Genomic DNA, 129,406 nt, shown 5'->3' with positions numbered 1-129,406 from the left:
TGTAACATATCTTGTATATCATGGAGGTTTAGGCATAAAAATCCCATGAATAAGATGATGTGAAGTATTTAGGCTCTTTGATAACGTGGTCCTTACAGCGCGGTTTGATTCCAGCCTGACCCTTTTAATGCCTGTCATCCCCTTCTTTCTTCCCTCTTTCCTGTCTGCTATCAAATAAAGCAGAGATGCAAGAAAATAAACAAACATTTAATTTTATTGGAATTCATATAAGCCATCATAAAATTCACCAAACGTTGATAAAGCAAGCTGCAAAATTCCTGTAAGTCGCCACGATATAGGCCTTCTGGAATTGCATATCTATCATGCATTATCTAGCTGGAACAATTTTCTTGACATTTATCAGCTGAAAGCCCGAACCCCGCACAAAATCCTCTCCACAGTCAGCAGATAAAAAGTGAAAAGATGTGAGAAAATGGATGCAGACAGAAAAGCATACAGTCAGTGTGCCCCTTCGATCCCAGAGCTCAGCTTTTGTGTTTGCTGAGTGGAAATAACATAGGTGTGTATGTCTGGGAGTTGGGGAGGTGATATGGGCACTGGCATGAGTCCAGGCTTGGTCCCTCAACAGCGGGAGGGTCATGACACACACACACACACACACACACACACACTTATACTCATGCCCATTAACCGTGTTTTAGTCACTTGCTAGCTCTCCTCCCCGACTTAATCCAGTTAGAGCTGCTCACTGGAGCAGCAGGGCTAATAGCATAATGCCCTCCTACCTGCAGCCAAATTTCCTGCCGTCCTACCTGGATGGAACATGGCTACAACTTCATGAATGCGTTAAAAAAAAAAAAAAGACTTTATTCTAGTGGTGGTAAAAATAATTATTATTCTTTTGGAGACCACCAAAATGACTTGAAGGACTTCATTTGGTTAAAACTGCTCTCTTAAGGCTACGTGTTGGGAACTAATGCAGTTTTATCAAGATTAGTGACCAGGTGTAATCCAAAGCTTCATTCTAGTGTGCTGATGATCTGTCAAAAGTCAAAAAACAGCCCGGTCAACAGGAAATCTTTTTTGGCATTTTACATTTCTACAAGCGAAGGACGCGTTGAAACACTTTCAACTTTTGTGATGTAGTATAAAGTGAATGAAGAACGCTGTGTCAGGAGGTAGGTGGGGTGGTTGGACGACACAATCAACAGGACAACCGTGTTCATTTGTAGCTAACATTGACCAGATCATGTTAACAAATGTTAGGTAGCATTTAATTATGTGTTTGGTTAATGTCTCATAACATAAACCATGACCTTTTTTCTAACCTTAACCAAGCAGTTGTGTTGGCCCCCATCTAAACATACAGGAGACTGCCCAGCCCATAGAAAAGGAATGGGTAGAACAACCCATTTAATTTATAAAGTAGTCTCATTCCTTCCTTTTCATGAGTTAAAATGAGTCACAAGAACTTCCTGTTAGCAGGTAGGTGGCGTGGTCGATGGAACATCCAACAGGACTTTGCCTCTGCAGAGCGGGATGTGCCACTTTTAGTAATATTAGCAAATGAAAGTGGTTAAAGTACCTAATGAGGTATACTGACATTTCAACATATTTGACATATTTGTTGGCTTGCAGAAGATGTAAAATGTTGCCTTTTTTTATGATTTTTTTTAAACATTTTACAAAGAGTCATTAGATCACCAAAACCTTGTTTCATGTTGCTTTTAAGTTTTGTCTCAGGTGCTGTGTGAGATGAGGTTGGTCAGACATTTAATGAACTAGAGAAATGCAAGAAGCACTAGGAGCACAGGAATTGCAAACATGGCACGCAGCAGAGACAACAAACAGACAAGGAACTGAGCTGAAGACAGGACTTAAATACACAAGGAACCAATCAGATAACAAGACCTGGGGAAGGGACTGGAGCAGCAGACAGGAGAACACAGAGGAGAGGCTGAGGGAAACACTGGGAGGGATCAGGACAACCAGGGATCATCACACAGACTCAGGACAGGTGAGGAAGTGGGCGGGGCAAACAAGACTAACCAGACACAGGTGAGACCACTGATGGGAGAGACAAAGGAAACGACACCAAAACACACAGGAAACAAGTTCAAACGGAAGGCCAAAAACACAAGAAATACAGAAACATGACATCAGGTTACATCCACATGGAGATTTTTTTAAATTCAACCTCCTGTCCTTATTTTTTATTTTTTTCATTCCCCTTCCTTTCCCCTACCGTTTTGGATGTTGTTAAGACATGCATTTGTAGATCATTCTGGGATGTCAACAAACCACAGCAGTCACTCCTCAGCCTCCTTGCACATGTTCATATCGTGAAGACATGCAGTTTTGAGTTCTCATGTGTACAGAGATATTCTTTAAAAACAGGAAAAAAAAAAAAGTTGCATTTTCAGAAATGTCTGTATCTGCTTGGACATGGCCTCCGTTTCCACCGTTTCCACGTTTCCATGTACATCAGTACCAGCAGGTACTGATGTACGGCATTATTGTAAACATGGCAGCATACCAGCTCGATTTAGAATTTTGCCGAGGAACGCTTCCAGTTCAGTGGCCAGGGATATCGGTTTGATCCAAGACATGCAGACGCTGAACTCGAGCAAATGAAGGAGAGGCAGAGAGCTGGCAGGAGGAGGGACGAGGAGTGGTGCGGCGACGTCAGGCTGTGTGTAACAACACAGGACGACAGACAGTGAGAAAAAATAAGAGTCCTTCCCTTCCCCCGCTTGATTGCATGTCCTCCTTTTTAACCAACCCTCCTTTTTTTTTTTTTTTACCCACTTTTTTTTTTATAGTTTAGTGCAGGCATGATGGTCAGAATTTCATCTTGTTGATGCATCTTGTTTCTCTCAAAACTCCACTGTTATGACATTTGTGTTCGATCACATTATAAACAGGCGGTGTGGCTGGCTGGCAATGCCGAGCCACTAATTGCTGTAATTGTTTGCAGTTGTCTGGGCTGGGAGTATAGGCCGCACTGGGCTTAAGTGTATGTGTGTGTGTGTGTGTGTGTGTGTGTGTGTGTAAATGTCTGTGCGCATGTGTGTGTATATAAACTCATTAGTATATATATTGTCTGTGTGTGAATATTATGTCGGTTGTGAGTGTACACATATGTCCAAGTATGTATCTGTGACAGTGTGTGTGTATCTGAGTAGCATATGCATGTGTTTGTATGTTTGTGTGTGTGTGTGTGTGTGTGTGTGTGTGCGCAGGCTGTGATTACCACTCTAAAGACTTCCTCTGTGTGTTTACATCCCTGCTAAGCTTCAAACACTCATGATTAGATAAAGGACAGACTAGGGGGAAGGGAGGAAGGTGGGAGGAAGGAGGTAAGAGGAAAAGAGGAGGAGAGAAAGGAATGAAGGGGGAAAATGGGAGTAAGGAGGAGGGGTGGAGGAAGCAGGAAGGAAAGGGGAGAGGAAGTTTAGGGAAAGGATGGAGGATTCAGAGTAAAGAGGGAAGGGGGGGTGAAAAAACAACAGGAAAGAGGAAGGTGGGGAGGGAGGGGAGGAGACGGTTTAAGAATTAAGTGGTAGAGGAGAGCAGGAAAGGAAGAAGGAGAAAGGGTAAAACAGAAGGAAGGTAAGGTAGGAGGGGAGAGAGGATAGAAGTAAGAGGAAAGAGGGAGGAGAGAAAGGAATGAAGGAGGAAAGAAAACAACAAAGAACAGGTGGAGGAAGCAGAAAGGAAGGAAAGGAAATAGAGAAAGGAAACGGGAAACTCGGGAAGAAAAAAAAGCGGAAGGAGGAGGAACAGAAGTGAGGAAGGGGAAAAGACAGGAAGCAAGGAGCTGGAAGAATGGAAAGAGAAAAGTGACAAAGTAGGGAGGAAAGGAGGAGGAAGGGCATAAGGATCACATGAGGGAGGAGGAGAAAATGTGGAGGAGCTAGGAAAGAAGGAGGGAAGGAGAAAAAGGAGGAGAGGAAACCAAGAAGAAGGAGACGAGAGGGAAGGAGATTCACACAGAGGGAGGGTGAGATAAAAAAAATAAAAATAAATAAATGCTGAAATCCGACTCAAACGGCGTCTGGAAGCCGGTAGATGTGATTGTGTGTTTTTCAGGTGAGAGCAGTCAGCGGGCAGCAAAGCGTGGTGGGCTGCAGGCCCAGTGGGCGTCGTGGAGGAACAGCCGGTGTTAATCCAGCCCAGTAACGGTTCAGCAGGCTGCACTGGGAACCAGTGGAGGAGGGAAGGAGCGTGAAATCCCTGACACCTGGTGGCTCTTTCTGCACAAGAGTCTGCAGCTGGTGTCGAGAGCCTACAGCAACCCAGCCAGCTGTGCTTCCTTGCTGGTTTACAGGCACCGATATACAGTGTCGATACTGGCTGTTATCTAATATCACATCTAGTCAACTCAGTGTCAAAGGTCAAACTCCACCTTAATTCAATGCAAAACAATGAGTTCTCCAATAAAAGCTACATTAAAAAGAGAGAATAAAATAATACCATTAAGAGATCAAGTAAAACAGAGGGTCGGATGTAAGAGGAGTGGAAAAGTAAACTAAATGATTAAAAACTCAAAGTATGGTTAAAATTCTGTGGTCAAAAATGTCACAATTTGTTGGGGTTGGTTGAAGAAGGAGGAGGAGGAGGAGGAGGAGGAGAGGAAAAAAGACATGACATTCACTTCATTTTAAGAACAGCAAAAACAGAGTTCATTAATCCCATTTGTTTCACCACAAATGAGGAAAAAAAAAATAAATAAATAAAATAAAAAAAATACACCCATGCAATCCAAAGTGACAGCGACGCTTGAGTTGTTATAGGAAAGTAAACTTAAGGGTCATAAAATACAAACAAAAGCCAATGAAACATGGTGAATTTAAGTGCCAAAATCAAAATTTTAGGTATTTAAACACACACACACACACACACACACACACACACACACAAAACCTCAGTTTCCATTATATGGATTTGAGTTTCAAAAATTAGTCTATTTACTCAAAATTAAATCTGTGAAATGAAAAAAAATGACTATAATAACATTTGATTTGTTATTTTATTGAATAAACACAAAAAGATTTTTTTTTAATTTTCTCTTTTTGTCTATTTCCATTTTTATCTTATGTATGCATGTATATATGCTCTGTTAGTAGAATCAAAATATACATTTAACAGTTACATTTACTGCCACTTTTACATTGCATTTGATTTTTTATTTCACTTTGAACTTTCAATATGCAATTTAAGTGCTATGCTTTTCCATTTCTGTCATCCTCTCCAGTTTTCCTGTTTGTTTTTCCATTCTCATTTTAATATTTATTTATTTATTTATTTTATTTTATTTTTTTTTTAAATCATTCCTAGTGCTACCGCAAACGGTGCTGGCCCCTCACCACATGGCGCATGTCAGGGGAACGGAAGTAGCGGGAGAGGCAAGTTAGTACATTCTGGCCCAAAGGTGGCGCTAGAGGAAAGATTACGAGGTCACCAAAAGTGACAGGGTTCATCCTATGGGGAGCATGCATATGCTTTCCAAATTTTCTGGCACTTCGCCCAATAGATTTTAAGATATTAAATTTGAATTTTTTTCCCTAAAAGTGGACGCCAGAGAATCAAGAGGAATCTTCCTTTGGGGAGCATGAATGCACTCACCAAATATCATATCGTTCTGCACATTAGATGTATTGTGTGATATGTGATGAGGGTGGTGCCACAGGAAATATTGTGAAGTCAGCAAAATAAATAGGGTTCATTTTTGGGGGAGCATGAATTTGCTGGTCAAATATTATTGCAATGTACCCAGTGTTTTTCATGACATGTTACATTGGAGTTAAGTTTTTATACGACTCACTGTAAGTGCACCTCATAGTAAGTAGTATCATGTTATGACCTAAAATTCTTGCTGCTGATTAAAAAAGACAGATTTTATAAATTAGCAAGACCAGAGAAAATTAAGATTCCATCACAACCTCTTGATTGAGAAGAGGCAGCCGAGCTCGAAGTGGTGAATGCGGTGTGAAATCCAAAGTGGTGAAATGATCCCACACAACTCGCTGTGCAATGACACAATTATTTACAGAGCGTGAAGCCACCACTGTCTTACATAACTACCTAATGCTTTAATAGCTCATTGACTCTCTCACTTTAACCTATCAGTGTCGCCAACAGGGCCAGCACCGTGGTCAAAGTGCAGGGATGCATTAACGAGCAGAAGGATGCTTTACATAGGTTAGACTGATATATATCTTCTGTTTTAATACAAATGACATAATTTAAAATTTTAATTTAAAATGAGGATTAGCTGAGTTTTGTTGGTGTTGTGATAAAATGTTGCTGGCCAAACCAACTTACACATGAGGAAGTTCTCTTAGCTATCAAGAGCCTTCTTATATCCAGAGACTGCCCTGAATGCAGAGCGGACATTATATCATAACATGATATCCTCTAAACATTTTTTTTCTCAAATTGGAAAAGAAAAATCTATAGCCTGGTGACACAAATCTTCGGCTTTGATTTTAGCCTCTGTTCACTGTGGTCGGGTTGTGGCTCAAATTTTTAGACCCATTGAGAACTCTATGTTAGTGAGTACCTGAAGTAGCCACAACTTCAGGTTTGACATTACTGTTATGCAAATGGTGTGTACTATAATGCCACTGAGGAAATGATTTTGGTATTTTAAGTTCCCATGAAATGACCTCACATGACTTCTACTTCCTGTAAAACAGAGCATCTTAAACAGTGACATCATCTTGCACCAGTGGCTGTAAATTAAAATTTCAACCAATAAAAACTTAACAAATCTTCTCTCACCCACTTGTTCTGTCCAATCAAATTGTGTTTCTCTCCCAAACTGAGATCCTGTCTGTTGTCCCACCCAGACATCAACCCAGACATTAACAGGAAATAGATAAAAACAAGAAAATAAGAGTCCATTTCATGGGATCTTTAAATGAAGAAACAATGTTGTTGTTAAAATGAGTAAAAAACAAAACAAAACATTGTGTTAGGCGGTAGGTGGAGAGGTCAATGGAACCTTCAGCAAAACCGTGACCTCTTCCTAACATTAACCAAGTAGTTTTGATGGCTAAGAACGCAGGCTGCACCACATCGGCTGTATGTCTAAACGTTGATATGGAACATATTTTTAGTGCAGAAGCATTGACATTTCAGCATATTTTTTGGTTTGCAGAAATATAAAATGGCAACATTTTATTCTGGTGAGCGGGTTGAAAAAACAAGTTATAATCGCTCTGCTCAACTCTTTGTGCCTTGGTCCTTACACCTTATATCCCACAGGCCCATCTAAATTAATACTTCTGGATATGCTACTGTCGTGTGGACAGAGTTAAAAAAAACAAACAAAACAAAAACAAAAACAAAAAAACAAACCAAGAAAAAAAAAAAAACAGACATAACAAAATGAATCAAAGAAAAAAGATACACATAAAGTTCCAGTTAAAAAAAAAAATGTCTCCATGTGGACACAGATAGAGAAAAGCACCATAAATAAACGTTTTTTCAGCGCTTGAAAAAGAACACAGAATTACCCATGCACATTCAACAGGTAAATTCAGGCACTCTCCAATGCCCGCTAGTGCCAGTAAAATAATAGTAGCAGTAGTATTACCAGTATTGTAATACTATTACCCTCAGTTTCAGCTAGTGAGTGTACCATGTTAGTGTAAATGCTCTTTCACAGGTTTTCCCACTTCAAGGTTAAGAGACGATTAGGAGAAATAGGATGACTGCTTTTACTTCTTAGATGTCTTTGGCACAAAATTTGAAAATTTCAAGATAGTGAATATTGATACAAAGTATAAATATCAGGAGCATGATTCTAAAAATATTGGTGATTGCCTTCAACAGCACTGTAAAACCAAAATGTTGTAACTGTATGCTTACACCCTTGTACTCATTATATTCTTTGTGGTCATCTTTTTGAAATCCCTTGTCTGGCAGACCCAGGTTGCAAATAACTCAGTTTGTAGCTTTGTGAAGTTCATCTGGTACTGTGGGAGAACTCTGCACTCAGTTCACCCCATGCCAAATAAGCCTTGCCACCATAACCAGACAAAGACAATAGATTTTCCCATTCTACAGTCAAGTGTGGGCTGACAATGACTGTTCACATCTGAGGAGGGTAAGTGTCCCTGCCTGAGGCTAAAACATTAATCTGTCAGCCATCATTTATCTACAGAGTGAGGCAATCTAATACGGAGACATGGAGTAAAACTGAGCGAGGAGCTGAGACTAGAGAAAGAGGAGAATTTGTGTCAGGATATTGAGCTTCACAAAAGGTTCATCAGTGGCAGAAAAACAATCATGTGGTCTTAACCAGGCGCATCAATTAGCCACTCTAAAAGAAGCGGCCCATTCTTAAAGTTGTTCCACACCAGGGACCGAGCCGTCCACATCTATTTCCTGGCATGTTTTTGTGTTGACAACAAATATAGCTTTTTATGACATGAACTAGATGGAACATAAAATTATCAGTTTCCAGACTTTCAGAAGTTAAAGCCCTATTAGTCTTTAATTGTTTTTCATTTTCCTCTTAAAGGAATTTGCCCTCAATGTCTTTTTGTGTGTGTGTAAAACCGTTACTGGCTCAATGTACCGCTATTTAGAGGCGCACATCAAACCCGGCCGGTCCGACGTTAATGCAACGGAGTCGCCATAATTAAATGTTTGTTTTGAACGCGATGTGATGTGGTCGTTTTCTGACTCGTTTCATCTTTGGGTGTATGAGGGGTGTTTTCACCATCTGTGTGTGTGTGTGTGTGTGTGTGTGTGCTGGACTGAGAGTTTTGCGATGTGTACTTTTACCATCAGCGCTAATATGCCGTAGTGTTTTAACATTTGAGACACTTTGTACTAAGGACCACAATTCAGCAGAGTTATGCATCATTAATATTTTGATGGACATGTTTATTTTTTTATAGGAAGACAAAGCATAAAGCTACAATATAAAAAAAGAAAAACTTCCAGAGAAATATCACAATTCATAAAAAATGTAGAAATATCAGGTTGGCCTAGAGCGAAGAAGGCTGACTAATAACTAAGTGGTGATGTTTCAATCCCCATGATAAGTAAGAGAATGTATAGAGAGCTTTCAGATGACATAACCCAACCTCTGGCAGCCATATTGGAGGTCTTCATCTCTGAGAACAGCTGACTGTGTGTATTATCTGCTCAGCTCACCTGGTGCCATTAGAAATTGGTATATTACATTTTTGTATAACGGATTTTCCAAATAAAGCCATTGATTCCGAGGCACTGTCATCAAAAACTAAAGTTTACGGTTGATTTTTCGGATCACTGAAACATTTTCTGCTATTTAACATTATTGTTTGCTGTGCTGGAGCCATCTGGATGCGATGCCCCGTCATCCATGTTTGGCCAGTTACCCAGGAGAATATTAAAAGTACACCACCAAACCAAAAGGGCACAGAAATGCAAGGTAAACTGCATCAACAAGAGCTTATTTTTAGGTTTACAAGGTAGATTTATCCCAAATTCCATCAATATTAACTATTCTAATGTACAGTTATTTTTGTTTCATGACTTTTATCCATTTCATTAATATTCAAAATGTCATAAAATGGTTTGCACAAAACAAACAAAATAATCAGTCAATTAGTAATTTATCAAACTGCTTATATTATATGAATTATGGTAAAATTTGCAGGTATTTGACCATTTATCATGTAAAGCAGAGATTAAAAAAAAAGTCCTATTTAAAGCATGAAGTGTAATAATAATACTAGCATCAACAAGGATTTATGTAGTGTTTTGGTTTTAAAACAGAACTAAAGATTTAGATTATCTGTCATATTTACTGTTTTACCGTTGGTTGTGTGTTCTACTAATAATTCTTATATTTCCGACAGCACTTAGTTACTTAGTAGCTACTTAGCTAACTAGTAAATGTTATGTTTTTGTTTAAATTGTAACAAACCGCCCAAGGTGGCTCATGATAAGCAGTCTGAGTGATGCTGACCAGTTAGATAGCCATTCTTATTGATTACTAATTTTTGCATTGCTCACTTATGATGGAGCGCAATTCTTAATTGCCATTTGCTGCATGTTCTGTCACCTAAGCTGTTCCTATAAAGTATGATGACCATTAGAACATCATGGGGCAAGCAAGTCGGTGTTATGTTAGCTATTATTACTTATGGCAATTTCATTAGAATTAAATTACATAATGTGAATAAAACACTGAATCGTCTGTGAACATGATTTCACCTCTGTTTGTTTCTCTTGTTGCTGTGCCTGAGTCACGTGTGATAGATTTTCACTGGCAGTGGTGCTTGTGTAACAATGAAAACAACAACTCCCATGATCCCATGCTACTAGATGGCGTCATCAAACTATTGTTTTAGGAGCCCCCTAGTGGCTGAAAGCACATACTCTGCATTTAAAGTAGCTAAACAACAGCCAAGCTATCCCTTGGAGAAAGCAGCTAGTTATACAAGCTACTCAGAAAATGTAGCTAGCGACTTTGAAGCTACGCCATCAAATTATGGCCAATACATAAATAAATACATACAAAAATAAATAAATAATAACACTGCTACGTTTTTTTTTTTTTTTTTTTTTTTTTTAAATTTATACAACAATTTCAGACCACCTTAAGTTAACCAGGGTGTAATTGTAAAATGTTAAGCGACAAAATTGTTAAACAAGCAAGGTGCAGACAGCAATTTCCACTGATCATGTGATCATAAAATGTGTTGTCATGGATTACATTTATCTTTTAATTTAATTACATGATGCTATTACCCATGTAATCCATTACTCCCAAACTCTTGCTGATATATATATATATAAAAAAAAAACAGAAATAAACTACTTGTAGTTTTTTTGTTGATTGGTTTGTACATTCTCAACTTACAGAATCAAAATGACACCTCCAAATTGACCAGTCCAGCCAAAATCAGCATGTTATTAATAATGACACAATTTAATGTTTCATAATTAACAATACAGTTTGTATGGCAGAGCACGTCAACTCTCATCATTGAAGTTTTTATTTGGGTTTGACAGCAGATGGTCAAGTCATTTGACACAATAACTGGTTAAGTATGAAAAGGAGCCACACACACGCACGCACGCACACACACACACATGCACACACACACACACACACACACACACACACACACACACACACACACACACACAGAGGCAGACACCTCCTTATCTTTTGGAGTTTAGTTTGCTGAGGTTTGCCCTGTTTGTTACACATGCACACACACAACCTTTTCTAATGAGGTTGCAATGCCGAGCCATGCCCTGGCCCCTGAACACATGATATTGCAATAAACACACACACACATACACACACACACACGTACACACAGTGCCACGTGTTGGCTTCGCTGATTACCGTGTGTTGTGTTCAATGGTGTGTAAACTGCTGCTGCTGCGAGTATTAGCCTGTTTATCAGAGTGTGTATTAACGTGCTGGAGTGCAGGGGGGTAGGAGGGTGTGCATATGTGTGTGTACGTGTACGTGTGTGTGTGTGTGTGTGAGCGTGCTAGCAGGGGATCACAGGTGTGTTTGTGAGCTCCGCAGAGAGTCTCCTTCCCCCATAACCCCTACGCCCCCACCCTGAGCATCATGGGTAATATCAGCCCATGGAGCACCTGCGTCCCTGTCCCACATCACACACACACACACACACACACACACCACACAAGTCTAATGGCCCCCTATCAGCCTGCCATACGGCTCTAATAGCCAGCTGTGAGAGCTGAAATCCACTGGACCATTCCTACACACACTGATGCGGTTGTCAAATTAGAGGTGGGTAAACTCTGCTCTCCAGTTAGTTTTCATCACAATACAAAACATCCTCTGATAATACACAAAACACCAAAAGGAAGGACATTTTAAGAATCAGCCTGATATATAAGTCATTTCCCTGAATAAAACATATTTTTGTGTGACACATCAGCTGTATATGTCACGGTTCCCAGTGTGGCCGTGATGCAAAATCCCATTACTTTTCTATGACTTTCCATAGTGTGACCTACAAAATTTTCTTGCTTCTGGATAGCTGATGTTTTTCAGTCCGCTTTTCACTCCTGTTGGACTGAAAGCACCTATTGTGATGAATGAGTGAAGCAATTTTGACTGGCATTCCCTCGTCTAACCTCACGTAACTTCCACATAACTAATCCCTGCCAGGAATATAAAATTCTATGTTATTCCAGGGATTGGAAGTTTGGAAAATGATACCGTATTTCTCAAGTGAAGAAGTGCATGGGGTGGGTATGATGCCTAGGTTAGAGTACAAGAAACAGAAATAGGGTAGAAAAGGTGGCAAGCAATATAGTACACAAAAAAGGTTATTTTCAATAGCATGTCAACATCATTGTGACAGACAACTGTGTGATGGTAATAAAAATACATAAAAGAAATACAAAAATCCCGCAGATGAAGGTACAGCTAAAGTTGGGATGTCTTGGTAGCAGGCAGTGATAAACACTATTTGTTCACTTGAAATATAGTGTAGCTTTTTGTATCCCACAGTCAAAGATCAGGGAAAGGAGTATGGACTGGGCTCCATCCTGGAAAAAAAAATGGGGAAATTATGGATTTTGACACCGGGGTTTGGGATTTTGAATGCATGCTTCTTTGTCCCAACTCAGCATCACCACCAAGCCAGCAGGGCCCCGGGCATCACGCTCAATATCTCAGACACTGCCGGGTGAAAGTTGATGAAGCTTTGGGGAGTGATGTGGTTTTGCATCGATATAGACTGTTAACAAAATGACCAGTCGACCACAGGGCCACCAGTGGGCCAAAAGGCTCCCAGGCTTCAAGCAGTGATGTGTCAGACAGGTTGAAAACGTATCAGTGAACATTTAAATTAGTGAAATTTACAGGTCAATTGGTATAGAAAAAAATATGAATATAAGAATAAGAAATAAGAATATATGGCCTTAATATTGAATAAATTAGGCTACATTTAGGTATGCACACTCTACATCTTAATGATGGTAAGCAAATGCACCTCCAAAGACCGTCTACTTTTGATCCAGGATACACAGCGGGGGGCGGACTATCGAGAACAAAGTTCCACTCAAAGTTACAGGCCGTTTTTTGCATAAAACAAATCTGGAAACTGATCTAAATTTCAGCCTCTATGTTTATTTAAGTGAGTTATGATGGCGTCTGCAGAGATACTTGCACCGGGAGGTGGACTAACAAGCACAAAGTCTAACCCTAACCCAGACAACTGATAAGAAAACTGAAACCTGTGCATGTAAATAGCTCAGTTTCAGCTGTATTTTAGATGCATGTCGGGTTAAGCTTGCTTCCTGACTGGCGCATGCTTTTTTTCCCCCATTTTTGCCAAAATAAGCTTCCTCAACCACGGTCATAACAAACTCACAAATTCACAAACTTCCTTGTGCATTCATTCATTGTCGTCTTTACATAACATTCAAAAAGCATATTACTTTGTAGCACAAGCAAAATATTTGGTCAATTCAGTTGTTTTGGCAGTTCAGCTGCCCAAAATGCCCACTGCACGGCAGAAGAGAACAAGCACCTTTCTCTGAAAAATACCCAAGCTATCCTTTCATTTTATTTCCTAACGTGCATTGATAAAATCGATGATGAAAATGATAATGTTCCATTTGCTGCCACCAACAACGTCCACTTACAGCAAAGATGTCTGACAAGAAAGCCTAAATCAAATTCTCGAATGTAAAATGGCATGAATGACCTAATCAGGAAATCAGATAACTAAGAACTGAATCTTGTAGACAAATGTGAAACAGATTAAAAAAAAAAAAAAAAAATCTTCCAGTGCAACTGCAGTCAAAACTTTTACATATCAGCACATGGAGATGCTGCACCTTCTGCAAAACATGATTGTGCCTCCATCTCTCTTAATGGTGGAATCAGAGTGTTTGCAGGCAGCCAACAGCAGAGAATGAGCTGAAAGATGGAGACAGCGACAAGAAGAGGCATTTTTATGTTTGCATGTCACACACAGCAGATGCTAAATCGTTTCAAATTGTTATCAGGTGCCCTGGCAAGTAGGCATAACATGACACTGCAGAAAGTCAGCAGCAGCCATAAATCTGTCTGTTTTTAACATCTGTACTGTGCCAGCTCCACCCTGAGTGAGTGTGTCTGGATCGGGTGGTGGTGTTGGCGGCGTGGGGGTGGGGTTCTGCAAGGCAGGGTTCATGCTGTAGCAGAAAACATACAACACTGGTGTTGCAATGAACTGTCGTTCTACACAGAACCAGTGTTCACTGCAGTGCTGTGAGGAACCCATTAAGAAGAAAAAGCTCCAAACAAGTGGTATTAAGAGAACTTTTTAGGAATGTCTGGGCTCTTTATTCTGATTAACACTTTGGAATAGTGGACGGACATCAGATTTCTTGTGTTTAAAATCAGAGCAAATTGGCTTAATAAAAAAAATGGGGGAAAAGGTAATGAGCAGCTTAGCAAGAAATGTCCTGAAAATTTGCAAGAAAATGACCCAAAAATTTGCTAAAAAAGGAAGAAAATGACCTGAAAATTGAGAGAGAGAGACTTAAAAATATCAAAAAACTAGGGGGGAAATGTACAGAAAACTATATTTATTATTATAACCATATATCTAAAATATTGTTACAGGAAAAACAAAGGGAACACAGCACCCTGGGAACTTAGGACCTTCAGAACATAGAACCCTGGGAACTTTGGGAACTTATGACCTTAGGAACTTGAACTTAGGAATTTGGGAACATAGGAAGCAGGCAGGTTCGATACGCTCCTGAGCACTTGAGCAAGGGACTAATTAACAAAGTCATTTGACAACAGAAGACTTTAAACTCCTATTTAATGCCATTAAAAATGCAGCAATGAGCAATGTAACACATTTGTCATCCTTCATGAAATCGACTGTATTGTCTTAATATCACCGTGACAGAGAAATATGTTACTTAAACCACAAAAAAAAAAAAAAAAAAAAAAAAAAGCCTTTAGTCAAACCCTGTGCTCCATCCAAGACAGATATGATTGTCAAAATAAAACTGGATACAAATTGATTGTAAATGCAGACAACAGTTGTCACCCCTCCTTTTTGTTCCTGGTGACGTAACTTTGTCACAATCACATGTTGCACCAAACAGTGTCATGTTTGCAGCACACATAATAATAGATTGATTTGTGCATGTCGATTGTCAACATTTACATCATGACATACATAAAGTTCTTCGGTGTAAAACCATAAAAAAAACAACAAAAAAAACTTGATATTGAATAGACTGTAAAAGACTGTACTTTACATTTTAAGATATGTAACAACTTCTTCTTACTTTGATGCCCCCGCCCTCTCTCCTCCTTCCCTTACTTTACATACACAGTTTTCTGTTATATTAAAGAAATGAATAATTACAACAATAATACTGAGATTGGATCAAAGACAGCAATAAATACGCCTGAGGGGAGTGTGAGACAGAGTGGCAAGATGAACAGAGAAAGTGTCCAGTTTCCACACACAGATCAATACATGATCTCCCAAAGCCTTATGGGGAGGACGCTGGGACAACAGATGAAACATGTTCTGTAAAATGGGCTTCTGTTTGGGTAAGGTCGGGGTTCTGGTGATAGAACAGCAGCATGTTTATTTCCCTGTAATGCCGCTCTTTTCCAAAAAGTGACTGCCCTTCCTGTGAGGTACTCTGTTTTCAGCACTGGACATGCCTTTGTACTTGGTCCCTATTCCAGCTGCACTTCATCACCCATAACAACTACGCTCCAGCGAATACTAGCCCTGTATATTGCTTTGACGGTACATGCAACCGGTATTGGCCTTTTATTTAAATAATTTCATTCATTCTTAATTTAAAACCAATCATGTAGTTTGAGTTTTCTGTATCTTTAAATAGGTGTAGAGCTGCTGCCATTGAAAAAAATTCATTCCAGTTTGGATTTTAGTGCTAATAACAATACAGTGCTGGGGAAACACTAAATACTTTGAATTTTTGGCCTGTTGGCTACTAGCAGCTTCAATTAAAAAAGAATTATCAGCATTGGCCTTCAAAACAATAAATAAGACAATGATTATGCTATATATGTGTGTGTGTGCATGTGTGTGTGTTTCTTCACAACAGGGTGACATAGATGTTGTGGGTGAATGTGCTTCTCAATGCCATATGGTCCTTTACTTCCATCCAGTTATTTCCTCTGTTTTATTTCCTCTTATTTCTCTTCTGTTATCTCTGCTGCTCTGCAGAGGGGGGGCTGTCCAGGCTGCTGTAGGGGGACAGGGAGGAGGTCCCTGGGGCTGAGGCTTTCCCATCCTCCCCCTCCTCCTTCTCCACCTCCATCTCCTCCTCTCCATCTCCACCTCTTGCTCCACTTCCTTCTCCTCCTTCACCTTCTCGTCCATCTCCTCCCTCTGTTCTGAATATCTCCACCGATCTTCTCCCGTCCTCGCTGGACTCCTCGGACCCTGAGAGCCCCTCGTCGCCTCGGCTCTCGATGGAGCCCCCCTCGCTGAGACCCAGGCTCTCCCTGCCCTCTTCCCCGAGGACGGGCTCCCTAACCTGGCTATGGTGTTTGACATGGTAGCGCTGGTTCTGGAAAAACTTGACAATGGTGTGCTTGGGCAGATCCAGCTGGGCAGACAGGGTGTGGATGGCCTCCTGGTCCGGGTAAAGGCCCACGTCACCAATGAAGCTCTGCAGTATGCCCAGTGCCTCCAGGGAGATTCGTGTCCGTGACCGGGCCTTCTTCGCTCCTCCGCTTCCAGCCCCAGCTCCAGCCCCAGCCCCAGCTCCAGGGCCGGGGCTCAGCCCACGCTGAAGTCCATCATCTGAGCATCGTAAGCCAGGTAAAGGGGTGGGCTGTGGGTCCTCATGTGTTGGGGATGGATCCTTCAGTGGTGGCAGGGGCTGTCTGTGGAGTGTCTGTTGAGAAAACCAATAAATCACTTCCATTGCATTCCAGCATAGCAGGTTTAAATGCTTAAGGCATAAAAATCTCAAGTATATCATTGACTTGGTTGACATGGATTGCAATATTCTGATATCACCCAAATTAAGACAATGCTTGGAATGAGAAATTTCTATGAATGGAATGATAAATGTCTGTTTTGCTGAACTATGGAAGTGAACAGAGAGATATAGAAATACAATATTGTGGATTAGCAGGCCAGTAGAGCACGGACCAACTAATGAGGATACTCATATCGCCCTGGTAATTATACAACCCAACACTAGACCGAAGTTCAGTTTGGCTTTGACCTCTTTTTGGTCATAGAGTGAGCAATGCTTGGATTAAGATGCAAAGTATTCCAACTTAAGAGGGGCTCTTGAATGGTTTCTAATGGTGTTTCCAATTTCTTGATGATGCACGCTATTGTTGAATCTACTCAGAATATGAATGGAAAAGATCAAAAAGCAACCCACCCTAACCCTAAGCCCTCAATTGAAATATTATCTTTGGCCAATGGTCAGATTAATTAGTCTGTGTGACAATGTAGAGTAATCTACTGCCCTTGCAAGAGATTCAGTTCCCTCTGAGGCCACCCATGCTAAAAATGTATGCAGTCATGTAAGCCACAATCTACATGAATGGACCATATGCCATGTTATTATCATTCATATAGACCTCAAGCAACCACGGTGATGAGTGACACAGATCCACTCTCCATTAGTGCTCCCCTCTGCAGAGGCATTTAAGAAAATGTAGTACAAGCGGAAGTCTGATTGACCAGATCCCATTACCCACCGTCACACACACCAGAGTCCACAGCTCATCACACAAACAGCCACGCTACTAGGGCTTATTAACAGGGCGGGGTGGCTAGCACGCCCAAACACAGGAATCCAATGCTATAAATCTGTGGTCCATCAAAATTAAAGGCCCTAAATAAAGATAATGGTAATTCCTTTTTTTCTGCTTCAATAATTACAGGGTATGTTTCGAATAATATTGAGGTTAGGCCAGACTGCTGAGTATTTCAGTTTGGGGGAAGGGTGGGATGAAGGGGTGTTTAGCAGGAAATGTGTGGGCAAGTCATTTACCACTTCTATTTTCAATGACTTATGGGACACAAACATGACAGGGAGGAGGGCTGGGTTGAGAGGCAGGTGGTGGGATAAGACAGAACGAGAGACACTCTTGAATTATGTATTCACAGCAATGGCAGACCTGTTTCATCACATGGATCTATTTCTGCTAAGAGTAAACAAAGTTTTTTTTTTTTTTTTTTTTTTTTTTTTTTTTTCCCCATATACACACTACTTTGAAGAGTATATTTTGCCTCTATAGGTTATCCTCTTTCCTCTCATGGGAATGGCTGTGTTCCAAGTTAAATACCTCAGTAAAAATTGGTATGATGATGACTAAATCATGATGCTGTATAACCCAAACCACAGGACATAGAGACCCCTAGCTAAATTTGTCATATAATGGGATATAACACTTTGTCAATTGTGGTAATGTATTTGGATTGTCAATTGCTAACATTCAATTTTGTATCAAATTAGTATCAGGTTATTATCAACCTAACCCTGGTATCACTTAGTTTGGACTTTCTAATATTCATTTTTTTTTTTTTAATCAACGTAGTATAAATATAACCCTAACATTAACTAGTACATTGTTGATACTAAATATTAATGTCGAAACAACTGAACACTGTCAGACTGATTTTTACACAGAGCAAATTCAAAACACTAAATAAGGTTTCATATTATATCAACAGCATTCATCTGTAATGTACAGTAAGAAATTCAAGTTAAAGCCTACTGGAATGTGGAAACTATGACACAACCCCATTTCTACTGTAAAAGTGTGAAACCTAACCAGCAGTGCTGATGTAATGGGGACCAACCCACTGAATCACAGTTAACCCAACTATTTACTTGCAAAATAGTCAGACACTTTTTTGACACAAATTAATCAATGATATGAATCTTTATGGCATCAATTCACAGCATGAGCATTATCCAATTGACAGAATTTATGAGGATAGGGTCTTTAAAGGGAAAAAAAGAGTAAATCCATGCACTTGTGAGAATGAACTGCTTGTCGTTTCTATTGGTGATTGATCGCCTCAAGACGATCACTGACTGGAGGTCGATGACTGTGCGTTTCAAATGTTTTCCTGTTCCAGGATCCCATATGGGAAGACTTTAGCTGTTGTTGCTTTTTTAATATTGAATGATAGAACTGTCTGCACTGCATGGTGAGGTTATGGTGGTGACAGTGAAATTTGGGATTACATTCACATTACATTATGGTGGCTGAGCGTTCATACTTTGTAGATGATCTGATTAAATTTTGGAATACCTTGCTTCATAAATTTGTATATTAATAAGGAAAAAGATAGTCTTGACACTACCCTAATGTCTTAATGCTTTAAGATACATTTTCATATTAACATGTGTTATCTAAAGACAAATATGTTGACATAAATACAACCTAATTAATGGGTTAACTGGCTTAACTAATGACCTTAATAACACGACTGGTTATAATTAATATACCATTATGTCAGGACATTAGGCAACTCAGCTGCCTCTTGTTATTATTATTATCAACCTTCCAATGTGCCTGTGGGGTGACATGCACATGAAGGCGCTCACACACACGTAAGTGCAGAGACACACATGAGCACCCATTGATGAGGCACAAATACAGGTCCAGATGTGGGTCAAAGTGTGTATTTTTGATTTTGCACATGCCTGCTTACGTGTGTGTGTGTGTGTGTGTGTGTGTGTGTTGGGGGTGCATACTTTGTTTGTGTCTGAGTAACCCTCCCCCAGAGTGATGACATGCTCCACAAACACTGAATGCTTCATAAGACTGTGATCACACAGGACTTTTTTTTCTGTGGAAACATGGGGTGTACTCAGCACAAAGAGGTTGACATCATCCTTGTTGCTATGTACTCACAATGTACAGTACATTGAATGCACAGTATATAAGTAATAGGTAGAGTGTTTTTCAAAATAAAAATGGACAACCACTCTGCTTGTGCCTGAGGAAGAGGATTAAAGCAAAACGTCATTATTAATTGAACAACTGACAGTTAGAATGTAGAATGTAGAAGGTAGAATAAGGTAAAGGTACTGTGTTGGCATTTAATAATTAAAGATGTTATACAGGTATTATGAATACTAATTAAAGGTATTATATCCTCCGGGCCAATCTTAGCCTAACCTAAATGTTAGGATGACAAATTTCCTTCATGCTCTTGTCAAGGTTTGACTGATTTCAACATTTGATAAATACCAGCAGTTTTTGCTTCATGCTACACTATTAGTGAGCGTAGATAAATATGTAAATGTAAATGAACATACACATAAAAGGAAATTAAATAAGGTAAATTTGAGTTATTAAGTTTGAGTCCACATGGTGGTGAAATATCCTCATTAGCTGCTCCCCTGGGCTGCTAATCCACGAGACAGTATTTCTATCTCTCCATTCACTTCCATAGTGTTGCAAAACAGCTTCCAAAACAACATTTTTAGTGCATAAATAAACACGAACAAAGAAGATTATACCAATATAAAAAACAACAAGTCACAGTTCCCATTTTTTGAGGAAATTACACACCTCTTTTCTTATTTTTTTCCTATTTGAATTGGAAAGTAGTAGGTAGTGTTTGCAGGGAAAAAAAACTGATGGTATTCTCACAAATAATTGTAATTACTTGAAAAAATGGGTACCAGGATTGTCCTAAGATATCCCGGATTGTTCTAAAATACGACTGCTCGCTTCAGGAAAATATTAGAAAGAATTACACTAAATATCCCAAATCACTGCTATAGCCCTTTTATGATGCTATCTATAATCTCAAAATATTGGCAGCTTTGTGCCTGGCTGCGTGTTTCCACCTGGATCTGCTGGTCTGGAAGGTGGAGGACGGTGTGGAGCCTCTCGCTGTGCTGCTGTCTCGACTCCTCTTCGTAGACCAGGTCTCGGTCGGACTGCGGTAACGCCAGGAACCTCCTGATGGTGCACAGGTTCTCCCACAGGGTCCGGTTCTCAGGGCTGGGACTTTCCTTCCACCTCAGCAGCTCGCATAGCCAGCCCTGGGAGGGAGACGGCGGAGTATGAGAGAGTCAATTCTCCTGTGGACATTACAATGAAACTTCCGTAGAAAGTCAGAAAAAGAGACTTGTAACTTCCAAAACATTAAGCTAAGATAAGACGAGCTTGGGAAACATCTAATGTCTTTAACGAATAAAACTATTAAATCTACAGATTGACGAGACATTATTTGGTCAAACTTTTTAATTATTAGCAGGGGCGAAAATCCCATTTCATTATTGGGGAGGACAATAAACAGCAAAATTTCTGAGAGTAATTGTTGGGGGGGGGGGCATGAAAAAATGTCTGTCTGGCACGACTGTACCTCCCTCTTTCTCTCTTACGCTCCTGAAATTTGAAATTTGCCATACAGTGTTAACCCCTCAGCATGTTCATATGTTTTAAATAATGCTATTAAAAGCAATAATCCTCTAACCGAATGTCTTTGCTCACTGTTCTGTTTCCACTACAGTCAATCAAAGTAGCTTTACAAGAACTAGAAACACAAAATACGCTCTAAAACTAGAGGAATAACTTTAACACTTAAAAACACACTATTTTACATTCATAATTAGCACTGCTTGCATTGTGCTTTTATTGAATATTACTATATTAACACTAATAATTATTTATTAGTGTTAACAAATTTTTTTTTTTTCTGGAGGGGGTGGGGGGCAACTTTATGGATGGAGGGGTCTTGTCCCCCCTGACCCCGCCGGGATTTCCGCCTATGATTATTAGACACAGGACACATTTGGACTGACTTCTGGGCCTTGGCACGGCAGATTGACACCCATAGTTTTCAGTCACCGGCCAGATTCGGTAACTTTTAGTTGCCACCCCCTCCAATTCCTAACCTGTTAGTTAAATATGCAAAATGAAACTGTCACACATTTGCAAACAGAATAGAAAAGAATAGAATAGAAGTTAGTTGAGCAGGATTCTTCTTGCAGTAAAGGAAAAAGGCGGAATGAGGAGAACTGGCAAAGTCTGAGGGGAAGTGTGCCTATGAATGTGTATGTATGTGTGTGTGTGTGTGTGTGTGTGTGAGTGTGTGTGTGTGTGTGTGCCTGTGTGAAGATTGGATTATCTCTGCTAGACTGACCCAAGATCTGCCACCAGCTGTTGTTTATGCACAGCCTCTGCCTAGAAATCAATGGTAATAATGTGATCATCCTGCCATCTTTTCATACCCTCGTCGCTATCTCCATCTTTTCCTTCTTGTTCCATCATTCTGTCCCTCCTTCCATCCGTTCCATCTGTCTTTTTCAGTGGGGCTGCTCACTGCTTAATCATCTCACATTACTTTGCATCTCTCTCTCCCACTATGTATACCTCTCACACATACATGCTCTCCTCTGTCCTTCTTTCACTCGTTCTCTATGTCTCTCCGCCACTACTGTTACTACTAGTGCTACTGCTACTTCTAACTACCTGCTTATATCCACTAAAGGTGAATGTCTTTCAATTCAAAGAAAATGGGAAGGTTAGGGCATAGAAGATATTCTCTCTCTCTTTCTACACTGTGCCTCACTCTGCTTTTATCTCATTCCCAAATGCCCACATTGTTTATCCATCAGTGGAGACATGATGGTATGCTATCGTGGGCAATCAGATAACAAACACACACACACACACACACACACACACAGTAACACCGTTCTTACACCCTCATCAGCTCCTGATGAGTTATCATCAACTGAGCCAGCATCTGTGTGTGAGCATGTCTGTCCATAGAAGTGTGCAACTTCAAAACTTTATTCTGCATATTAATTTGGCAGCTTTACAGCAGTGGGATCTTCAGTTCCTACAATAATGGATATGTAACACACTCTGACAAAAAAGGGTTTTGTATAGTTCCAGAAAATGGTCCTTTAGGCTTAGTAGAGGTGCTGGCATATAAAGTGCATGGTTTGATCACTACCTAGAGGTCATTATTTACCCACCTTTCAGCTATCTGTTTAAAATGTAATGTTAATGTCATTTCCTTTACTGGTGTTTTGGGTGTATTTAAAGTTGTTGTGTTGCATTGTGACCGACCTGGCTTTTGTTGGCGGCCACTTTGGCAAAGAGAGCCTGCGACACCTTGGCCCTCTTCATCTCCTGTTGGATCTCCTCATAGATCCCTGAGGTGATGTTCACCAAGGACTCCAACTTCACCGGCAGCTCTCCACCGCCCAGGCTGGACTTAGTCTGCAGGGAGGGGGATATTAGCTAAATTCACCCTGACTGGCCCTGAGGTAGCCAGGCTGGTTCAACTGGGTTCAGAATCAGCATAAAAGTCATCTAATGTGAAGTCGCTCTTTATTTTTTTGGAGTGAAGTTTGTATGTGTATGTGCATGTATGTGTACCTGCGTGTGTCTCTGCATGGTGGAGGTAGAGATGTGGTTGTTGGAGTGGTTGTGGTTGGGGTTGGTGGTCCTCTCTCTCTCCTCCTGATAAATGCGGTCTCGCTCGTCCTCCGGCAGGTTGAGGAAGTTCTGCATGGCCTTCAGGTTGACCAGCAGGGACTGGGAGGCTGAGCGAGGATCCTCCTCCTTTCGAAGGATTTCCGATAGCAGGCCCTACAAGGCAATGCAAACCACCTGTTCAGTTTTCTGTTGCAGGAATAATATGTATGGATGAAAAATCTAGTTAAGGAAAATGGTATAATCTTCCGCCTCCGTTCATTTTATATGTGACACTGTTTTCAATGTGTTTCTTGAGTTAAGAACATGGCCAAAACACTGAGAGATGGTCTTGGGCTAGCATTTTTTTAGAATAGGCTCATGGATATCCACCCTATAGAGGTCATCAGAATTGACAGGCTTCATTCTCTGGGGAGCATGAATGCATGAACCAAATTTCATGGCAATCTGAACAATATTTTTTAAGATCCAGTAAGTTGCCGGTGTCTTGGAATATAAGAAGAAAAACAAAAAACAGTAGAGGTATTCAAAAACCCCTATCAGTCATTTCTTAATAAATACTGGAGTTTTAGACGGTATTTCATATTACCTGGGTGCGATTAAAAGCCACACGGGCGAACACAGCCTGGGAGACGCTGGCCCTCTTCAGCTCATCCCTGACTTGCTGGTAGATGTCGGAGGAGACCTCAGTGGCTGAGGGCTTGAGGCCGGGCTCCATGGCACCACCTGGAACCTTGCAGGCCCGGGAGATGGGTGGGTGGTTGAGGAACTGCTGGTTGACTCCCTGCGGGTGCTGGTGGGCTAGCAGCCGGCTGACAGCGAGCTGCTGGTTGATGAGGTGGGCCATGGCTAGCTGCTGACGCACGAGCTGGGGAGAGAGCTGGGGGGAGAGCAGCCCGCTGTGGCCCAGCAAGGGTGGAAGGGAGCTGGGCGGGGCGGACGGTGGAGCCTGGGCACGCAGTGGAGGGCTGGGGTGGTGGGGCAGAGGGTGAGGCTGGGTGGGGGTCTGGGGGTCCCCGAGGCCAGTCTTGATCAGAGGTCCTGGGCCACCCAGAGTGCCCAGATGGGTAGGAGAGGGTAAAAGAGAGGTAGGACGGTGGCCGTGGATACTCATGTCTATATCCCTCTCCACTGCATAAACACACATAAACACACACACACACACACACACAGACATTTGTATTACCACACAAGCACAGGTGTTACTAGTGACATTAATTACAGTTCTATTCCAGTCTTTCCAGTGAGCCAGTGCGAAGTGTTGTTCATGCTGGCTCAGGACCCTGGCTCTGTTTTTTTTTTTTTTTTTTTTTTTTTTAAAAAAAAGGAAAAACAACAGCTCACCTTTTATATCGGATTTATCCCGTGCTGACCACATCTTTTCAAGGTATTCACCTGCATGGAGGGCAAACAAATCAGCCATATCCCTCCTTCCATCTATCCATCTCTATAATGTATACATAAGTCCACTGTGTATCAACCATAAGGTGAAACAGCCTATACTGTATTAAAAAAAAAAAAAAAAAAATCAGCCTAAATACTCCAGTCTCACTACCAGCAATAACATTTTCTATCATTCTGTCATCCCTACACCCATTAGGCCTGAGTAGGCCTCAGTTCATTTTTTCTGTTTCTCATGTGCATGAATGCATAACAAAATAATTTATCATTCACAATGAAAATGAAAATTCATACACAGAAAAATAAAACGATAAAGGACATTAAAAATAGCCTGTCAGCATTACTAGGTACTATAGCTCTTAAGAACTAGCATGTCAGATTTGTTGGCCATGTTTGTCAGTAAACTTGAATTAAAAAAAAAAAAAAAAAAAAACACACACACACACACACACACACACAGTTAATATGTCATTTTGAAACACATATTTTGATGACTGTGTTATATATTTTATGAAATGACCAATTCAACCAAACTTAAAGCTTGTTTAGGAAACTCTTTTTCTTCATCATTTTAACACCACCATGATACACAGAGGGTCCAAGCCAAGTGACATGCACCAAGAAAAAAAAAAAAAAATCCGGTCTTTGGGGCTGCTCCTGGGGCTGTAATGTCATTTGTTAAAATCCACACGCACATGCACCACTGCTGTGCACACTCACTTCCCCTCCCCAAAAATCTCCACCTGGCCCACCTTAGCTATAGTAATTTGGCTTGGCTCACTGTAGCTACGACTCGCTAGTTCCTACTTCCTCACTGCATCGGCACCACATGCACAAGGGTTCATGTTGGTGGGAGCGACTGGGACAAGGCTCTGAATGTCAGGTGGGTGTTTGTGCTGTTTGAGTTCAAGCTTTTGACAAAAGTCTGCCCACTCTGCAAAGTTACCTACCCTAGCTGCCTCACCTTAAAATAACAAACAAGGTAAATCAGAATAACTAAATGTAGTTTTTTTTTACTGCTACAAATTTTAAAAATGTCTTAAAGGGTTCCTCATAATAGCACAAGAGTCTTAGCAGAATTATTTCAGCGTGGTGCTTCAGAGAATCTTTTTTAAAATCTTTTTACAGCACCACAGAAGGTTCTTCTATGGTACACGCCTAAAGATCCATTTTTTTTATCATACTATATAAAGCCATTTTTGTTTTATGAGTTCCTCAGAGGAGTAGAGAAAAGGAAACTCTCTCAAGTTGTTCCTTCTCTTTGGTGTGACAGTCTGACCCAGAGGTCAGAGGGGTCATTTTGTTACCAAAGAGCCTCCTCCATCCCTCACACTGTCAGCTAAACAGCTTATGTAAAATGTTGACATGCTACTCCCCTCTTTTGCTGCAGTCTAACCTATTCTTTTCTGTTCAACTGTACTTTATTTCTCCTTTCTTCTCAACATAGATCTGCTTCTTATTATGGCTGTACTATTTGGGTTTGGAGTCAAGTTTTGGGTTATTAGGGGAATAAAAGTTGGGGTGAGGTTTGGCAGGGAAATGGGTTTTTACCTAGCCTGTGTGTGTGTGTGTGTGTGTGTGTGTGTGTGTGTGTTTTGGACTAAGTGTAAGAGGAGCTCCTACTGCTGGCTTTTGAGTGGGGGGGCTGTTTCCCATTAAGAACATTTAGTTTTGTCATGTGTATTAAGGGTGACATTAATGTGAACCATGCGCCACGGTTCCTTCCTACTAGGAGCTGTCGCTGACAGACATCTTACTACTGGCATGCTGAAGTCACATCAGACAAATACAGGTTGACACGGGTGGTTTTTCTGATAGGTTTTTTTTTTTTTTTTTTTTTGGTACTTCATGTACTGATTGTTTACTAATTTTGTGGTCATTTTCTTGTAACTTTTTACCAATTTCTTGCTAATTTTAGGGTCATTTCTTCTCTTCTTTCATCAGCGTTTTCCAATGTTTTTGAAAGAAATCAAGTGAATTTGCTTCGGTTTCAAAATGTTTCAAAAGGTGCACATCTTATGTAACTAAATCCGCAGGTGGCTACACGGGCGAGTCATACGACAGTAGGGTGAATTCTAATGAGCATTGTGTGTTAGTTTTAAAAGAGCTCTGTCAGTGCTTTTAAGCATGTTTTCAGCACAACATGAAGCAAATAACAGCTGCCCAAAATAACCAAATAGTCATTACTTGAATTGCAGGAGCATCAGCTTGGCTAGAAAATTTTGGCAAGAGGAGCAAATTGCAGTGCATTGAATGTGTGTTACTAATGGGCTCATTCCCTTCAAATGGCTGTTATCTAATTTCAGAAAGAGAGAAACATAGTTTACATGATGAGGTTAGGCGATTAAGAGGAATCTTGTTAACGCAGCTAGATTTCTGTCGGAGAAACCCTAATACTTTTACATCTGCAAGAAAAGAGAGCAGATAAGGAAATCAGTTCTGGTTACTCAATTATCTGGCTTCCTATATGCATATAAATGTAGTCATGGACAGTTATGACAGCAGACATTTCAAAAACAGTGTTTAAGGCAGGGGAAAGCATTTGTAACACACTTCCTGCTCCCCAACTTTCCCAGCCAATCTCACCACCGAGTTACATGGTAACATATGAGCAATGCCTCTCTCTCAGCTGTTTCAGGGATCCAGTTTCTGTTCACAAAGATCTGACGACTGCTGCCCAAACCAAATCCAACCCTTTTCTCTAAAGTCACTGCTTTGGTGGGTGGCTTATAAGATTTACCTCTGATGCGTTTGTACCTCTTGTACCAGCGCCCAAACTCCTGGCATTTAGAAGTGGAGACATTGGCATAGTAGGAGCTATTCACTATTGCTGATATCATACTCTGTGGAGACAGATAGGTAGGTAGATACATAGACAGACAGACAGACAGGAAGAGGGGGTTGAAAAAAATGTTTATAACTTGTTAACATAATAATCAGTATCAGTTTTCTTCACATGTTCGTCAATTTTACTCCTCCCCATCATGTATTGCTATAACACAACAACGATTCAAGCTGTATCCATTTCCTGAAACCTTCTACTTTTGCTGTTTTAGACATTCAGGGGCAAATTCACAAAGAACGGACTGTGGCTGCTGATAGAGCCATGTATGATTAATTTGAATAATTTTAGTCTCAGATGAATCAAAAAGTGATATTCTCCTATGCTCTGGAGCACGCCTGGCATAACGGTGCCTTCGTCTGGCTCCAATCACAGCTGCCATGATCACTGGAAAGTCTGGCTGTGATACCCCTGATAAAGACACTCATGATTTCATATTCCTTTGCAGGTGCATTTCTGAATTACACGGTTTTTGTCTTATTCATGCAGGTTTAGCCGCTCAATTCACCCCTCAGTGTGTGGTAGCTCTTTCCTGGGAAAAAAATCCTCTGGCACACAGGAAGTGATGTGTTATGTGTTTCCAGTTTATTATGAATAAAAAGAAGAGGTATTGCGTAGTCATGCTTTGTCATAGGCTTATTTGGCTTAAGAACAAAATTTGTTTTGATGCCGGTTGTAGCACTGTCCTTCAGTTCAGCATATGGAGCCACACAGAAAAGTAGAAGCGGCAACTGAACCTGAACATGGTTCTTCAGAGTGATGCCATTGGAGAACCTTTTCTGGCTTCACAAAGAACCTTTCAGACCATAGTTCTTTAATGAAACATTTCTTCAAATGGTTCAAAGGTGCCTTAGAGAGCTATAAAAGCTGTTCTTTTAGGAGCCAGCAATGGTTGTACAAAGAGGCAAGAAGAGGAGACATACATCAAACTAGTACTTAATTCTCATCTCTTGAACAAAAAACTAAAGGTGTCAGCTGGAACAAAAACAGTTCTTCATAGCATTGCTAAAGAAGAATCATCTCTGACTCCACAAAGAAACTCTCAGACTATGGTTCTTTACTGAACAATTTCTTGAAATGGTTCTTCAAGCAGCCCCCAGAGGTGCTTCAAAGGCCCATCAACAAAGGGCTGATCTTTAAGGAACCAAAAATGATTCTTCCAAGAACTTTACCCAAAATGAATTTTCTATAAAGACCCTCTATCAAAATAATTCTTGATGAAGCCAGTTGGTTCAATGAAGAACCCTTTTCAAAGGTTTCTTTTTTCAAATGAGGAACCATCTACAAAAAAGTGCTTCTTTAGTAGTTGATGGTTCTTTGATGGAACCACACAGACTTTGAAAGAACCATTTTAGAACCATTATTTGCTGCGTGTAGGAGGTGGGAGTCTGAGAGTGTCTTGAAACTCCAGTAGGTGGGGAGTTTTTGTCCAAGCCAAAAAATGAGTTTAAAAAAATCTAAGCAGTTGCGAAGTAGTCCTTGAGTCTTTGACCCACAATCCTATCAATCCCCTCAGACACTTTGATATTATTGTTATCTTACACTATAGGACAGTAGAAACCTCACTTACTGCGCCTTTAAATCTGATTTGCAAAGTTAGTTATGAGTGACTTTGCAAATAAGTGGAAGCATTATACATGGGAAAATTTGTGGATTAAAACTCACATGAGTCAGGCTGAAAACACACACCACCCACATGCTTCCCCTAATCACTAATTACATCATGACTAAATCCTGTATATAAATCAGGAGTCTAAATGACACACTCTCCACTCTAATGACTACAGGGTGTGTATGAAGATGATAATTGAGGTGTGCGTGTGTGTATCCTTTCCCATGGGATGGTGTCAATAGTTGTGAGTGTGTGCATGTGTGTGTGTGTGAGAGAGAGAGACACGGGGAGAAAAAGAGAGCGAGAGATTACACAGTGCACTAACTGTGTGGTGAAACGATGATGAAACCACATGTTTGGAGAAAACACTCAGAAGCAACTCAGCTATCAGTGTGTGCAAGTGCGTGTGTGTGTGTGTGTGTGTGTGTGTGTATGTGAATCAAATCCAGGAAAACAGAACATTCAGTTCTGGAAAAGATGCAGTTAAAAATTATACTTTAGATGGTCTTGTAGGGCATAATTAGGCCAAAGTGTCTGTCTAAAAAAGTACAATGACTGAATGAATAAATAAATAAATAAATAAATAAATAAGCCGCTAAATAAAGAAGTTAGTATATAGCTAAGTAAGTAAGTAAATAAATGTTATTTAAAAAAAAAAAAAAAAAGTGGTAATTCATGCATTTTAATTTGGTCCCTATTTTTGGGGGGGGGGGGGGGGGGGGGGGGGGGGGGGGGGGTTCTGTCGGTGAAGTGAGTTTCTGTAGGTGGCGCTCTTTGTGCTTTGCCTTTTCACCCATGGGAGCTGCCACTGCTCATGCTAACTACCTGATTCTTCCTCTGTTTATTCCTAACAAGCCAGAAACTTGTAAAATGTCACAGATTCCATCTTTAAAATCACATTTGAACACCTGTTGAGTTGCTGTAGTGCCGCTGAGCAGTTACCTGAGAGAGAGGACATTCCTTGGCCAGAGCGCTCTGGTTCATCTCCCGAAGCAGTTCTTTGAGGGCGTTCCTCACTGTGGCGTGGCTCCACTGCTCTGACGGCAAGTCCTCCAGCCTGGCAAAGCTGTGAAGTTGAAATGCTTTATTTAAATCAACAAAATGATATTCTCATTTATTTAAAAGGAGACTGCCTTGCTGGTCAACCCAGCCATTAAAGGTCCAGTGCAATGAAAACTGCATTTCTAAATTCCATGGTGTAATGTAACAAATAACCTGTTAATGTGAAGTTACTTAAATGATTATAGCTGTCAGCACTGTGGAGATGGACCAACGCTTTTCAAGAAACTCTCCCCTGCCTGTCAACAGAATCAAACCCATTCACAATTCCAATGATGTCATCTCCCACCAGTTTTTAATGAATGCACTGACTGGTCAACAGTATGAATAGTTAATGAGGTGCTCCATACCGATGTAAAATGGCACTAAATACTTTAGTACCCATGAGCCTCAGCCAGCACCGTAACACAAACACATGCAGGCCCCCTCCCGCAGTGAAACCTGAGCAGGCCCCTCTCCTGAAGCACAGCACAGGCCAGTTTTAACATCTTTCATAGTGAGGATACTTATTTCAAATGTGCCACAAATTTTAACAGACCACTTTAGAGCACTGGACACAGATTATGGAGTTAAATGTATTGAACAGCCTCAATTTTGAACTATAAAGTGATATAACTGCTGTTAAGGTGCTGATCCTGCAACAGCAGTGATTGCAGGAGCTATCCAAGGTACCTCGTATGTAACTCCTCCTCATTACTCATTATCCCAGATTGGAGGAATAACTTAAACACAATCAACTGTTATGAGGGAGTTGAAGTCATTGCACTGGACATCTCAATCATCCATGTGTCCAAATCCTTGAAAGCAAATGTATTGGTATTAGATTTCAAAAACTCATTTCATTCAAGTGCTGGACACAGCAGGCTCACCTGTGCAGCAGAATACGCAGGGTGACCATGTGGTACACGTCCAGCAGCATGTCAGCCACCGTGGCCTCTGGGGCATCAGTCAGGTAGTGGATAGGCATTGGCTTCCAGCGGCCCACTTTAATGATGCCTGGAGCACATACACAAACACACACACACACACACACACACACACACACACACACACACACACTTACATGAGAATACATGTAATGCACATGTCCATCAGCATTAAATGGTAATAGATCTGTTAAACTGGTTCATGTGTGTTTGTACATTGATTAAAGAGAGTGTGTTTAGGTGGGACCGCTGCTCAGGGATGCTACAAAGCGACATGTACTGGGTCAGACCAAAGCCTACAGAGAGAAGGATGACCCACACCCACTGACTAATGTGAGGCAGAAAAAAGGAGAGCAGTACTGTCTTTTGTCCATTGGGGGCAGTGCTGAGCACTTGCTAAACAGAGAATATACAGCGGTCAATGGGGCTAAATGCTAAAAAATGATCTCTACATTTGATTCCAATTATTGACCAGTTACTGGACTATTACATAGCCCAGTATTAAAAATGAAGACATAATAACAAGCTCTTGTGAAACTGATGGTTGTAAAAATATAGCAATTTCAGAAGATTTTCACTAGAACTAAGGCTATGCGGTGTTGTCGGGTAAAAGAGGAGGAATACCAAGGAAAAAAGGATTTGCATATCTTCTTAATCACAGTCAAAAATCAAAAATCTAAATATTACCCATCAAAAACTAATGCTGGTTAAATTCCAGTGTTTATATGTATAGTGCCTGATTCTTATTCTTTTCTCTTTTTTTATTTATAAATTTATTTATTTATTGTATGCATGTATGGAAAAACTTCTACTTTTCTATTCTTAGTTCTTTGCCTTTATTTTCATCTCTGTGCTAAAATCTCTTGTCAGCTAGGAAGGCCCAGGTCAGGCATCATTTCTTTGCTTATCTCTTAGCTCAATGTGTTTTATTGCTTTTGATGTCAAACTAATCTGCTATTGGCCTTTTTGTGATGCTCTTTGCAACTTGTGTTTTGCTATTATGAGTAAAGACTTTTTTTAGTGGATGTCTGGAAGTTCGACACCCCCGTCAGCCTCCCCACCCTCACCCCCCAGCCTTGGTGCATCATCCTGGGCAGCGATGCATTCCCCCGGCCTTCCAGCGAGCATGGTTGGAAGTGCAAATCTAAACAGGCCTAATCACATTAGGATCTGCTAAATCAAACACAGACCCTGCTTGGCCCTGGCCTGGCAGCCTAAAAGTGTGTGCGTGTGTGTTCGTGTGTTCGTGTGTGTGTGTGCCTCTATTGCATGAGAATGGTGGTGATAGGGACAAAAGAACAAAGGCAGCTTTATTGGACTCTGATAGTTGATTAATCAGAAGAGAAATGTAAAATCAGCACCACGGCATTAAAAGATTGAAACAGGCCACAAATGAGAGCATCGTTTTGATGTTAATGAACTGAATGAATACTGTTAGGTCATTGTTTCCTTGTTGGAGAGCAAGCTGTATTTCTTCTCATATCTGGTAGTTATCATGTGCCCTGCAGATGACTATGCTTTTAGGACAACTTGATTGAATTTTTAATTTTTTAATTCATGCACTTGTCACCATCCTGTTAAATCACTATATGCTGCTATTTTAACATCTTCCCCTTTCCCAAAATAAATCAAATTATATTAAATCATAGGACTAAACAACATTTGTCATTGCAGACGTATATATGAGTAGAGAGACTAATCTTTAAATCAGAAGAAGTAATTTGAACCAGCCCACCCTTAGGATGACTCAACTCTTGCAGTTTGACTTATAACATATTAATGTGTTTATCTCATTGTGCAGATTAACATTTAATCTTGCCTATTTCAGCCACCAGGCATAAACAAACACTTCTGAAAAGCTTGTTTCAAATAGTAAAACATGAAAATATAGTATAACAGTTGAGCATCATACTAAACATTCATCATATGATTTAAAAGGTCTTATCCCTAAATCCCAGCATTACTAAAAAATGTTCTAAATTCACTATCAGTTTTGACAACAATGACTGACTATAGGGACGGCTAATGCTGGTGGCTTCAGACCAACCTGGTCGCACAGAAATACGCCAAGTGAGCATAACTTTATTGCATTATGTGGTGGGGCTATGCGTTAAAATTACATGCCGACACCATGGAATCACTGCCGAATGCAAAGTCAATTAGGAAAAATTACTTGCCACTACCACACCAAAGTGTGTGTATACACATAAACATCAAGCTAATGTTAGGCTTACATGGGTGTTTGCTTAGGTTAAAGCACCAAAGCTACTTGGTTAAGGTTAGGGAGAGGTCATGGTTGAGGTCTGCAAGCTATGAACAAGAGACGAGCAGTGGCCTCATTTCGAAGTGGATTCAAATTCCTTTGTCCAACACAACTAAGGATCCTAATTCATGATGTAATGCGTCATTAAGAAAGTTCATTTCATGTATTTCCGTGAGACCACCTCTCATGCGACAGATCACTCCACAGCTCAGAAACCAAATGACTTCAGCAAGGTGACAAACCGTGTGATTCCCTTGTTAAATCTCTTATTCTTTGTTTGGTTTCCTTGACTTTGATTTTGTTACACTGCATTTTATATGTAACTCTTGCATTTACCCTGCTATTTCATGTCAAAATGGCTGCTGTGATGAAGATTTATTTGCTCAAATCAAATAGACAACAAACTTGGAAACCATATTATGTTGACAGAGGGAAATGTCAGCTATCTACTTGGATACAGTTTCTCCATCTAATTTGTAGCCAGTAGGACAAGAGATAATAATATACGGACTAATGAATTCTTATACTTTTTAATGTTTTCTACATGTGCACAAGAGCACAAATGATATGTAGTCAAGGCAGTCACAGGGTTACCTTTCCCTCGACTTTAAATAAAGCAGCAGGCTAAACCATCGAGTTGTTCCATCGAGTACATATCTTAACAGATGTTCAAATAAATCAAGCTGTCCTGAGTGCGGGATGTTTGTGCTGGGGCTCCTGCACTGGTTCGCAAACCTAATAACAAGTTCCTTTTGAGTGAGAACACTGCCAGATGATTTTGAATATCAAATGAATACAGAGCAAAACATGGAGTTAAGTGAAATTGTGTTTGATTTGTGTTGCCCAGCAATTCAGCTAATCCAAGTTAAATCCAGTGCGCAAAAGACAGACCTCTAAATAAGCAATTGCCTCTTTTTGATCAGCTATACTGTGCAACTTAATTAAAGAAAACCCCGTGGGCCAGACAGAGTTTAAAAATACTGGTCGGGCCAAAGTTATGCAAGACACAATTCAATTGGAGAAGAAAATAGAAGAGACTCTGTATAATTTTGGTCGTGACCACACTGGGGGAAAAATGCATGACTCTAGCCAGAAATTATTTATTTGAAAAGAAAAGGCTTATTTCGCAGGACAAAACCTATCCATTTGGGAGAGGCAAGGGGGGGGTCGCAGGGCGTAGGTCGGCTTGGTTAGAGTGCCCTGTGTTTACGGGACACAGCAGGAATGTGAAACTGCCTTCCTTTGTGTGACTATGATTGAGAGTGTGTGTGTGTGCGCGCTGTTTCAGGCTTGACTGGATGCTGTCTCTACACTTCTTTTGCTCTCTCTCTCACCCTGCATGTGTGTCTCAGGCTTGCTAATCATCCTTTACTACTCTTTCTTAGTGTTTGGTTTAAACTACGTGGAGTGCCAGATGGGTGGAGTTTCCCCCACATCAGGACAATTCAAATAAGTGTCAGGTGTGATTGTCTAAACTTTTTGGCACGCGCTGTAACTCATGTGGCAAACCCCATCCATTTAGCAACCAAGTATTTGTGCCAATACTATTTATGCTGCATTAAAGTGCTGATGAAAATAGGGTAATTAGGAGTTGAGCACTCATGAATGACCCAGCTAAGTGGTAAATAAGACTGGGAAACATTATGGTGACGACATATAATAACGGGAAAGTCTGGATTTTCCCTGATACCCGAGTTGCCAAGATGTGAGCATGAGAGTTGTGTCAACAAAAAGTTATGTATTTCATTATTGCATGTTTGTGTGTGAGATCCTATGTTTGGCTGACAACTTCAATAAAGTGGTAATCTGTGAGATCTGGTTTATTTATTTTGTCTCCATCTTTAGTGCTAAGTGCTCATTGCCCTGGTATTTTGTTTAGATTTTGTTTCCATCTTTAGGGCCATCTTTGCTGTGGTGTTTTTTAGCGTTGCACTTCCCAGACATCACCAGTCAGTCGGACAGTGTGGCGAGGACTGGGACTGGATTTCCTGTTGATGAGGTTTGAGCTTCTGTAGGTGGCGCTCTCTTCTTTATCTGCTCAGCTATGGAGGCTATCGCTTCTGTTTGATCAAAATCTTTAAAAAGGACCATACCGGTGATTTTGACTGTTTGACCTCTTTAGCATAATTTACCCTCAATTTTACCAGATCCATTCCACTTAAATTAACCAGACCTTGCACAACACCAAGACCCTGGCTCTGGTAGACCAAGATGGAATGGAACCTTAATTAATTTCATTAGTAACATCTGTGATTACCTGCTATGTCATGTCAAAATGGCCTATTTCAAGTCAAAACACAACAGTGCTGCTGGTTTTAGGAAAACTAAATATGGAAGACTTTATTACAGTGATGGAATACTGGTGTGAAGAAAGTTTGAAGTCTGCAAAAGTTCATTTTCTCATTGAAGTGGAATGAATGCAAACTGCTATCTGGATAAAAGATGGGAAAAATGATATTGGAGTTCTTAAGTATACACATTTTGTAGATATTATGCTAAATGTGAAATCACTGGTATGGTCCTTTAAGTAAGCCTTTGTGCAGCAGAAGAAGAATCTAAAAGCTTTCATGAGCATTATATAGGTCAAATCACTATTGTCGTATGTCAGACAGTCAAGCAAAATGGGCATTTATCTATATGAAAATTTCATGTTACTTTGAAAATATCATGTAGCCATGTTTGATGTAGATTTTCTCCTCTTCATTCTGCCGCTCCAGCACAAAGTATCTGTATACCACTAAAACTACTTTTAAGAGCTGCTAGCTTTGTTATTTCCTACCAAAAGCACTTCAAAGAAGCAACAAGTTGTACTTACTTCTGACCTCAGAAATAGGAGCTGACAAGGACACACTGAAGGCAGCATTATCCCAGGACTGACAACCGCTGATTGCTGCGGCTCAGACTGCAGCTCAGTCATCAACTGTGTAATTTTCTCAGTCACTTTGAGCATTTGGTTTAGTCTACTTGGGTTGACTTTTGGGGACATTCCATTTGGTTGAAGTATTTTAGATTAGAAAAGCGACTGAATCTGTGTGATAAGTGGGATCTTGTTCATTCTGTCTGAGAAACTTGAGGTGCGGCAACAAACTCACTTTACTATAGAATGTCATTTTTAAATATGCTCTGTCATAGTCTCAGTGATAAATTTACATTTTCATCCTACATTTCATCCGACATTCATTTATGATTTATTTATTTTACATTATATGTTACAGGGAAAACAACATAATTACCTCTGTCAACAAAGTGTTTGCAAGAAAACGTTCTGAACAGATTTGGCTGAAATGCGGTGGCTTGAGATTTAGCTGATTAGATTTCGGTTTTGGTCCAGATCTGAGATTTCCACCAGACAATTATCATTTTTTAACCATGAATATCATGGTGCGTTCAAGTGCTGGTGGTGTCGGTTGCTAAACAGCAAACATAAACTGCTATGGCTGCAAGTTTGCAAGTTGAACTTTATGCTCTGTTGAGTGCTTCCTCTTTAACTGAAGGGAACAACTGAACTGTTGAATGAATCCAGTTGGCACTATTGGTCATTTGTTCATGTCTGTAATATCAGGTCAGTTGGTCACTATTAACCAGTTAATACTAAATTTGGTTCGGCAGCACATGTGCCAAAACTGAATTGCGTTGCATTTGCATTAAATTGAATTGAACTGAAACTGAATCAAACTGAACTGAACTCTACTTGCCTCGTGCCTGTACCGCTGAGCTGTGTGAGTATCCCAGGGCGACCAGCGCCGTCTCCACCAGCTGCGTGAAGAGGACGTCCTTACGAACCAATACAAACTCAGCATGCCGGTCACCACGCCCCTCAGCGTCACCAGCCACGCCCATGTCTGCGTGTTCCACCACGCAGTAGACAGGGATCATCAGGCCTGGCAGACAGACGGGGAGAAGAGAGGCCAACTTAGATATTTAGGAAAACAGTCGAACCCCAACCGGAAATAGGAATAGAATTACAGGATAACAGGGGTAATGAAATATTAACCCTGCTGCTCTGTTATTTTGCTTTTCACGTGGGACAGTTTTCAGCCACACTGCAGAATAAGACATTGCCATTGACATTTTTCTGGATGCCAATCTTGCAATAGACAAAATATTCAAGTAGTTTAACTTTGAGAAAATCTTGGTTAGCCTCAAATGGCTGTCCTCAGAGTGGCGTATCATAGCAGCTGGCAGTATCTACTGTAGGTCTCTTGAGCTAAACCTTATGAGCTCCACGCAGAGGTGTATGGTCTAGATGTAGGTTGGTGTGTCAGATGATTAATTCTTTTAATTGTGTTAATCACAACATGGTCATGGATTACTTATGATTAATAACATATTTGATGATGGGCCTACAGTTCATGGAAATCCATTTAGCAGGTGCATTTCTTATTGTTGATGTGTTTCCCCACAGTCAACCATCACATAGACCAGTGGTTCCTAACCTGGGGTCTGGGGATCCCCAAGGGTCTTTGAGCCGGTTCCAGGAGGTTCCAAGGGGTCACCAAAAAAATTACGAATACTTTTAATTCACTATTATTTCATTGGCTACAAGTTAGCCCAGTGAGAGAATGTATAAGAATAACTGTTCTGTTCAAAAGGTTCACATTCTTCATTGATAATCTGCCAATCTACACTAAAGGCAGTTATGGTTTAACTGCCTTTAGTGTTAAATGTAGTGTTAAATGTTATCAGATGGAATCCCTAAGACTACATCTTATCAAACACATGTCGTCAGCTTGATGTGTATCAGTTTGGGGGTCCTTGACACCAAAAAGGCTGAGAACCAGTGACTCGGATGATATTACCTCACTTAGATGACAAGGGCAATTAAATGACATTTTACACTTAATTTGCAAACATCTTTGCTGACCGCATCACTGCAAAAAGTCAAAATGTTACCAAGATTATTTGTCTTATTTCAAGTAAAACTGTCTTATTTCTAGTCAAAATATCTCATTACACTTAAAATAAGACATGATCAGCTCAGAAATTACTTGTCTTTAGACATTTTTCTTGAAACAAGAAACAAATTTTGCCAATGGAACAAGCAAATTTTTACTTGTGACACAAGTGAACAAGTAAAAATTTGCCTGTTCCATTGGCAAAATTTGTTTCTTGTTTCAAGTAAATTTTCACTTGAAACAAGTGAAAATTGTCTAAAACAAGTTACTTCTGAGGTGATCATGTCTTATTTTAAGTGTAATGAGATATTTTGACTAGAAATAAGACATTTTTACTTGAAATAAGACAAATAATCTTGGTAAGATTTTGACTTTTTGCAGTGATCTGTGAATGAGCTGAAGCCCAGAATGACTAAAATGATGAGGCCTCCTATCAGTACATACTCAAGGTGCATTACACAAAATTGCTGATGGTTGATTGATGACCTTTTAGACTTAACTGAGCAGAAACATGGCAGTTGAGTCTGCAGGGTTCTCATCATCAGCCCGACTCACTGGTAAATTGGGTGCTGATTCCATGTTTTGTCAGTTGAGTTCAAAGCTTCTCACTTAAATATACCCTTAGCAATTTTGCAGTGCAAAAGTTGACATTATGTGTGTTCTTTCCACCATACAATAGCAACGGCCTGTTGCTACTGGCTGCTCTCCTCTGCCCCCAACTCCCACCCTAAAATTCAAAACCCCAGATTCTGCAGATACACATAACAACATTTCAGATCTGCTGCACAAGCAGTTCATAAGTCAGAAATGCAGAGACAGAAAAAGTTCATTCAAAGCTTACCCTGTAGCTAAAAGCTAACAGATTTGCTGTGAAATTAGTTTAAACAAGTTTCTGTCCCCACTATTCCTGTACAAATTGAGAACAACCTGGCAACAGATTAGCCACCAGCTAATCTGGCAATTTAGCAATCAGGATTTTAAGAAATGGGGCTGTTGTGGCAGTTTGTTAAGATAATTCATTTAACGTAATGCCGCTACTTAGTTTAGCCTTTAATTTAATGTTGTTATGGTTGCAATAATTATTAGATGTGAGCATTGATATACAAGGATGAATTAAACTGTTGACAGGGCCTATGTTTTAGGTGTCCCAATATATTGTTTTAACAGACACCCTCTAGCCAATGAGATTCAAGTATTGCCCATGGTTGAGGTGTTATGACAAATAAAGATTGAGCAAGATAAATGTGACACGTGCCTTGTTTTTTGACATCCGTCAGTACCATTGCGGACAGGGAAGATTATACAACTGTATTTATATTTATAACTAACATCAAAATCCACAAGAAATCGGAAGGCTTCTCTCCAGAAACCACACTTCAAAAATCATCGCCCATCATTTCTGCATTGTTTAGAGGCACATGCCATAATTCCACTCGTGGAGCTGATTTCGATGCGCTGGTCCAGGCTAGTTTATTCGTCAAGTGCTGAGAACTGAGAGCTATTCCAAGCCTGGAACCATTCAGATCCATTTAGTACACTATATTCTCCCAATGGAACTGCTAATTTACAAGCTATCAATCCTGCTCCTGACAAGGGAGTGACAGGTCTGCCTCAGCCAAACCCAAACCAGCATCACGCACGCTATCGGCCAATAACTCAACCCCTGAATGGCAGGGTGGAGGGAGGCAACCCAGCATAATGCCTGTGTGTGTGGGTGTGTGGGTGTATTGTTACAAATGTTTGTGTGATTGTGTGATGACTGTTTTGAACTGAGAACGCTGGGCATCTGTGCAGTGAGTGTGTGTGTGTGTGTGTTTCCTGCGTTATGTATTTTAGAGTACACATGCTGGTGTGCATCCTGTGGTATTGATGCAGATTTGTCTCTATGTGTGCATGTGTGTGTGTGTGCGTGTATGTGTGTGTGGTCCCCATCCACCCTCCTCTCCCTCGGCCATGCTGTGGTTTTTAAGAGCCCTCATCACCACTAGCCAATAAGCTTCAGCTAGACATGGGTCAGCCCCACTACCCGCCCCTTCTCTTTTCATTCTACACTTTTCCTCCAATTTTTAAAGGACTACACCAGATTTCTGATAGATTGTCCCAGTAGTCAAATTTGCTGTAAGAGGAGAACCAAAATTTTCCATGTACTCCTGGTTAATTTCTCACTATGGCGCTCTGTTGAGCAATAGCAGGCAACGAGCCTTATCCCAAAAGTGAGAAAACGAGAATTATGGCAGCCAAACCTAAGTGGCATGTAATTTAAAATATGTGGACAAGTCTGTCAGCGCATGCGCACAAGGCTCAGTGAGTGAAGAATGTTGTTTTTCTGTGGCACTAAAGTAATTCTGAAAAAATGTATGACTCAGTGGTGTATGCAATTTGACAGGGTCTCTAAATATGGTAAGCACAGTGACAGTGCATACGACAGAGCATTAGACACAGACAACTCCCCATTCAAAGAGATAGGCGGCTTTATCTTTATTTTATCTTATAATTTACCTGATAAACAGATCAGTCCTGCAGTCTACCAAAACCACTGTGTTTTCCTTTAACATTGACTGAGAGTGACAGGGTTCTGTAGCACTTGGCCAAGTGCAGGTGCAGTGAGTCCTGTTTGGCCAAGGCATTGGACAAGAACCCACAAATACAAAGAGCGAGATAATACTGATATTTGCTGCAGCTCTCTCACTCATAGACTATACCACTCCACTTTGGACTATAAAAGCCAGTGGCCCGACCTTTAGATCTGCTTTTCACAGCTTCTGCCATCCATCTGAAACACCCCCAACTCTAATACCACTGATATTTAGCCTAACCCATTTAGAATTAATCACTAATATTTAATTATAGGCTACACTAAAATCAGATTTGTCCTTTTATGAAATAAAAAATGTTTTTCTATATGTTTATTGTAGTGTACTGTGTTTTATTGTGTAGATTTATTGTAGAATTGATCAATAACACAGTCTGCAGTAGTGCAGAGAGTTGGTGCCGTGTCATGATCTAAGAGTTGTTTCAGAGGCTTTTACACTCTGATGGGAAGAGAATATCTGGGGGAAACGGTGGTTATCATGATCATTTTTGGCATGAAAATCATCAACCTGAAAGGCTTTGAATATCAGCACAAAGTTTTGTCTCTTAGAGGCTTCAGTCCATAAATATTGGCACCAGCGCTGGCCTTTGCAAACCAAAAACACTTGAACGGGAACATTTCTGTGTCCCTGTAATCATGCAGTGTGTGTGTTTGTCACCCTACCTCCTAGTGGTCTCAGTGGTGTGCCGTTGAGTCTGCTCCGTGGCCCTGTGACGCTGCCGTTGACCTCCAGACAGCTCATTTTGCCTGTCTGGGGGCCACACAGGGTCGGGCTCTCATCTCTCTCCCCCCTCTCCTCCGGGCTGGCGCTGTCCCGTAGGCTGGGGCTCTCTGCTCCTCCTCCTCCTCCTCGTTGCTCCATCCCCCTGCAGACTCCAGGGAGTGCACCCAGCACTGTGTGTGGAGCTGGAGGGACACATGAAAGAACTCGGGTTAGACCCCTATATGTGTGGTATTGTTCTTTTATTAAAATTCAGATCTGGTCTGGTCAGTGCAGCCCAAATATAATGAGGGATTTGATTCACTTTGATGGATAAATAAATTGAAGAACTGATCAATTCTACTAGCTGTCCATCAGCAGAAACTACCATTTCAGTTTTTGCAGGTTTTGCACCGCATCAGAAAGAAAACACTTAAAACTACAGGATTCTGGCATGAAAACCCAGCAGAAAATCAAAAATCACAATTGACGAGGATGAAATGGGAGTAAATGCTAATTTTATCTTACTGATTTTTCCTCTTCTTAATGCAAAGCTGAACTTTGGTAGTGTTGGGTTGTATAGTTCCCTGGGCGCTATGAGTCCATGAGTGTCCATTCATAAAGCAAAAACAGGTCCTATAATAATAGTTTTAGCTCATAAATGCACACCAATAAAGTAGATGATGTCAAAATAAAAGACATGAAAGTCCTAGTACCCACATTTTGCATAATTGTGTAATTTCTTCCTGGTGCAAGGTTACTATGCGGATGTTTCCTGTAGACACTGCCTGCCTGATCTATTTTCCAATTCAAATAGAAAATAACAAAAAAAAAAAAAAAAAAAAAAAAAAAAAGAGCTATTTAATTTCCTCAAAAAATAAGTACCGGGACTCGATGTTTTTTTTTTTTTTTTTTTTTTTTTTTTTTTTTTGTAAAATCCTCTTTGTTTTTGGTTGTTTATGCAATAAAAGCATAATTTTGGGAGCTGTTTTGCTACAGAGGTGAATGGAGAGATAGAAATACAGTATTGTAGATTAGCAGCTCAGGGGAGCACAGAGCAGCAACATGTGGACTTACACCAGGAACAACACAACCCAACACACCACCAAAGTTCAATTTTGCTTTAATAAGTCAAACTTTTAATATTTATTTTCATGTATACGTATTAAAATAAGCATATACATACACAAGCATAGTTTAGTGTCAAGCTGCAGATTTTGGTCTTCGTCAAATGTTAATATCAGTCACACTTTGATAAGAGCATGAAGAAAAGTTGTCACTGCTAGGCTGCAAAGGAAAAAAACAAAGTGCTCTCCATTCTTTTGAAAATTATGACTCTTGTGTTTTTCCACTATTAAGGATTCATGAACATTTAGGTTAGGGTTAAGCTTGGCCAGACAATAATTAGTATTTTACCAGCTGTCTTAAGCGTGCCTTGTACCCTGACAAAGTTCAATTCCCAGCCATGTCACCTTCAGAAATGCTGTGGTTGCCCCATGTGCATGTCAGCGAACTGAAAACTCACAAAACAAAGAACGTCCAATCTTTTTTTTTTCTCCTTTCCTAGAGTCGGCCTGCATCAAGTATAGCATCGCCCATACCGAGCTGGTGTTGACAGTAGGGAGCCTAGATTAACTGCTCCATCAACAACTCTTGTGTGACAAGCAAGGGGCTGTGGTCATTCCCTTCCCTGGCCCATGCTGAACACATTACTTTTTATTTACAGATGACGAGGCGGGGACAACCACAACAGACAAACAGAACAGGCCCGGGCATCTGGGCCGAATCACAAACTCTTTATTTGGGTAAATGAAGCTGACTAGTGCCTGTGGTTCATAGACTGAACACATCTTTTATTTAACCAGATATGGGTACAAGAGAGACCTGGTCAAGCAAACAGCATGATGACAGACATAAAAGTTATGATGAATACCATATAAGAATGTACACAGGCAAACATACGACCAAAAACCACACAGTGGGAAAAAAATTCTGTTGGTACTTTCTCCCCTGTTGCTCACCTTTTCCCCTCACTGCAGCACTTTCTCACAGTCTAAATATATTAAACATAGCCAGTTATGCTACTTTGGCCAATATTTCTGTTGGGCAATATTGGCATGAGCTGCAGACTGTGCAGTTTGAAATGTGAGGGCACACCACTGTTTTTACTGATGCTAAAGATGAGGCTGAGGAAGGCTAAACCACCTCTAATTCATGTCAAAACCAATAACCTGTTGAATTAATGTAACAATTTGAAATGCTTGACTTAAATCACATGTTTTGATGTCAAATGCACAAAAAAAAGATGGGCTTAAAGGCATTTCTGAGTTATTTTCCTTTGAGAACTGAGTGGCATTCATCCCTCTTTACCACATGATAACAAGGTAGCGTACCTTTAAAACGGCATTGTCTGTTTTTAAAAGTTTTAAAGAACTAAAGCCGTTTCAAGAATTTCACTTTTTCCTCATTAGCATGCAAATTTATGCAGTAAGGTGCTCCAGAGTCAAATACTTCACAAGAGGAACCCGTGGTGTAAGTTTGAAGTTTGCATCATATATTGTGCTCCGAGTCATTTTGTCCACAACTCAGTGAATGCAGTCAAGTATTAATAATTTGTATCAACAGCAGAATGAATTTTATTGAATAATATATGGACTGGCAGTTGTCAGAGTAGCTTATATGATTCTTCTTATGTGACTACACAGCTATTATGCTGTTATTTTCTACAGCTCTTTCTACACTGATGTTGCATTAGTAATTTATTGCTATAGATAGGATGTATTGGGAAATAGAGAGACAGCAATGCATCTTGTGGTGATGAAGTGTGATGTACCATATGAGCTTACAGTGTATATGGTGTCTATTGTCATATTGTATGAATGGAATGTAACAGTGCCGCTAATCTAATCTATTGACATAATGTCCCAGTGCTGTGGTACAAACAAAGTCAAAGGCATATGTATTTCTATAGCACATTTAAAAACAGCAGGAGTTGACCAAAGTGCTTTCCAAACTTGCCTCAGACAAAAAAAGCACAAACAAAAACAGCCAACGCAACAAAAATCATACATACACCCATAAAACAAACAGCAACAACACCATTACAAAAGCACATTTTCAAAGAGGCAGACAAAAGCCAAAGAGAAGAGATGTTAGTGGGAACTTTTAATGATACAATAATAAAAAATAATAATAAAAAAAAAATGATACCGTGTTGGCATGACACGATGCAGCATGATGCAACATGATGTGAAATGTCGTCACTGGACATATGATGATGCAACATGCCGGGATGTGACGTGGACACACAGTGGTGATACAAACTGCCTCAGATCCCAAACTATGGCATATCGCATAGTTATTTGACGTCACTTGATACTTGGGCAAATATGAAAATACACTTGAAAAATGACCTAAAACATTCATCATGAATGCAGAAAAGACAACAGTTCATGTAAAAAAAAAAACTTCGTGGCATTACTCGCATTGCTTGATTTACCTGCAATCCATAGCCTCTCCACTTTAAAGTGCCAGTCTAGTGCCGTAATGCAGAATGACAGACGCTTTTGAAACATGCTTGTCCAATTTTGGAGAGTTTGTGGCATGATTTATTGGATTTTAAAAAATGATTTAACTCTGAAATGTCATGTCTAATATTCCAGTCCGGTGTCTAACAGGATGTAACAGCTAAGCACGAGGTTTATAGGTATTTTGAAACTGTAACGGGTTTCTTTTCTCTGTGATGTCTGTAAATGTTTATGGCAAGAAAAACAGACTCATACTCTGAGTTGTGAAACACTGAAAATTGGAAACAGAATTTTTTTAATGTTAAGAGGGGGAAAAAAAACAAACAACAAAAAAACATATATCTGACTATTCCCAAAAGTCGCAGCATCGGGCATGGACAAATAAACTCTGGGTTGTATCTTTAGGAAACCTGCCTTCTCTCTCTCTCTCTGTCTCTGCTTTATGTTTTTTTCTCACAGAGTGTGGTTTCCAATGGCATGAGCATAAAGCCAGCAGCGACACATGAATCTGGGCCCCAAAGCAGCACATGATTACAATAAAGCACACATGCAAAATTAATAGCTTGCCTTTAAAAAAGCCCGTCCAACACAAACAAAACATCATACAACATGGAGCAAAACCAGGCCTTCCCCTGCTTTGCTTGTTGCACTCAAAAACACCAATGGCATTCTGTCCTTCCCTTCTGCCTGGAGGAGAGGTGTTCAGATTGCTTTCCATCTTTACGACACAAAAATTTTCCAAATTTGATGTATTTCTGTTTGACAAGGTACGCAAGCTTAGCACCTCTGAGCAGGTGTCTAAAATTTGAGATCGATTTCTTAATGCGCTCATGAAATTTGAGTAGCAAAACCTACTGCGTGGCCTACATGGATTGATTTGCCCACACAATCTAGAGAGAAAATTATTTTGTTTCTGAGAGTTATGATTCAAAAGTTATAGGCCCAAACGCAAAGTTCGTTATTATAGTGCCAACAGGTTGTCAGTTGATGTAATTTTTGTGTTTTTTCCTGAGTAGTGTTTGAGGTTTCCAGCTTGACTGCTAAGTTTAAGCGCTGGATCTGTTAGGTAATGGTTTCTGAATTTCAGATAGTTTTAGCAGAGAAGTAAGAAAGACAGGAAAATAATCCAGGCAACAATAAGAGGGAACAAGCACCTTCGGCACAGGGAGCAGTCCAGACAGTTGTAGCTAAAATGACTCAGCAGAACAGAGCTGATATATACAGCAACAGGGGCGGATCTACCATGGTGGCCTGGTGGTGCAGATGCCACCCTAAAAACAGGCCTCGCCACACCAGCTGCCACCCCATCAATCTAATAGTTTTTTTTTTTTTTTTTTTTTTTTTTAAATGTTGTCACTGGTCGGAAATGTAAAAGGCATTTTTGAGAGCAATTTCACCAGCGATAGACACTGAGAATACAACCAGAATAAGCCTCATTTTCGTTTATGAGGCTGGAAACAAGAGCCCTGATGGGTTGTGCTGAAGGCTTCATGCAGCTAAAGCCCACACTGAGGTTGTGTTGTGTACAATTATATATGATGGGAATTAACATTTTAATACAGCCTGGGTTAAAAAAAAAAATCCTCTACGTATCTGTCTGTCCCGGTCAGTGAGTTTCCACTTGCCATTAGCCTACTATTGCTCTTTGCTGATGCAGTTCATCTGAAATTGGTAAATGATATGATTTTGCAGACAGTTGTGTAGTCTTTGCAGTTTCTAGTTTTCGTGACTGATGTTCCTGTGACTCAGGTGCCTACCCACCTCGGTGGACATTGTTCTTGTACTTCACGTTGCCTTGAAAGCAAAATGTCATTATTGTCTGCTAATTACCTCAAAGTTTGTCTCAACATGCCAAAAATAACTTTTCCATCTTGTTGCCAAAGGTTGCATGTCATAAGATGAACCTATAAAATAATACATACCGCAAAACATACAGAAACTGCATTTTCTTGTCATTTGATCCCATCAAAATCACATTATTTTCACTTCCTTGAAAACAAGGCATACCTTTGGTGATGATTCCAGCCCCAATCTCACCATCTCAACATACCTGCCAGTCCTCCAGCTCTCTGTAAAACAGTCATTTCTGTGGTATTTTTTTGCACTGATCACTTGATTTTCCAAACAAACTGGAAATCACCTCCTGTGCACCAGTGTATTTTATTCAGGAAAGGGTAACCAGCAAGTTTAAACATATTAGCTTGCCACAGGTTGAAACACTTTTGGGTTAAATCAGTGTGACAGAGTAGCAAAACATATGAAAATGTAGCAGATCCTTTTTTGTCAAATCCCTGGATACTGGATTAAGGCACTACTGGACACTCACCGCCACTGCAACCGCACGGCGTGCCAAATGACTTGAACGCACAAAGATACTGAATGTAGTCCAGTGGCTCCGATCTTAAATCAGCCAAAGTGCTGGAATTTTCCAAGCTGATACATCTACCAGAGCCATAACAAAATCTTCCAACTTGTTAAGAAGCGGTTATTACGGAATGACCACAATGGCTCCATGTTGATCCTGCAGCTATCTCCGAGGCCCTCTCAGCGCTGCCGGCCAACCCACGCTGCTCTCGCTAATTCACTTATCAATCCATTAAGCCACAGACCTCCAGGCTGGTTTGAGGCTGCGCCAAACTTTTGTTTCTCCTGAAAAAAAAATGTATTTCTCTTGGAGTGCCATCCCCCTGATTTCACAAGGAAGATGATTTCAGTTTCTGTGGATTGTTTTCCCTGCAGTGCCAAATGGGATTACAGCACATTACAGTATAGCAGAGAATGAAGGCATCCAACAGACATCAGAGTTGTTTGTGATCTCATCTCAAACCACAAGCATCCATAATGAGTCTATAGGAAGTTGTTCGGCCATACATGAGTCTACTTGTCATTTTTTTAGGGCATGTTTTCCATGATAATTTCCTCATGCAGGGGCAAGATAACAGCTGAAGATGAAACAAGGACACACCACCAGGGAAACACATTCTTGCTGGACACAGATCTTTGCACAACACCGGTCCAAGTCAAGTCCAGTAACTACACACCCCAAACTGTGAACTGCTGATGTTGCCTGCCATGAAAGCGCATGCCAATTAGATTGCATGTGAACTTCAAGTCCCTAAATCTCAGCTGTCCCAGACTAGACTCACACCCTTCTCTCTCTGTCTATGTCTGTGCCTCTCTCTCTTTCGCTCTCTTTTCCTTCCCAGTGCATGTCAGGTCTGCTTTTAATAAACACATTTTCAGAGTACTTGGGAAAAGCAGGCAATGGATTATAATTAACCCTCTTGCCCCCGCCCTCCCCTCTTCTTTTCTTCACCAAAACAGAGCAATATTAAAGTCATTAATGAGCGGGGAATTATTGCCACATTTAAGAAATGAAAGAAAAATGAGAGAGCCAGCCAGGTTTCTACATGTGCACAGAAACACATGTCGTGACACTGCACATCATGTAGGCTGGAGGAACACAGTGTAACTCCAATGGGATTTTTTAATTGTTTGACAACAGAAGATGATGCTACGAGCGAATACCTGGCATCACAACTCATTCACACAACAAAACTTGAAAGGCCTCACAAATGACCAATATTATGACACTTGGCATTGTGTCATATTACCTCTTGGCTATTCCGTAGGAGGGTTAAAGGAATACTCTAATGTTTTGGGCAAAATTGCCTTTTTCAGACTGACACAACATGTTCGTACCATTTCCACATCTGGAAGTCCAGTGGTTCGCTTCCAGTGGGTAGCATTTTGTGTTAGCTTAGCATAAAGACTTGAAGCCTATGGGAATGGTATCAAATATCTTGCACTCGTCTGGGAAAGTCGGAAAAAGGATATTTTGCACTCCTCTACATTGGGATACTGGAGCTTAATTGCCAGATACAGGGCCACTGTAAGCTGTGTAAGAGACTTGGCATGGTTGTTACAGTTCCCACAGGTCACCAATAGATGGCAATATAGTTCATAGATTAATGCCCCTTTAAAATGCAACTGGTTCATACAAGTGCAGTGAAGAACAGAGGGAACAAGCTGTTGATGTCTTTCTAGGAGTGATCACATTTTCCCTGTTAAATGCTGCTTTTGCACAAGTGTGTGTACATATAAGCTCATACGTAAAAGCACACACACACACACACAGTCAGTGTATGAATTCCCAGGCTGTTGTACAGTTGAGAGATGTTTGATCTAGTAAGGTGATGATTTCATCTTGTGGACGTGTTTGTGCTGATGTTTTCACGCCTTGGCTGGACAGTGAAGCTTATTCTAGTTTATTCAGTTCTATTCCGTGCACCAGTACACATGCACATATTAGTATTCACATGCAATGAGAACGTTTTTGAAAACGCTCTTCCACTATAAAGAGCAAATCCACCCTCATCCTTAAACTGCTGGATATCATCAGTGTGTGACGTCTGTTGAATTCCAGAAGTTAAACTGTGATGAAGTGATGTATTTTATTTTTTGATTAAATTAACTTTATTTACTGCTACTTCACTTAATGAATTCCTGAGTTTCCCAGAATGCCTTTCATGAGCCCTCAGAGAGGAGGAGGTTCTCTGTATTGGTAAGATGAATATGGTTATAGTTACATTATGCAACAGGTAAATTAGCATGATTTTTTTTAATTATTATTATTAATTCATTAATTTAAAGTGTAGAAAATAAAGCACTTGGTTAGGGTTAAAACTGTATGTTGGTATTCAGATATACCACTACTTGATCTTAATATATAGCAACAACTATTTAAATAAAAATAAAATAAAATAAAATAAAATAAAATAAAATAAAATAGTCTTTTACAATGTTAATATGGTAATATCTGTGCCAGTTTTCCTTAATATCTTAAAAAAAAAAAAAAAAAGAGTAGGCCTGGTTTATCATAGGTCACACACACAGTCTCACACACAGTCTCTCACACACACACACACACACACACACACACACACACACCAAACCACTTCAAGCAACACACTGGGAGGCTGCACAGACGCAGACTGAGACCACACACTCCCAGTGCAGACCGTATTCACTTTACTACCACACATGGGAGCCAAATGTACCGTCACACTCAGTAGCCTCCGACTGATAAATCACATAGAAACACTCAGTCAACATCCCCATTATCTGGCTGCGTCGTGAGCCTTGCACTAATGCGGGGCCCTTGAGGGGGTTCAAGGGGTCACCAGCAAAAGGGGGAGTAGTTTAATTGCACTGTAATTTAATTCACAAGAAATGCTCAAAGCTGGGCTCCTGACGTGTGATCTGGGGACACTCGGGGGTCCGTGAGGGGTGTTAAAAGAGGCCTTTAGGGTGTTTAAATGGTTCCTGAGGTGCTTGAAAGGGCTGAAGGGGTCCTTGTGGGGCCTCAATGGGTCCTTTAGGGGTTCAAAGGGTCCCTGGGGTAGCTCCTGGAGGCCCCCAGGTAAATAGGGTATAGATTAATTTCACTTAATTGAATTCATAAGAAATAATCCAAATTAAAGACATACATATACAAATAACTATTTTAATCCCAGGTTTCACTCTGTCAAGAAGGCATGTCTAGAATTCAATACTTCATCAACATTTAAAATCTCAGTCTAATCGAATGGGAGTCGATAACATGAAAATGTTCAAGCCCAGGCCCCTAAAACGAAACGATGTGATCAGCAGTAAAGAGAAGTTAAATGAGACCCACTTCAGTGCGGCGCTGAAATCCCTGCTCACTGTGCATTAAAGCTGCCAAACCAACCTCACAACGTGCTACTGCACACTTGTGCCGAACCGCTTCACTGTGGCCAAATGAATAGTTGATAAACTTCAAGCTAAAGCAGCGAACAGCGTGAGCTCATGATGGCAACACTTCACTTGGAGTGCACAGTGATGTATCGCAAACATCTCATCCCATTAGAAGCAAAGACAAACCTCTCCCACATTGCAATCAACAAAGACACTGGAGGACTTTGTATCCACTTTCAGCCATCAGCTATTCAGCAACATAAGTAGTTTTTGTGTTTTCCAAAATGGATTTTCCTGCCTATACAGTCAGATGAGCGGTAGTTTGCAAAGGGCTTCAGTTAGTTCAGGTGAAATTGATTCAACCAGGAAACTGCAACCCAATCAGACTAGGGAAAACTCATCTCTTCCTCCACTAGTCAAGCCCTTTCAGTATCATTTGACCCTGTTGGCTCCAAACATGGTCAAACATTCCAGTTTATAATATGATTATGTTAATATACCTATCTGCTCTTGTCCACAAGTTGAGATGAGAAACCTACAGTTTATCCAACTTAAAGGACCACACCAGTGATTTTGCTCATTTAGTGTAATACCTACACAATGTATATACTACCTTGATATTTCTGCTGATCTTTTTCCAAAGCAAGCAGTCATATTTTAGAACTCCAATATCACGTTTCATCCCTTTACTCCAGCCACTGGTTTCTATTAATTCCACTACGATATGAAGATGAACTTTCAGAGACTTCAAACTTTCTCCACCCCAGTATTCCATCAATGTAATAAAGTCGTCCACATTCGTTTTCCTAAAAGCAGCTGCACTGTTGTGTTCTGATGACTTGAAATTGGGGAGTGAAAAGCTCCCTCCGCCAGGGAAAATAGTCCCGGGGAAACGTTTGCTTTACACAGGCAGTTATCACTTCTGTGGTTTATGAATGGAAACAAATTAATAAGCAACAGAAGCAGAACATTATAAAGGTGGCTGTTTCAACCAAAAATTCATATTTGAAAATTGGGGGATTTTGATGATACATTTTAAAATCTTTAGTACCGCCACATGATTTGCCAAAGGATTTATTGCAATGCTAAGTTCTAGTAAATGGGCCAGACATTCTTTTTTTTTTTTTTTTTCCTGGTAAAAGTTATATTTTTTCATCTGCCCACCTTGGAGATCTGTGGGCTTTATGATATGAAAAAAAAAAAAAAAAAAAAAATCAGAATCAGTCAACCAACATAAGTTAGCTTACAGCTGTAAAACAGAGGAAAGCACCGGATTCTCAAATATAGACTGAAGGCATCAAAGGATGAAAAACTGTCAAATATTATCAAATATTAGTAAAGCAAGGAAGAAACAGATGAGAAAATCTTGCACTTTCACTTTCTGTCTTTGCCTTTTTAAAATAATCAAAATCAGTAGAGGATAGGTGTAATGGTGAAATATACATTAAAGTCTATCACTGTTGATCTCTATGAGGTGACAAGAGACATAGACATATAGTGCCAGCAATCAAATTAAGAGTCCCCATTTTTCTACTTACAGTATATTTCATATTGTCCAGCACTGATATCATACATCACTGTCATATTGATTCTGAAAAGCTGTCGTCATGCTCTGTCCTCTACTTTTTCATCATGTTTCACGATGGCTTATCTGTGGATGAGGCCAGTAGTTTTGCACTTAGGGTTGTTCAGTGTGTGCAGCCTGACAGAAGCCACAATAGACTGGCTGCTGCAGCACATGCCACACAAAGCGCCACACTCTATTCAAAGATCGTGTTGTGTCTTTGCCTATCAGCCGATATTGAGAGACACACCTCGTAAAACATATCCTAAGATGGGCTGATATTCTGGTAAATTCGGCGTCAAGCGAGCATCGATCCAGTCAACGCAATCTCAGCTTTTGGAACTGACTGACACCGCTCGTCACCGCCCACGCTGTTGTTTTGGTGGAGGAACACTGTGAAAACAACCAGTTTTAAAGGCTGAGATTAGTTTAAAAGTGATTGCTCCTCTGTGGCCTGCACGCATGTCGAAATGGATTCCATCAGTTTCTGAAGCGATGTTAGTCGTACTCTGCCGGGCTGAGCGTTTGAGCGTTTTGATGTTTGGACGTACACCAGGAGAAGACAACACACTGGGGCTAGACAGGCAGGCGGTCTCACTCTCTGCTTTTGTCAGATCCACACCACGGCCCCCTTCAGTCAGGCTGCTTAGGCTGGTGAATGTGCGTTAAACCATAGGTCAAGTTTCAAATCAGAGTAACTTTTGTTTCCAAAGCAGTTCAGTTAAGAACAGAGACACCCAGCTGTTACAAAGTCATATTTTATACTTTGCTCTTGAAAAAGTGATTTTCACAAAAGAAATATTCCAGATTCCAAACCAACTCTGTCACGATCTCTCTCTTCCTTTCATCACCTTTGCATCGCCGCTAGGGAGCGCCCGTGATAACCGTTGTGTTTTATTATGAGAACAACCTGCCTCTTCTTTTGAACCTTGTTGCTTTTTCATGTTTCTCTTCTGTGATGGAGATATCAAACCATGTGCCAATATGCTTTCTTGGCCCCACAGCTCTTGCTTTAATATACAGTGTTCATTAAATAAAATAAGTAGTGCTGTTTCACAGTTTGATGCTGTGTTTTGTAACAGCTCCCTCACTTCTTGTTATCAGTTTCAAACCACCTCTCATGTTATTCAGCTGTTCTGAGTTTTTTTTACAAAGCTGCATGGCAGTCAGAAAAGCCCTTATAACATCTCTGCATTGGATCTGTATTACATTTTCATGGTTTTATTTGTTTAAGACCCTCATGTAAGGCTTTCTGACAAATGTATGTGAAAATCAGGTGAGGGTTTAAAATCAGATGACACCTGAAGCAGAGCTGAGGTGTTGAAAAATGAGTGCAGTTACAACATAAAGTGTGAAACTGTGAACATTTTGTTATTATCCGAGTCAGTGAGCACCTGTGTTTCAATTTAAGATCAGGCTGAAGATTATAGACTCGGTCTGCTTCCTTTACAAAACACAAAATGAACTTGAACCCAAATCAGAAAATATGAAATTTATCATAAATTATCGGTGGCCCCCAGGAGTAACACAAAGTTGTGAATGTGATTTCCAAACTGGTATCACTGACCCAAACAAAACTGGTTTGAAATTCTAACATAAAACAACAAACAACAACAACAAAAACTATTCCAATGACTATGATATATAAGAGCTATTAATAAAAATAATAATGAAGGAAGAGGGAGTCTCACTGCTTGTAATAAAATTGTGTTTTTATAATAACTAATTAAATAAATAAATAGGTATTCTAAAATGACTACATGATATGAAATACATAACACAGGTGGTGCCTATGGGTGACCCTGATCAAACTTCAAACTAATTTCACCAACATGGGTTCCGGGGACCCGTGAGGGGCCCCGAGTGAACTCTGTGGGGTCCCCAGCAAAATGAGGGACAGTCTCACTTTTAGTTACTAGAAATAAGAATGTATTAGAAAGCTTGATTACTGTAATCCAAGGTTTCACTCTGACTATAATTACATGTAGTTTTATTCAATTCATTATTATTCATTACTTTATCAGCAGTGTTTTATACAATGTCGACAGTTCTGAGATTCAACAGCGGTAACTAAAAATCATTCCTGATCAAATGGATGGATTTACATGAAAAAAAACAATAAAAGTAAAATTAAAGTTTTCATATGAAAAGAAGCAAGCATATGTATGTCCATGTAAATGCCCTGTGGCAACTGACAGTATAATAAATGTTGGCTAATGTAATATATTGCTCCTTTGAAATGAATCAAAAACATAATAAAATCTGGCACTTGATTATTTTTGTTTCCCGATAATGAGTGATATATCCTGAATCATGCACAGGGCTTGACATTTATAATTATCATAATCACACAACAGGATTTTTAATTGTTGTCATCTTGTTGAACTATAAGTAATAATTTAGCAGGACCTTTTATTACAGTGTGACAAGTTTTCACATCTTCCTGTCGTTCGTTATCAGCTGCTACATAAGTGCAGGTGATAAACTTTCAAGCGTTTAATAAAGAAAAAGAAAAAAAAAAAAAAAGAAAGCTACTCACTGTTCAGGATGTAACTGTGTCTGCCGGGGAAAAGCCTCTGTCCATTGATGAAAATGAGTGAATCCAGGCTGAGAAACGGGAACTTTCCAAAGTTTTCCCTCAGAGACAGCAGCGACCTGAGCAGACAGAGGACTGAACAGCACAGAGGGCTGCTGCCGGCTTAGTAGGAGCTGCCAACTGAGAGAGAGACACAGAGCTGAGAGGGAGAGAGAGAGAGAGAGAGAGAGAGAGAGAGAGAGAGAGAGAGAGAGAGAGAGAGAGAGAGAGAGAGAGAGAACGGCGAGCAGAGTTTATACAAACATGCTCTTAACAGAAATAAAAACAGATATATGTAATTTATTAACTCAGTTCAAGATTTCAAAGGGAAATGCTGAGCAACAGAGGAGAGACTGGGGGAAGTTGAGACGATGGGCCAGATGAGCCGTGTCTAGGCAGCCATACACAAAATTAATAATGTGATCACAGATGATTGAGGGTCGATTATTTATTAGTTGAAGGATGTATATGGATCTATGAAAAGAGATCAGTTTGAACCAGTTAATGCCAAAGCAAAAGACGATAAAACAGAAATGAAGAGATATACTGAGAAATTTGACAAAGGAAAATAACTGAGCAATTATAACACACACACACACACATACAAACACTGGAAGTCATACATACAGTTCACAGTTGTGTTGGGTGAAGTCATGTATTGTTGTCCTGTCTAAAATGAGAGAAATGATCACCATGTGATGTTGGGGATCAGTCATGTTGTTAGAGACAGGACAGAGAGGCAAACTGTCTGCCCCCTAGTGGCTGGACAGTTAGGTAGCATTTTCCCCCCTTTGAGCCCCAGCAGCCCCATCCTTAAACTCTACCTGCCCTGCCCTGGGGCAAGCTGCATCAAAAGACCAGCTTGTTAAGGGGTTGTAGTTTTAAAGTTCTATTCACTACCACATGAGGTGAGGAAGAAGGTGAAGGTGAGAGGTGAGAAAAAAAACCAACCAGAAACAAAAACCTCCTGTTAACTTATGCATAGATACTCTATATACACTATATTACCAAAAGTATTCGCTCACCCATTCAAATGATCAGAATCAGGTGTCCTAATCACTTGGCCTGGCCACAGGTGTATAAAATCAAGCACTCAGGCATGCAGACTGTGAAACAAGACATTTGTGAAAGAATGGGCCGCTCTCAGGAGCTCAGTGAATTCCAGCGTGGAACTGTCATAGGATGCCACCTGTGCAACAAATCCAGTCGTGAAATTTCCTCGCTCCTAAATATTCCACAGTCAACTGTCAGCTCTATTATAACAAAATGGAAGCGTTTGGGAACAACAGCAACTCAGCCACGAAGTGGTAGGCCACGTAAAGTGACGGAGAGGGGTCAGCGGATGCTGAAGCGCATAGTGCAAAGAGGTCGCCGACTTTCTGCACAGTCAATTGCTACAGAGCTACAAACTTCATGTGACCTTCAGATTAGCCCAAGTACAGTACGCAGAGAGCTTCATGGAATGGGTTTCCATGGCCGAGCAGCTGCAGCCAAGCCACACATCACCAAGTGCAATGCAAAGCGTCGGATGCAATGGTGTAAAGCACGCCGCCACTGGCCTCTAGAGCAGTGGAGACGCGTTCTCTGGAGTGCTGAATCACGCTTTTCCATCTGGCAATCTGATGGACGAGTCTGGGTTTGGAGGTTGCCAGGAGAACGGTACATTTCAGACTGCATTGTGCCGACTGTGAAATTTGGTGGAGGAGGAATTATGGTGTGGGGTTGTTTTTCAGGAGCTGGGCTTGGCCCCTTAGTTCCAGTGAAAGGAACTTTGAATGCTTCAGGATACCAAAACATTTTGGACAATTCCATGCTCCCAACCTTGTGGGAACAGTTTGGAGCGGGCCCCTTCCTCTTCCAACATGACTGTGCACCAGTGCACAAAGCAAGGTCCATAAAGACATGGATGACAGAGTCTGGTGTGGATGAACTTGACTGGCCTGCACAGAGTCCTGACCTGAACCCGATAGAACACCTTTGGGATGAATTAGAGCGGAGACTGAGAGCCAGGCCTTCTCGACCAACATCAGTGTGTGACCTCACCAATGCGCTTTTGGAAGAATGGTCAAAAATTCCTATAAACACTCTCCTCAACCTTGTGGACAGTCTTCCCAGAAGAGTTGAAGCTGTAATAGCTGCAAAAGGTGGACCGACATCATATTGAACTCTATGGGTTAGGAATGGGATGGCACTTCAGTTCATAGTATGAGTAAAGGCAGGTGAGCGAATACTTTTGGTAATATAGTGTATGTATAGACTTACTTTCATATGTGTTTGTTACATAGGAATTCAGAGTCTAATTCAGCTGGATTGTAAGTGGGGTTTTGTTTAACAAATGTAGTGTTAGTGGGTTTATACTGCATTTTTTTTTTTTTTTGCAGACAATAAAATTCAAAAAAAGACATCTGGACTGACAAGATTTTATATTTTGCTCAGTGTGATAAATTCCTGGAGGTAGGGTTAGACAAGATATTACTATTTGTCAGACGCAGGGCAGCACATGATGTTATTTAATTGATTTGATAAATTATCAGCTGCACATCAACAAACACTGGTGAGTGATGAGACGTCTTTAGATGTGGATTCCAAATTAATTAATATATTCTAATTAATCTAGACTCACTCAGACCCATACTATAACCATATGACACAGCTGATTTCAAGCTTTTGTTCAAAGTAAAAGTAAAATCTGTTCTGTCTTCCATTTCAGGTGCGTGCATAGTCTTGTACAATGCAAATGATCGTGATGAGAGAAACCATTTTTAAATCCATTTGGAAAATATGAACGGTTGTGGTGGGACATGCTGCTGAACACACATGACTGTTGATCAAAAGCAGCTAATTTTTTAGGCCAAATAATAGACAACAGTGAGTGTACAGTAAGATTTTCCATCAAAAACACAAATTCAGAAAGATTAATGCCCACAAAAAATGTGTTTCTCCTTCAATTCCCACTGACAGACAAGACAAATTATTTAAATGTCACAAAGAAACCAAACTCAGTTATGTATTTGTAGGGATTACACAGAATGTTGGTCTTTCTACAATCATAGCATAGCTTTAGTAGAGCTAATACATTTAACACTCAGAGAAATTAATTTGCTGGATTATGTCAGCGTGTAAGTGTTAATATAGTCAGTCTGCACACATTATAGTTTTAAGCAAAAATCCTGATTAAACCTGTAATCACTATGAAAGCTCAGAAAGTTAAGTGTTTTAAGTAGAGACAGGTGATAAGGCCGAAATCCAATATCATAGTATTTCTGACCTCAATAATGAAATGGTGACGATATTGTGTAAGACTGACTATTGTTGCTTTCATGAGATTGTTTTTCAATGCTTTCAAAGTTTTGATTAACAATCATTAGTAATGTGTATATGATGACCAAGCATGTAGTGCCAAATAACAGCTAAAACAGTCTAATATTAAATAACATTTAAAAAAACAAAACAAAAAAAAAACAAGAACAAACTGTTATGCAGCCTGTAAACCCAGAAAAATACTAACGCCATAATCACAATATTACAAAATCCAAAATCTCAGATGATGTCTAGTCTTTTAATCAAATTGTCAGTATGACATTGGCATACTGCCCTATTTTGAAGTGTCTTGAGCATTGAACTTTCAGTCACTCAGCACGGTGTGACAAAACCATCCGACAGTGATATCTGCACACAGAAAAACACAGGTGCTACCTTGAACCAAAAATGGTTCTTCAGAAAACCTTTCAGCAAGAGGTTCTATAAAGAACCATCTACAGAACAGTGTCTCAAAGAATCATCAAAAAAACGCTCATTTAGGAACTATAAATGGTTCTTTATAGAACTAAAGCAAAAATTAAGGGTATTTGTGGACCCAACTGGTTCCGTAAAGAACCTTTTGTTTTGTTTTGTTTTGTTTTCTATAGTAAATTTTTCAGAATCAAAGGTTCTTGGAACGTTTTAACTCAAATGATTGAGTATCAGGTTGAAAACCAATGAACATGTTGTTGGCCGGTTCTCCACGTTCCTTGTTCCTTCACTGGGTTCCAGACGAGCTATTAAAAATGTCAGCTGTGACGCTGTGGCATTTCTCCCTGTTTTCTGATGGTTTATACACCAAGACATTAATCCATTCACTGAGGAAATAATCTGCACATTAATCCACACTGAAAAGAATTGTTAGCTGCAGTCCTAATCTCATGCTGCTGCCACCAAATAACACCAGATAATAAAAATGAAGAACTTTGGAACTTTAAAGAACCACATTGTCATGCCCCCTCCTCCACTGCTCCCGCCACCTCTTCAGTCTCTGTTTGGGTGTGTGTGTGAGTCTGATTGCAGGATGAGAACCTGGTGTGCTGGAGTCGGGTCCCCACCTTCACAGCTGCCATGCATCGATCATCAACCGGCAGCCTCTACCTATAATGAAGGCAGAGTGTTACTTTGCATTCCTTCAGTGTCACAGTTATTACAGCTTCTTTAAAGTGTAGAATGGTCGTTTATATCAAAATGCTGAGCTCATCATGTAAAGGCTGTAGCATCAGCAAAGCTATAATCCTCACTGTATGATGAAGAGTGGCTGTCAGCAGTGCATCACTTGAAATCAAACCTTATATCAAACACCACCAAATGGTTAAAGCTGTTCATTTGAAATGCACATTTGCACAAACACAGGCTTTTGCATTAAGTCTTGAGGACATCCATGTTTCTTCCCCTTTCTCTCTGTTTTTTTTTTCTTTTCTGCACCATTGGAGCTCACAGAGATCGGAGGTCGGAAATTGCAGCCGGGAACTTCCGACCTCTGACTTTGAATGGAATGCAGCGTTTCTCTTTACCTCTCCCCACCCTGTTTTTTTTTTTTTTTTTTTTTTTTTGCCCCAGCTGGGAGGGATTTGAACCTGTTTGATTTTATTTGTATTGTGTGATTTTATTGTATATCAAGTCATGAACTGACAAATAAACATTACAGAGCTTCTATTTCAAGGTGAATCTGCAGCTTATAAGAAACTTTTGTTACATGATTCATGTGAGGTTTGTATTTTTTTTTTTATGGCAGATTTTAGTGGTTTGAGTCAGTTCATCACTTTGCTGCATGTTTGTTTGTGTGTCTGAAAGCAGCAGTAAGGTCTGCAATTCATGATGGAGGAATAGTCACCTATCATTACTGTTCACCATGTCTTTCCTCCTCGTGTGTGTGTGTGTGTGTGTGTGTGTGTGTGTGTGTGTGTGTGTGTGTGTGTGTGTGTGTGTGTGTGTGTGTGTACATTTCCAACACTTGTCTGTCCTGCATCACACTAAATACCTTTGACAGCTAACCACAGGTTGTTAACCCTGAGCAAGAGGTGTGTGTGTGTGTGTGTGTGTGTGTGTGTGTGTGTGTGTGTGTGTGTGCATATGCTCTTCCATTAAAGAGCGCTTTCACAGGGGTCCAATGAAAACAAGCAAGCTCTTATTAGTTGTAACAGCAAATATTGACTATGTGCATACATTTATGAGTCTGAAACTACTGAGATGGTTTAAAAACCTGCTTTCTGATGTGGATCTACTGTGTTAGATGCAGTGGAGCTGCACAGGAGGGGCCGGGGGAGACAGCGGTGTGTGACACAGGTCACCGGAGAGTGTGATGAAAGTGTGTGACAAAATGATAAAGTTCACAGTTTATATATTTTGTATTCATTTATTATTGTTGCAGTTTTTATTAAAATTTCTGTTATTTATTTTATTTTATGTTATTATTTCATTTTATTGCTTTACTGTAAACCGGCAGCCGTAATTCTTGTGGCTCAAATTCTGCGCATTTTTTTTTTTTTTTTTTAGCATGGTTGGCTCTCAAAGTGACACTAACTTTTTTAATTAACTCTTTTCACAGGCATCTAAACACAAGCACCACCACTGATCCACCATCACTGATCACTTAAATCTAATTTCAATGATCATAAAGATTATCTTTTATTTATTTATTTTTTAATTTATTACCCAGCTCATTTTATTTTATTTTATTTTATTTATTTTAAATTTTAGCTAATTTATTTATTTATCTCCTCTTTTATTGTTTGGAAGTTTTGTTTCTCTATTTCTGTCTGTCTTTCTTTCTTCTTAGCTCTTATAAATCACAGTAAATTCGCAGCCGTGTAGAGACTGCAGGCCGGCTTGTTGGGACGGTGAGGACAGGAGGGCTCACTGATTTGTATTTTTACTGTGGAAATGCTGCCACCTAGTGGAACTTGTCATAAGTACAGGTGGGTGATGAGTGATGACACTGCATCCAAAACAGAGAGCGGGCTGAAAAGTTTCAAAAGCCAAAAAAAAGTCAGCAGCTGGTTACACATATAGATATAGTATACTCATTTTCCTCTATGAGACAATCTAATGTTACTTTGCACATCCAACCCTTTGAAACCTGATCTGTTTCTTTCTAAATCTTTGGGAAAAGAGGATAAAGAAATTAGGAAGAACTGACCTGAAAATTAGTAAGAAATTAGCAAAAGTTTATGAGAAAATTACCAGAAAATTACCAAAAATAAAATAAAATAAAATGGAATAAATACGCATGCAGCACTCAGTAACAATGAGATGAAGATAGCACCACTATTGTCCTACATAACAGCTAGAGAGGAAGTGATTTCTTTTCTTCTTTTTTTCCCAAATGGGTGAACTGTGCCTTTAACAGCTGAGCAGTAGTTTCAGGTGGGAAGCTCGTATCTACAGTCTTTCCCATTGGCAACGAATGCAACATCAGTGTCCTTAATTAGAGTTTTAATTGTTAATGGATGGAAATGATTGGCTGGCGCAGCTTTCGGCTCGTGCTACTATTGATCACTTTGGTACACTGGTTGCTATAGTGAAAGCTGACTCGGCAGTTTTGTTTCCTAAATACACTAGAAGGCAGAGCACCAACTCCCAGCTTGGCACAGGTTTGTACCACAATCATAACTCGCTAAGTGTGTACGAGTGTATGTGCATGTATATGTATGTGTGCATGTGTGTGTGTTTGTGTGTGTGTGTGTGTGTTTTTATATGTGCTGTATTTATGCTGTAACATGTGCATAGCAGTAAGCGAGACAGAGATTCAGAAACTTTGCATTTGTGTCTATATGTGTGTATCTGTGTATGTGCATATATCCTTATCCAGTGCATGTGTGTGTGTGTGTGCGTGTTGTACATGTGTGTGTTCACAGTTTGTTCTAAACAGAGTGACCAGGCAGCTGTTGGCCAGGGCCTTTATGCAGTGTAATCCCACAACCCTTTTCTGGAAAACATGAATAGCGACGGAATCACTGACTCAAATTTTGGATCTCATTTTCATGACAAAGCAATTGTCTCAATGACAGAGGGCTTGATGTGTATAAAAGAGGATGAGGGATGCGGGCACACACACACACATACACACACAATATCCACACACACGCATAGCCTACATAACACACATAGCACATACATTCGAGGGATACAGCTCAGCAGATCGCGTATACACCCAGGATGGGCAAGGTGAGTAGAACTATACTGCAGAGCTTCAGTGTAACTAGTTACAATTACTTCAGATACTGCGCTTGTTTAGAGCCATGAGTATGCACAATATCTTGAGTAAACCTGAGTACAATATCATTCTGGCTCAATAACGGTTTACCTTTTGGCCTTTTGTTCAACATTAGACATCACCGGCTCAGTGTTGTCCAAATGAAAGTTTTATCCTTTTGTTATTCAACAGCTTCAAGGTTATAATGGGTATAAACCACGCAGTAAATTTGCCACTAACAGAAAAGAGCATGTACTGGCTTCTGTTATTTCAAAAGGGAGAAAATCAGAACTTTCTGCAGGCGTGAAGCTGCATAAAATTTACTGGAGATGCACCACAAAAATGGTCCTGTTTTAGGGACTACTTTCCCTGCAAGTAGTTCAAGTAGTTCTGTTGTATTCTGGAAAGAGATTAAATGTATTGAGTTTGTTTCGGAGCATGTTCATTAAGAACACAACTGCTGCCATGTATGGATGTAAGGTGTCTTTTAAATTGAAATAACACTTGAATAATGTAATGTCCTCATATTCCCTCTCCTAGATCATCTTCTATGAGGATAAGAACTACCAGGGTCGCAGGTATGAGTGTGACAGCGACTGCTCTGACTTCCACTCCTACCTGAGTCACTGTAACTCCATCCGCGTGGAAAGCGGGACATGGGTGGTCTACGAGAGACCAAACTACCTCGGCTACCAGTACATCCTGACCAGAGGCGAGTACCCCGAACACCAGCGGTGGATGGGCCTCAACGACAGAGTCAGCTCTTGCAAGATGATTCATTTTGTAAGCCCCTGAACACTGTGGATTACCTCAAGTCGAGGGTTTGTATAGACCAGTGCAGTGAAAGGCTGATGTACTGAGCTAATATTTGCTTGAAGTTAGACAGGACTGTTGTTTTCACCTCAGAGACCTCAGCACAGAGATGAACGTTGGCAGAGTGTTGGGTTCTATCGCTCCCTGGATGTGATATGAGTCCACATGTTGGTGAAATAGCCTCTTTAGTTATATCACGCTCCCTGGGCTTGCTAATCCAGAATGCTGTATTCATGTGTCTGCTGTCAAAATAACACTTTTAGCACCTACACAATTGTGAACAAAGTGGGTTGCACCAATATAATAAATAACAAGTCCCAGTACTCACTTGTTGAAGAAATTAAACATCTCTTTTCTTGTTATTCTCCTATTTGAATTAGAAAGTAGATCCGGCAGGTAGCATCTGCAGGAAGCCTCTGCACTGTAGCCTTGTGCAAGGAAGAAATGACTTGATATTACTTTCACAAATAATTGTAAGCACACACACACACACACACACGGTACTGGGTCTTGTTTTTTTTTAATGGCATAATCCATTTTGTTTGCATTTTCTTATGTGCTAAATGTGTTATTTTGGGAGCTGTTCTGCTGCAGGATGGAAGTGAATGAAAAGATAGAACTACAGTATTCTGTATTAGCAGCCCAGAGGAGCACAGAGCAATTAATGAGGATATTTTACCACTGTGGGGACTCATAAGACAGCCAGGTCACTATACAACCCAACACTACACCAAAGTTCAGTTTTGCTTTAACAGCCTTGGGGGTGTCAGTCTGTAAATCTTGCAGTAAAACCAACCTCTCCTTCCTAATTCCCCAGTAAATATTTCATAGTAGGAGGGTGCCACGCAGTTTCATTGGCTTTCCCACCCTGACAAGAGTAGAACACTGGAGGTAGACTTGTTTTAAAGTACCATGTGGCATGAAAATGATCAGATTCTAATATATTGAATATTGGCCGCTGCATGTAGTTGTTGGCAGCTTTAATCGAAAAATATCCCTGTCAGTGTCAGCCTTCAAAAAACTATACTGGTCGAACCCTATTCTTCATCCTGCACTCTCTCTAACCTCTCCATTCACCCTCACCCAAGCTTCATTGTATGTCAGTCCTCCTCTCTCCAGCCAAAATCTTCCCACCAACTCCCAACAATCTTTTTCTCTCTCCATATTTCTTCATACCACATCTTTGCTTATTATTCAACTGCCCAACCAACCTATTGTCTTCATCCCTATTTCTTCTTTTGACCACTCCTTGTCCTATCCAACCCCATCCTCCTCCGTCCCCTGATCCATCTCTTCCAGGCCAGCGAAGCCCCTTACAAGATCCAGCTCTATGTTAAAGGGGACTTTGCTGGCCAGGCGTTTGAGGCATCCGAGGACTGTCCCTCAGTGCTGGAGAAGTTCCACTTGAGGGAGGTCCACTCCTGCAAGGTCCTGGGAGGCTGGTGGGTCTTCTTTGAACACCCCAACTACAAGGGCCGCCAGTACCTGCTGGGCAAGGGCGAGTACCACAGGCCAGTGGACTGGGGAGCTGTCTGCCCCACCGTGCAGTCCTTTAGAAGGCTAACTGAGTAGCCACCTACCTTCTTTCGCAGTTTCCATTGGTCTATACATATTCCTTCCTTTTCTCCCACCTTGTCACCTCATTTGCTACTGATCATCATCAGCTTACAAAAGGAACCTGAGACCAAGACACAGCCGCAACTACAGCTATAATAAAACCTGGCTGGCAAGCAACAACAGGGTTGCGTTTTCACTGTGTGTCTAAGTGTACTCTGTGTCTGGCAGTACATACAGTATACATATATGTGAGAGATTCTTTTTTTCCCTGCAATTGGTCAATTTAGCATTTAAGCAATGAGAATGCTGACATCAAAGTGATCCTTGTGTCCCTGGTAGATCACTGGCTCTGGAGCTCCATCCTAATGCTTTACTAGACACTGTATTGAGCAGCTGCACACTGGGTCCCACTCCCTTAGACTTAGTTATAGTAATTTAGCTTAGCTTGCTGTAGCTAAGGTTCTACTTCCTCATTGCATTGTCATTGGAGCATCTATGAGGGTGGGAGTGAGTTCAAATTTTTGACTAAAGCCTGCCCACACTAAAATGTTAGCTACACATGCTTTAAAGTTTTAGTAAAATATTATCACACAAGAGCGCAATTGTAAAACAAACTCTTTTTATTGTTAGATCCATCATTCATGACAGGCGCTCATGATCATAATTTGATAAGAGAATAAATTCAGTGTATTTACATCATAACCCAAATGCCCTCCTTTGGGCAAATATTTATCATGCAGTGTATAGCATGCCTGTCCATCCTGCCAGTCCTTTGTCAGTGTCAGGGAATTCTTCTCTTTTTAAGCTGACGGTCCCTCTTCATCAATGAAGCTGAGTTGGGCGGTGTGCTCCCCCCACTCCACATCTTGAATGTTTGAGAGGGGGTCCTGGGAGCTGGATGCCATGCCTACGTCCTGGAGAAGGGCCTGGGGCTGAAGCTGGGACTGGAGGTGGAGGGGAGGCTGAGCCTGGAGATCAAGCTGGGAATGGGGTAGAGAATGGGCTTGGGACTGGGGCTGGAGCGGGGATTCAGACTGTGGGTGGAACTGCGGCTGAAATGAGGAATGGGTCTGTGTCTGAGGTTCAACGGTATGCTCTGTCAAGTCTATCAAAAGGGGAGTGTGACTTGACGGCGGGTAGGAGGAAGACGACAGGGAGAGAGAAGGGATGGAAGAGGATGAGGAGAAAGAGTATGGCTGTGGCACCATGATGTGTTCATGGGGAGAGCTGTTGAGTGATGGGGGTGCCGAGCAATGGGAGACTGGGGGCGGGACACTGATCCGATGGGGAGCTGGAAGACGATGTGACATGATGGATTGGGCGGGTAAAGGCGGTGAATTCTGCAGTGGATGACATTTGTTTGGGCAAGTGCTCAACTGTAAACCCTTGGTCATTCTAGGTTGAGAAGAAGTTGATTCAGGCACCAAGCTGAAGAGTAGATCTTTGTCTTTGGAACGGTCTGGAAGGACAGTTTGGACAGGAGGGGCTGGGGCTGAGGAGCAGCTATCTGAAGATACACTTGGGGCTGGACAAAAACCTTTGGGAATCAGCAGTGTGGGGGGGTTATGGAGGAGCGGTTTGAGAAGACGTGTCATTTCCTGCAGTTCCTGACTGACCGTGATTACCTGACGGGAAAGGATGCTCATCTGAAACGAGAGGAATTAAAGATGGATGAATAGATAAATGTTGGATATGAGGAATGAAAACAACCAGAGAAATAACCATGAATCCTTAACATATGCTTTGCACTGGCATAAAAAAAACGTAATCACTACTGGTGCCAAGTTGGAGCTTCACTAGAGGAGTGCTTTGTCTGATCAGGTACCCTGGTTTCCAGAGCCCTAAATCCCGCTGTAATTCAATGGGTTCTGGCCATGTCTCTATCCGAGATTATTTACAGAAGTCAGTGCAGTGTCCCTCTTATTGGCCAAGACCATTGGTCAGCATTAAACCAATCATAGCAGGTAACCAGACTGACAGCAGCTTTTAGACTGGCTCATTGTTCATCTTGGAATTTATCAATAATATAACATTCTCAAAAACAGAAGGAATCACCAAATTTAGCTTGCCGGTAACATCACAACTCTTCATGGCCACTGCCATGTTTCGTTTACTTCTCAGAATTTAGTGCCAATCAGACATCTCACACAGATTCCAGTTAGTGCAAGTGGCTCGTTCAGCTCTTGCACATTCTTGCACATCTGATCCAAATAAAGGCTTCATGCTGATTGGCTGACCTAGCGGAGGAGGATGTGCATGAAAGTGTGTAGCCCTTATTTGGACCAGGTGTGTAAGAGCAAAACTGGAACAGTTACCGGACATCAACATTAATATGGAGGAAATAGTCACTAGCTCTATAAGATGCGTTAAAGACAGTTTGCAGACCAGATACCAGGGGTGTCTAAGCTAAGAAGCTGACATTATCTAAACACAAAATAGATCTGATGTATCAGTGTTAGAATGATCACTTTCCAGTCTAAAACAACACGTCCATTGGTTCCATTACCTCAGAAATCAGGCTCTGAAAGAATTTTGACTTTTCATATATAATTCAGACCTCATTCACCTTAGGTTGGGTTTTCTGCAGTTCCACACTGGTCCAGACAATGACCAGGGGATATAAATTTGAAGATACAGAGATCACATAAAGCCAAAAGTCAGCCTTCTGTATGGAGAATTAGATAGCACTTGGGACATCATATTATAAGTCCAGTAGAAGCCAATGTAATCCTCACCGTGTTATAACATCATTAAACAAACAGCAGAAAATTACACTGAGTTTAGTGACATCCCATTAAATACACAGTGGAGCCAAAAATATTGAACCCCCTGTTTTTTGCACACTCATTTAGAAATGTATTATTTGCAATAAATCACCTTTCATTCCTGATGAGGGCTTAAGAACTTGAAGCTTTAAGTAAAAGCAGAGTTCTTGAGCCACAAGCAGGAGACTCATGTGATTTGGCTGCTCAGTAACCCTGACTGGCTTCTTTCTGCAAGTATATTTGAGCATTTGTCATCTTTACTCATTTATATTCAATCATAGAAAAATAAAATAAAATTAGAAAGCAAGAACTGGATCACTAAGGCTACTGTAATGACCACAGTTTTTCTCCATGTGCATATCGCACCGTATTACCTCATGTTTCAACTTGGCTATAGTCTGCATGGTCTCAGCCTCTTCATGGGTCCCTGTGGACAGTCAGACAAATGCACGCACACACACACACACACACACATGATAATGACCTTTGCTTAAAAATGGGATATACTGTTTTCCTCCTCTTCCTTTTCTTCTTAAGAATAATAACAGTGATGATATATATTTTAAATGACATTTTAGGGCCACAGTTTAAAGGAAAAAAGACTGATTTGAGAATTTATGAATTTACGAATCACAGTACTTCCTTATTTTATTCTCAACTTATGCCTTTTATTCTCGTAATACTGTAATGTTATACTTACAATATTATGACTTTTTTCTCACAGGCTAATCTTATGTTCTCAAAATCTATTATTTTACAACGGCCCTAAAACAGTCATAATTATTATCATCCTGTAGAATTTTAAGCATCCAGTGCTCTAAAAGTGTACAATTTATGTACAATTTTTGTCCACCCTGAGAAGAATAATGAAATCTGGAGAAAAGCACTGAATATATGGCTTTTTTTTCCTTTTGGCAAGACAATATGCAATACAACACAAAATATTGTATGATTTGTGTATGTTAGGTGTTTTTGAGTGTGTGTTACCTGAACTGGGGCTGGGCGTGAAACTCTGAGTTGCGCTGGGACCAAAATCAAATTTCTGAGCAGAAGCACTTCTGCTTTCTGTCTCAATCCCATCTACAACCCTGAAGACAAAGACACAGGATCAGGAAGACAGTCAGGATGTAAGTCAGCAATTAAGACAAAGAAATTCCACAAGATGCTACTAGACAATCCCAGAAATGTCTATCCTGCAAAAGGATGCACAGGCAGAAACTCCATATCTACATATGTAGATACAGGAAAACAATGACAAAGCTGTATCCTTTACCACAGAGTGAGTTTGGTGTTAACACAGGATCATTACACGTGGAGGTGGATGTAAATTGACTTTCCTTGTCTGAAAAAAGATACAAGATCCCCCATATCCCTTGTGTCTTTGCATTATTCATAACCGCAAACTAGACATGGCTTAATTGTCGAAGCAACAAAAAGATTAACCATTTATTCATTCATTCTAGCATCAAGTGCCGACAGCGTCCCTCCTATGTTGTGTTATTCTACATTTTAGAAGCCCAAAAAAACAAATGTATAAAATCATTTAGGACACATTCATCTCGGACATCAGTCCAGTGAGGGCACAGGCTGATGCATGTAGGTGGTTTTTAATGTTTGGCCTTCCAGCTAAATGCATTTTAACTTTAACCCCCATGTGTGTCTCATGTATGGGATGGTTTTATGCCATGTGGGGGTGATGGGAAACCCCTCAGGGTACCTAAACACAATCTTAAAAGTCAGTCAAACTTTCAAGAATTTCGGCCAAAGTGCAAAGTTGCCTAAGTGCAGTTTTATACAATGTGTAGTTTGTGTTTATGAATAGTGTCGAGTCACAAGAGGTGCAAGGGTGTCTATATTTTCTTTAGTCATAATATTTCCTTTCTTAATTTCCGATCCAGAAATAATTTTGGATTTGTTGCTGTCACCCTGGCTGTCACTGGGGTTGGGTAGTGATAAAATTTTGTTAGTGTCGATGCCTTATTGATTTCCTCTCATTAATTCAATTCCTTAAAGATTCTCTTTATAGGTTCCTGAAATAGAGCAAGCTGTTCAAAGGGTGATAAAAACAGAAGGAGCTTTGGTCACTATTGCATCATTTACGTTTATTCTCAATTTTTTTTTTCAATTCTAAGATATTCTAGCTGACTGAATTTACTATATCACATCTTACAGCTCCATAAAACATTAAATCTGTTATTGAAACTATACACTAAATTGCATGAAATTCCATTTGTAATGAAATAGAGAACATCAAAGACGCTACAGTCATACTTTCATGCTATGCCCCGGGAGATATTTAATGATTGGCTATTTGATGTATTTTTCCCCTTACATGTAATGGCCATTGGAGATCTCCAGCACTTGACATGCTCTTTCCCATGTTAATGAAAATACAGCCACACTTTCAACCACTTCATTCTGTTGGCCTTTATCAGGTCTGTCTACACTACACATGCAGTCTTCCCGCTCACAGTTAAACTTGATGCAAAGCACATCATGTGGAAACACAAACAGGAAAAATAGTGACAAAAACCTTGACCGGAGAATCGATTCAGGGAAGTGGAAGGGATAGTTCATTTTTAGTTGGTGACTGTTAGCCTTCTGTTATTGAGGTGAACTTCCCCCCAGCTAACAGTTAGCATTTGGAGCATCCAGCCAGTATCCAGCACTCAGTAACAATGAGAGAAAAAATAGCACCACCATTGTCCTGGACAGCTGGAAGGGATGTGAAATAGTATAAAATTTTTCAAAATGCGTGAAATACCCCTTCAAGGACAGATTTTGTGATCGTGGCTTGAACCATGGCACAACTAGCAGCTGGATCTGGACAGTTCTTGCAATGTTGAAACCAGTTGTTTTGATGTCCAACCTTAGCTGTCGCCCCTGAAAAAAGCTCCTGTCACAAAAGCTCCTGCCAAGTGATGTTCAGTGAATGGTTCCTACCGGGGACTGAGGTCCTGAGGTGGGTAGTTGAAGCCGACCACAGGGAGCTGTAGGGTTGAGGGTCGTATGTGGTCGGTGGTGGGGCGGAAAGGTCTCGGGGGCAGCAGAGGGGAGCGCAGGGGAGAACGTAGTGGCGAGGTCAGGCCTCGGCCCAGCCTACCCAAGGGAGGCATCTTGGGAAGGGAGGAATGTTCGGCCTCGGATCCTGACCCCTCTTCGTCCTCCTTGATTGAGGGAAGTTTCTTCATGATTCCCCCGTTGCTCTCCAAGTCTAGCTGAAAAGAGCACACACACGGCAAGGGGCAACAGAAACTTTAACAGTCCCTTTGGGGAAACTGGGTTGCTGCAGCAGCAAATATAAAGCCAATGAGAAAAAAAGCAAACAGAGGGAATTAAACAGAGTCAACAATCATGCTCGGGCCACTCTAGGCAACTCTCTCCAACTTGTAATTGGAGCATGCCACATTTTAAAACTGCAGTTTGCTGAATCTTGTGTCACATTTGTCAACTAGGGTTCTAGGGGATGGTAATCTGCACACCCATGCTCACAACAGTTTGTATTTAAGACTATGCAAATTAAGGAAAAGCTTTACAACACTCGGACATGTCAAGCATGACTTAAGCGTTGAGGCTGATTCCTGTGTGCTGGGTCAGTCCAGTTTAACTGTCAAGCACTGAGAGCTGAGAGCTAATCCACAACTGGACCATTTCAATCCATTTAGTACACTGACGTTTCTTCAGTGGAAAAAAAGACAGGGACAGAGAGAGAGAGGGAGAGAGAAATCGGAAAAAAAAACTGAGTGAGACAGAGAGAGAGAAGACTTGTGACTTAAATGAGGGAGTCATATTGGAAAGTATACACTAAATGAAAATCAAACATGCTGGGGTGTCATTCCTCTTTTTGGCCAGACAGGGGAGCCGCTGAGACACTGAAAACCTCACTGCCTCCCGGCTGCCATTCACAGTAGCTGCAAGGGAAATGAATCCCATTCATTTAGCCAGCAGCGGTGAGGAACCCCATTCAAAACACTGCAGCATCAACACCATTCATGACAAATAACAATCAGCTAAGACCTTCAGTTACTCCAAAACCTTTCTGTTGGATATAGGGTTACTGTAAAACATCCTGTAAAATATGGACATTCTTTTCTAGTCTCATATTCATACAGTATAGGTTATAATTGTCCATTCACATACTCATACAGCATATTGTTTCCCTTTACCGTTTAATTATTGCAATGTTTATCTTTAATTATCTTTGAATTGCAAGACACAGGCTCATTGATTTTGTTGGCTAAGTAACCCATTTTTTAAAAAATTGTTATTACATTATCATATTCATATTTTATCATATTATCATAATTATACATAATATCTACAAAATGTACAAACTTCATATTTTTGCTCTTCTTTTTCCTAAAGCAGGCAGTCATATAAAATCATAAAATAAAACTATCCACATTAGCTTCCCTCAAAGCAGCGACACTGTTGTGTTTTGATGACTTGAAATTGAGCGGAGTGAAACGGTCCCTCTGGCGCAAAATAGTTCCCGGGGAAACATTTGCTTTCCCACAGCCAATTATCAGCTCTGTGGTTTATGAATGGGGACAACTCTGTAAGCCGTGAAAGCAGAACATCATAATGTGTGTGTATCAGGCAAAATTTTCATATTTGAAAATTGAGGGATTTTGATTATATTTTGTGAAATCCCCACATGATTTGAATGGTTTGTTGCAATGTAAAATGTGGAGAAATTGGCATAAATGGGCAAAACATTCAAAATGACAAGGATGGTCCTTTAACAATTAAAAGTTACAGTTAGGTTATGATTAATGAGTGTGACATGCCCACCCTGTCCAAATCAGCTAATATCTCATGAATCAATGTGTTTATTGATTATAAAATGGTGATTACTGTCTGAAACTGGGCACACACATCAAGTTATCGCATCTGATGCTTACAGCCTTATGTGAATCCAGTTTCCTAGACCTTTAATTTATATTTTTATAAATCTGCAAAAGCTGCCAGTATAAAAATATAGCTATAAATAAACTGAAACCCGTTGTCTTCCCCTCTGTAGCACCTCTTCATTTTCCCAGCTCCCACCACCCATCTCCTCCTCTCCCCCCTTTTTTTCGTCTTCCCCATCCAGTCTTTCATTCACGTGGCTGCATATTATTTTTAGATCACAGAGGTTTAATTTTAGCAGAGGCTTGCCTAGAGGGAACTGAGCTGAGAGGGGACTGTTATGACTTCCAGTGTTTGTATGTGTGTGTGTGTGTGTGTGTGTGTGTGTGTGTGAGCAGGCATACACGTGCCACTTTTAATGTGCAGTGTGCTGTTCAAAGGGCATCAGGCAATTCTGTGTGTGTGTGCTTGTATGCATGAGAGGAGATATGTGTGCGTGTGATGCGTATATGAGAAGGTTCATCGTATGTGTTGTGTGTGTATGTGTGTGTGCTATGCAAATGAGCTGGTGCATAAAGCAGTGCCCTAAGTGTGCCTGTGCACGCTTCTTGTGTGTGTGTGTGTGTGTGTGCAGAGATGTGAGATGAGGCAGCATATGCGAACAGCTATGGTTTTACATATATACATGTGTCTCTGTGTGTATGTGTGTGATGTGTATATGTAGAGATGTTGCATGTTCATATTTTTCACAGTTTATGCCTCCAATATGGCATGTTATTTGTTGAGAGTAAGTGTGTGTGTGTGATGCACCCTGAATGGCAGAAGTTTGCAGGGCACATATGTCATGTTATATTTTGTGTGTGTGTGTGTGTGTGTGTGTGAGAGAGAGAGAGAGAGAGAGAGAGAGAGAGAGAGAGAGAGAGAGAGAGTGTGAAGGAGACTTTCAGAGCAATGCAGATGCATGAGTAAAATTCTACCGAATGTTGCGTGGATGTGGGTGCGTGTGTGTGTGTGTGTGTGTGTGTGTGTGTGTGTGTGTGTGTGTGTGTGTGTGCGTGTGTGCGTGTGTGTGTGTGCCAGCGCGTGAATGCAAATCTTACTGAGGATAGTCTTCTGGAGCCAACTCCCCCAGCCCCCTCACCCCCCAGCCTGCTTTCATCCTGCTGATGTTTTCTGCTCGTCTCATCCCCATCTGGTTGTTGCTCTATATTTATCCAGCCACGACCCCTCCTCATCTGACAGCACTGTTTTCAGTCCCATGCCACGCTTGGTGGAGAATACACTGCTGCTGCTGCTGCCACTGTATGTGTGTATGCACGAGCTGTTGATGAAATCCTGCTTTTGTGGATGGGCACCATGGTATGTGTATATTTTGCATGTAGGGCTGATATTGTATTGTTTTTAAAAGGATGGCAAACCCAGTTTAAAAGTTTTGATCCATCCCAGCAAGGCTGGGTGGGCTTCAGTTCCACTTTTAGGATAAGAATATTGTCATTATCCAGTACTGTCCAGTAAAGTTGCGGTGATCATATTTTCAAGCCCCCAAACCGGGACTCTTAAGTATACCGGACATTCATGCACACACTCAAATACATGCTTATGCATGCACCATAGGTGTTTCCATCAGGATGGTGGTATTTCAGCACTTAGCACATCTGAGGACCTTTCAGCACCATGGACAGCGCCTCAACAGAGGAAAAAATGGTCTACCAAAATCCACCCAGAGTAGCTGAAAACTGCATAATAACACTAGTAAACAGAAAACACAAACATACTGAACTGGTATAATATGACATATGTATTGATCGTCAGATTCCTTATAAAACATAACACATGGTATTTGTCAGTGTGGACAAGCACAGGCTGCTGGCAAAACAGCAGACTGTGACACATTGTCTGTCAGCTACTTTTGCATGTGTTTCCACCCTGGCATCACTGGATTCATCTGAAAATGTTGATCATTTCTTATGTTTCTGATCAGAAATGATCTGGTGATCAACAATGCTCTGACTCTGGCACCATTAAATTCAGCAGAAAACACTCATTTTTTGTGTATAATGTGTTTATGTTCGGTTTGAATTTGCGTGAAGAAATCCAACTACCACCACTAAGTCCATACTACTACTACTACTACTACTACTACTGTAACAGGCGCAGTTGAAGAGTCACTCAAACTGGGGCAGGAAATGAAACCTGAGGTTGTGTTCTGACTGGATCGCTCCACTCACATGTGAAAGTAGCTTTTAAATGGCAAAATAACCCAGCAAAATCACTAGTTTGAAATCAGCACAGAAAGACTTAAGAGTCTCACAATTTTATGACCTTTTATACATCCAGTGAACCAATGACCAATAAAATTCATCTTAATGAAAAATTTTCTTTTTCTATCTGCTTTGGAAAGCACTGTGTAGAGAATGATGCTGAATGATTCCATTTCATAATCCACAAAAATATCTTGGCATCAGCCTTGAGAAACACACAACATTCAATAAGGGATACAGGGTTCACGATTTGGTACAACCACAATATGAAAGTTTAATTGATTTCTGAGCTGCAAATTTTTCTAGCATCTGCTGGATTGTAAACTATTTAAACTGCATTGCAAAGTACAAAAATATAATAAATAATAAAAGCTTGTCAAAGTCATCTCAGGCACGACTACAGCAGAATAAAATGTAGATAATTTCATAGTTAAATTTTTCTGCCTCGTGATGTGTATTGTCACATTTTAGGTGTCTATGCATGAACACTGGGATATCACCAAGTGTATTGGTCTTCAGATGAAAATATGAAATATAACCAACAGTAGTGGACAAGAATCAGAACAATTTGCTAAGGATGAATCAATTCTTGAAAGACTTGTAAGAGTTATTTTTTCATTTTGTGAGATTTCAACAGTGAGCTTACACTTTGCTTGACAGTTGGGTGGAAACATGGCTCGTGAGGCTTGTCGCAGCACCTGTGCTAAAATAATAGTCACAAAGCTCTTTCATTATGCCTCAATGCATGAATGAATTACATCCCTAGTTACCACACGGAACAGCCATACCTTTGTTTCTCTGCTTTGTGTGTGTGTGTGTGTGTGTGTGTGTGTGCGTGCGTGCATGTGTGTGTGTGTGTGTGTGTGTGTGTACTGTAGCTTACAGACGCTCTGCAAGTGCCTATGCTTACAGAGTGTCTATAAGCTACGCCTGACAGAACTGTTGACCTGGTATTCAAAGACTCCAGATGTTGTTTTTGTTGACGAGGCGGTCAAAAAAAATTGCTCATTTGAGAGGGTTAAGCTGCTGGAATAACAGCAACTGGTCCAAGTTAGGCAATTGCAGCCAATCAGGCAAGCTTATGAGCAATTTTTTTGGAAGACATGAAGTGAATTTTCTCAGGTGTCAAAGGGTTAAATGTTTGTTCAAGGCGTCGGACACAGCCTCAACAAAAGAGAACCCCACCGACACCAACACAAATCTTTCATTTTTCACATACAAACAAAAATCCAAGTGTCGGCATTGGCATATCTGCATTTGATTCTTGTGTAGACAATCAGGTTTATGATCCGGATGTCTCGAAAATAGCAACATATCAGAGACAAATGATGACAGGACTTCCGAGACCTACAGATCAATACACGTTGTCTAGGGCAAACCTTTAAACAGGTATTACGTAAGAATCTGGTTGCGCCATAGCACAAAATAAACAAATCCCAATAAGCACGTGGCCAGATGCAGATTTCTGCCTCTCAAAACTCTCTCTGGCCATCTCTCATGTCAAAAAAAAAAAAAAAAAAAAAATCAAAAGGCAAAGCAGTTTTATTATTCCAGAGTATCATATTATGATATAGCACCATTTCTTTGCTCTATGTATTTCAGAAATTGTGCTGTTGACACGCAGTAGGTCTACGCTGCTTATTCATGTGCTCTGTATTTAGAACTGAGACCTACCAGTAAATCCCTGGCATCCCAATTTTCCATATTTAGCTTTAGTCTCTATCTACTGGCTGCAACTCAGGCAGAAGCTGTGGCCTTTTCCTCACTCAAGGCCAGATGGCTAATCCTTCTCAAGAGCAAACTGCATGAAAATTGGGAGGAAGAGGTCATGGCACATCAAAAATGAATCTAAAAACAGTTATACCCAGCGTTTTTTGAGGTTTGGTAGCTGCTTTTAAATTAAATCTATTAAATATAGCTTGCCGACAGGAGATTAAATTACCTATTCATACCCACTGTATCTGTATGCAGCAAAATACTAATAGTAATAATAATCCATCTTCCATTCCTTATTCCTAATTAAGGATGACAGGGCTGCAGCCGGTCATTCCAAGCATGGCAAAGAGAGTAAGTGGGATCAAATCTAGCGTCCCAACACAAACGCAGATATCCCTAAGACACACCACATATCATCATCCATCATCCTACCTCGGTGGTGTGTCCTTCCCGAAGATTGTACGTCAGGTCGTGCTGGATCTCAGTGATGAACTTCTGGGCGTAGTCGGGGTAGAGGCACAGCACCTCACGGAGGCCTTTGAGGCTGATGTACTGCAGGTCGCAGTAGGTCAGGGCCTTGACACAGGCATTGGTCTTAATCACTTCCTCCTGGGTCAGACAGTCAGAGCCAATCAGGTCGCCCCGACCTGGAGAAGAGGGACAGACAGAGGGCGGTAGTGACGACGAAGGTTTGACGCAGACAGCCAATGCACTTTACAATAAATATTTAATCAAGCAAACTAAATTTCTATCATCTCAGCTGAACAACACTGAATGGACTGAATCTGATTTTTAATAAAAGGCCATATCTGCTTCACAAACCATTTTGACACCAGTTGTACCAGTGTAACATTTTTCCAGTACAAATTTCTCAGTGCATATTAAAGCTACATGAAGCGATTTCTGACCACTGGAGTGTGTTGAGAGCACAAACTCCATCTATAAACACACAAACCCACCCCATGCAAAAGAAAAGGGGGGGAAATGTGTTTTTTGGATGGAAATGGATGGGTTCCTGTTCGATTACTTGGATTACCTTGTCTCTGACCTGTCCTCTCTGACCACATTGGAAAATGCGGTGAGGCTGCAGACTTGCAGCTATAATGTAAGCTGCTTTGAATGAACTTTTTCATGTCGCCATATTGCTGATTGCTGTGAGAGGCACTCGCGCCACTGATGTGAAAATTGCATCATTTACTCGCATTGTGCAGTTCCACAGATGTTTGGTGGAAATTGTATGGTGGAAAGCAGACCTACAGTGATGACTCTCACATTGCAAGAGGTCATTTTACTGCAACAAAATGCATGTAATATTGCTGAATGTGCCTTTTAACTATGAAAGGCACACTCAAACAAGTGACACCAATCAATTATTTTCTCCTCCATTTAAATAATACCCGAGTGCTTGTAAGCATATCTGTATAACTGGCAATGGTATTATATAAATGCATAGCTGTGTCTACAGATCCATGGTGGTAGATCTTGAAATACACAATACTAATCAGACTGTGTAAATAGAAATACGTTATTTGGGGTTAAGATTTAAGGCACAAACTTGTTCGCAACATCGTCATGTGTCATGAGTCGGGCCTTCAATGACTGTCACACATCCCACCCGTGACTGCCTATAGTTTAGTCCACAGTTTAGCAGAAAACAGTCGATGTAAACGCAATTTTACTGCCCAAGCAAATAAATTCATGAAAGCAGCCTAAACATTTTATTTCCCCACATCTCTCACCTTTTCATTCTAGCTTTCACTATTTCACCCAAGGACGTGGAGACCATCACATTAACTGTAGGAGCCATGAAGGCATATATGATGAAGTGTAAATAGATAATTTTGTGGTTTATATTTGGGTTATTTTGGTTGTTATATTTTGTTATTTTTGTTGTTGTTTATTTTTAATGTCACAGTAACTGGGTCACAGGGATATGGGCGGTAACCTCTAGTTAATATAATCAGCTGGGCACTGGCACGGCAGGAGAGATAACAAAGAAAGAGAGGGTGAGTTGACAGGGGAGGCTGTATTTTTTGTTGACTGCTGTTTTTGCTTTTGACCGCTGTGATTGATTTTTTTCCATACTTTGTGCACGTTACAATAAGTTGTTCTACTTCTTTAATAAAAAACGTCAAACTCGAATTTTTTGTTTGTACAGCGTGTCGGACAATCAGCAAACACCCTAAGCTCAGCCTCTCAGCGACTGCTTTGTTACTGTTAATAGACGCTACATTAACTATTGCCTCTCCAGATTCTTCAGTATAGGGAATTCTGCTATCACAGTAGCTGCCAGCTTTCTCCTCAGTGGCGCTTACTGTAAAAGGACACCTGCAGTGCCATCTGGGAAAACATGAAGGAACTTTACACATCTTTCCCAAAAGTGGAGCTTCGGAGGAACACTGCCAGGAGACTTCACAGAGAATAGGGACTTCTGAATTGCATAGGCGCACTTGGATGATAAGCGCATCGCATCCAGGCCCTTGCCAACTCTATCTCATATTTCCGCCACTATATGGACACTGTTGTTCTGCTCATTCTGGTGGATGCTGATTACAAGTTCCTGGCTGTAGACACCGGAGGCTTTGGCTGCAATTGTGACAAAGCTTCTTTCGCCAACTCCTGTTCAGGGAAAGCTCTTCGGGCAAATGCCATGGATGTGTCATTCCTACCCTCTGCATCAGATTTAGGCCAGGTAACTTATGTAATTGTGACAGATGAAATGAATGAAACCCCCCATCTTCTCTGACCCCTACTCAGGACAGAGCCTGCAAGAGGACATGTGAATATTTAACAACTGGCTCTTAGGAGCCCGCTGCACAGCAGAGGATACCTTTGGCATCCTCACCCAGTGCTGGCTAGTGTACCAGAGAAGAACGCAAGCCTGTCCGGACACAGCTGACAGCAACTTTAAAGCCAGCTGAATCCTCTCCAAATTTTTTTTTTTTTTTTCATACCATGGAGGGGGATCCAGCATTAGCAGGCTGACAAGAAGGTGAAGGTGAAAAAAAATGTAGCCCTCATTCTCCCTGGAAACATGACATTTAGTATGCAGGAGAAGCTTAAATTTCTTGTATTTAGTTCAACATTTACAACACATTTCAAAGAGTGTGTTTTAAGAACCCATTTAAATGTGTTAAATGTCTGAATATCTCCATATGATTGTTTTACATTCTAATCTACTGAACTCTGATTTCCCTTGGACTCAAATTTCCTTTAAATTTACACTAAAATGGCTACAAAGTTAGAAAACAACTTTCCACATTGTACAACAGCACAAATATTTTCTGTTTCTGTTAGTTGCAGCACTTCATTAAAGCTGCATCACGTTTTACTGAGTCAGATTTTCAAACATTAGATGCCACAGTTTTATGCCTGCAGCATTACATTGACTAACAAAATATTTAAATTTCTTGTGCATCATTTTATACACATTTCCCCGGACTTAAGCAACATGTTTGGGATCTCTGAAAACTTTGAGATCTCCGCTACAATTTCAAATACAGTTCTGTGGGTTTGAACAAAGCTCAGCCACACAACACTTTGTGATCTCATCTCTCCTGGTTAAATAACAGTTAAATAAAAAAAGAACTGTCACTACTCCTTCTCTGAATTTTGGCTGCGGGCCTGAGAACAGCTGCACACTCCCTCACTCTCAGCTGCCTCAGTCTCATGTTCTTCCCGTTCTTGACACTCCAGATTGCTGTAAGCGCAATTCAGATAAATCAGCTGATATTACTGTCAGATGGCAGAAATTGCCGCTGATTGCACCTCATGGAAATGACTGAAATCGCTCCTGAGGATGGATGTGCCCTGTGTCAGCATCTTTTCAACTACAAGAAAAAAAAGGCAAGAATATAAAAAGATCAGAATAGATAAAAGGTAATCAGTTCTCAGTTTTGCTGGTTTCTTCTTGACTGGTCCCGTTGCCCTGTTTTCTAAATCCTAATAATTAAGTACCTGGAGTGATCTAAAGCTACATCCACATGGGTGTGAATTTTCACCAATTCTCCAAAACTAACCAAAAGCAAAATGCATTTGAATTGATTATTGATTTCATCATGCATTCCTCAATAACAGTAGCTTTATTCTAAAATGCATGATGGTTTGGTGGAGGAAAGGAAAGTTTTAGGATTGTGTCTCTTGCAGTGAAAAGGGTTGGGTACCACTTATATAAAGAATGTTGTGGACAGATGGGATGATATAGGCCCCAAGCTGACTTTCAATAAGCTGCAGATCCCTCCATTTGAAGTGATTTTGCCCTCTAGAGATCTTTATATATACCCTTATAGACATATAAAGTGTCCTAGTTTGTGTTCAGTATTAAATGTTTGTCAATGCAGCGGCGTTCAGATGCCTTTTTCAAGCATTTAAACACAAGAAAGCTACATCAATTCAGCAACACTGATCTGACCTTTAAATGTAACATTTTAATAATTGTAAATCTATTTTTCTTGTAATATTTCTGATCATTTTCCAGTTTTTGTGCTAAATTTCTTGTAATTGTCTTGATTTTGTCTTGACTTTGTCCAATTTTTTACTAATGTTCCAGTAATTTCTTTCCAATTTGCTCATCGCCGTTTCCCCCATATTTTTTAATGAAATCAAATGAATGTACAGATTTCAAAGGGTTAAATTGTTCAGACATCATACTTCAGCACAGACAAATCATGATGAGATTAAACCAAAAAACATGATCCCTCATACACTCAGTGTATGAGGGATCATGAATTAAATTACAGTGATATTACACTGCTATTACTGAGGACCCCCTGGAAGCCCATCAAGGCCCCTTGGTGTCCCCCAGACCCTACCTTGAAAACCACTGATTTAGGCGATGTTATAGATAGCAGTAGCAAGTCTGTATTCTCCTTCCTTTATCTCCTCTATCTTTCTGCCTTGCTGCTTTCTCCTCAGTGCAGCTGAAAATCCAAAGTGGCAACGCCAAAACAGTTTAACTGTATGAGTGTGTATGTGTGTGTGTGTCAGAGCCTGTGTGTGAGAGAGAACAAGACACACACAAAGAAGGTGTGTGAATGTGATAAGCAAAATGTGTGTGTACAGTGTACTGTGTAAATGTGCGTGAAAGAGACAGAAAGACAAGGAGTTTGTGTTCATGTGTCTCTGGGAGAAATGTGTTGGAGTGTGTGTGTGTGTGTGTGTGTGTGTGTGTGTGTGTGTGGTGCTTTTTGTATTTTTTTTTTTTTTAATCTTTCCATGTGTATCTTTTTGATGTTTGCTTACACATACACCATAAGATGATACAGGTAAAGGGCTTCCCATACACAACCAGCATGATGTTCAGCATGGTCAAACTTAAAGATTTTGAGTATTCTTGGAAAATATCAGTTAAATTCAAAAATCTCAGTGCCATGCATCTAAATTCCAAGGCCTACTCTTCATTCCTTACCCAGGATGGCCAGCACAGTGTTATCCTTCAGTACCTCCATGGAGCCAGAGCATACGAAGTAGATAGCCTGGAGGGCGTCGCCCTGCCGAATGAGGAACTCCCCAGGAGCACAGAAGGACGTTTTGATGATAAGGGACAGGGAGCGCAAGCACCCCCTGCTGGCTGACTCAAAGAGTGATAGCTGCAGCAGCTCCTTGTTCAGATGCATGGCGATGTCAGCCCTCAGCTCGTCTGGGAAGTCTTTCAGCAGCTGTGGAACCAATGAGAATGAGTGCAAACATCTTTGTCGCCATGAAACTTACAACAGAACAAATTACTGGATGGCAACTATGGATCCATTTGTCTGTTCAGTCTTGTGTGTTCACTCATCACAATCCATATCTTAAATGTGATTCATTTGATTTTGACAAAACTTGAGTTCTGGTGTTTTCAAAATGACACTGATTGGAAAAAGGGAGAAAACCTCCGTATTCAAATCCGAGAATTCGAGTCCAAGAATTTTGAGTGAGTTGCCATTGTAAAACTGTAAAATCTGTGACTGGTACCCCACCTAGCCAGGTGGTTGGCCTGTTAAGTCCTCCCCAGAGAATTTCTAAGTCATTTCATCAATAAAATACAAGAGATCCGCCAGCAGTTCAACACTGAATTCAGAGAGCCAGATGTTGACTGCTACCCTCCTTCAACTCTAACTCATTTTGATGAAATCCCTCTTTCAACCCTGGAATGCACAGTGGCACAAGTTAAATCATCAACCTGCCTTTCAGTTTGTATCCCCACTTGGTTTTTAAAAGCTGTGTTTCAGGTGGTTGGTCCAGCTATTTTATCTATTATTAATTGCTCTCTGTCTTCTGGGATTTTCCCCTCCTATTTTAAGCACTGTTTACCCTCTTTTAAAGAAGCTTTCTTTAGATCCCTCTGTCTTAGGTAATTTTAGACCCATTTCTAAGCTTCCATTTTAATCTAAGATTTTAGAAAAAAAATTGTGTCCACTCAGCTGATTTCTTGCCTGCCCTGGTCAAGGTCTCTAATGACTTGATGCTTGCAGCTGACTCTGGTCTGTACTCCATTTTAATTCTTCTTGATCTCAGCTCAGCCTTTGATACAGTGGATCACAATGTTTTAATCAGCCGTCTGAAAAACAGTGCTGGCATTAGTGATGTAGTGCTGGACTGGTTCATCTTCTGTTTGTCTAATAGATCATTTTCTGTTATGCTTGCAGATGCCTCCTCCTCTTGTGCTCCTCATGTTTGTGGTGTGCCCCAGGGGTCTATTCTGGGTCCTCTTTTATTTACTGTTTACATATTACCCCTGGGGCAAATCCTGCAAAGTTATGGTATCAATTTTCACTGCTACGTGGATGATACCTAGTTGTATGTAAATTGGATGTCAAAAAATTTTCTTAAGCTGAATGACTCCAAATCAGAAGTTATAATTACTCCCTCCTCCCTTTCTCCAGCAGATTTAGAAAAGGTCATCCATGCATTCATCACTTCCAGACTAGTCTGTTGCAGTGCACTTTATTCCGGTATTAGCAAGTGAAACATCCAAAGACTGCAACTGAAGCGGAATGCTGCCGCCAGGCTTTTAACTCGTAGCAAGAAAACCGATCACATTACACCAGTCCTAGCTGCCCTTCACTGGTTGCCTGTGAGTTTTAGAATTGATTTTAAGATTTTACTGCTTGTTTTTAAAGCCTTGAACGGTCAGACTCCTGCCTATATTAGTGGACTGCTAATTCCTTATGTGCCTGATCGCTGCCTGAGATCTTCCAACAGGGCCCTACTAGCCGTTCCTAAGGCCTGGCTCATCACTAAAGGGGACCAAGCCTTTGCCGTCTGGGCAAACTCAATGTCTTCCTTTAAATCTCTTCTTAAGACTCATTTTTATCGTATGACTTTTTATTAACCAGTGGATTTATTATAACTTGTATTTTTTTTATTGTTGTATGGGGTCTTTTCATTGCTTGTTTTATCATTGTTTTATGTGTATTTATGTGTTATTTGTTTTTATCGGTTAGCACTTTGTAACTTTGGTTTGGAAAGGTGCTATATGTATAAAGTTATTATTATTTATTATTATTTTTCAACTTGAGTGAAAAATTTGTGATCGTATTCATGCAAATCCATGATGCGAAGATTCACTTCACGTTTGACTCAAAATTGGTGACTGATGGCATGTTCAGACCAGAGTCTCAATCTGAGTCCGGTTGGCATTATCTGTGCCTGAGCCCAAGTCACCTGTCCATGACTGAGTTGATTTGATTGATTGATTACGCTTGTAATGCAAAGAATGAAGAGGAACAAAAAAAGAAAGAAAAAAGGAAAAGAAAACAAGCTTGAGTCTTCAACTATGGTCCAATGGCAGTTAATGCATGAGTCTGAGTCATCAGTGCTTGAGCACAAGACGAGTCACGAGTCATGAGAAAATGGTCAGAGTCTGATTCGAGTCAGATTAGAACAACAAGAACTACAAGTCTGAGTGGAGATGTGGACTGCGACCTGAGGCTGGAAGAGCAAAGTGGATCTGCTCAAGATAAACTATTTAGCGAGGCGGCCTCATAGTCAGTGCTGTACACAAAGTCCATGTCTCTCCATAGTAAATAATACTGTTTCTGCAGAAAACACACTGCCCAACACAAGTTGACAACACCCCAAGCTCTCTGTTTACACTGTATATTGATTACCTTCTATGAGCCTGTTTAAAGTTATAAACCACTCATGTACAAGGGGGCAACTAAGCCACTGCTGAAGCTGAGCATTGTAGTTAAAACTGGTTACTGTAGACCTTCATATATTTTCAATTTCCAAACTAACTTTGAGACTTTGTATAACTCTAGTCTACCAGGAGGGCAAGATAGTGTCATTTTCTGTACCAAGTCAGTTGATCTCATTGTAACAGACAAGGTCAATCCAATGTGGAAATGTGAGTCAATTTCATGCAGTTGATTCAGTGAAATCTGGCTTATGCTTTACAGTGGAGGCAGCAATAAAGGAGGAGTAGATAATATTGTCATGCGCCATCAGAAATGAGCACATGACTCCCAACACATCTGCTTCATGTTTTCCTTACAGCAAAGGAAATAGGCATAGGCTACTGTCAAAATTAAAAAAAAAAATAAATAAAAAAATAAAAAAAGGAAACAGCCAGAGAATTCATGAATCTGAAATTTTAGACTTTCTGATCATGCCACGAAAGATAGAAAAAAAAAATATTGTGGACATTTTGCATACACGGTATCAGGTTTCATCCAACACACATTATGAGGAATGAACAGATACTTTAAGAGCAGGAGACAGATGGAATGGAAAATATCACACTGCTGATAAATCAGTGAGGTTAAACAAGACTTGAAACGTTTCAGAACAGATTGGATGCCGTTGGTGCACAAACAGGGAAAACATCAGTATATTTGTACTGTATGGGACCTATTTTATGTTGTATAAAACTGCAGTATGATTATTTCCTCATGCTTGAAAAAAAAAAAGTTGATCTTTATTTTATCCAGTGATGGCTGACTGAGCTTCATTCCAACAGCACTCTCTTTACGTTAATATAAGTCTACACATTCAGACTGGAAGATGAGCACTACAGCCTGAGGGGCTGATTCATCAAGTATTTGTAGGACGTTTTCATCCGTAAACGAGGAAAATCTGTCCTTATTTACCAAGGTGCTGCTGAAATGACAGCAATACAGAAGAGACATATTGCATGTGTAGCCTAACATACATGTATTTTAGATGTTGTGATGTGGGACTGCAAAAATATGAGGGGAGGGAATGGAAGTATTTAATGGACCAGACTTGGAGGGTGTATTACATTATATGGTACACTATATGGTAGAATCCAAACTACACATTAACTCTTTTGTGGCACCTTTGACTGTGGTTCACTGTCTGTAGACATACTGCAGAAGTTGTGGGGTTCAGCACCTTGCTCAAAGGCACATTACTAGTTACTGAGGGATGGGTTACCCGTCCACTCTAAACACCCACGTTTCTCAAGCCGGTGTCTGTGGCTTCAAACCAGCAACCGTCTTAAATGATATGCAGAATCCTACCTCGCTGACGTCGATGCCGTTGTTGACGGACCAGGTTGTCTGGAAACACTCCATCATGCGTTGCTCGAGGGCCTTGGGCAGCCGGTGCACCCGAATGAAGTCCTTCAGGTCCTTGGTGCGGGTGTGGTAGAGGGACCGGCGCGAGTACATCCTCTGGATGATGGCCGTCACATTACCAAACACCACAGCATGCATTAATGCTATGGAGGAGACACCAAAACAGCTTGTCTTAGTAACTGACATGATACTTTTTTGAAATTATTTTACTTTTCCTAATGTACATTTTTGCACCACATTTTAAATTAAATTACAGACACCTTTGCAGAGAACAAATGATCAATGACAGTTTGTGGAACCTTTCCCAATAAAAGCTCAGTCAGCAAAGATGGGAGGAGGAAGCTGCTTCTACTTTGTTGGTTCTGCTCTTTGTCATTTCCAAATTTCCAATGAAAGCTGCATGATGAAAAACTGCATGTGGTCAGTGGAAGCAAGGACCGTTTAGACTCAAATGGCAAAAACGTGGAAAAGGGCGGAAAATGAATGGCTTGGCCTGACAATGGAAACCATGCGCTTATTCTTCATTCAACAGCACTTCTGCTCTTCCCACCACTGACTAAAACTGTGTCCAATAATAATAATTCCTGGCAAGAAAGAAATGAATGTCTTGGTTCACGCTGCAAACTAAATGTGAAAAACGAAAACCAAAATATCTACCAGTCACAGATGGTTGCATCAAGGAATCCCAAGAAAAGATCCCCACGGTATTAACAGCAATACATAGCAGCAATCCAATAAAGTGATAATATTCCAGAGTTAGGACATGCTTTTCTAAGTTCAAGTTGATTCAGAGCCCTTAAAACCATCTCTCCTGAAATTAGTTCCAGCTTTGGCAAATCACACTGGACATGTTAGTAAATGCATAATCTATATGCATTTACTTATCCCTGCATTTTGACCCTCATGTACACACACCCCTACCTGCATGTTCATTCACCCTGATAGTAGATCAGCCTGGACATTTTTTTTTTTGTGACTAATATCAAGTTCACCTTTGGTAAAGCAAACCCAATGCACTTGTAACTGTAGCTGTTAAACCACTGCAAAATTGCAATGGTGAGAAACAGTAGCAAAAAATAGAGCGTGATTCACAAACCAGCTGCAGTGGGTAAAAAGTGCACTTCCAAGAAAACAATGCACCGTCACTGTTCATGCATATTTAATTGAAGTTATCCATATGCATTTCAGCAAAGAAACAGCAAAAAATAAATAAATAAACACATAAATACATGAATAGAACATCATGCTTTAGGCACTAAAATCTCTGAATAGAGCAAAACAGCTATCAGCAGCTTCAACACTGAAAACATCAGGGCTCCTTAGATTTTCCTTCCTTTTTGTTTTTCTTATCTTTTCTATGTTTGCTGTTCTAGGCCAAATTCTAAAAGTTACAGCTCAGCTACCGATTTATCGTCATTTAAACACACACACACACACACACACACACACACACACACACACAGAAATGGCATTGAAACAAAAGCTATCTAGCTCTGAATGTCTACAACCTGATTTGAACCTGATTTTAGCCTAGGAGGCTATGTACCATTTAGACGCCTATTAGATGAAAAATGCTCAGTGCGAAGTGCGCCTCGTTAGAATCCTGTCTCTCTTTCTCTCTCTTCCTCTCTCTTTCTTTCGACTCTAATCACATTACAAGCATCAAAGGGGGAGCCAAAGCTTCCTCTGTCTGTAGCTTCATACCACATCACCAGTTGCCATTGTTCCAAATTGGACCCATCCGCATGGTGACGTGTATATATGTGTGTATGTGTGTGTCTGAGTGTGTGTGTGTGTGAAAGGCTAGCCATTGAGTCACGTATCAGTGAGTCACCTATTAAAGTGACAACACAAGACGGGACATGACATGGTCCACATGATGAAACAGAAAAAAAAAAAAAAGCAGATTATGATTATTATTCTTGTCATTATTCTGCCTATTGCCAGTGTGGATCCCTTGAATAATGTTAATTTGGTCATTTTTGTAGGATATTGCTTGCTCACTTTCTCTTGTGTAGATGTGAAGGTGTTGCTCACCTCCAATGAGCATGGTGCAGATGGAGAAGATCTTCTCAGAGTCGGTGTTGGCTGAAACGTTACCGAAGCCCACGCTGGTCAGACTGCTGAGGGCGAAGTACAGTGACGTCACATAGGAGCTCCTGACAGACGGGCCGCCGCCCAGCATTGTCAGCGAGCCATTTAGGTGCCTCGCCCCGACCCTGCTGGCGTTCCAGGTGCCCAAACCCAGCAAACCAGGGCCCGTCAGTGGCTCTGACTCCGAGGCATTCCAGTGATTGTAATTGGCCGGTCGGCCTGCCATGGTGCCCTGCGGTGAATCGGAGACTCCCAACAGGGAGGTCAGTGGCGCGAGGAAGTACGGTGTTCCTAAGCGTTTAGCAAGTTCATGGAGCCAGCCTTGTGGGGAGAGAGAAACAGTCAGGAAGAGTTAGCATTTCTGTCAGTTTAATGAGAATGCATCAGTGCTTGTTTGATGACCTTTACTAGCAGGCTTCATTAGCAGATATAACAGGGCTGGAAGGGCAAAGTAATTATTTCAGCGTGTTGGTGTCTGTGTGTTTGGGAAGGATGAACAGGACGGACAGAGCATCCTCGCATTTGTGACAGCCTGTTTATGCTGTACGTGCCTAAATATGTATGTACATCAGTGACTACTGCCATTACATTAGCAGAGTAGGGGTTTATGGCACAACTTCACCCTCTACCAAGGTGCATGGAGAAGAAAGAAAGTCTTCAGAGCTCAAACCTCCAGCGACACGTGTAGCATAAAGAGCAACTTTATTGATTTATTGATCAAAAAAGTTGTTCTTTATGCAACAAGTGTTCCTGGGTGTTTGATCTCTATGGCCATTGTAGTCACAGACAACCTTGCAGATTCCTATTTGTCCAATGGTACACTTGTACAACAAGCCCAGCTCTTGTCCACAAGTGCTGGGCTTGTTCCACAATCTTAATTGGGATTTACTTTTACATGGGTATCAAACCAAGGACCTTCTTGCTACAAGTGCTAACCACTCAGCTACAATGCCAGCCTTTTACTGGATTTTTGCTTATGTGTGTCCCTGGTATTATAATGGGAGGGCAAGGATTCACTGGGAAGAGGTATTTAGATAGGGGTTAAAATTATGTGAGTATCTCTATTTTTGAAAGAATGAGTGATGACGCTATTTTTCTAATGCAGCATATCAAGACAAACCAGATGTGCACATTTGAAAAAACGAACACCTGCTCTTGCAAATCAGTCGCTATCTCCAAATTGAGGATATATGCCTTTGAGTGAGAAAATACACATTTCCAGAATGGATGGCTGGATCATAAGTGGTTCATTACTGAAGAACTCTCAGTTTTCTTAATTTGGATACAGAGCATTTTCTAGCCATCATTACACAAACACACCCACCAAACACGCACATACCTATATCCCAGGAGCTGGGGCTGTTGCTTTCGATTTCACTGCGGCCAATGAAGTACCAGACGCAGGCCATCCAGTGGGCCAGCAGAGCGAAGGTGGACATGAGCAGGGTGAGGACCACAGCACTGTACTGGGAGTAGCGGTCCAGCTTCTGGAGGAGGCGCAGGAGACGCAGGAGGCGCACGGTCTTCAACAGGTGAACCCCAAAGTTCTGGGGAAGACAGAAGTTGTGGAGTTGAAGCCAACCACGCATGGCAAGATGCATTTAACTGTGCACAAAAGTCCAAAAAAAACCAACAAAAACAAAAAAACAATCTTCTACTGTACGTTAAAGGTGTCCAAAGGAATGGACATTCAAATTCCCAGTCAGAATCAATCAATCCAAACAACTTATTTCCCTCAAGCTGTCCAAAGGAATGAAAATAGAGAGCAGTCTGGGTACTATTTTATTAGTCCTTATCCTGTAAGGATAATCCTGTCCCAATGGGACTGTGGTCCACCTATCACCCTAATCACCACTGACTCACACCAGAAGGTGGGATCACAGCCAACCTGTTAATTACAAGCCTTCTACCACAGGTTGATATCACGGCATACTTATCTGTTGAGCTAAATGCTAGTGATTTGTATTGGAAGCTGGTCTTAGAGCATACCAGTAACCTACACGCCAGGCAGAGAGGAGGAAGTGGGAAAAGGAGAAAAGGCATGTCTGATTAGTGAACTGATTAGTGCTGTGAGTGCTGTGTGCTGTGGTCAATTCTCTATTAAATATCGTGGTGTTATTATGTGGAATAACTATGTACATTTAACTGATTCTTCTTTGTCATTGTCCATATACAAAAAGAAACTTAAAAATGCTCTTCTGTTGAAGTTTGATTTAGAAAAATAGTATCACTCTAATTTTTTTTTTTTAAATGTATAAATCATTGTCTATTTGTATTGATGAATTATGATTTTACTTTTTTTTTTCTTTTTACATGATATTTTCAACTTGAACATTTAATATGTATTTGTGATTTTTGTATTGTGTGTATCTTAACATTAGTATTTTTTTGGGTGTGGTTTTCATATAAGCCTCTATAGGTTTCTGACCACACCTCACACATATTTTTCTTGTTTTTTGTTGTTGTTGTTTTTTTATGTGATTCCCCGCCTTTCTCTTTGTATTTGTACGTGTGAAACAAATACATGAAATGAACCAATTTTTTAAATCAGCATTATTTTGCGCATTCGTCTCAGTAAGAGCCGCCACATGAGCATACAGTCAGGGGTGCCGCCAGGAATTTTGGGCCCCATAAAAAAAAAAAAAAAAAAAAAAAAAATATATATATATATATATATATATATATATATATATATATATATATATATTAATTAATTAATTAATTAATTAATTTACTCAATGATGGTTTAATAATTTTATATTAGTTTTTGCCTATTTTTTGGGGCCCCTGTCAGGCAAGAACCCTTGGAATTGTCCTAACTTTACCCCCATATACGGTGCCCCTGTATACAGTACAACATGTGATTTGTCAAAGAAAACACTTTTAAAAGACCATTTCAACAGTCATTTTGCCTTTGCTTTCCAGTACAGTAGCAACATTATGTTTCACTAGCTTTTAGTTTAGTATTTCTTTGTAAAATAATAGACTGTGTGTATGTGTTTGAATGCGTGTGTGTGTGTGAGTGTGTGTGTGTGTGTGTGTGGTAATTTGCTGCCTCTGGGTCTTCTGGGTTGCAGGCTTTTTCCCTAGTGTTATTAAATCACTGGGCTAGCAAGAGGCAAACAGCAGCAGGGTACTATCGATAAAAGGCTGACGTCTATTAGCACTTGCAAAGCTCCAGGAACATCAATACATCACATGCGCACACACACAAACACAAACACGCACACACTCCATGCACGTGGCCACACCCATGAATATAAAACTCACAACACATGGAACACGCACTAAAAAAGACACAAAACAGCACGTGCAAAGAAACATTTCTGTGCATACCCAGACCCATACATGTGAATCCATTCACACATGCAAACTGAATCAATTAATTTCAACCCGTGCGCCCACACACACACACACACACACACACACACACACACACACACACACACACACACACACACACACACACACACACACACTGCTCAGTGCATCTTACACAGTCCCCAGAGCCACTAATAGAGCAGTACAGACGCACTGGAGTGTGAATGTGTGTATTTGCATGTGTGTGTTTGTGTGTGTATAGAGTATGCATGTGTGTTATGAGGTAAGGAATCACTAGGTAACTGGCGATACGGTACTATCACAATATGTTATCCACAATAATGATGGCATCATGACACAGGTGTTTCTGTTATGTGACATATTGTAAGATAATCAGCTATGATACATCAATAAATGTGACTGAAAAAACACGTTAGAAAAGGCAAATTGATTTTTCAATGAGCAGGAATCAACCATGTTTTTCAGTTTTTTTTAAACAGACACAGTGACTGATATGAACATGACAGAGCAGTTCCAGGAAGGGAACAAGTCTGCGTTATAGGAACTTAAATATCAATGCTTAGCACAAGTGTATCAATAATGTATCACAAGTGGAAGTATTGCAATATATCACATTATCGATTTATTGCTCCACCACTAGTGTTCGACAAACATCCTTTAACAGCAAGGGTGTGTGTGTGTCCTGGATTTCAAATAATAAGGTGTTATTATAAATGAAGGAGGCACTGCTTCTGCTGTGTATGTGTGTGTGTGTGTGTGTGACTCACCACACTGATATTGAAGGCGTAGAGCAGGTCAAAGGGCAAGGCGGCGATCAGGTCCACAAACAGCCAGGACGTAACGTAGTGAATGCAGATGGAACGGGCGTCGTACACAACCTGGCCGGACGTGCTCACATAGGTGGTCCGGAAGTTCAGCGCGATGTCTGGCATGCACAAAAACACACCGTTAAGGAACATCAGCCCGCATCATTATTCCACCCAAATATTTCCATCAACACTCTGGAGATAAAGTAGTCCATGATAAGTGGAGGCAGCATTGTGTAATATTGCAGTGAAAACTGAATGGTTGCCTGGTCCCTTTTCCAGGGTGTTAAATACCAATGCTTTGTCATGCCCGTGGGTATCTGATATTGACGCAAAATACTCCCATTAGAAGCCAAAGGCACTCTTTGGCATTAAGTTTGAGACACCGGGGGTGGGGATGCCATCTAAAGAGCAAGAAAGTCGGGCTAGGTAGGCGGTCCGGGTGGATGGCAGGCATATATAAGCCACATGACCGTGAAGCAGGGGCCACGAGTTCAATTCCTGTGAGTTCAGGAAGCAGGGTATCGCTTGTCGCGTGTGAGCAAGGCTGTGTCCAGTGTCGATGTTGGTGCCATTTTTATGCCTAAACCCTTCCCTAAAATAACCAAGTGGTTTTGCTGGTTCAACCTAACGTGACACTAAAACCAAGAAAACCCAATGTGTCTCATCTCAACAGCAAAGAATGCTTTTGGCATCTGAATTAGATGAGAAGGGCCGTGACAAAGCCTCGGTGTTTGACACTCTGGCAAAGAAAATGCATTGCACAGGAAGGGCTTTTGAAGGTGGCTATGCCTTTTTATCCCCACTAATGGAGTGAAAGAGTGCTTATGTTTTTGCCATATTCTTTCTATTAGTTTGTTTGTCTGTCAGCAGGATATCTATGGATGGATTTACACAACTTTTTGCGAGGGTTAGTCATAGGCCAAGAAAGAGCTGATTAAGTTTTCATGCTAATTGGTCAAAGGGAGGCATGACAGTGGGTTTTGCCTATCACAAAAAATGGATATAACTTCCGAACGGATTCACATACAATGGCAAAATTTTATGAAGCGGGTTAGTTATGGGGTATCAAGTAAGAATTGAGAAATGTTTAATTTGGTCAACTATGTGCTGTGTAATTGGCATATCTTGAGAATGCCGTAACATTGGCGAAGGTACACACTTAATGCCATCTTTCTAGTTTTCAGTTGTTCGGTAGTTTTGCCACAGCAGCCATGCAACTCTTCCAACCAATGCATCCCATGTGGTCACAGCCAAACCGCCACTTTATACCTGGCGTTAGCACGCTGCCATGCTGTCACTAAATAGATGCTACCATACGGCACCAAAACCACTGAAGAAATGACAAAGAGGTAAGGCAGGCACAGACAGAGACAAGAAAAACCTGCCCTCCTTTAAAGAGCAGGGAGCCGCAGGAGTGTTTGATCTCACTGACAAATCTCTTCTGTCTGCTAGCCTCCTTGAGGGGACAGAGAATCACACAATTCCCCTCTCGGCACCCCTTGCACTCCTGGCCGACCTGGAAGGAGCTTCCCTCTGTCTGCGATTCTTCCTGAGATTTTCCCTTTTTGGCCTCTGGCTTTATTTTTGGGAAGGTGTTTTTTTTTTTTTTTTTTTTTTTTTTTGCTGTCTACAAACTATGGGCCTGTAAAGCCCTTTGAGACTGTAACAGTGATCTCTGCAGAAGAACAGAGATTAAGTAGGTTCTTTGCCATTAGACTACTGCAAAGCAAAAAGTAATTTTACAAAGCAGAGTACAGGGATGTATCCAACAGCTGTCCCATTTAAGGCCACTTTCTCTCTCAAGGTAGTAAATATAATCATAAAGAAGGCTATTTAACCCAAATGCAAATCTTCAACTCTTCATCTTTAATTACGCCGAGGATATTTCTGTACAAAAGCCAAGTCCATTCCGTACAGCACAGCTTTTGCTCCAAGCCGCTTTGATATTAAGGAGCATCATTACCTCCCCTGGCAAATCCAGTTTTAATATAATGTGGATTGCAACTGCAGACATTCTTAGAAGTGTTCTGGGGAATATCAGCCCGATCAATGTTTGTTTTTGATTTGAGTAAATGCTCTACTTTACTCTCCCTGCACCTGATGAAGTTTGAAACTTGCCTCATGTTGCTGTGAGGTGCATCACTATGTTTGTGTGACATGGCATGCCATAGGTGTGACGATCAGTGAAAACACTTATTGTACTTGTGATTCATTGGTGGGTCACATTTTGATATAATCACAATTCTTTGATTAATCAGAATGCAGTTATTAACTGTAATTTGCGATGATTGTGCATTTACAGCATTAAAAAAAGTTAAAAAAAAAAATTCAACAGCACTAGCCACAGAACAAGGACCATACTTTCTTTTGTGGAATCAAAATGATCCAACATACACCATATGGACAAAAGTGTTGGGCCACATCTCTTAATTATTGAATTCAAGTGTTTCATTCAGTCCCGTTTCCAAAAATCAAGCATGCAGCACTATGGAGTCTGCCTTTACAAACATTTGTGAAAGAATGGCTCGTTCTAAAGAGCTCACTGAGTTCCGATGTGCTGCTGTAATAGTAATGTAACAGGAAGCCACCGCTGCAACAAGTCAGCAGGTGAAGTTTCGTCCCTCCCAGATATTCCACCATCAGCTGGAAGAGGGATTATTGCCAAGTGGAAGCGTTTAGGAACCACAGCGACTCAGCCACCAGGGGGCAGCACCACGTAAAGTTACAGAGCGGGGTCGCCGAGCGCTGAGGCTCATAGTGCGTAAAAATGGCCGACGCTCTGCCGCCTCAGTACCTGCAGAGCTCCAAACCTCCTCTGGCATCAACATCAGCACAGAAACTGAGCGCCGGGAGCTTCATGGCCGAGCGGCTGCACGCCAGCCTCACATCACCGAGCACAACGCCGAGTGTCGGATGGAGTGGTGTAAAGCACGCCGCCGCCGGACTCTGGACACACCACAGGACTTAGTCTGATGGACGAGTCTGGGTTTGGTGAATGCCAGGAGAACGTTCCCTGCCTGACTGCATTCTGCCAACTGTAAAGTTTGCTGGAGGAGGGATAACGCTATGGGCTGGTTTTTCTGTTCCAACATGACTGTGCTGGACCTCCATATTAATGCCTATGCATTTAGAATGGAATTTCCTAAAAGCTCCTGTAAGTGGAATGTGTGGGTGGCCCAACACTTTGTCCGTATAGTGTATCTCTCCTCCATCTTCATTTTCGGCTGCGGTCAGCCCAGACGGTCTTTTCCAGGGCACAGCCATCATATCTCCTCCTGGGAGATCCCAAGGCGTTCCCAGGCCGGCCAGAATACACAATCCCCCCAGCGTGTCCTGGGTCTGCCCTGGGGTCTCGTCCCATTTCTCCTTCACAAGTGCAATTACAACAACCTGCGGCGTTAGGTCTAATTGTGAAAATAAAGTGTTGTGACCAGTTGAGCATTTCAGCATTTTACTTCTCAACTCAGTCTAATAAATAACTCAGATCAGTGCAGATAGATCAACCTGTGTGATTGGACTATAAAAGGAAATTATGAACATAAGTGCTGTTGCACTGGCCTTTTTTTTTTCAATTTTCTTTTTTTCCTTGCAGTACTATTCATGCATTCTGCTTTGCTCAATGATTGCAGGGCTCCAACTTTTACCTCTTGATAAAGTTAAGACATGGCATTAATAAAGTTTTGGCATCAGGGAAGTGATAGTTGTGAGAGAAAGAAGTGTGATGCTCAGTTACATTTTCATGAGAAAGAAATTACTTTTTGCCACAGAGGTTTTACTTTTGTATGATTGAGACCAAGGACACAAATGACTACAGATGAACCTTGAGGAAGCTTAGGCTACATCTTCTCAACCCCATTACATAATTATATTTATTTATTTTCATGCAAACCTGCCTCACCAATTATAAACAGTATCTCCACCAGGATATCGCTGACGCTTGGAGGGTTACGGGCCGCCGAGCCGCCATCCTCTCGTATCTCCACAGCGGTGAAGCACACGTTATAGGGAACGGTGATTGCCACGTAGAATGTGGCCAGCAAGATCAGCCAGTCCCAGCCGGCCTTGAAAGCACCATAATGAAGGAGGATGAACCGGGACTTTTGGATGTCTGCCACCTTGTACTCCGGGACCGGGTTAGCATTGGCTCCAAGCACACTCTGCAGAGGGCAGGGCAGGGTGATGCACACACATGCACACGTAGAGATTAACAATCAGAGGAGAAAAGAGGAGTTATTATAAGTGTATCTATGCTAGCATTATATATTTTGTGTAAAATGATCGATATATCATTCAGTATCATTCCAATCTCAGAGATTTTGTATGCAGCATGAACATCAACTTTCCTCAGATTTCATGGCTCAAGGCAAATTCAAAATCTGAAATTTTTGTTTTTTCTGCTATTTCTCCCACAATATTGATCCAATCTTATCCATGGACCTACCTTGTATAATAGTAGAGGTCCATCTATATCTATCTATCGAGTTATATCAATTAGTTATGAACAGGACCCAGGTTAATGACACAATTTTCTCATCAATAGAGAGATCAATAGACAGATCGATAGATATAGATAGATATGATTTTCAAATTGAGTTCCACAAGGACCTTGACAGGCTCTTCCAGGGGGGTCCTGAGCAAACCGAGGACTGATTTATTGTTGCTGCAATTTAATTCACTAGAAACGGTTGGAATGCAGCAAATGTGTGAGGGATCATTTTACCATTTTCGTCTTTCGTTTAATCTCACAGTTCAAGTATGACATTGTAACGACAACTCCCTCTTCATTTTTTATGGAAACATGGGTACAAAGGTGATGAAGGCATATTAGTGAAAAAATGATCAGAGCATAGCTTAAAAAATAGCAAATACAATTAAAAAAAAAACTATTATGACAATATATGTAAATGTCAGTGGATGTTGGATCAACATCAGATTTCTTGTGTTGAAATGCTTGTGAAAAGGCATCTGGACACATTTAGGACACTGTCACATCCAGACACCTCTCACAAGCAAAATATCTTGTGATAGAAGGGTTTTGCTATCGGGCAAAATCGCTTCAAATGGGCGTCTGAGGCTAAATGAAAGCCGACTTGAGGGCCCAGAACATGAAAAAGTTTTTAAAAAAACCCAGTGTATAGCACCCATATTGATAGATTACCAAGCAGGCCTACCCAAAAAATAAGGCGGCCCCAAAGAAGTGGGCAAGGAGAGAGTCTAGCATTCATACCCAGCTAACAGGAGGCAAAATAATTATTCATTTTAAGGCAGTTAAAGGCAGATTTTGTCAAGCTCCTCTGCTCTTGAGCTCCACACTGGCCAAGATTATGTTGCAAGGCCAATATGAAGTCAAGGAATATAGGTGCAAATATGCAGAGTTTTGACCTTATTAATTAACTTGTAAATTAGATTGTGGTGCAAACCATCCCTCAAGGAGAATATTGTGCAACCAAACTGCCCCTTCCTCTCCGAATGCAAAGGCAAATTGCTTCTGCTGTGACCAGTCCACTAAGGCTGGCACCTTCCTATCATAAAGCCCCTTTATAGTGGAGGGTTCTCTGATCTGATTAAAAAAAAAAAAAAATAGAAAACTCTTGCCTGCTTCCGAACGAGTGCAGCCATTCTGAAGGGACAAAATTAAATTCTCAACACCACATTTCAAAATAACTTGAATGCACTACAATTATTTAGAGCGCTGATGTTGCTGAGTGTCTGCGAGGGGGGGCAATATTTATTTTATGGCCTTGCCTGCAAATAAATATAAAGTGCAGAAAACTACTCAACATGGCAATTTTCAAGTCATTGCACAAACATGGCTCTCTTTTTTTGGGTGATGCAGCACAAATCTTTAGTCAATCTGAGCCTCAGTGTCTTTCTTCAAGTCATAGCTGTGATTGTGATGATGCTGACGGCGATGATTATTTCAGCTTTAAGTTAACTTTTCTGTTTTATTTAATTAAGTCTTCATTTAAAAAGGAAGGACAGAAGGCACCGGACAAAGAGTGACTCACGTTGTTGATTTTCAGCTTGCTCTTAGCCTTGTCCTGTTTCTGGAGGTGTCCGGACAGCTGGTACAGGACAGCCCGGCTGCGGCGACGCTCCATCGAACAGCCTGCTGGACGGGTGATCCGGTGGACCGGCAGACCTGTTTCCTCATCTGGAACCAGGGACACATGACAGGAGGGATATCAAGTCAAAACTGTCCATACTGTCCATGAAAAAAAAAACCAAAATTGGAAGAAATCTTGAGAAGGACCACAGAGGAGACCCCTATGTGGCCAGACAGGTGTGCAATAGGTGCCAACCAAGTGAGCAAATTATAAACAATACATTCATTATGCACAGAAAGACAGACTTGAAGACAAAAAAAAGACAGAAAAGGCAACAGGATGCCTCGACTTTCTTCCTCTTTATGCCCCTTGCATGCATTTTATTCTGGCTCAGCTGAGTTTTCATATATCTAACTTTGACATATTTGACTTATTTTTATTCACTGACAAAAATATCCTCATGTTTCTTCATAATTTGTCAGCAAGGGTTCATTTTTGTTTAGTTTTCATCCTGGAAAGTGTTTTTTCTATCATGGTTTTAGTCAACAAAACCCTGGACTACAGTGACCTTATCACTTTTACTTCAAAGACCGCTGTTTTGATCTATAATGCATCACAGCAGGCTTTTCCAAGAATCTCTTCAGTTTTTTGTCACATCCTGTGACATTATGTCCAGCTGATTTGTCAGTGGACCTCCATGATGGCAGCAGCTGTGGAGGCTGGAAGATTTGCGATGCAACAGCAAAGCCTGTATTTAGATAATCTCCAAATTTGGACACTTGGGCTCTGGAAGGGCCAACTACTTTGGACTATACTAACTGGAACAACACCCATTGTTCCAATTAGTTACGTTAGGTTAGAACATTTGTGTGACTGCGGCTACTCAGCAGTACAATACTGTCCTGAAAATGTGTTATGTGTTGCCAAGTAAAAGGGATATGCCAAATAACTGTGTCGAGATGGTGCTTTAATTTAAAAAATGTTCTGTGCAAAAAATAATTTTGTCCCAACGTGCAGGGACTTTCTGAAGTAGCTTCGTTTTTTTTTTTATGAGGAAGTTTTCTCAAAAGTACATGGACAGATCATTAGTGCTTTTATTATCTTTTATAACTCATTCATCAAAAAACTGCTTTAATAGTCTTGGTTCCACTTATGTATCACATGGGCACAAGAATCAATTATTTTTAAGACACGCTGCCATAGCAACTTTCTAAATTAAAGCCGGATTCCTCTTTGGGACCCACTTGAGTCCCTCAAAGACCTCTGGCTTCCCCGGACCCCACTTTGGTAACCAATGGTTCAACGGAAAGACTGCATGGGACAGTAAAAATATTACTTACTGTATTGCACCTTACAAAGTGACTATGTCTGTGGGGGCTGATAGGGTTGTTGATCAGGACTAATGACTCACTGATCACTTTGGCAGATTCCTGGCTTTCAAACTCACTTATCAGCCCGTCCTGTCTTCTGGAACAACAATAACTCACCACCCGTTGGAGTTTCACTTGTTATCCAACTGTGACAGTGTGACATTAACAAGTAATTTTTTTTAAAAAAAACAAAGCAAAACTTTGCACCATCCAGGGTTCCATTTAGATGCTCTGTTGTGTGCAAACTGTTATTTTTATTTTCCCAAAAGTTGTTAATTAGATGTGCATGTGTGCTGTTTCACTGATACGTGGTTAAACAGCAAATCAGTTTATGGATGGGACAAATTTATCAAGTGTGAACTGTTTACTGTTCATCTGTCTCAGCTTTATGCCTCACATGTTTTGCCTCTCTCTGTCTCTCTCACCAGTCTCAGAGTCGTTGCCATGGTCCTGGTCCTTCTTATTCTCTGTGATGTCCTTATGAGAGACCAGGAACAGAACCACCTCGCTCTTCTCGTTTTTTATTGGCACGATGTCCAGCAGACACCAGAACTGGGAGCCTGTCCAAGAAACAGTGGGCACAATATTCAGTATACCTGAGAAGAGAAATGAGTAGTCACTCCCAGCTTGAATGTAAAGTGCAGCCCCTATGAACTTTTAGCTTTTTTTTGTTGTTGTTGTTGTTTTTAAACTGAAGTGGCCGGTAACTGAGATTTTAAGCCAATACTCAGTATTTTTCAGCTGACCTTTTCCCGAACAGATCTGTTCAAATTCAAGATCTGTCCATTTTTGAAGACCATTGTACAGGGTGTCCACAAAGTCTCTTTACAATTTAAAAAATCTATTACGAAAGCAATTGGTGAGATATGTTAATCAGATTTGTTCTATGCACTTAGTGGTTATCAAAGTTTTTAATCACATTGGACATCAACAACCTGAAGCAAAAGATCACTGATGCCACTGCCACCATGGATGAGGCTCTGCTACAGCGAACATGGCAAGAAATCGAGTACCGTCTTGATGTGCTTTGTGCAATTAATGGTGCCCATATAGAGGTGTATTAAATGAGGCAAAAAAAACCCTTCAATATCTACTCGGCATTTTGTAATAATTTCCACAGATTTGTCTATTCATTTGCTTTTGTAATAAATTTGTTAAATTCTAAAGAGACTTTATGGACACCCTGTATATTTATTCTGGTTGAACCGTACAACCAATGGAGAAGAAGAAGCAGAATCTATACACTGCATGATTTTCTTCATCTAGAACCCTGCAAACAACCAGGAAATGAGTCTCTCATCCTGTCATCCAGATTAACTACTTAACATCCCCGCCCTCCAGCCAACCAGTCTTACCACTCTTCTTGTACAGAATGATCTCCGTCTTGAACTCCCGCCGTTCGTCCAGGGCCTTCTGCATCTGCAAGGTGAGGCGGTCGCTGGTCTCAGCACCATACAGGAAGTGACACATGCAGCTCTTCTGCATCAGTTCACCACGAGCAAAGCCGGTCAGGTCACAGAAACCATCGGAGCAGTAGACGATGGGATAGAGCGACTTGACCTGGGCATTCCCCAGGACAAAGTTACTGTCTGGTGAGAGGAGACAGAGGGATCATTGGAGAGGGAGCCGAGGGGAATAGATGAAGGACACAGGAGAGAATAAGGAGATAAAAGAAAGAACCATAGTGGTTAGACAACCACAGCAGTTCACTATTGCCTAGACCAGCAATTATAAAAGCGGGGCCAGAGCCTCCAAAGTTACTTCATTAAGAAGGTTACAGTGGCTCTCCAGCCAATATAATACTGAAATAAAATTCATTTAAATTCACTTGATTTCTTTCAAAAAAATGTAGGAAAAGACAACACATGCAAAACAGACAAACAAAAACTGAACATTAAGGGCAAATTAGCAAAAACATTTCAAGAAAATTACCAAAATATCAGCAAAAAGAAAAGCACAAAACAAAACATGAAAATCAGCAACAATTATTTAAAAAATATATGCTGGAAAATTTCAAAGGTAGTCAGATTTGTGGTGTGTAAATGCTTGTGTGAAAGGCATCTGAACACAGCAGCTAATGAGACCCACCGAGCAGCCTCTTGCTGGTTTCTCAGGCTCTGATTTTGAACAGGAACGTGCAACTTGTTTAATGGTCCCAGTGATGGTTCCCAGCTTAATTAAATATTTCCATTCCATTTCGTCCTCAGTCTGAGTGTTTCCCCGAGGAAGCATTTTACAGTGCAGGCTGAAACAGAAAACCCCAAAGTTCCCTCTATCCAGTAAAACCAGAGGTCCAGAGAAATATGGGAGCTTTGCCAAGGTGGTTGAAGGTAAATGTTTATGTCCACCTACCACACCAACCTCCACTCTCTTACTTGCACTGTTCAGTGTCAGACTGCTACTTATTTCAAGTAATTTCTCCCTGACATGATAAAAATGTAGCCTATAATATAAAATGATTGTGGCCAATGTTAATCATTACCAGGGGCTATGAGAAAAAAAAAAAAAAAAAAATCTAAAGAAGGCTGGCATGTCTGAGCTCCCTGGATAAGGAGGTTGTCAAAAGTGAACGCAGGAGACAGACTAGAGAGAGGTGGGGGGGGGGGGGAGCGAGGGGAAAAATGAAAAGGAGAGGATGATTTGGGATAACAATTGAGAAAGAAAGGGAGAAGATATTAAGTTCACCGAAAAGCAGGTTGCATGTGAAATTGTCCCTGAAGAGAGCTCTTCAAAGTGAGCCGAATTAGACCTAAGTCTTTCCGAGGGCAGACTGGGACATGGACTGAGAATGAAGGGGTGCAATAAAAAGTGGTTTAAAAAAAAATGTTCTGCATAAATTTTTTATTATATTTTCTCTGAAGCTGTATGAGAAGAGGAGGAGTAGGTGATGACCCAGTGGCTGAGATTCAGACTAATACCTACGATACACGACTAGACTTTGAAAAGACTTTAAGACTAAAGCCTGATACCCTGTCACATCTAAAGACAATGTGTCATCAGTCACTGAGTTTTTAGTCACAATAGAAGATTTTGCAAAGACTGGAGATCTTGCAGGGTCACTATTTGCAAGACACCAAATAAATTTTCTTTTGAGACTGATGCATTTGCCAATAAGTATTTAATGTTGTAGCTCTGAGTGCTCCATATATTGTTGGCCAGCTTCAACTTTATGCATAATATTCTATGTTCTGCATACTGTATATATGCATTAGGCAAATCTAGTGCAGTAAAAACAATATTTTCCTCTGAAATGTACCGCAGTGAATGTATAAAGTCTCAAACTGAAAATACTCAAGTCAAGTGCCAGTACCTCAAAACTGATCTCAAGCACAGTACTTGAGAATTCATTCATTTCTCTGAAAAGGTAAAACATGATGGTCTAAATGCTGTTTCACAGGCTTTTCCACAAAAGTGCACCTTCCAAACTATAGACTACCCTGTGTGCACAGCAGAACTCAAGAGAGCAACTAAGTCTACTAATTCTAACTCAGCAACTAACTGTAGTGACATATGCTTTGGAAATTAGTGAGGGAGCAACTTAGCTACTAAGTAGTGTGGCAAGAGAGAGAGAAGCAGTGGGGAAGGTTTTGAATCACCACAGCGACAAGAGGTTTTTCATCACACATACTATGCACAAAATATTTTAGGCTGATAGGCCCAGTAGAACACATGATCAAACACACAATCTCCTCCAGGCTGCCACCTGGTTTGACACAATAAAATGTTCAATGTTAAAATTCAGTGACATTAAATATCAGCACAAAAAAAAAATGCTGTTCTGACTTTGTTTCAAAATTATTGCTATCCATCTCAAAAACTTAATAGATACCAAGGCACTCATCTTATAGAAAAGTTGGCAGATCATGATTAAAACCATGATTTGCCCATAAAATAAAAGGCATTTTAACTTTTCTTTAAGATGAGTGCCTTGGTATCTACTAAGATTTTGAGTTTGATTGAGCCCTAAACCAAAGAGCACCATCTTAGCAACAAAGTCATAAGTTCCAGGCAGCACTCCAACAGTTTTTTTTTTTTTTTTTTTTATTATTATTATTGCTATCCATGCTGGCCCTATTTTGAAGCTCAAACAGAATTACCACATTGTGTATTATAAAATGCCTTAGTGTCCTCAAAATCTTCAAGATAAAACAAAACTTCCAGAGGGGATGTTGGTCATTACAGCAGCAAAAGTAAAAGTAAAAAGTAGTAAAAGTAAGTTAAGCTGGGAGAAGGAATGATGAAAACAAAATAACTAACAAAATGTTATAAGAAATACCAGTTATGACATGTTAAGTAGATTCGAGCAGTGGTTCCCAACCTTTTTCTTGAGGGAATTTCTCATTGAAATGAGGTGGCTAACAGTGAACAGATTATTTTCATATCGCTTTTATACTTTTAGGAACACATGTTGCCAGGCCTTTGAGAGTTCTGAGGCTGTATTTCACTGCTTAAAATACAAATAAACAACAGCAATATGAAACAATGAATTCCTCATTCCTGAAATTAAATGGTGAACACTGAATAGATTATTTTCTCATTTTCTTTAAACCTTTAGAATTGCAGTCAGGCAGCCTAACTTTTAATGAGAGATCTGAGACTGTATTTCCTGAGCCAGTTTTGCTTCAAGCCAAACTCAAGGTAACTGTCTTGGTATCCCCTCTTTTTCTTTTTGCTCAGTGCAGTCGTTTCACTCTAACGCTTCGCCATTTCACCTGCAAGTTTACTCTGTTTACCTCCGTGAGCGTGGGAGGGTGTTCATGTGACACACCCCTTTCCTCTAGCTTTAATTCTTTAATATCAATTTATTTTATTTATTTATTCAAACTAATTAGGCTTTTAACCCTATTTATTTTAAGTGTTTTTTGTGACAAATAAATGAAATACTAACACATAACTGAAAAAACTAAAAATTATCACACCCCTCAAAATCAAGAGGGCTTGGCGACCCCCCGTGGCTCTCTTGTGCCCCCTTAGGGGGTCGCGCCCCCCCGGTTGGGAACCACTGGATTAGAGAACAGCTGATGCAGATGTCACAGTCTTGACAGACCAAAGTCTTAAACAAAGTAAGACTATGCCCAAAATTAGGATGCTCAAGGCAAATAGTAAGATAAAAAAAAATTAGATGAAGTAATCACATGAGATTCCCTGACTGTGATATAAGCAGGGGCTTTCACAATTATGCTTTGACAGAGTGAGTTATGAGAACGGTCTTGAATAATTCATTATATAACTCAGTTAGGCATGATGGGTAACTCATGCAACCAGGCCATTCATTCCACCAAGGTAATTAAAGTCCATACATAAATGAAATCTGGGGACCAGAGAGCTCACTTTGAAGGATGTGAGCAATATAGGATGAGAAAGCAGGCAAGCAAGAGAGAAGGAGAGAGACAGACGGAGAGAGAGATGCATAGGCAAACACATGGAGAGAGAGAGAGTCTGCATGAAGATGAACGTGGACAATGAAATTTAATAATGCATAACTATAATAGAGCATGTTTTCTCTTGCCAGACTCAGAGAGAAGCTGTATGCTGGTGAGTACTACATGATGTCATTTGGTCAAGATCGATTGAGTCCTGTGAGTGCTTACATATTTCCTCTGAAGCCGTCCACCACCAGATAGCGTACAACCAGCTGTGAATCAAAACGATACTGTCCCTGACAAGATGAATGTATTATTAATTCAGCCTGACACTGGGTAGTTCTGAAAAAAATGCCAGTACTTAAAGGGGTGCATATTTCATTACGGCTGGAAAGGAGTCTCATGTTTATACACATCCACATTTGCAGATTGGACTTTTAGTTCGCTCCGAGATGGAGATGATCTGATTGCAGAAGCAAGCTCATTGGCTGAGTTAAACCAATGGGTGGATCTAGAGAAACAACGTTTTTCTGAGCACAAGTTGGCTAACAGGCAGTCATCTCCACAACTCACCCACTGCCCAAAACCCCTGCACCTCACATTTTGCACCATACACCTGTACAAAAACATAGCCCTAATAGTCTAAGGCCTGTCAAAGTCTATGCAATGAGTGTTTATGCAAATGCAGAGGATGATACAAGGGCTGGTCCTCAGATTCTTGTGAAGCAAAATGTGCAGCTGAAGCATGCAATGTTTCAGGTAGGGGCGCAGAATGAAAACTGCTGGTAAAGAGCAACTACCAGTGAAGAAGAACTTTTTTTTGCAAGCTAAGTGTTTGCAAGTGTTACATGGATCTAAAAAACTTGGGTACACCAACAAGTTTGAACTATGTAGACTGTGCTATGATCACACTGACTGAAGCTTAGAGGCTACGAGGCAAATCAATATAGAAGAAAACATCATCAGCGTACGTCATCCATCTGTGCTGCTGTAGTGGTACAGAATGAAGCTAAGCAAGAATGGAGCCATGCAATAGTGATATTAATGTTTGGACAAAAATCCAAAGAAGAAGAGGAGGAGGAGAATGTGGAACCATTTGTTTTCTTTGTTGGAATCCCAAACATTTTGTTTTACTCATTTTACCTCCATCCTTGGGTTTAGCTCCAGTGTCGTGTTGATAAGTATGTCATTTTATGTTGCATTCCTATTGGTTGGTTGGCAGACATAGGTTATGGCAGTAGTCCCATTGTGAGATGGCTATCCTAAATTTCTGCCACTGTCAGAGTTTTGTCCAAGGCTATCTTTGCTCACAAGACTAACAGCCGTCTTTGAAACTCTCAGTCCGTTGTAGGACCACTGTTTGAGCCACGACCAAAGAGATCGCCATGTTTCTTCCAAGTTAGTCGTCTTTTGTCTGTGACAGCCCAAAAATCACAATATATACACCTGGCATAAGGCACACATTCCTACACATAAGCTATTCCGAGATCCCCCTCTCTAGCATCACATTGCCTTTGTTTCCCCTGTGTGTAAAAATATGTGGGCCTATAAAGCCCTTTGAGACTGTAAAAAGTGGTTCCGAGGACTGCGCTCTTCTGGACAGAGATCTCAGACATTCTTCCTGGAATCTGCTGGAGCCACTCTCCCAAGAGCTCCGATTACCACCAGCACCACTGTTGCCTTCACTCCCCACATCTTCTCCAGCTCTTCTCTCAGCTCTTGGTATTTTTCGAGCTTCTTGTTTTTCCTTGTTCAACCTCACACTGACCCTTAAGTCTAGCCAGGAATTACAACTGGAGTTCATAATTCAGTTGCAGATACCAGCAACTCACACTACACATAACAAAAGCAATGTCATTTGTCCTTGGAAGAATGATGTGGATATATAAAATGACAAATATGGATAGGAGGAATAACATTGTGAATATCTGAAATGTGCTTTTTGACTAAAAACTGAATTAGGGATGTCTGCAATACATATGTAATCTAGCTATTAAAATGTTTAATTGGCTTGCAATACGCACCTCTGAACTGCACAGTGCCACAGCATCTTAGTTCATTACATTAAAAAGCCACTGGGATTTCTGCAGCAAGAGCCTGCAATTAGGCTTGAATCACATCTTTGCAACTTGACATCTGTAGGGATACTTCTTTATCTGCCCTGTGTGAGAGTGGGTACCATGTTTATGTAGTAATCGACCCCAAGGATCAAATCATTCTCCCCTAGAAAAGCAGTTCACCCTGTGCTTCTGCATTCATTTTCCCTATGCCATTTCCCTACATTATCTTCCTTTTCCATTGCAGCACTCATATTCTGCACATTCCCCAGGGAGAAAGCTGTCACATCGAAACTACTAGTTAGGTGTAACGACATCCACATTGAGCCACAAAGCCACTTAGGCTCAGTCCCTGGACGCCTTAGAAACCCCTTGACGCCAATAGCAATGACAGCAACAGCGTGCCAGAATATATTCAGTCCATTCACAATGTTAGTGAATATGTGTGTGTGTGTGTGTGTGTGTGTGTGTGTATTTAAGCATGTCTGTGTGTGAGAGAAAGAGGCCATCCGGTGGAGACACACGCACACACAGGGAGAAAAAGACTGAAATAGGTGAAACAACTGAATCAATGTTTTAATGAATGTAGGTTATAATGTGAATAAATGATAACACTTTTGACTAACACGTACTTGTTGGTTTTATAGTACAGCCTCGACTGATATCATATTGCTTTATTGCATAGGTTTATGTTCTAATCAAACAGAACTGAATTGCAAAAAATGTCATCCATTCCATAAAAATCACATTTTAAATCGTATAACAGTATTTCTACATGGGAGCCCCTGCTCCAAGCTAATGAAGTAATAGAATTTGATTACTACCAGAGTTATGAAATATAAGTAATGGAGTTAATGTATTCAGAATACAAAATTAGAAAAAAAAAATCCTCATTCTAATTATTCTAATTTTTTTTTTTTTAAACAAAGATCTACTTATTTCCATCTGCATGCAGCAGATGGTCCACATAAGCGTCTCTGTCCACACTACATGGATTCAGTGCCACTGGGTGCCTTCAGCTTATGGAAATATTGTGAATATTTCAAAGTGGATAATATAACAAATTGTGCTTTCAAGGCACAAAACACTTGCTGCTGGCCACATTCAAGGACTCCATGCTCAGTTTTGAAATATTTATTAATTAAATTTGGGCTATTGTCATATGCTATAATAACTTAGCTTGCAAATGCTGAAGGCACTTCCTCCATACTCTTGTATTCGCATTTTACTGCCATCTCTTGTACTAGGTTAAAACAAAATTACTTAAATACTTTGACTGTATATTGGTGGAGTAGCTAATGTTATGTTACAAGAGGCAGCTCACCAGATTTTATGCCATTTAAATTTAAAGTTCAATGGATAAAATACATTTTGACATTAACTCCACATGCTTCTCCAAGATATAATCCATCTGTAATCTGAATCAGTTGCTCTTTTTGAAAAATTTGAAAATGATAAGTGACATTCTCTAAAATTTTCAAATTTTCGAAAATTGTTTTTTAGGCAGTGAGAATTTAAATTGCATTGATTCAGTTGAACTGAAAAGAGGAGAGACTCAAATGACAAGAGAAATGAGAGCAAAAGTTAGTGAATGTTAAAGAGATGGATCGTGGCAGAAAGATGATTTCTGAGTACGGGGGGTTATTTGTTGAACTGGCTCTCCTATGCGTTGCCTAAACCCTTGACCAAAAACACATTTTCACTCTGGATCAACTTCAAACTGCAGCCCGAGGCTCCCTGCCAGAGCTCCCCTGACAGGAAAACAAAAATATGGAGGGATCAGTCACTCCTCTTGTCTCATTCGCTCACTGTTTTAAAGCCATTTCTTTTGCCCTGCCTATCTCCCTCCCATCAATCACCGGAGAGACCTGCTGCTTGGTTGATGACGACAATGTGTCCCAATTAAATTTAAGAGGGTAAACGATGCTCTTCCATCAGTAATTATAAAGCAGACAACCAGCAAAACAAACAAAACAAAAAAATCAATGCAATAATTTCCTTAAAAAACGCATTGATTTCTGCTTATTTTTCCCTGAAAGCCCAGATCCTCAGCTTATGTTGGCGTGATACTAGAATTATAAAGCATGAACGCTCTCTTCAGCCAGCTGGTTTCCAAAACAGCAGCTCTGTTTTCTGCTGCAGATCTAACCCTAACCCTAACCCTACCACTGCCAGCAGATTTAATATGGGAAGGGGCTTGAAGAAGTGTCGAATAATTAATATAAACTAAAGTCAGGAACAAGTGGAAACTCAGGATCTAGGGCCGTATTCAGCATAGACGTACCGGTACGTAACGTCAAACTAACAGAAACGATAAAGCTCTGAACAACCTGTTGCATGTTGCTCTCTGTTACAGAACGTTATGACCAAACATATCTTTCAATGAGACAGCGTCACACAACGTTACTTATCGTAACGTCGTTGAATACACCCCGGGTACAAAGCCCAGGCTAAACTGACAGGTGCACTCACAGGTAAGGAAAACACACTGAAAACCAAAAATCCAGATGAGTGGCAAACTGGACACACCTGCAGAAGGGGAGGGACACAAGCCTGGAGCGAGCAGAGGATTGGCTGAAACAAGGCAACACGAGGGCAGCGCTGATGAAACAATGCAAGGCAGCTGATGACACAATGGAAGAACAATAAGGACACACGGGACTATATGTCGAGGCGGAGAGACGTTGAATTTGCATTTCAGTGTGGCAAAGCACAACGGGAGTCACATCAGATGAACTTTGATTTATTATGCTCATATCATGATGAGTAGATCTGGTAGATCCTGCAACATTTTACAAAATCAACTGTGTGTTCAATTATTGCAAATCCAAATGTTCTACATGATGCATCAGTGGCTTCAGAGAAGAATACAAACTACAGAAATCAATTTTAACAGTAATGATTGTTCAGAACAAACCCATTTATGTATTAAAGCAAGAAAGTATTTTGAATGAGAAATAGGCAAATATGTCAGCTCAGTTAATATGTAATTTGAAAGTTTTGTTGACATCTACCCTACTGCGTCCAGCAAAGATTCATTGAACTTTTCATGATCTTTCTTATTCTGGTGGAGGACCATCAGCGCAACATGCAGATCTAGACCTTCATACCTGAACTGCCCGCGTTAAATATCGTCGCCACTGTTCAGCATGTTGTTAACATAGATTACCATCAAGTCCGGCTGTAAAGGTTTGGCTGTGGAGCCGCATGTGAAATGAAGCAGCTATGGTGGATAGTGCAGCAGCAAGACCCGGTCTAATGTCAGAGGTGCGGCCAGGTGAACGAAATCACTTCGATCAGCTCGGCTACCGCTGTCCTGCTTTTGGAAAAGGTAAACACTGCCACGTGTTTTTGAGTTCGGTGCAGCTCTGGCACGGCGTCTGAACTGAGCCTAAGATACAAGAACCGCTAGGGAAACGGAAAATTTCAGTCCAAAACATGAGACCAAACGCATGAATCAAAAGAACATAAGTCTCCAAAAAAAAAAAAAAAAAAAAAACAGAACCATAATGGGTAGCACTACAGCAGAAAAAAATGTGTCCGTGTGTCGTTGTGCATTCTTCAAAAAAAAAAAGAAAAAAAAAATTCAGCGTTGTGTCTCCGCTCAAAATCATCATTTTGCGGTCTGTATCTACCTCATGCATGTTGGAGCCACACACTCCCGGTGGAGCTCTCGTTCTTATGACTGGGAAGGATTTAACCGACCAAACTTGTTGAATGTATTCCACTGAGATGGAGGAGCAAATACCGCAATGTGTGTAAAAGCCTGCACCGTCGCTTTAAGTTTGATTTGTCGGTGCCTATCTGCGGAAATGACAAGTGACCGCACTGACAGCAGAATTTACTCTGGGCAAACACAACCTGCAGCATCTCAGCTGGTGAGGACGGATAAAAAAAAAAAATAGCTGGAATTTCTACATATAAAGTTCAATATGACCCACTCACGAAAAATATGTTCATCTTTTATTTATTTTTCAACATGATGTACAAGATGTGACATTTGGGCTAGATTTTTTTTTTTTTTTTACATGAACAACCTGCCTGTGTAGAGAGGCATCAATCTCCCTGCCTCGTCCTGAAGCGCCTGTAACAAAATGTATGACTCAATGCTTACACAACGCAGGGAGACGAGCTCGGCCTCACAGGGCCGCGTAATGCTCTAATGAACCCCACCAGCGTTCCCATGAATATTAAATCAATCAGGTGTGGATATACAGAGTGATGGAGGCTGTGCTTTTTCCTCTTTTGTGAGGTTAGCTGTCAGATCAAAACTCGCGATCATAAATATGCATTTGTATGTAACTACAAAGGCAGCGACGGTGCACAAGTCAGTCACATTGAGTTGAATGGCAATTAGCAGTATGTGTCACATTTAAAAAGGAGCTCGGACAACCTGACAAGAGCCAGTTTTACATGCAAGTTTTTCGAACATGAGGTGAATAGCAGAGATCCGCAGTGGCTAACTAGTGGAGCTGCGAAGGCATCAGCCACAAAAACTTCAGAGAACAGCCTGGAAAAAAAATCATAAGATAATATACCAAACACATCGGAAAAGAGGAGGATGCTCACTGACAGGAGGAAACACATTCTGAACAGGACGGGGGGAAAATTAGCACAGAATTGAACCAACACCCTATTTTGGGGTTTGTGACAGTCACACGTCTAAAATAGTACAGATCCTCACAAAGCTTGCAAAGAGGTGCCATTTGTTCACTTCAGGAGAAAACAAACAGAGCTACATGCCTTCCCACGGCCAGTCATTTCTACCAACTCCTCCCTATCTATTGTTCCATCCACGTCTCCTATCAGACATCCTCTCTGTATGAATAATACAGCCACTAACAAGAGCACTGGGACGTTTGGACTGATAGTCTGTTATACTGGTGTAGCAGTGAGGGTCAGTCTCATGGTAAAAGAGGAAGCATCTGCAGAACAGACATAAGCCACATGTTGTTAATACCGAGTGAATGATCTCTGTGAAATGTATACTGTTAGACTGAAGCTTCAAATAGCTAATTTTTTTTTTTTTTTTTTTTTTGCCAGTAACCAAGATCAAATTTGACCATTTTCACATCAAAGTATTTTTTCCTCAATCTTTACTCTGGAACTCCAATTAGAGCATTACGAAAACACTTGACAACAGTGTTGCTGCTTTTAGGAAAACTAATGTAAATGACTATTACGGTGATGAAATACTGGTGTGAGGAAAGTTTGAAGTCTCTGAAAGTTCATTTTCATATCGTAGTGGAATGAATGTAAACCAACCAACGATATCGGCGCTCTAAAAAAATAGAACTGCTCGCTTTGGGAAAAGACTTGGAGAAATGTGAAGTGTATACATGCAGATTGTAGATATTACACGAAACATGCAGAATCACTGGTGTGGTCACTTAAACTCTCCATTGAAACCAAGTATAATAAATATTACTGGTGGAAGCAGGCTGTCCAGCCGAACCTGAGGACCCAGACCCAACCCGGGACCTGCACAGGTTTGGATCCACATTTTTACACAAGTCAGTCCAGTCTGTGTTGGGTCCCATTCTATTGCTGTGGGTCTGGGGTCTGCTTAACATTTTGTTTAATGAGTAGTGGATCGAGAAGACCCATCCGTGATCAGACAGCACTGATCATTATGGAAGTGCTGTGTGACAGGTGATAGCAGATTAGCAATGCTAATGCTGGCAGCTATCTTTATTATGCTCGATGCAACAAAACTGCAAAGCTGATTCCAAACAAGTCGTGTTTGTCATTTGTCACCGTGACATCAAGTGGACTTTTAATGTGAAATAATGAGTGAATTAGCCATGCCGTTTCAATCAGCAAGAGAGGAATAACACAAAACAGGGCTTCCACTATGTAACCCAAAAGTTTTGTTTTAACAACTTGCAAATGAACATTAACTTGTTTGTAGCAATCAGCTGTGAAATTGCGCTGATTGGGTCAGGACACGCTTTCAAATAACAAAAGGGTTCAGGTTTGGGGCCAACGTTTCTCAGTTCCAGCTTTCAAATAATAGATGGATCTGTTTTCTTTTAACTCTGGGCAGAAATTTTTGGACCCATGACGATCTCTACACAACACACAGGGGACAAACCAAAGACTACAGGTTATTGGCAGCTATATATACTTCCTGGACTAATTTGCTGAGTGAGGACAGGTGTGCAGGTGGAGCTGGCAAGCCGAGGGATGATTGGACGGAGGGAGGTGCAGAAAAGTGGAGCTGGGGATGTGGAGACCAGAGAAGGCGGAGACAGCAGAGAGCAGGAGAGGTGAGACAGATGATTGGGCTGGAAACACAGCAAGTGCAGGGAGAAACAGAGCCAACAGACACAAAAGGCAAAGACTAAATAGAGACAAGGGATGACAGGTGAGCAAGAGACAGACAAAACTAATCAAAAACCAGGGGATGTGACAAAAATAGTATCCATGTCAAAGATTTTACCCTAGTCTAGAATAGAATAAAAGCAAACTGGTTAGATTTTCTTCATTTTTTGGCACACAGAAGTCTGTATTTTTCAAATGGTGTGGAAAAGAAGCACTTTATATCAATTATTTTGTCCATTGACCCTAACTAATTGTCCAAGCCTACAATGTTCAGTGAAAGCAATGGACCGGATAGGTGCTCAGTGTCTGTCAATACTTAAAGCAGTAATTAAAATGGCCAAAGGGCAATGTAAGTGAGGAACATTTAGACTCGACTGACAAAAATGTGGAATAAGCACGCAATTTACTCAACAAGACTCATCCACTGAATTACATGCTCACTCCAGACATTTGGGGCTAAACAGTCCTCCCTCCACCCTTACAATTACTGCCGCTTTAACATTTTGTGCTCAGTGTCAGTATTGGCTTTGAAAAAGTGGAATCAGTGCATCCCTGCTTTGAATGCAGTGCATTTTAGGACAATGCCCTGGCCTCAACTTCAACTCAGTGTGAAAACAGCTCCTGGAATCTGCGCTTTATTGGTGGATTCACTGACCAAAATGATAAAACTCTCCCTAGGAGGGTGTCATGTAGCCACAGCCTCTGTTTCAGAGCTGCCTCCTCAGCCCCTTCTTCAACAGCAAGCAGAGCGAGCACTAACTTTCTCTTGCTCGTCCTCGGCAAAATGAGGACTGGATTAATTTCACTAGAATTGAATCCACTAAAAACAATTTAAAATTCCAAATTGTTAATCTCACCATGATTTGTCAGTGTTCATGTACAGCACCTAAACACTTTAACCCTTTGAAACCTGTGATTAGCAAATTAGCAAATTACTAGAAAATTAACATGGAAAAAAACCTTGAAAATTAGCAAAATAAAAAAAAACAACAACCATATTATTCAAATTATATATTTAAATGCCAGATTCTTGTATTTAAAGCATTTAACACTGAACACATGGGGGTCTGCAGCTTATTAAAAGTCAACTCAGGGGTCCAGAGTATGAAAGGTTTGAAAACCTCTGAGATATCCGACACTAATTAAAAGAAATGGACACTGTTGTCAAACCGTGTTGCACAGCAACCAGGATAACGCAACGCTCCTTGCATCCTTTGACCACTTGCACTCGGTGCTGAGCTTCGTGCTCGAGCAAGGGGCGGAAAAACACTCCCTTCCGATCGTGGCCTGTGTTTGAGTGTTTGTACATAAAAATAATGTAAACCGAGAGAAAATGCTTAGAGCCCTGAATTGCTTTTCTCATGTAACAATCATGCAGCATCAGTGCTTGGGAGTGAAGAGGGCTGCACTGGGCTGGAAAGCATCTCTGAGAACGAATACACCCCGCCCCTCCCACACACACACACACACACACACACAGATGCACACACGCACACACACACATTTCTTTGGCATTCATTAGATCCTTGACATCCAGAAAGACAAGCCTATAGCTTTAGACAGCCAAACACAGCAATGAGACCCAGCACCCTCATCAACTCTCCAGGCAATCCGAAAAGCCCAGCGTTCTCTCAACCGATGGCCTCTTTTCTCACTGATCCTTTTCCATTTACATATGGAAACCATTTACCTCTCTTATTTTTGTATGTACAGCAGTTGAGACTTTTGACCTTTAAACTGTATGGTCTATCCTTTTTTTGTTTAATCATTTGGTTTGATTTGACTTGATCTGATTTGATTCGATTAAAAGAAAAAAACATGACAGTATGTAAATAAATAATTTAATTTAATCTAATTAATTCAATTTAATTTGATTTGACTTAAATTAATTTAATGCATATGTGGCTACAGAGGAAGGACAAAATATCTTGGCATACAACCAAAACACACACACACACACACACAAATCCCAGCATAAGTTAACTGGCATCTAAATGAGCTATTTCTTCATGATTCTGACATCTAAACAAGGCCGGTTTAATTTGATCAAGATATCAGATGATTCATGTGGACTGAATACAAAGGAAACAGGTGAATGATCACCATCAGGTGTAGATGATCGGCATCATACAGCAGGTGACCTCACTGCAGATACTGACAGGTGGATACACTCTCTCGCACATTTTTTCCATTTCCATTTTGTACTTTTTTGAGAGTAAACCTGAAGACTTTGGCCGTGTTTGCACTATTGTGTGCTTGCAGCGGCGGAGTAATACGGCTATCAACCTGGCCAAATAACTCTATGGTTACCAATTATCCTTTCCAACAGCACACAACAAAATAGCAAGCTTGTGTCAGTAAGAAACAACCCAATAGCACTTCCACAAAGAACAGGAATTACATGGGGAGAAAAAGGGTACCGGGACTTGTTGATTTCATATTGTAATTATCTGCTTTGTTCACATTCGTTTATGTGCTAAATGTGTTTTGGGAGCTGTTTTAATATGGAAGAGAATGTCGAGACACAAATCCAGTATTGTGGATTAGCAGCCCTGGGGAGCGCAGAGCAGCTAATGAGGAGCTTTCACCACCATGTGGACTCATATCATGCCCAGGCAACAATACACAGTCCAGTTGCCAGGAAAAGATGTTGGCATTTTACGTTTCTGGAAACCAAGGATATGTTGAAATGGCATGTTTTCAAATATCGTGACATGGTTTAAAGTGAGCAAAAAAAAAAAAAAAAAAAAAAAAACACTGCATCAGGAGCTGGTGGTGGTGCAATCAACAGGACTTTGCCTCTGCAGGCTGGGGTTCCAGTCCCATGCCAAGCAAGAGCCGTGTTGATTTTTAGCGAATGTTAGTTACCTATTATTAGTGAATTTTAGCTAACGTTTTGCAAGGTTAACCATCACCTTTTCCCTAACCTTAAGCATCATGATTAACCTTTTCCTAACCTTAACCATGACCTTTTCCTAACCTTAACCAAATATCATGTGGCACACAGGCTCTACCACATTGGCTTTAAGTGTAAATGTAACATATTTTTGGTCCAGAAACATTGACATTTTAAGGTATTTTTTGGTTTGGAGAAATATAAAACAAATAGAAACCAATTTTGCTTTAAATGCTGATGTTGAAAACGATTGGAAGCGAGTGAAGCTGTTCTATATACGATTACAAATAATGGGAATCGACATTTTAACACAGCTTAGGTTGAAAAAAAAAACTGTCCTTTAATGCCCCTTTAACACATATTGTTCATATGCGCATATTTTCAAACACATTGTTATGTCAGTGTTCAGATACATCAAAGCCTGTGTTATTTCAAAGTGACTGCTCTTGGAGAATAAAGCTCTTCAAGTACATTGACTTGTTGTGATCATCTCATCACACAGAGTTCTTCACTGCTGCTTTGTGATCTAAACGTGCGTTGGAACCCTTTAAAAGACATTCCTGTTGAAGTTTGAACTTCAGTCACATTGCCAGCTAAATGTCAGGCTGTATGTGTTATATTGGTTTTCTGATTTATGGCTGATATTGGCTTTTTCTTGAAAATCACATTTGGTCCAGTGAGTGGTTTGATGGAGTTTGATTGATCACATATTGTAGAATTAATCAATGGTCCTTAATCAGAAGCCCTTAGGCTACTATTTGATCATGTGTTCTTAACTAGTATGAACACCAGAGAAGAAGAGGGTTTCTTTCAGAAGGCATTTTGCACTATGACTGCACCTCCCTTGTCTGTCACATTCACAAAAATACCGTAATTTAAAAGTTCTTTATGGGAGTCTTCTTCTGTGTTTGACAGGTGATGAAAACCCTGCATTCTCATTTTCCAGTCAGGAGACATTTCTCCGGACAAGGTGGCATTATGTCTCAGTTAGGGAATTTCTCTCAGAGAGCATCAAAGTACCTTTTTTTCTTAAAATTTGCATTAAATGGATCTGATAAATGTGTGACCAGGATAGCTAAAATGTTTCTCTCTTACACGGCCTACACGATTTCTGTTCTACGTAACCTCTGCCAGTATCTGCTTCAATGCATTGCAGAAGTATTTTCTAGATCATATGATGACACTACGATATCACTGTTTTTAGAAAACTCAAATTTCCCTATCCACATGAAAACGCCAGGCCGGCATTTTCATATTTACACAGCCTGGAGACAACGCTGGCCTTGTGTGAATGGAAGGCTAAAACAAACAAACAAAAAAAAAAAAAAAAAAAAAAAAAAAGATTTTCAAATTTACCTGGCTTAGTGTGGACATTTCCTTATGGATATTCATCCCTGCCCCCTTCTACCCATAAATGTTTGTGTTTCGGGGTCATCATCTATTGTTGGTTTGCTTTTTATTTTAATTTCCAATAAACTGCACAATAAGTCTCTTTGACAAGGGCTGAGACTTGCACTTTGAGGTGTGTTGACACAGTTACTTGGTTCCATCTGAGTTTGGATTGTTGTTTGCTGTAAATGCATTAAAATAAAATCCCTATATTCAAAACGTTACAAATTCATCAGGGCAAAGGACTACTTTGCAAATATCCAACCACATCTCCATGTATTTCTCAGAGTATAACACGGCTGTACACATCATTACGCTTGTCAGTCTCTGTGCCTCTTGCAGGACGGCTCTAGTTAAACCCCACAAGTCCTCAGTATGATGATGCAAGCGTGAGCTGAGCAGCAGCAAGGAAGACTCAGGTGTCTAATTATTCTCTCTACACCAGATAAGACTGAAACTTGGAAAACAGGAAGCCTAAACCTATTTCATGCTGTTGCTCAGCCTGTAACTGCATGGTGGAGTGTGTGATGGGGCGGTGTGCAGATGCAGAAAGTAATGACAACTGTGTCGGCATGCCATACTATCACAAGCAGAGGGAGACCACCGCAAAAATTGGTGGACTGGTCCTTTACAAACTTCCTGTAGACAATCAGTGTATTGATCAGCTATTCAGAAAATAATAATCAGTCACAGTCACAAATGTATAGATATAAAGAAACCTGACAGATACATGGTAGCACTTTGCAATAGTGGTACAGTGTATGAATGAAGCATGTGTTCATTCTCAGCTAATGTATGAATCATGATGACTTAAGACAAGTATTAATGATTAAATGAACAAGTGACCTTCCTACCTAAGTTATTAACAATCTTTGTTACAATGTGCTAATTCCTTATTAAATGAATACTATTAATTCAAATCAGTTTTCCCCTTGGGGATCAATTATGCATTTCTGATTCTGATTTTGATTTTAATGCATTAATTGCCATTTGGGGATATGCAAGTAAATGCTAATTAGCTAATAATTTGTAAACATGTATAATGTCATGCCCTTACATGGAGGGGCACATCCCTGCAACTTATCAGATGTCCTTAAATGGTAATTAATCCATCAGTTCAGGCATTAATTAGTTCATAGGGAACTGGCACATTATAATTAAGATTATTAAAAGTTCGTTCAGATAGAAAAGTCATTAGTTAGTTTATGCCTTAAAGTAAACATTGGGCTTGATTCATGTCCATCATTGTAAAGTGTTAACCAGTACCTTTGTCTTTCTTTCGCAACTTGCCACACAGTTCAGTTTGCCACATCCGACACTAAACTGTGCAAAATGCAATACACGATCAGTACTTACGGGTCCCATCGAAACGGGTCGCGATGGTGTCCAGGAAGGTGTTTTGCGGGGCGATGAGACCCCGCATCACGGGCATCCGGGAGCGGGTCGAGCCGCGTCTGTCCCTGCGCTCAGACTCATGGTTTTCAGCGGTGACGAAGCCCGGCAGGAACCTGGAGGACGTCCCCGGCGCTCCTCCCAAGCCCTGGAGGAGGGCGCCGATCCGAGAAGCCCGGGGCTCCACGGTCCACACCGCCGGCCGACCACCGCGCAGGTGATCCCGGGTAAAGAAGAGGAGAGAGGAGCCGCGGGGGCTGGAAGCTGGAGGCTGGAGGGAGTGAATGGAGGGATGGAGGAATGAACACCGGGGATGGTTACATTTACGCACGGCTGTTTAATGCAAAGCAATGCGCAGCCCGCTCTCTACCCCAGTTTCTCTCTCTCCCACTTGCTCTCACCTCCTCTCTCTCTATTCCAATCCCTACCCTGCTATGTCTCTCTCTACCAAATTCAATCTTCCTCTGTTCCAGTTTTAATCTGTCTCCCAGCCTCTTTTTTATGCCTCTGTCACATCTCCCATCTTTATCCCCCTCTGCCTATTTCTTTGTCTCCCCTTGTCTTTTTCTCTGTCAGTGCCCCCCAACCTTTCACTCAGTCTCTACACTCCTCATCACTGTGGCCCATTAAAGCAGCCAAATGAAAAGTGCAGCTTACACTTTATTATTTTCGATATCAGTGAAATGCACTCGACGTGTGTCCACCTGTCATGCTTCACACTTTGTCACTCCTGGGACAAAATGAATCATTTCATATTCGGGTGAACAATAACATCCAGCACTCGTTGCAATATGGAGTGGAATGCTAAATAGACACTCTTTTGCAACAACAACAACAAAAAAGTCATTTCCATATATGAACACGCACGCAGATCTGTGCAAAATTGTTTTTGTAGGGCAGCCAACATGCTTGTGGCGAGCATATCTTATAGGCACACAAACGGGACAAAATAGGCTTGTCTTGTAGAAACTGACCGTTTCAAAGCCAAATGTCATCTTGCGTGGTCTTCATGTCTGATAATATAACATGTGACGAGGACACGTTGAGATAAAAAATAAAAATAAGTAAGTAAAGCCCATATTACAATTCCACATAGCCTACTCAAATTCTTCATATTGCTCAAAAACAGTAAAAAAAAAAAAAAAAAAGTTGACAATAGGGGTTTTATTTTGAAGTTGTTGCCTTTTTTAAAATGAAATAATTTGCTTTTTATGTCATATTAAATGTTCAGTTCATAGCTGTTCTATCAGGAGTGTCACAGCCTGACACTGGTCTGGGAATAAACCCTGAGAAGTGCAGGTCGTGGCATTAGTGAGGGAAGAGCGCCACCCTGAGGGCATGATGGTGCGGCTGCAAGTTGTCCAAAAAACATACATACATTCATAAAAGAAGCCCCCTTATTAACGGGAATACCACCCAGTAACATAATTCACCTAATGGTTTTCTAGATAGTGATGTGATGTTAAACAGAATTACAGTAAGGGTAAAACTATGACCAATCAATCATCGTCATAAGGGAATAGTAATTAAGTGGGTTCAGAATGAGCAGTTATCTGTCATCATGGGCACTGGGTCAGATATTAAGTTTCCTGAACAAAGTTTTAATTTTGCCAAAATCACAGAAAATGCATTTATGAACAACAACAACAACAACAACAACAACAAAGGGGAAAGACACACAGTGGCTTTGAAACTGAAAATAAAAACACAAGATTAAAACTTAACACAATAAGTCAATTTAGCCCAACATATCCATCTTAAATAAGGTTAAAATTATAGGTTTCAGCTCAGTTAGCATGGACACAGGATAAGAACTACAGAGTACAATAAACTGAAAAAAGGAAAAAAAAAAAAAAGGAAAAGAAAAATCCTCACAACAGCAAACAACCACCTTTATAAATAGATTACAGTTTCAAAAATCAGTATGTCTAATTTCTGCATTTTTTCCCCCTTAAAAGACTCTGTCATAATTCAGCTTACATCAGACTGATACTAATTCAACCACAAAGCTACAAATATTCCTCATAAACAGCCTAGTTGTGGCAATTTTTACCGTCAGTGGTGCCATTGAAATATTTGCAGCTTTTTACCCTTCCAATCCCTGCTCCTTTTATTTCATGTGTTTTGATGATTCTCTTTTTTGTGAAATCAATGATAAGCTCTTTAGTTTTACCAGTGCCGCGCTCATCAGTGACATCTCCTCAAGCGGTAATATTCCTCTTTGCTATGCAACTTACTACTGCAGCAGCATCAAAGAACTGAGCTGAGTTATGCCTAAAGTTATGTGATATGAATAAGAAAAGAGATAAGACAGTCCTTTGAGGTCTCCCTGTTAGGATTACCGCACATATACAGGTTTTGCAGCCTTAAAAAATTGTGTTTATCCGTCAAACACTTACAAGTCCACATAATGAGTGAGAATGGTGAGGAATTTTTCAGCCAAAAGATGGGCCTGGGTCGTGTGAAATGCACTAGAGATAATAAAAAAAAAAAAAAAAATTCCTATCCAGTCATCTGGGATGTTTATAGAGCTATGTGAGGAGGCATCATCCTCACCAGGAGAGTTTCGTTCATTTTTGTTAATTTAATGGGAAATAAGTGACATGCATTGAACAAACAGAGTAGTAAGAATGTCTTAAAACACCTAAAACCATCAACAGGATACATGCTTCATTTGATCATTCACATTTAGTGGCCTGTCAGTTGATTGATTGATTGATTGATTGATTGATTGCTTTTTAGAACTGAAAAACTTAATCTTTCAAAAGGTTCCTCCATGACTTCCCTTACAGTGCATTTCTCCACAAAACAGTTTTTTTCATGATATTCAGTATTACTCAAAGATGTCATAGTTGCAGTTATTGTAAACTGTTTAGGGCGTCAGCTTTTACACATGCACACACGCACGCACACACACACACACACACACACACACACTCACACATAGTGGTTTATTTCCAAAGCCTGTGCGGTGTGCAGTACCCCATCATCACCTGCAGAGTTCAGTAAAGGACCAGTCAGACCTTCAGTGTCTGGTCTCTGCAACTGACTGATATCGACTGATACTGTGCAATCAGGCAAATTCCTTCAGTTAACAGGTTATAAGATCACAGGTTTTACACTAATACATGAGATGCATTTCATTCTCATCATTGTGATCCCTGTGAAAAAGATGCCTTGCCCTTTTTCACAAGAGATGAAATGCAATAAGAAAGTTTTAAAGTCCATTTCCATATTGTAGTGGAATCAATGGAAACTAATGGCTGGATAAAGAGAGTGAAAATGATATGGGAGCTCTAAAATATGACTGCTTGCTTTGAGAGAAGATTAGCAGAAATGGGAGGTATATACATTTTGTAGATATTACACTAAACATCTCCCTATTTCTCAGGCCCCATCAACACACTGAACAAGATTTAGCTCCAAAAGATCAGTGATTAATGAAGGGTAACACACACAACTGTTAAAATCTTCAAGTCTTTAAGTAGAGGCATGGTGTGGACCAAAATGTCAGCCACTGTTGAGCTCAGTGGCCGATAAAGCAACACACAGAGCAGGGATCTCGACATCTCGCCATTAACTGTGAAACTGAGCAGCTCCAAACTGTCCAAACCCTGCCCAGAGACACAGGAGTGCTTGTCATATGTTTATAGATTTGTCAAACCATCAGCATGGTTTCTGTTCACACTCACCCCAGCTTCCCGGTAAATTAGTAATGGTGAACAAGGCACATATTGTTCCACATAATCTTAGCAAATAAGACTTGAGTAGGAGCCAACACACACACACCATTTGTTTTATTTCTTCAATCAGTTCCCACAAAGACCCAGGTCCAAAGAAAATAGACAATGCCTGCACACGCTTACCACCTCTCACACTCAGAGTCCTTTATGTGTTGACTTTGGATGAATCAGTATAGAGGGGTTAAGTGTGTGTGTGTGCAGGATAGGTGTGTATGTGTGCAGGAACTGACCTTTTTCTTTGAAATGAGACTTGTATGACAGATGCCTAAAAAGAACCTAATCATTTAAACACAACACAAATTTTCGTGCATATTCCTACGAATTTCCAGCAGCACGAGCGATCAGCGCGCCTGCGCGAGACCCGAAGCGAGAGCCTTAAGAAAAATGGCGGACATTCCTTTTATTCTCAGTGGAAAATGCAATATTTTAAGAGAGCTTATGCATTCAAATGCGTTTTGATAACATTTCTAGCGGGAAATGTGCATTTTTATTTCCAAAATCTTCGTTCAGTTAGTGTATATAATGTTTACTTTGTTAGTTATTACGAAGATTCTTTCAGGTTTCTATCGTTGCTATGGCTGTTGCTATGGACACTGCTACCACTGTCGCTGATGTAGCTTCCGCTCGGAAGTATTGTCCTCACTGACTTTCACCGTGGAAATCTGGGGAGGGAGGCGTGGGGTTAAACTGCTCTCACAGAAATCCGTGAAATGTGCATGACCTCCTAATAACGCATTGCGTGCTCCTCGCATGTAACCTGTTTTAATCGATTTCTATGGTTTTAATTCCGTGTGATCACCACACAAACGGTGTTCACTGGAAGTCGGCGAGGATCCGTGACGTCACGCTGTGGGTGGTAGTTCATAGATCCCGGAAGTGCAAATTTAATCGATATTCCGGAAAAAGGTCTGATTATTAGCCATAACGTTGTAACCATCCAAGGCAGACTTACCACGAGCTATGAGGATGTGTAACGATGGCATGTGCTTCAGCCGAGTCCACAAGTCCCGTATAATATCAACTTTACTTTAAGAAAACACTTTTTATTTGCGATGTCATATCATGGAGAAGCACTACATTACCCATAATCCTAGTGTTTATCAGCGACATGTCTGATTTTACTTTCATCAATAAAGTCAATAAAGTGTAGTAAAGTGCATGAAAGTTGATAATATGCTGATATGTTACGCCATTGAACACAACCCTTTCAGCTCATAACTGTTTGCTTTTGCCAGCACTAAATAAGCAAATCACCTTAACTGAAGGTAAAAGACTCCAGGTTTTCCTGCCTCCACATTACAAGGGTTTATTTTAAGTATTATTAGCCTCTCCTAAGTGATGTAAAACGACAGCTTAGGTGTGACTAAGTAAGGTCGATAGTCCAAATGCTCTTGTCACTTGGTTCAGACTGAAAAACAGACATTTCCCTTGCAGCATAAGTATACCAGAGATTCAAGAACTGTTAATTTTAGAAGGGAGCTGTAGTTAACTAAAGTATTTTTTAATGAGTATTCTTATGACCGGTCAATAGAGCTGCTAATAAAAGGGCAGGGGGAAGGATTTCAGAAGTTAGCAGCTGGACGAATCTCCTTCGCTTCAGCCTAAATGTTAGGATTAAAAACCTGCCTAGGCCAGTCAGGCTGGTCAGTCACACTGGCTGTGTTTGGTCATGCAGTGACAGGGAGGTGAGGAGTTTAACCCTCCTGTTACCTTCAAAAGTTACTACAAAATTTTTATCCAATGGGGTCAATTTGATCCCAGTAATTTAAACCTCCAGAATCTGATTATAATAAAAATTGTTACCCAAGATTATGTGGCAGGTACTTTATGTGTGTCATTCACCTAAACAGCCCTTTAAATAAACCCCCTTCTTAAGATCTAATAGTGCAAAATGTAAATTCTTCAATTTACATTGTAGTGGAATGTTCTGTCAGTCGAACAATGCAAATCGTTTTGGCTGGCATGTCAGGCACTGAGTGACACTAAATCCTTTCTAAATGAAATGTTTCACTGAATGATCTATATCATCAATGTCAAAACACCACAAACACGTGTTACATTAGCTCTTTATTTTGCAAACATGTCAATTACATTCAGTTGCAAACTGTCTTATTTTTAACATCAACGATGGATACATTTTGTTCCAGATCATTTTCCGGCGCTCCAGATTTCAGCGGTAGCACTGGTCAACACCAGCCTACCATCCTCAGTTACGGTCAGGCGCATCTTTTCGCTGGTCTCACCGGTTGAGGGGTTGCTGGACCACAGCGCCTGGCCATTACCATAAATGACCAGGGTGCGGTCTGCTTGGAGAAGGACGATTTGTCCACCTTTCCCTGCAGTTTTGCTTTCCCAGATGGGAGTCCACTTGTAGAGGACAAAGTTTCCGTCATCCTGTTGGTGCGATGTGGAGAAGTAGGAGAGCGGTTACTGACACAGGAAAATGGACAGCTGCTCCACTTTGGACAGACAATAGTGCTCCTTTTTGTTTTTGAAGAGTAAAACTTGTGACTGACGAGTGCGTCCCCCCTCCACAGCTCCTGATTGGTGCTGATGAAATTTCTGGTTTGGAACATGGTTCTGTGTGAAAAAGGTTTATGTGTTATTCCACCAACAAATGGTAATATTAAGAAGAAGACGTGTTAGTGCCCGAGTTTGTTCTTGCTGCTGCCACACAACTAAACGCTAGACATTTATTGTACTGTCTGTAGCTGTGGATCAACATGTCTGGTGAACAATACTGGAAACAGTAATAAATATCAGTCTTAGGAAGTCAATATAAAATAAGCAGCCGTAATTAAAAATATGAAATATATAATACATTTTATATAAAATTTATTTTATATAAATAAAATGGAGGATACAATGCAAAGAAATTTGTCACAAATAAAATATACTTGAGGTTGATGTTACTTACTGTGGTGCAGCAGCGACAGAGGAGTGAATCTTGTCAATGAAGTGATGCCCATCACAGGTTCATGTGTTTATATGCAGTATGTTCTGCCCACTCAGACATGCACTGATGACAGCATTTTGGCAGCCACATGGAGAAATGACTGGCACTTTTCTCATATAATTCTGCAGAAGAGAATTTCCAGTTCCGTTTACCAGTTCATATGATTGTTTGCACAGTGGGCTGTGGCAGGACAAGTGCTGTGTCAGGTCACACCTTACAGAAAGTTCAAAGTGCAATTAATACAGATGAAATATTTGATAAGGTTCTTCAGAAAATTGGAGTGTTGTGATTGCCTGCATGCCAGCTCTGTGTGCAGGACAGTGGACAATGTGCTGTGGCGTTGATAATATTAAAGCATTCTGCAAGTCACACTTTTCAGTTCAGTTCACACGGATGAAAATGAATTAATTCACATTCACAGATCAAACTCCTGAATTTACTTCACATTAATTTCCTTGTTTTGTTTTGTTTTGTTTTGTTTTTTTGTTGTTGTTGTTTTTTAATGAGCTGATCTGAGATATTCTTTTTCAGTTTACCCCTACCCCCCAGTCAGGGCCGTCTCAAGGAATGTGGGGGCCCCCTGCAAAATCGACTTGGAGCGCCGCTCACCACTCACCTGTCAGATCCGGCAGACCTGACCGGGTGGGCGCAGTACCGGCCGGTGCCGCGCCCTAACCACCTGATGCAGGCCGGTGGCTTTTTTATTCAAACAAGATTTTGTCCATATAAAAAGTAGCCTATTTTTCCAAAAAAGGGTCTTGAAAAAGAGGGGTCATCTTAAAATCAGGGTCGCCTTTTATGCGGGTCAATATGGTAGTCTAGAAAACTGGCGATTTTTTTTTTTTTTTTTTTTTTTTTTGATTACGCACTTTTCTTTTTTTCTTTTTTCTTTTTTCTTTTTTTTTTTTTGGAGGGCGCTCGTGCGCCCCCAAGTAGATTGTGCCCTGGGCCGTTGCCCACATTGCCCATAGCAAAAACCATCCCTGGGCTGCAGAAATCACAAACTTGGCTGGTGGTAGCCAGTGGCAGGCTACTCTCAGCAACTAGTGAGGAGGGGCCCCCTTGAGGGGAATTCCGATACCAGTGTCGTTGCACTTTGATCCTGCATTGAGCATCACAGAATATAAAGGCGCACTCACACAGTTTGTCGTTGCATTTAGTTCATAACCAGTCGCTGTCTGGGGGCCCCGGGCCAGCTCAGGCCCAAGGCAATTGCTTGGTTTTCTTGCCCTGTTGCTACAGGCCTGCCCCGAGTCACTGAGAGATACCTCTCTTTCTCTGACTCTGGATCAGAGTGGTTTTGCAGTTTTTCTAGAAACTTCTAACCCTCCTCAATAAATCACATTATAAGTTGGCAGAGGAGCAGCTTGAACAGCGGCCAGACTGTCCACACAAGCTCAGCAGGTCACATTCTCCTCTTGTGGGGCCTTCTTATAACCTGCTGCAAATCAAAGAGGGAGAAAAAAACTACACGGAGTGGCTGCACTTTGAGGTCTCCTTAGCACAGCAGGTGAATTTGTCAAAGCTCCTTGTACATAGTGTAAAGGAAGAAAAGGGAATTTAAAGAATATGCACATTATGCTGCATAATGATTGCAGAATACTCACAAATCCAACCACTGGCTTCTAGTTTCTATTGGCACATATCTAATTTAATACAAATGAAATTGCATTCAATTTTCAGTCAAGATGAAATATGTCAGTGGTAAATGTGTGTCACAAGTTCAATGCTGAGATTTGCAACAGTATATGGGCAAAAAAACAAGTGAAAAATAATAGCAATTGCAGTGAATTACATTTCATCAAAACTGTCTTGGAATAAGGTGAAAAACCAGCTGAGGATTTATTCGTATAAAATATGAAATATAGCAGTATAAAACAGTTTGTTCAAAGCTATTCAATCATGCCAACCACAGGAGGTCTCTCACACAGTCATAACTGTGCACAAATAATATCAGGCTGAGTAGTAAAGCAAATTAGCTGCAGACAGATACACATGACCAAACACATGATCTCCTCCAGGCTGCCACTTGGCAGAGATAGTAGATGGAAATTTTCTGTGGAAATTTGAGTCTTAGTTGCACTGCAGTCCAGTACAGATTGTGGTTTTGTGATTTGTGTTTTTATGAACACTTACTGACAGAGTGCCTTTGTGGTAAAATGTTTATGCCCTCTCAACTTTTGTCCAACTTTTCCTGCATGACAGGATACCTGTTTACAAAGAGGCTTAACATCTCCTCATACGGTGTGACTGAGGAATACCTGTGGGGAAATATGGATTAAAGTTAAGCTGGTTTTAATGTTAAAATCATTTTTCAAAATGAATCGTGGCAAGTATAATTATCGACGCTGGCTGAAACGTGAGGTCGAAGCAGTCACAAGACAGACTCACTGAAATACCAGAAAAGGGGGGGTGGGGGTGAATGCTGCAGGGGCTCAGTCTGTGGAATAGATGAACTCAGGTGCTCTTCAAGGGAAAAAAAAAACGACAAGCAAGGTATAAAAGAGAACTGACTGTCAAGCTGTAAAGTTTGCTGCAGTCACGGAGGGAGATCCCGAGGCACTCTTGAGTTACATCTTTGAAACGCGTTGGGTCTCCCTTCTGAATAAAGGAATTTACATTTTCACACTCAAGAGTGCCTCGGGATCTCCCTCCATGACTGCAGCAAACTTTACAGCTTGACAGTCAGTTCTCTTTTATACCTCACTGAAATACCATTCTTTAAATTATAGCATAACATGACAACTTCAACAGTTATCAGCATTTTAGCATTATAATGCTAAATACCTCACCTGTTCTCATTTGATGATTGATGATGATGATGAAGAAGAGTTGGGAGAGGATTGCTTCTCATGTTCAAAATGTGTGCCTGTCTTTTTTTTTTTTTTTTTTTTTTTTATTGAGGGAAGGGATTAATCTATCAGTGGCAATAGCATGAGGGCCACCACTAGAGGGGGCTGCGTGGTGTGCTGCCAGTACAGGGAAGTAAATATTGGAATAGTCTTACACTTCAGTAAGGGAATGCCCCTCATATCCAAGTTTAAAGACTCAAGTCAAACAATAGCTCAAAGCAAACCAGAACTGTGATCATCTCTAACTGGACATATGTATAATGTTTTGAGTCTTTTTCTATTTGTATCTTTGTATTTTCATGTTGTTACTTACACTCAGTGGTCACTTTCTCAGGTCCACCTGTACAGTCTAATGCAGTTCAGTGCAACAGCTCTGCCATAAATTTTACCTTTTAACAAAGTTTATAATGTTCAGTTTTTCTTGACATTGTACAGAAAGTGTCAATTTAATTCTATGTGTATTACTGAAGTTGTAGTTTGCAGAGGTCTTGTACTGGACTACATTATGTTGAGAGGTGTTTCTAATTTTTTGTCCTCCTTATTTATATACATGAGATGGAACAGAATATTAGAAACACCTCTCAATAAGCAGTCCAGTCCAACAGCAGCACGAACTATGAGCTCAATGCCAAACATAGAAGTGAATGAACACCTCTATTACTGTGACAAAAAGAAAACCTGAGCATTATAGGCATCATAAAAGTTAACTTT

At 40.6% G+C, this 129,406-nt stretch overlaps 3 protein-coding genes across 4 annotated transcripts; 1 reads left to right on the top strand and 2 right to left on the bottom strand.

Moving 5' to 3' along the window:
- Positions 1-15,896: 15,896 nt before the first annotated feature.
- LOC115373327 (DNA-binding protein SATB2-like) lies at positions 15,897-55,164 on the bottom strand. The gene is made up of 12 exons (XM_030071661.1): positions 55,044-55,164; positions 41,659-41,901; positions 37,203-37,388; positions 31,188-31,314; positions 30,202-30,325; positions 27,546-27,648; positions 24,749-24,799; positions 23,994-24,535; positions 23,348-23,560; positions 23,036-23,188; positions 20,800-20,997; positions 15,897-16,860 (listed from the first exon to the last, which is right to left on the bottom strand). Exons 2-12 carry the CDS (start codon positions 41,855-41,857, stop codon positions 16,165-16,167), a joined length of 2,592 nt encoding a protein of 863 aa, XP_029927521.1. The 5' UTR covers positions 41,858-41,901; positions 55,044-55,164; the 3' UTR covers positions 15,897-16,164.
- Positions 55,165-62,540: 7,376 nt separating this feature from the next.
- On the top strand, positions 62,541-64,962 carry LOC115373448 (gamma-crystallin S-like). The gene is made up of 3 exons (XM_030071852.1): positions 62,541-62,549; positions 63,118-63,360; positions 64,690-64,962. Exons 1-3 carry the CDS (start codon positions 62,541-62,543, stop codon positions 64,960-64,962), a joined length of 525 nt encoding a protein of 174 aa, XP_029927712.1.
- Positions 64,963-65,558: 596 nt separating this feature from the next.
- Positions 65,559-101,223, bottom strand: LOC115374903 (potassium voltage-gated channel subfamily H member 8-like). Of its 2 annotated transcripts, XM_030074064.1 has the most exons (14): positions 101,079-101,223; positions 100,149-100,283; positions 98,315-98,460; positions 96,205-96,463; positions 92,265-92,422; positions 89,495-89,702; positions 88,099-88,476; positions 86,005-86,204; positions 81,948-82,197; positions 76,973-77,187; positions 70,656-70,930; positions 68,700-68,800; positions 68,087-68,139; positions 65,559-66,593 (listed from the first exon to the last, which is right to left on the bottom strand). In XM_030074064.1, the coding sequence occupies exons 1-14, from the start codon at positions 101,206-101,208 to the stop codon at positions 65,748-65,750; spliced, it is 3,354 nt and encodes a 1,117-aa protein (XP_029929924.1). In that variant the 5' UTR covers positions 101,209-101,223; the 3' UTR covers positions 65,559-65,747. The 2 variants fall into 2 exon arrangements, with proteins under 2 accessions (XP_029929924.1, XP_029929917.1); XM_030074057.1 differs by lacking the exons at positions 92,265-92,422; positions 96,205-96,463 and having other exon boundaries at positions 101,079-101,208.
- Between the last annotated feature and the right edge of the window lie 28,183 nt (positions 101,224-129,406).

Source organism: Myripristis murdjan, chromosome 2, assembly GCF_902150065.1.
Source record: "Myripristis murdjan chromosome 2, fMyrMur1.1, whole genome shotgun sequence".
Lineage (NCBI taxonomy): Eukaryota > Metazoa > Chordata > Actinopteri > Holocentriformes > Holocentridae > Myripristis > Myripristis murdjan.
The sequence above is the reverse complement of the archived record's forward strand: the minus strand, read 5'-3'. Positions and strand labels throughout refer to the sequence as shown.

What these genes read in the sequence shown, in the direction of transcription:
- LOC115373327 (XM_030071661.1), bottom strand. Translation starts at nt 41,857, where the DNA reads ATGGAGCAACGAGGAGGAGGAGGAGGAGCAGAGAGCCCCAGCCTACGG. An exon ending in GAGGTACAAACGCATCAGAG is followed by an intron (nt 24,800 to 27,545) that starts GTAAATCTTATA and finishes CCCTCCATGCAG; the next exon opens with GTGAATACCTTGAAAAGATG. An exon ending in TTCCAGACCAGCAGATCCAG is followed by an intron (nt 16,861 to 20,799) that starts GTGGAAACACGC and finishes TTTTCTCAACAG; the next exon opens with ACACTCCACAGACAGCCCCT.
- LOC115373448 (XM_030071852.1), top strand. An exon ending in CTTGCAAGATGATTCATTTT is followed by an intron (nt 63,361 to 64,689) that starts GTAAGCCCCTGA and finishes CATCTCTTCCAG; the next exon opens with GCCAGCGAAGCCCCTTACAA.
- LOC115374903 (XM_030074064.1), bottom strand. Translation starts at nt 101,208, where the DNA reads ATGCAGAAGAGCTGCATGTGTCACTTCCTGTATGGTGCTGAGACCAGC. An exon ending in TGGCAACGACTCTGAGACTG is followed by an intron (nt 98,461 to 100,148) that starts GTGAGAGAGACA and finishes CCCTGGTTCCAG; the next exon opens with ATGAGGAAACAGGTCTGCCG. An exon ending in GGAGATACTGTTTATAATTG is followed by an intron (nt 92,423 to 96,204) that starts GTGAGGCAGGTT and finishes TGTGCATGCCAG; the next exon opens with ACATCGCGCTGAACTTCCGG.